At 40.0% G+C, this 144,179-nt stretch overlaps 1 long non-coding RNA gene across 1 annotated transcript; it reads right to left on the reverse strand.

The window, feature by feature from the left end:
* Positions 1–24,403: 24,403 nt before the first annotated feature.
* Positions 24,404–82,556, reverse strand: LOC133249300 (uncharacterized). Its single transcript, XR_009736901.1, has 3 exons — positions 82,353–82,556; positions 33,258–33,394; positions 24,404–25,217 (listed from the first exon to the last, which is right to left on the reverse strand). It is a non-coding gene; the product is annotated as an uncharacterized LOC133249300 (long non-coding RNA).
* Between the last annotated feature and the right edge of the window lie 61,623 nt (positions 82,557–144,179).

Consider the following 144,179-nt stretch of genomic DNA (forward strand, 5'->3'; position numbering starts at 1 on the left):
AGTTCTAAGTTAGCATTGCTGAACCTTGTAACTGGTAAGATGTAGACTGTGAGAAACAGGAGGAGTCAGACAACTCTCAGATTTTTGGCTGAGATCAGTTCAGTTCAGTCGCTCAGTCATGTCCGACTCTTTGCAACCCCATGAATCGCAGCACGCCAGGCCTCCCTGTCCATCACCAACTCCCGGAGTTCACTCAGACTTACGTCCATGGAGTCAGTGATGCCATCCAGCCATCTCATCCTCTCTCGTCCCCTTCTCCTCCTGCCCCCAATCCCTCCCAGCATCAGAGTCTTTTCCAATGAGTCAACTCTTTGCATGAGGTGGCCAAAGTACTGGAGTTTCAGCTTTAGCATCATTCCCTCCAAAGAAATCCCAGGGCTGATCTCCTTCAGAATGGACTGGTTGGATCTCCTTGCAGTCCAAGGGACTCTCAGGAGTCTTCTCCAACACCACAGTTCAAAAGCGTCAATTCTTCTGCACTCAGCCTTCTTCACAGTCCAACTCTCACATCCATACATGACCACAGGGAAAACCATAGACTTGACAACACAGACCTTTGTTGGCAAAGTAATGTCTCTGCTTTTCAACATGCCATCTAGGTTGGACATAACTTTCCTTCCAAGGAGTAAGCGTCTTTTAATTTCATGGCTGTAGTCACCATCTGCAGTGATTTTGGAGCCCAGAAAAGTAAAGTCTGACACTGTTTACACTGTTTCCCCATCTATTTCCCATGAAGTGATGGGACTGGATGCCATGATCTTCGTTTTCTGAATGTTGAGCTTTAAGCCAACTTTTTCACTCTCCACTTTCACTTTCATCAAGAGGCTTTTGAGTTCCTCTTCACTTTCTGCCATAAGGGTGGTGTCATCTGCATATCTGAGGTTATTGATATTTCTCCGGCAATCTTGATTCCAGCTTGGCTGAGATAAATGGATATAATTAAGCTAACCTGAGAACATAAGTGAACGTAAGTGAGGGATTATGATTTGACCCTGAGCATGGTGACATTTGTACTTGCAGGACATTGGAGAGGAGAACACTGTTTGACAAGAGGGCCTCCATCTCTGGAGAGACATGAAGATTGCAGGTAAATATCAGCTAGGAAGTCAGTTGATTATTCATTTTTCCAGTGACTGCTCCATGGCAAGTACTTGCGTGGCCTGTAAGACCTGTTAAGTCAGAGATGTCTCCTGGTTTGTTTCCCGCCCTCTATTTGCTCTCCCACTTAGGCCCTGACTCCTAGGTCTCTATCTTATACCTTGTCATTATGAATGATGTCAGCTAACTCCACAATCTTAAGTTCAAGCTTTCTAACTCTGTTCACCATGTCCTCTCTCATTCCGGTCTCCTGCTCTGGTACTCTAACTCTCTGGAACCTACAGTTTCACAACATTTTCACTGTCTGTCCACAAACCTCCCCTGTTCTCACTGTATTTCTTACCTAGCTTTCAACCACTTCTCCCCTGATGACTTCTACAGAGCCTTGCTTTCTCAGTCATCTCTCCTGCAGCTAGGGGTTTTTATGTGACTCATTTCTGGCCCATAAACTGTTAGTAGAAACTGGTGGGTTTGTGTGTGTGTATGTGTGTGTGTTGGGGGGCTGGCTTGGGGAAAGCTGTGGTGTGTCTCCTTCCTTCCTTCTTTGTCCTGCCTTAAGTGAGGTCATGATGGCTAAAGCCTTGGCAGCAGAGTTGTAACCACAGATGAAAAGCCATAGGACTGCCAAGACATCGGCTGGCCCTGACACATTGGAGCAGCTGAACTGAAGGCAGCAACTGCATTCCTCTAGATATCTTTTTATGCTAAATGCAGCCCTGTTTGAGGCAGAAAGCATTCCTAAGTAATATGCCTCACAAAAATGAGGGGGGCTCTTTGCTGCATCTACGTCCTTTAGAAAGTTCTATGCTATTGTGAATGTTTTTCACCATTATTCTGCTATAGGCATTGGAGAAAGCTGGAGGTGTTTAAACAAGAGAAAAACAGACTTAGACCTGTATTTTAGAAAGAGCCCTTAGTTGAATCTATGAAAGATAACAAAACTCAACTTTTCCTTCCTTTAGATGACCCTTCCTCACTCTGTGTGATCTTGGTGGGGGTCACCCAGCCCCAGACTCTATGGACCTGGTGATTTCCCTAGGGAATGAAATGTGAACCAAGTAGGCCCAATCAGAATCCATCCTTAGGATTGTTCTAATCAGCTGGAGGGGGCAGGCTGAGCCCTGATCCTGGCACCGTGGAGCTGGGATTCTGGAAATCCCAGTCACTTAGGCCACAAACCCCACTGTTATAGGTTGGGTGCTCTGGAGGAACACAGAGATGGAGTTCGGGGTGTAGGGGTTCATTAAGGGTCAACCCTGTAGAGGGAATGAAAAAAATCCATTGCTGAGCAAAGGGAGAAGTAGAATTGTGGTGCAGGTTTGACAAAGCCCTGGCCCAACTGGCAACCTACTCCAGTATTCTTGTCGGGGCAATCTCATGGACAGAGGAGCCTGGTAAGCTTCAGTCCATGGGGTCACAAAAATCAGACACAACTGAGTGTGTGTGCGCGCATGCACACACACACACACACACACACACACACACACACACACACACTGGCCCAACTGGCAGGGAGCTCTGGAGTGAGAAGAGCCCATTGGCCAGCCTTACTTTGTCCCCAGATGCATGCCACCACAGAAAAGGTGTGATCTACAGTGAGATGGCTCTTCCCAGCTGAGGCAGATCTGAAAGGAGCTGGCAGCTGAAAGCTGTTTGCTCATTGCATCCCCTACAGCTGGCAGCAGCTCCTGGAAGGACCTGCCCATGCAATTCCATGTCTACCACCATCACTGGGTAGAGAAAGGCTGTCTGCAAAAAGGTGAGATTGACCCAATACATCAACAAAACCAGAGCTGAGGGACAGAAAAAGAAACCCGAAAAGAGGCTCAAGTCTGTAGACACAGCTGCAACTGAGGCCAGAGCCATTCTTATCATTTTTAGCTGTTGTTGTTTACTCACTATGTCGTGTCTGGCTCTTTGCGACCCCATGGACTGTAGCCCGCCAGGCTCCTCTGTCCATGGGATTCTCCAGGCAAGAATACTGGGGTGGGTTGCCCTTTCCTTCTCCTGGGGATCTTCCTGACTCAAGGATCGAACCTGTATCTCTTGCGGCTCCTGCATTGGCAAGCAGATTCTTTACCACTGCTCCACCTAGGAAGCCCCACCATCCTTAGTTACTTGAGCCAATGAATTCCCTTTTTTTGTCTTAGTCACTTTAGCCATGTCAGTCAGGGTTAGCACAGTACTGTTTAAGGCAATATTTGATTCAAAAGAAGTGATAGAACTTGACAGAGTTGGGGAGTATTGATGAGGGGCTAAGACAGTATCCATGGTGATGCGCATGGAAGAGGCGATGGGCTGCAATGACTAATCTTAAAGCAAGGACCAAGAAGAGCAAGAATTGTCAGAGAAATTCCCAGCGTTTAGCTGAGGTGGTAGCTCCATTCTTCTCGACTATTTGTACAGATGGGGAGTAAAGGAACAGGTGGAAAGGGGAGGGATTTATGTGAAAAATACAAAGGTTTATAACATACTACATTTTGAGTGCATCCAATGGACTTATTTAAAATCTAAAATGCTAGCTCATAAATTTTCAGTGAAAAATATTCCTACCTGACTGGTAGGAAAACTTAAAATAGCTGATCAGCTGAGGAGTTTTTCTGGTCAGAAGGGCTAAATTCAAATCAGAAATTTGCTTGAGTCAGGATTCAAAAAAGTTAAATGATGCTTTTTAGGGATTTCTTGGTGGTCCAGTGGTTAAGACTCTGTGTTTCCTATGCAGGGGGTGTGGGTTCAATCCCTGATCAGGGAGCTATTATAAGATACCACATGCAGTGCTGGTGTAGCCAAAAGAAAATAAAAAATAAAATCAATTGCATTCTTTAAAAAAATGATGCTTATAAATTGTCATGCAGCAGTGATACTCATCTTCATTACAAGGATAGATCTTCCAAGAACACTTGAAAACTTTGTCAGCTGGCTAGGACAGTAGTGTTCTTGGACAGTAGTAGCAAAAACCTGGAAAATACTTACTCTTCACTTCGCTTTTTATTACCCATGACTTAATGCAGATTTATTTGTCTGTTTATCATTACATTATTATCTCAAGACATACATTTTCCAACCTTATACTCTATACGTTTTAGGAAAATTATTTTCTCCCAACATCTAGGGGCTAGATGTTGCCTCATTTTGCCTCCTAAGATACTTTATAGGAAATTACCCTATGAGACCAATACAAGGAAAATAAATTTTATTTGCATGGATCTTCATTTATAGACAGCTGAACTTACTGGACTTTTCACTACATTTTAGGGTTCATCTTCCTCTAATGATGATTACCCTCATTTTACATTCCTGCAGGTATATGAGTAGTGAAGACAAGAGGAAGACAAAAACCATGGAGGAGCTCATGATGGGGTAGTGCTTGTTTTATTAGATTCCAAACCTAGAAATTAAGCTAGCACATGCTGTATATACTTTTTTCCTCATTTCATCTCCAATTATAGAATTGGCATCTGTATGGGAGGAATTAGTAATACATACAACACTTCTTATATTGATGATATGTATTTATTCATTCTACAACAGACATTATTGTGAGTTAGGTGTTGCCCCAACTTATACCTGTCTAGAAAAATGTGGAATCCAAAGGTGTATACAGAGAAAAACTGTGTTGGATAATTGTGGGCACCGAACGTAATTATTTATACTCAGAGAAGAGATCCTCATTATAGTACCTCAACCTCCTCTTCTTCAACTTACTCCTTTCCCACTTAACTCATTTCAGACAGTGTGAAACCTTATTTGTCATGGCTTCATACTGTCTGAAGTCACCTTCTATCCTCAGTAGGACCTCTAGTCACTTAACTCTTCCCAGTTCACATAACAGATTATCAATGGGAAAAATATCGCCCTCAAAGGACAAGTTATTAAATACGTGCTGGGCAAAAACATCTCAGATATTAGAATGGTTCGTGGTACCTTCAAAGGGCCACAGTAAAAAAGCAGATGGACAGTACACTACATCTTTGATGATCAAATTTCATAAGGAGAACAACCAGGAAAAACATGTCTAAAAAGGCACCTTAGGGAATGGTAATGGGCAAAAAAAAAGGATCTGAGAAATACTGACCTAGAACAAGTACCTACCTGAATATTTGATTAAATCAATACTGACTTTACCCCTCCTTTAACCCTCAATCCCTGTTATTTGTAGTATCTGATCCAATGTTGTCTGCTGCTAAGTCATGTCAGTCATGTCTGACTCTGTGCGACCCCATAGACAGCAGCCCACCAGGCTCCCCTGTCCCTGGGATTCTCCAGGCAAGAACACTGGAGTGGGTTGCCATTTCCTTCTCCAATGCAGGAAAGTGAAAAGTGAAAGGGAAGTCGCTCAGTCACGTCCGACTCTTCGTGACCCCATGGACTGCAGCCTACCAGGCTCCTCTGTCCATGGGATTCTCCAGGCAAGAGTACTGGAGTGGGTCTCCAGTGCCTTCTCCTAGTAGACATAAAATGTGAGCTTCATATATAATTTAAAACGTTCTCTACATGCTTAGTCGCTCAGTCTTCTCCCACTCTTTGCGACCCTTTGGACTGTTGCCCACCAGGCTACTCTGTCCATTGTATTTTTCAGGCAAGAATACTGGAGTGGGTTACCATTTCCTCCTCCATGGGATCTTTCCTACCCAGGAATCAAATCTGAGTCTCCTGGATTGCCTGCATTGTAAGCAGATTCTTTACTTGCTGAGCTTAGGGAATTGATTGCATTAAAAAGTGAAAAAAATAGGTGAAATTGATTTGAATAGTATATTTGACTATTTAACTATATAATAGTATATTTGACTATTTTGGATATATTTAACCCAATATATCCAAAATATTCAACACATAACCAATATAATAATTATTAAATATCTTACATTTTTTGTGTGTGTGGGCTAAATCTTCAAAATCCTGTGTGTATTTTATACTTATAGTACATTTGAATTTAAAAGTTAATTTTCATTGAAATTACTTGATTTGTTTTTAGGTTTCATAACATTTATGGCTAAAGAGTGGAATCACATATCCAAGTTACTCTAAACATATTTAAATGTCTCCAATAGCCAAAAAAAGTATCAGTATTTTAATCTGAATACTTAAGATGAAGTGAAATAAAAATCTCAGTTTCTCAGTCATACCAGCTAGATTTTAAGTGTGCTTAAAAGCACTATATCTAATGGTGACTATATATAGAGAGAGAGTCATATAAATATACAGTATATATACATATAGTATATACAACCATATATATAAACTGTATATATACATATATATTACAGATCCCTGACCAGGGATTGAACATGTGCCCAATGACCCTGCAGTGGAATCCTAACCACTGGACTGGTTTGGCCTATTATTCCCTCACAGTTCTCTTTTGCTGTTTCTTTTCTGGATTGCTGGATACAAATGCTTTGAAAATATAGAACTGTAAGATGCTAGCTTAAGACATACATATGATATAAAAATTCATGGAAGTCCTCACTGTTATTCAGTTCAGTTCAGTTCAGTCACTCAGTCGTGTCCAACTCTTTGCAACCTCATGAATCGCAGCACGCCAGGCCTCCCTGTCCATCACCAACTCCCGGAGTTCACTCAAACTCACATCCATCGAGTCGGTGATGCCATCCAGCCATCTCATCTTCTGTCGTCCCCTTCTCCTCCTGCCCCCAATCCCTCCCAGCATCAGAGTCTTTTCCAATGAGTCAACTCTTTGCATGAGGTGGCCAAAGTACCAGTTTGGAGTTTCAACTTTAGCATCATTCCTTTCAAAGAACACCCAGGGCTGATCTCCTTCAGAATGGACTGGTTGGATCTCCTTGCAGTCCAAGGGACTCTCAGGAGTCTTCTCCAACACCACAGTTCAAAAGCATCAATTCTTCGGCGCTCAGCCTTCTTCACAGTCCAACTCTCACATCCATACATGGCTACTGGAAAAACCATAGCCTTGACTAAATGGACCTTTGTTGGCAAAGTAATGTCTTTGCTTTTGAATATGCTATCTAGGTTGGTCATAACTTTCCTTCCAAGGCAGTTATATATGTCTTGTGGACTTTGCACACAGATAGCTTCTAACACACTTTAGTATCACAGCTTCTCTATTCTGACTTCAGGGAAAACATCACAAATTAAAGATGGCTTTCTTTCACACTGAGCTCAAATGCAGTCTCAAAATACTTTTTATAGGTTACTTCTCTTAAGACAGCGTTTTGGTCAACTACAATAAATCAATTGGAGTTACCATTAAAGTTGAAAGCATTTTGCCATTCCTGTCTTTGTTCATCCCACCATACTCCTTTCCAGAACATGTTTTAGGTGAGTATAATGGGTTTTAGATGAGAATATAAAATGATACATGGGCATTAGAAGGCAAGCACCATAGCATATGAGTAAAAAGCAAATTCCTTGAGGGAAAACAGACTGGGGATTGAATCCATTTTTACCACGTATCATCTGTACAATTTTGGACAAGTCATCTACTTTCCCTGAGTCTTATTTCCTTATTTTAAGAATTGGAATAATAACAACTAGTTTGCAGGATTATTATAATAATTAAAAAGTATAGAACATGTCATGCATTAGGACAGAGGCTGGCACATTGTAAGCTCAAATTAAATTCATACCTATCATCTTGAGAAAATTAAATATCTTATTTGCTAAGTGCTCAGTGCTCATATTCCTGGGCTTGCAAACTGGTTTGTTAACTTCTTGGAAGGAAGAATTATGTGCCATAAACATTTTTTATTCTTTTCAGAGGTTAGCAAAATTCTAACCATAGGGTTTGACCTTCAGTGACTACTGAATGAAGGAATCAGTGTATCCATAAACTCATAATTGCTCTCATAATATTTGAAACATGAATTTGCCTATTCAGGTCAAAATAGCTATTAAATTCAGACTGAGAAAATGACTATGACAGAGTAGGGGAAAATGGTAAAGACTTGGGGAGCAGACAGTTTCACAGAGGAATGACAGCAAGTTGAAGTGTCTTTGCATCAGAAAATAGGAAGTAGTTAGTGTTAGTCACTCAGTCGTATCTGACTCTTTGTGACCCCATGGACTGTAGCTCACCAGACTCATCTGTCCATGGGATTCTCTGAGCAAGAATACTGGAGTTGGTTGCTATTTCCTTCTCCAGGGGATCTTCCTGACCCAGGGATTGGACCTGGGTCTCTTGCATTGCAGGCAGATTCTTTACTGTCTGAGATACCAGGGAAGCCAGGAAGTAATTAAGTAGGAATTATTTAGAGAAAGGTCTGCGCTAGATGCAGGAGATGTTTGATCCCTGGGTTGGAAAGATCCCCTGCAGTAGGAAATGGCAGGTCACTCCAATATTCTTGCCTGGAGACTTCCATGGACAGAAGAGCCTGGTGGGCTACAGTCCATGGGGTTGCAGAGTCAGACACAACTGAGCATGCATACACACAGGTTCTGGTACTTCTTGGAACCCTAGCATGGCCTAGTTGGGGAACACACGGTCAAGAAATCAGCAGAGGGACAGCCTAGTGATCAATTACTTTCAAGTATATTTGGTGTCATGTAGTAGAAATTCAGCTATTGAGACAAATTTGTAGTGGGATTTTAACATCGTGAAAGGACTATGAGGGGGTAAGTCAGGAAAATAAATAAAACACAGTAGTAGTAAATCCAGAGAAAGACTCACTGCCATCAACTAAACTACCATGATTTTTTACTTGTATTATGGCAATAATTTTCTATATGATGCCTCCTCTTCCCTTTCTCATCTTTCTCTCCTTCCTTCCGTTTCTCCATGTGGTAGCTGGAATCAAATTTCCAAAATACAAAATCAATCCTACATGTTCCTTTAGTTTATACTCTTCAACGGCTCCAGATTGTTCTTAAAATTCAAATTCTCTAATATGACCTCTGTTTCCCGTAAAATCTATTCCTTCTTAATTCTCTGGCCTCATCTATTATATCAGTCAGCATGAATTTAAAATCCAGCTGTGTTAAACTCTTTCCAGATCCTCTTAAAGGACACCTGTCATGGTCTCTCTTACTTCTGAGTTTTGCCAAGGCTGTTCCTTCTGTCAGGAGTATGTTACCTCTTTCTGGTGCCAAAATAATTTTCTGAGCATCCTTTGGGTCTTGGGCAGAAGGCGTTTCTTCTGGGAAACTCAAATCTGCCAAGTTTGGATTAGTTGCTCCTGTACTTCCTTTCAGAGAAGGCACTGACGACCCACTCCAGTACTCTTGCCTGGAAAATCCCATGGACAGAGGAGCCTGGTAGGCTGCAGTCCATGGGGTCCTGAAGAGTCGGACATGACTGAGCGACTTCCCTTTCACTTTTCACTTTCATGCATTGGAGAAGGAAATGGCAGCCCACTCCAGTGTTCTTGCCTGGAGAATCCCAGGGACGGGGGAGCCTGGTGGGTTGCAGTCCATGGGGTTGCACAGAGTCTGGCATGACTCATGTGACTTAGTAGCAGCTGCAGTATTTCCTTTCATGGATGTCCCCCTGTTTCCTTGTGCCTTTGATCCCCCCCAACCCCTCCCACTCCCAGCTCTATAAGGATAGAAATTGTGTAAATCCTATTCAATTATATCACCAGGGCTCAACATACATAAGGTGTTCAATACATTTTTTTTGAATGATAGATGTGTGCTGAAGCTTATTTACAAGGAATAAGGCTGGACCCTGGTTCTAGGCAATAACACCACAGGGCAAGTAGCTAGTCTGGGCAGAGGCCAAGTTTCGAACTACTGGACAGAGGTTACAAGAGATTTCCTTGATTATATTAAAAAGTTGGAAATAGATAAATTAAAAGGCCTATCTCTGAAGGTTCAGTTCAGTCACTCAGTCATGTCCGATCCCATGGATTGCAGCATTCCAGACCCCCCCTGTCCATCACCAACTCCTGGAGTTTACTCAAACTCATGTCCATTGAGTCGGTGATGCCATCCAACCATCTCATCCTCTGTTGTCCCCTTCTCTTCCTGCCTTCACTCTTTCCCAGCATCAGGGTCTTTTCTAATGAGTCAGCTCTTTGCATCAGGTGGCCAATGTACTGGAACTTCAGCTTCAGCATCAGTCCTTCCAGTGAATATTCAGGACTGATTTCCTTTAGGATAGACTGGCTGGATCTCCTTACAGTCCAACGGACTCTCAAGAGTCTTTTCCAACACCACAGTTCAAAAGCATCAATTCTTCAGCTCTCAGCTTTCTTTATGGTCCAACTCTCACATCCATACATGACTACTGGAAAAACCATAGCTTTGACTAGACAGATCTTTGTTGACAAAGTAATGTCTCTGCTTTTTAATATGCTGTCTAAGTTGGTCATAGCTTTTCTTCCAAGGAGCAGGAGTCTTTTAATTTCATGGCTGCAATCACCATCTGCAGTGATTTTGGAGTCCAAGAATATAAAGGTTAAAGAAATATAAAGAACTGAGTGGGCTTCCCTGGTGGCTCAGATGGTAAAGAATCTGCCTGTAATTCAAGAGACATGGGTTTGGATCCCTGGGTCAGGAATATCCCCTGGAGGAGGAAATGTCAACCCATTTCAGTATTTTTGCCTGAAGAACCCCATGAACAGAGGAGCCTAGAGGGCCACAGTCCATGGGGTCAAAAAGAGACAGATACAACTGACAAGTGTGTGCATGCATGTGCGCACACACACATAACACACTCACAACCAAGTAGGGACTTCCCTGATGCTCTAGTGGCTAAGATTCCATGCCCTCAATTCAGGGGGCCTGGGTTCTATCCCAGGGAACTATTAATACATGCCACATGCTGCACATCACAGTGAAGATCCAGACTGCAGGAACTAAGACTCAACACAGCCAAATAAATAAATATATTTATTAAAAAAAAGAACCAAGAAGATTTTTATAAACACGTTGTAAGGTCCAGCTGTGGCTAGGGTGGAGTGTTGTGGTTGTCTATCCACCCAGCCTAGCTTTTATTTTACCTTTCTTGAAAAATGTTCTCTCTCATAGTGCCCTATAGTTTTTCTTTAAAACCCTTGTCAGAATGTATTTATTTTGTTTTATATCATGTTTCTCACTGAGATCATTACATATAAGCACAATGAAGGCAGATGTTTATTTATTGGACTTGGCAAATTGTGTTCTCTAACATCTAACATAGAACTGACATATATCAGGAACTGAAAAATATTTTTTAAATTACTGATTAAATGCACTGAACCTTTATATCCTGAGTGTCTTCAAGTTTTGTCAGAAACTAGAAATTATTCTAGTATTTGTGTAGGGATAAAATTAACCCAGATCATTAGAATGAATGTGGGAGAGAAAGCCTGGAAGGTTATTATTTAGCAACTTTGAAATCTGCAGGATTACTGGAGAGCCACTCTCTGTGATCCTAGCTGCATGGAGTTGTGAAGTGGGTTATTCTCAGGAGGATGGCTGGAGCCACTGGAAGCTTCTGTTGATGATCTCAGCTGCCTGCTTATAGCAGGTGATTCCTGGGAGAAGCGCTGAAAGCCAAAGAGTGCTGCCAGCAATGATCTCATCTGCCTGCAAACAGCTGCTGCTGAGAAAAAGGCTTCTTCTCTTTAAAATCTTTGTGAATGTCTCATTGGCAGGATCTAACCTCGAATGATGCCGAAAAGAGATTCTGGGACATGTAGTTCCACAGTGTAGACTGGAGTGAGAGTTAAGTTGATGAAAGGCAATTCAACACACTGAGTCATTAGGAGGGAGCTCCTAACTAAAGATAAACCAGACTGAAAGCTTCATGATGAGAAAGATTTACTTTAAAAAAATGGATATATCCCCAGCAGTTGGGTGCTTCTGGCTGATGGCTAGCTGAGCAACACTGAATCATATTCTCCTTCCACAGTGTATGTAGACTTGTTTCTGGTGGGTGGCTACCTGTCTACTTTTCCTAGCTTCCCATGCATCTAAGTGAGACCATGTAACTGGTTCTTGCCAAGGCACTGAGAACAGAAGGGATGTGTATCTATTATGAATTAAGGTGGATAGGTGCCAGGACCTCAACTTTATGAGATCTCTTTCTTTTTGCTGTGGTCTGGCTGAGTGTAAAGCATTGGGAAGAAGACTCTGAAGATACCCTAGGACAAGGCAGAGTCACTGATGGGACTATATGGGATCTTTTGTCATCGTTTAAATGAAAACTGCTGATCAGGAATATCTGATTTGACTTTGTATATAAGAACTAAATCAGGTTGTATAAAACCAATGAAATTTTGGGGTTGCTTGTCATAATACTTGGTCACTCTTAAATTCTTAAGAAATATTCAGTGACTAAATGAGTAAAGTTGAAAGGTTTACCATGCCCTTTGCAAATTCTTCCCTAGGGACTTCCCTGCTGGCTCAGATAATAAAGAACCTGGCTGCAATGCAAGGGGGCCTGGGTTCGATCCCTGGGTTGGGAAGATCCAACTGTTCTGTGTGCTTCTTCCCTCAACTCCTTATACGCTCCCCAAATGTTGTTCAAACATATGACAAAGAGAGTTTGGTAACTAATTAGAAAGGGTCTCCCATTGTTAGAAACTGAAAACTCTTTGTAACACAACTTTCTGATCAAGACTTTGTAGAAAAAAACAGTCATAACAGGTGATAGATGCATCATAACTAGCATAACATAACTAACTTGCTTGGTTAAAACCCAGAACTACCAGTAAATAATTTAAGTTTAGAATTCCTACTGGGAAAACTAAAGATAAGTAAGGACCCTGGAAGCCTGTAATACACCTGAAATTTCACTCCAGTCTTGTAATAGAATCAAGTATTGAGAGTTAGCCAGGTAACTACTCTCTGATAAATCTTCAAATTCCTGTACTAAATCATTTTCATCCTAGAAGCAGAGATAAAAATAATAGACAACAACAGCGAAGTGAAAGGCACTACAGTAAATGCTTTCCATGTACCGCTGGCTATTAATTCCATACCCATAAGAGTATACTCTCATTATTATTATGCCACCGTTATGATGAGAAAACTGGTGTTCAGAGACAAAAGTGGGAGTGGAGAGGAGTAAATCAGGAGCTGGGGCTGAACATGCACACACTGCTATATATAAGATAGGTAACCTGCAAGGACCGTCTGTATAGTACAGGGACCTCCACTCAGTGTTCTGTGATAACCTATATGAGAAAAGAATCTTAAAAAATATGTATATATATAAAACTGAATCTCTTTGCTGCACACCTTAAAATAGCACAACATTGTGAACCAACTATATTCCAATAAAATTAAAAAAAAAAACAAACCCTGGTGCTCAGAGAGAAATATTCCTAAGGCCACATAGCTATTTAATACTTTTCTTTGATCTAGAAAGTAATCTATGTATTTGTTGATGATTTGTCTCATATAGTCACTACCCATAGGAGGAAGTTTTCATACACTTTTTGCAAGTTGCATTTGGTCTTTATTTTCTTTACTAAATACCATGCTAAAGATTTGGCAAGATATTTTGCTTGATTTCATGTTTTTCATTTTGTACTCCTTTCTCCACTTCTGTACACTACATTTATTATAGAATTGATCTGCCTTTTCCCGCTCATTGCTTTAAAAATCAGAGGCCAGATTTAGGGACTGAAAAATGTTATCTTAATCCTTCTCAGATCATTTTAGTACCTTAAAACTAGAAATTAAAAGGGCTTTCTTGGAATTTCCCTGGTGGTTCAGTCCTTAAGAATCTGCCTTCCAATGCAGGGTTCATGGGTTCGATCCCTGGTAGGGGAACTTAAGTTACCACATACTGTGGGGCAACCAAGTGTCTGTGTGGCAATTACTGAGCCTGTGAGTTCTGGAGTCCGAGCACCAAAAGGAAAGATCTCACCACTAAGAATCGTCATCAGCCAAATACATACATACATACATATTTTTTTAAAGGTCTTTCTTGAAGAAATTTTGTTTATAACTGCAAGCTTCAGTTCCATGCCTATGTCTAACTTTCACAAAATAAAAACCTAAAAACTAAATAAAATAAAGTGAGAGTTTTAAGTTTGATCAACATGATCCAGTAACAACTGCTGCTGTGAGTACAACTGTTATGGTTATTCTTCTTGTTGCCACATTTATTTATTGAATGCCCAGTCTTTTCACTCACCATACTAGGTACTTACACACAAAACATTAATCTTTAAAATAACCCCATGAAGTAAACATTATTATTTCTATTTTACAGGTGAGTAAGCTGAAGCTAGGGGCTTCCCTGGTGGTTCGGTGGTAAAGACTCTGCCTGCCAGTGCAGGTGACATGGGTTTGATCCCTGGGTCAGGAAGATCCTGTATGGCAACCTGCTCCTGTATTCTTGCCTGGGAAATCCCATGGACAGAGGGGACTGGTGGGCTACAGTCCAAGGGGTCACGAAAGAGTTGGGCATGACTTAGTGACTAAACAACAGCAACAACAAGCTGAGGCTAAGGGAGGTTAAAAAACCTTCCTTAAGGACAAAGATAGGGCTAGTTAGTGACACATCAGGTTTGATTCAGATTTCAAGTTCCTGCTATCTTTTATTATACCATGCTGCCTCTCTGAACTCATTTATTGTTTTTTTAAATTACTTTTTATTGGAGGATAGTTGTTTTACAATATTGTGTTAGTTTCGGCTGTATGGCAAAGTGAGAGGCTTTATGTTAAAATGAAAGCGTGACTTTATTGTTTACTGAGTGGCTGGTTAAATTTAATTTTTACATTGCCACCAAAGAGCTACCCTCTCTAATACTCAGCTTATTCCCACCCAGAAAGCTTATCCCCCAGTTGACCAGCCTTAGGATCTGGGAGAGGAACTAACATATGGCTTGTTAGAGCAGTGATCTACATGTAGAATCACCAGGGAAAACTTGACAATGCTGCCATCTGAGTTTCCTACTCGGAGGTCCTGATTTAATTGGTATGGGCATGGGGAATTTAAAAATTTCCCCAAGGATTTCTAATCCTAGAAATGTGGCTCCTAATGTGGAGCCAATACTGAGAACTAGGGAGTAACCAGGCTCGCCCTGGGAGCCTGAGTCACCACACTGAAGACCCTTGGAATTCATAGGAAGGATGGCATTAATCAGCCACTACTGTGACTTCCCTCTTACATAGTTTCTTTACAATTGCTATTTCTTTCTTTTTCTCTCTTTGAAAACCCAAGGCTGTCCAATGAGAAAGCATGTGGATCTCAGAGCTGTTCTGGGAAATTAGAGTTTTGGAGGCTGGCTAAACTGGATAAGAATCCATTCTTTGGGTTGGCTAGGCTGGCTGGGAGATGAATAGATTAGAGATGTGGAGATGAATTAGAGAGTAAGGAAATATGGTGCAGTGGAAAAAATTAACTTGGAATTGAAACACTTGGATTCATTTCTGGCTTCACCACTTACTGCGTGTGACTGATTCATTTCCCATTTTAGTTGAAAAAGAAAATCTGACTTTTTGATTTCTGAAGTATTTTCTGGCTTAACAAGTATCAGTAGAGGAAAAGAGTGGGATGTAATTAAAGTTTAGGAAGCAATGCCTGGGTAGGTTCCAGCACTTTCGACTTATGTTGGTTTACGGAAAGCTGGAGGAAATCCTGCTTCTCCCAACACCTTCCTAGTTTCAGAAGGCATCACGAAACGTCATGAGGAAGGGGCTGTGATTCCAGGTAGTGGCTGGGGGGCTTCCGCATTACTTAGTTTCTGACTGTCCTGGCTCACGTGGTTTTGCACTGTGTCTACTTGGCATTTCTCTGTTTTCTTTCCCACTTCCTGACACCTACACTTGCCTGATCAATCATTGCTGGTACTCAGCTAGGTCTAGTTTAGTCCAACGGGGTGTTTTGCCCTGGATCCAGGGAATGGCGAGCTCTGCTCCTTTGTCTGAAGTGTAGCGGATGCATCAGGGTGGAGAGGGCAGTGGTGGGTCTCTGAGATTTATTGACCGTAGTAGCCATGTCCTCTATCCTCATCTCTCATGCATGTAAGGTGGGCATGAGTCAGCAGAGGGATAAATCTCCCTTCATGAATTTCCTCCACTTGATAGAGGGGGCTTGTTCTGGAGTGGGGAACTAACCCAGGATCTTTGAAACCCTGGGATCTCAGTGCATAACGAGGGCAGCAGAAGCATTTCAGAGGTTTGGACTACCTTTGAAGTCAACAGGATATGTTCCAGGTGAGAGAGCACTGGAGAGGTATAATTTTCCCTCTGGGTCCCCAGTCCCCGATGTTCCATATTATGGAGGGTGCCTAAGGGGAGATGGTGGCAGGGGTTTTCTTCACCTGTGGTATGGGGAATGGTCACTGTCTGCCTAGTGGTTCTGAAACCTTAGACATTGGAATCATCTGGAGTCTTCCAAAGCTATTTAGTTGCCTGACACCAACAGGACTGATGAAAGATTAAATGAATACATAATGAAGAGAGGATGGAGGGAAGAACATCTTGAAATGGGCACAGAGAGGAGTTTCAAGTGTCCACAGTCACTTCGTGCCAATGAAGGCTGCCTAGAGCCTGGAAGAAGGAAGAGGGGAAGGCAAAAGAAGCCAGGTTAGAGCTTGGAGCAGTGTGATCCCTGCACTGGCACACCAGCATCACCTGGGGGCTTCTTAGAAATGCAAATTCTGGGGCCCCAGCCACACCTCCTTTATCTGAAACTCTGGGGGGTGGGCTCTGCTGGCAGGCTTAACAAGCCCCCAGATGATGCTGATTTCTGCTAATGTCTGAGAACCACTGTCTTAGAAGAACCTCATATCTTTCCCATCCTGCTCCAGGCCTGAGTTCAGATACGTGAGGAGAAGATTCCTGAAACGGGAGCTCAAGGAACAGGATGAGGTGCTGTGAGACCTGGGCAATGCATGGAAGGAGGTGGGGGGCCAGGCCTTGTTTCAGGGACGAGGGGAGGATGGCATGCCTCTCTGACTTGTCCTGTACTCTGGTATGGGGAAGGGGAGGTTCTTTCTCCACTCATGTAGGGTCTGACTTATTTTTCCCGGCTGGTGGCTCCTGGGGTCCTGTGTGTGCCTTTCCTGGTTCATGGACCTCTGCGGTAGAGCAACCACAATGGTTGCTGCTAGTTTGCAACCTGGCCTCCCTACACGGAGGGCATGGAGGGAGGGAAGAAAGAGGCAGCCAATTCCATTTTCTAGGCAGCAGTCCTAATAAGCAAGAAAACCTTTTTACCAGGTTTGTCTCAGAGACTGTGAGACAAGTAGATTTCTGCACTTGTGCACCATAATCTTAAGAGTTTACAGTGTCCTCAGCTGAGTTCAGCCCTGCACACCACCCACAAGGGCTCAATAACATACCACCTCTCAAGGCTGCATCCTTGAAATGGCTCTGACTATGGGAACTCTGTGGGAAGAATATACATTTCAAGGAGCTGCTTCTGCTGCTGCTAAGCCACTTCAGTCATGTCTGACTCTGTGCGACCTCATAGACAGCAGCCCACCAGGCTCCCCCGTCCCTGGGATTCTCCAGGCAAGAACACTGGAGTGGGTTGCCATTTCCTTCTCCAATGCATGAAAGTGAAAAGTGAAAGTGAAGTCGCTCAGTTGTGTCCGACTCGTCGTGACCCCATGGACTGCAGCCTTTCAGGCTCCTCCGTCCACGGGATTCTCCAGGCAAGAGTACTGGAGTGGGGTGCCATTGCCTCTCCTTTCAAGGACCAGGAGTTTCCAATTGTCCAGGTCTAGCTTAAGGGTCATGGCACCCCACCCAGAGACTGACATTCTCAACAACCTGAAGCAGCGGTCAGATGGGAAGCAGACCACCACAAGAAAAAAGACTCAGCCAACTAATGGTAAGGATGGAGGGGGCGTTTCCGTGGAGACCAGGTGTAAAGGCTTGGAAGAAGTGTGCTGGCATGCTTTGAGTTTTGAGCTGTTGGTTTCTTTCTTGTAGTATTGTTCCATCTTGTAGAAAGAAGGGAGAGCTGTTCCACACAAGGGTGAGAAACCTCCAGAAGCAGGAGGCAACAGTGCCCAGGAAAAATGGGGAAGTCAAGTAGTTGCTGACCATGCTAGACAGGGGTGTGGCTGAAAGCCTGGGCTGCCCTTGGGACAGTCTCACTGTGAGTTTTCATGTGGTGGAAAGAGAGGGCTAAACCTTTGGCCAGGCGCCTGATGGACACAGATGTTTCTCATGTGTTTAATGAGGTGGGGGAGGGGAGTGGTGTTTTTCTCCAGGAACTTAGCCTGTTTAACAGGAGCCAGCTGTGAAACAGTCCATTTCCTAGAAGGCTTCTGCTTGGGGGTCCTCCAAAACTGCAGGATTGACGGATGGAGTTCATTGAGTGCCCCATTTCCCCTCATCTTTCCCTCTCTGTACTACCTTCCGCACTCTTGAAAGCTCAGGTGACCACAGCTGTGGATTGTGTTGACTTGTGGAAACCCTGGAGGTGGAATTATTTATGGGATTATTTTTGTTTCCTTGTTGGAGAAAGCCCTGCTATTTTAATTGTTCTGGTTTGAGTGAAGAATGAAACTTTTACTGACATAGTTATGGGCATTAGGCCTGAGTGTATTGGTTTTCAGGGGGTGATGAGTCATGGAACAAAATCTGTTGGGAGCAAAGAGAATTGAATAAAAGTATGAAGAAGTCCTCTTCCCTCAAAAAAGGAAAAAACAAAAAGGGTGTAATATCTTACATTAGGTAAAAACTTAGAAATAATAAAATTTTTAATCTCCATGACTTTTATCTTTACTTCTCCTCTTTTCCTTTGTTAACACCTTATCCTTTTTTAAATGTATTTTTAATTGGAGAATAATTGCTTTACAATGTTGTATTGGTTTCTGCGGTACAGCAAGATGAATGAACTGTAAGTATACATATATTCCCTTCTTCTTGATCCCCCATCCCACCCCTCTAGATTGTCACTGAGCCCCAAGCTCAGCTCCCTGTTGACACCTTATCTTGATTGAAGTTTAGATAAGAGAACTAATATTCCACAGTAGAAATGGGACCATTGTGGGAAGGGGGACAGGAAGGGTGGGATAAAATGCAGGACCTACACAGTTGAGTTAGGAACATGGATTTAAGAGTCTCTAATATCATCTACCAGTTTTCACACTGGGAAGTAAGTACCAGAGAAGGGGTTTTCAGTATATAAGAATGGGCCAGATGGGAAAGCTCAACATCTGAATTTCTTTAAGAAGTGGTAATTTAGTTTTGGTGTAGCTTGAGGAAGGAGTGGGAGCGGGGAGTTGAGGAAATGCTGAACTCATAGAAAGGTGCTTGCTATATTGTCTAGATAACTGTTCCTATCTCTTGACCATTTTTAAGAGCAAGGATAACACATTTTGGTGTGTATTAGTCACCCTGTCAATACAGGAAAGAGACTCAGGAGGGAGGAAAGGGCTATTTTACCCATAAGAGTTGAGTCCTTACCACAATCTTCATACTCTCCTTCCTACCCCGTCAAGCCCCTTTTGATTTTTGTTGGTATATTGAGTTTTGTCTGGATATAATACATTAAAAATACCTGTATCTTTCCAGATATAACATACAAATGTTTTATAAAACTTTACAATAACTGTAATTAGGTACACATGCAGGTTGACACCACACTTTTGGTTGACAGTCATTCACTTCCCCTCTTTCTGACTCACAGACGATCTATGACAGAGCCTGAAAGGGATGAATAACTTTCCTAGCTTCCCCTGCAGCTAGAGATAGCCATGTGTCCTAGTTTTGGCCAATTAGCTATAAGGAGATACCATTGGGAAACTCCTGGGAAATTTTGATTAAAAAGAAATGTGTATACAGAAAACTCTCTTTCCACCTCTCTCATCCCCTCATTGGAGAAGGCAATGGCACCCCACTCCAGTACTCTTGCCTGGAAAATCCCATGGATGGAGGAGCCTGGTAGGCTGTAGTCCATGGGGTGGCTAAGAGTCGGACATGACTGAGCGACTTCCCTTTCACTTTTCACTTTTATGCATTGGAGAAGGAAATGGCAACCCACTCCAGTGTTCTTGCCTGGAGAATCCCAGGGATGGAGGAGCCTGGTGGGCTGCCGTCTATGGGGTCGCACAGAGTCAGACACGACTGAAGCAACTTAGCAGCAGCAGCATCCCCTCATGGTTGTGTGAGGAATGATGTCTGTCTTGGTAGTAGCTCTGATTTCAAGAGGATGAAAGCTAACCTGCTTAAGATAAGAAGTGGATGAGTGGAAGATACCTTGGTCTTTAAGGAAATTGCTGGACCAGTCTACTATAAAAGACTGATTGCATACTCCTGTACTTACTGTATGAGGCTACCAAAACTACATTGGTTTTTTTAAGAGCTAATTCTGGATGGTGTTCTGTAACTTGCCACCTGACAGTCTTTTATGTCATGGCTTACCTATTTTTGAAATCTATATCTTGCTGTATTGGTTGGTTGACTGAAATAGTCAAGTACCTGTTTAGTGGTTCCCCCCCTCCCCCTGATCCCAGAAAGATTGCAAGAATGGTATGCAAAAATTTGAGGAAATATATCTGAGAATATTTTTGCCTTCAAATGTGAATTCATTTTATCACAGAATTCTTGGCTTACAATTGGTATGGAAATTTCAGGGAAATAATTGCCCCATTATTTCCTGTCATTAAAGAGCTAAGCCCTGGCCTGATTTTTCCTTTTCTTCTCCTCCCACCTTCCCCCACCTTCAATATTTTACCATGATGTAACAAAAAATTTGGCTATTTTTCTTAATTTATCATGAGCCCTTTTATCTGCTTGAATCTTTTTCTCAGGTTAGGAAAATTTTCTTCTCATACCTTTTTGCATTCTGTATTGTGTTTTAAACCAATCACAAAGATATCAAACTAGATGAATACCCATTATTCATATATTAGATATCTGTTTTTCATATTTTGCCTACTTATTGTTACTTTTTAGTCTAATTCCGATTCTCTGCCATCTCTTTTCTGTAGTTGAATCTAATCTTTGCTCCTTCTGGTACTGCTTAAAATGCCTCTATTTTATTTGCTTTCTTCTTTCCTCCTCAATGTGTTTTTCCATCTGTGGTCTTATATATTCTGTCCCTTTCTCTTGTTTGATTAATGTTCTTTAATTTCTCTGTGGGTGATGTAAGTGGGATCTGACATTATTATTATATTTTGCTTTTTAAGTAGTATTTACGTGGTTATTTCCTTTTAGAACTTAAGGTGTCCATCTGAATGAATGAGGTTAAATTATCAGTCATTTATCAGTCTGAGGGGGTTGGGAAGGAAGAGAGAGACATCCACAGAAGAACCTGATCTCTCCTGTTTGGTTGTTTGAATCTACTGTCCTAAGGCCATGTTTCTTTTACTACAGGCATATAATACTACTAGGGCCAGCCCTGTTTTGTCAGTAGAAACACAGGATGCTCTTATTCTGCATTCTGAAGGCCAGGATTCCTCTCCCAGTGAGGTGGCATAGTGCTGGTATGTGCTGGTGATAGAACACCAGGCTGAGTGATGCCAACCTCGTGTCTAGCCCTGTCTCCTCTGATTTAAAGGTACTGATGTTTTCCCTAGGATTTCCTTACTACTTTCCTGTGTCTCATTACTACTCCTGGGGAAGGGGAATCATGGCTGTATTCCTGATGAGTCCTTCAAGCTAATCCCATCTTCACTGTAGCCAGTAAAAAATCCGTAGTGCTTTTGCCACGACTTGTTGAAGAGCTTGAAAAACAGTACATTTTCCAGACACTCTTAGCTAGGACTCTAAACAGGATTTAGGTTTAATGATTTGGATACATTTATATGGGATTTGGAAGAGAGAAGTGAGGTATAGGCTATTCTGCTAGCTTCTGACAGCAAATGCCATTTTAGGATATCTGTTTTTGTTGTGACTTCCTGATTATCAGGTGACAGCTTCTGAGTTTTGCAGGCAGGTGCCCGATTATACAGCTGTCATTTTTTTTCATAGCTTGATCCTGGATTGTGTTTCTCAGTCATTTTGGAAAAGTTAACTTGATATTTTATTCTTTGTTAAGTTTTCTAATGATTCTGAAAGTGAAAGTGAAGTCGCTCAGTCCTGTCCAACTCTTTGAGACCCCATGGACTGTAGCCTATCAGGCTCCTCCGTCCATGGGATTTTTTAGGCAAGAGCACTGGAGTAGATTGCCATGTCCTTCTCCAGGGGATCTTCCCGACCCAGAAGGGAATGGAACCCGGGTCTCCTGCATTGCAGGCAGACGCTTTACCGTCTGAGCCACCAGGGAAGCCATAGCCATCTAAAATCATGCAAAGCTTTATGCTTAAGTTTACTAGAATAGAATAAAATAGATTCACTATCTACCCCTGGAATTTGATCAGTGTGACCTCTAATGCAGATTCTCCCCTATTCTTGTTTTTCCTTTGTGATTTGGCTGAGTTTTTAGGAAGGATTGGATATCTACTATCATACCACCATTTTTCCAAAAGTCTATTTCTGATGTATTTCAGATATTTATGTAATCAAAGCTGTCTCTGCTCTTCCTTTCATTTTTTTCTTTGGGAATTTGCTTAGGAAGTAAGATAATATTTTTTTGGAGTTTTTCATATACACCCTACATCTTCAAAGCCTTGTTGGTTGTTGGGTGTATAAATCCCAGTCCTTTGACTATAAACCAGATAACATCTTTCTCATGACTCATTTCCTGCTGAGTGTATTTTGTGAAAGGAAGTTTCATTTTATAACCGTTCTGAGTTTTTGATGCCATGTGTTTCTTTTCTTCGAGTTTCACTTTGGTCATTGTTCATTTTATTGGTGTTCACTCTCCTGCCCTCACGGAGCTTACTGTAATGGGAGAATGAGATAAAGAGGCTGATAAAGCAGATGGGCTTTTTCTGTGTTATTTGCATGTACATCTGTCAGATCTTCACTGACACCGAGAAGGGCTGGGGATGGAGGTTTCCTGTAGGATGAGTGTTTAAACTGACTTAGACGAAACTAGGTTTAGCCTAGTATAAAATGTGGGTGATGAGTACTCTAAATAGAGCATTGTTTGACAAGCCCAAAGACTCAGATGTGTGAGGGAGAAAAAAAAAAACAACAAAAAACAAATCAAACAAACAAAAAAGCCATGGGTTCTGAAGTGCAGCCAACTCTTAGTGAGTGTGGTGGGCCAGGGAAAAGACACAATTCCTCCCCCCGACCAAAAAAAAAAAAAAGTTGAGGACCAAACGGTGAAACTTAATGTTAGAAGCTCCAAGGACTACATATACTGTTTTCTAGTGTGTAGTATTCAGGGATTTACATTTTTCAGGGCATTGAATGGTTCACATGTCCATTAACTGTTCTTTTTCTGTTAATTCTTTCAGATTTTTGATAGGTACCACTATGGAGTAGGATGGATATTACTTTGGTCTGGATTTTGAAGCAGGTATTTTAAAATAGGATTTTGACATAAAATCAATCTTGATGGGATGATTGTGAAAGCCTAATTCTAAGTATCTTGCTGTCAAGACATGCTTATATCATAATATGCATTTCATATTTTACATATATGTCATGATATATAACCAGTTTGCTACCTGGTATGATTTTACAGTGAGCAGTTGAATTTTGAGAGTTTACAATGATGATAATTTAGAGTGTATTGACCCTTTCTTTCCTGTAGCTGGTCAAGGCATCCTCCTGGTGTGGAAACGGATGCTCAGTAAAGCATAATGTAAAGCTATCCTTCAAGTGGACAGTTGTGTGGATTAAATAAGACATGTAGGAAGGACTTGTACCTGGTCATCACAATAAATATGAATTCCTTTTTCCTTCTTCACAAGGTGCTAGCTATCAGACAACATGATGTCATTACATCTGATTGCCACTGTGAACATTAAAGAGAACAAATATTTCCTAACACACTAGTGGAACCTCTTTGCCGCTTTACTTTCTCATCTTCTGTGGTTTTGTGATTCTACTAAGATTGAGAAAAGTGAGCTTGATGGTTGGAAAGGTCTTATGGAAGACGTGATACTTAAAGAAAGGACAGATACAGGGAAGTAAAGGAGTAATTGGGTCAAATAGAGAAACATGAACAAAAGCTGAGAGACGCATCATGACAGCGTTCCTGTGAGATGAGGGAGCTTGTCCTTTGTGGGTAAAAGACATGACACGCAACTCAACTAAATTAATCAGACCCAGCCTTTTCTGAAAGATCATTGGGGTTACACAAGCTCCCAAGTTATGTAGTATAAAGTGAATGGTAGACAGTTTTGGGTGGCAAAACTTAGTGATTCAGAAAACAATAATGTGTTTCACATTTGTTCATTAGGCTGAAATTTTGGACTATTTTTATACCCCAATTCTATAACAGTTCCCCTTTTCACTATACTACAGTGTTGAAATGTACTTATTTTTAACCTCTAGGTTAACCTTTAGTATCAGTTAATCAGAAATTCCTTTTGTTTCACACGTGGAGGGAATGTTTCAAGAGTGTAAAAAGAAAATTTTAAAAATATGTATGTTTGATATAAGAGAATATAATGTTCATTGTTTTGATTCCTCTTGAAAGTAGAAATATTCTAAAAACAGTTTTATTTGCATCTTAGAATTTTAAGCACAAAACCTTGATCTAGAATTCATATTAAGTGTTTCTTCCTAAACCACTTAAATTTAAATATCATCAGCCACATGACAACAAAGGTATAATTTCCTGAAAAATTGTATTTTTAGTGAGAATATTTTCATGCAAAGCATCTTATTTTTCTCTGAAAGTCATACTTTTTCCCAGAAACCAGCAGTTTCATTTCTGTATTTTAATTAGTATTTTTATTTTCCACAATCTGTTGATAGTGGGGGAAACTTGAACTTGAGACTTTGTTTAGCTGTATAAATCTTGAAATTAGTGTGTCTTTCTCAATGAGGACATCATTTGAATAGGGAATCAGTGTTGATTCAGTATAGAAATACTGAAGAAGCGTTTCACTGTGACTCCAAAAAAATTCAAAATGAAAATTATAAGCAAGTTGCATTGGAAGGTAGCTGTCTGAAAGTTCAGACACTCCAGAAAAATTCCATAAAACCAGAGAGATAATTTTCTACAGGTCTAGTAGTGACTCTTAGTATAGCCTTAAACTGAAAAGAAAGAATTCCTCTTTAAAAAAAAATTCTAATTGCAAAGTAAAAAAAAAAAAAAAGCTATAAAAAGTCAAATGAAAAAAATTAAACAATTTTTAAAGCTTTCCAGATGATTCTAACATGCTGCCAAGACTGACAAATCCTGCTGTCTTCTTGATAGATGACCTTTTCTTCAGCTTGCTTAGCCAGGATTCCTGAAAAGAAAGCATTTCTTATTTTTGTGTTAAGCCGATATTAAACATGACAAAATAATCTGTGTATTAAAAATTCTTCTAGGAAACAGGAATTCTTTGCTACAGTACCCTTTATTGTTTTATTCCAAGCAATGTTTTTGTGTGAATGATTCTACCTCTTTTGTAAATTATCCTTGTATTGTTCCTACTTCCTAATCTCTTCTTGACTCTGTAACTTTATTGTTTTGACAACTATTATTTTTCTCATTTCAATTTGCTGCTACTCCTCCTTACTTTTACTTCTCTTTTCTATTTTTTTTTTGGCCTCTGGTTCAATTTTGATCATTCTCATTCTCTCCATTAGGCAACTCTGCAGCACCACAATCTCACAGGCTGCATTCTGCCCACTCATTTAAACAGTTTGAGCTGATGTTTGAGATCATGAAGTCTTGGCTCCTTCGAGAAGAAACTTCCAGATTTCTTTATCCTGCCAAATCCTTGTCTACAAGTAAAATGCAGTGTGAATTTTGCCTCCTGATGAGATGATAAAAATACCAGTTACCCTCTTCCAAGCAAATGAAAACTAGCCTTTATAACAAAGGACACATTTCTAGAAAATATAATCCTGTTTCATAAATTTTGCAAGAGTGAGTCATCTGAAATGACTTTAGAAATCCTCTGTGAAGACAAAAAAATAATTTGAAAAAGTATTTATTTGGTATTGCAATAATCACATAAACTTTCTGAAATTTTCATGTAGGTTAAACACAAGGCTTAATGTTTGACAACTGTATTATATTTTCTTTAGTGAATTTTGTGTAGTGTTTGGTTTCATGTGCTTTTCTCTTGTCATATTTAGGCCACTCTGGTGAGTTAAAAGGAAATTTAAAGCTATGGGATGCCTTGTAAAAAGAAACAACCAATTAATGAGAGTAAGAGTGAGCTATGGCTTGGTCTTAGTACCTGTGAGAAAGACTTGAGACTGTTCATAGAACATCAGCAAAAAAATATGGATTGGGCTTTATATTAGGATGTAAGTTCCAATAGTGAACAAACATTGAGAAAGAATATGAAAAATGAAGCAGGCAATATTTCATTCTTCTTCAGTTTTGGCTGAATTTCATTTGAAATATGTTCACTTCTGTAGAGCACGGAGTTTGGAAAAATATGTAGATGCCCCTGGATTCAGGGGAGAATAACTAGGAGGAAGAAGAGGTTGCCATGAAAAGCAGATCAATAAATAGGGCTATTTGACTGCAAAACAGATTACCAAGGGGACCTAATCACTGTTTTAAAATATTAGGTTGGCCAAAAAGATCATTTGAGTTTTGGGAACAGCTTATGATTTTTGGCCAACCCAATATTTGAAGGGCTTTTAGGTGGAATATGCACACAACTTGATATGTAGACACTAACAGGGGAGAAGCTGGGGACACACAGGATATATTTTAAAAGGAATGAAGAAGAAAATTCATGATGTAAAAACCTTGCATGATGTAAAACCCCCTACCTCCCAAAATTTCTGGTATACTGAGTTTTACAATATTTTTATTCATTATCTTCGTTTTCTTAAAAAAATTTTTTTTTGGTGTATGTATATGAATTTGCTCTATTGACTACACCAAAGACTTTGACTGTGTGGATCACAACAAACTGGAAAATTCTTAAAGAGATGGGAATATCAGACCACCTGACCTGCCTCCTGAGAAATCTGTATGCAGATCAAGAAGCAACAGTTAGAACTGGACATGGAACAACAGACTGGTTCCAAATCGGGAAAGGAGTCCGTCAAGGCTGTATATTGTCACCCTGCTTATTTAACTTACATGCAGAGTACATCATGTGAAATGCCAGGTTGGATGAAGCACAAGCTGGAATCAAGATTGCTGGGAGATATATCAATAACCTCAGATACGCAGATGACCCCACCCTAAGGCAGAAAGTGAAGAACTAAAGAGCCTCTTGATGAAAGTGAAAGAGAGAGTGTAACATTGGCTTAAAACTCAACATTCAGAAAACTAAGATCATGGCATCTGGTGCCATCACTTCATGGCAAATAGATGGGGAAACAATGGAAAGAGTGAGACTTTATTTTCTTGGGCTTCAAAATCACTGCAGATGGTGACTGCAGCCATGAAATTAAAAGACTCTTGCTCCTTGGAAGAAAAGCTATGACCAACCTAGATAGCATATTAAAAAGCAGAGATATTACTTTACCAATGAATGTCTGTCTAATCAAAGCTATGGTTTTTCCAGTAGTCATGTATGGATATGTGAGAGTTGGACTATAAAGAAAGCTGAGCACCAAAGAACTGATGCTTTTGAACTGTGGTGTTGGAGAAGACTCTTGAGAGCCCCTTGGACTGTAAGGAGATCCAACCTGTCCATCCTAAAGGAAATCAGTCCTGAATAGTCATTGGAAGGACTGATGCTGAAGCTGAAACTTCAATACTTTGGCCACCTGATGCGAAGAACTGACTCATTAGAAAAGACCCTGATGCTGGGAGGGATTAGGGGCAGGAGGAGAAGGGGAGGACAGAAGATGAGATGGTTGGATGGCATCACCCATGTGATGGACATGGGTTTGAGTAGGGTCTTGGAGTTGGTGATGGATAGGGAGGCCTGGTGTGCTGTAGCCCACGGGGTTGCAAGGAGTCAGATATGATTGAGTGAGTGAAGTGAACTGATGTGAATTGTCTCCCAGTTAATTTAGAATTTAACAATGGGCTATTTGTTCTTTAGAACAAGTTATATAACCTTACGATACTTAAGTTTTCTTGGAGTCAGATTTTTTTTCCCTTATTACACAGTAAGCCCTGTGTCAATGAAAGACATAAACATTATTATCCAGCAAAAACATCAAGTGCTAAATGATTAACACAATTTACTGAATTTTAGTCATTCTTGTTTTTTATAATATTTGGTATAAGTTGTCCTGTAAGGTGGGTGAATGATTGAGTCAGTTTTCCAATATCATAGCCTTATCTGTACACATGATGATTTCATCTATCCATCCAAATTCATACCTGAAAAAATATCTCAGATGAAATTTTGGTGTCATTCCTCAGGGCAACTAGGGGAACAAAGGCACAGCTGTTCCCCTCTATGGGCACAGCTGAATTTAGGATGAGCCTATTTTCTTGGAAGTATATTCCTTTCCTATCCAATGTGAAGTAACAAGGAAAAAAAAAAACGAGAAATCTGAAAGATTGTTTAAACTCGTAGTTTCTTTTCCATTTGACTTTAAAAGCTTTGCAAATAATAAATACTAAGATTAAGGTGTGGACAACATCCAAACTGGTGTGAAGAAAACAAAGAAGTGGAAAAAAAAAAGAAGGAATCTCTTACTAGGCACTGAAATTTTAGAAGCATTCACAAGTGGGAAAAAGAGAGTTTATAGATACCGTATTTTTTTCATATTAAAAATGGTTGTTTAGATAAGATGCCCTGAAAGAACTTTCAAGCTCAAGTAACTGAAGTGCTGAATGAAATGGAAAAAAAGTTTATAAAAATGGAGATTTTAGAAAACAAATACCAGATATCTTACACAAAATCACTATTAATATATATGTGTACTTTATTCATTTATCATTGTCTCTATGTCATAAATGCTAGAAAATTAGGTTGGCTCTTAAAGTGCAGGATTAAGGGATCTGGCTTAAAGTTTTTTATATGCGTAGAGTTGTCCATACTTCAGTCTGAATTTGGTAATGATATGAATGTTATGGTCCCCGAGGGGCACATCTGATTGGTCTGGGGTGGGGCACAGACTCGGGTAATCTTTAAAGTTCCCCAATCTTTCTGATGTTCTGCCAAGGTTGAAAAACCTGTTCTAGAGTTTTGTTGTTGTTAATAAATGACCTCTTTCTCAGCTTATTCAACCCGATTTCCTGAATAGAACTGTACTTGGCTCTTCTTACTTTCTATTTTGGGGTGCATGTCCATTCTATGAATTTGTCTCTCAAATCTATGCTGATGACTCCCAGGTCACGAGAGTCCATCCTCTCACCCAGCTTTTGAACTGTATTACTGAGTGCTGATTGGACATTTTCATGTGACTATCTACTTTCAGAATCCCGTCATCTGCCAGTGGCATCAGTGGTCGCACGTGTGAGAACTTGCCATCATCTTTGACCTTGTCTCCTCATTCAGTTTGATTCTCCTCTGTCTGTAGGTTCCTGTCCATTTTTCCTGCTACAGCAGAGCTCTTCATCCTTTCCCCTATCTTGAGTCTATCAGTTTAGACCAGGCTCTCACTATCTGGCATGGCTGTTTTTTGTATCAGATGTCTGGCCTTCTCAAATCTAGGCCTTCCCACCTCCACTGTATCCTATTTATGCCTAGAAAATGCATTTATTTTAAGCATTACTTTAATTTCATTCCCAACCTTTCATTGCATTTTCTTTTTTTGGCCATATCAAGTTCTGCATAATTTGGCCCAAGCCTTTCTACCTCACAGTATTTAATATCCATTTGTTCTTTGTTTCTGATAAGTCTGTCATGCCTGATCCACAGCATGCTTTAATTTGATTCAGTGTTTCCAGAAGTCAATGCTGCCCAAGGATGAAACTTTAGATAAGTTTCGGTAGTATATGAATAAACTTCAAAATGTTTAGTTACATATTTAAATTTAACATAAACTAGAAAAATAGACATGTATTTCAGATTCATTCTTTGACAGGTTTTTCTTGCTTAGACTGAGACTAAGGTAAATACCAAAGTTTTTTTAAGGTATCAGTTTAAGTATTAAATAGGTACTATGGAAAAACTGAAGGTGATATATGAACAGCTGACATCCATAAAAAGAGTGATTTATATTATTTTTACTACCTGGAATAATGTGGAGCAGATTTCCCCCCATCCTTTCAGTTCTAATTTAACTTCAAAATTCTCTACTAGGTCAACCATACCAAATCTGCTGGGGAGATGGAGGAAGGTAAAGGAAGAAAAGCCACTGGTTTTGACCAAGAACACCAGTCATGTGTAAATGTAAGATTTTGTTGAATGGTGAGAGTGAGTTCTGTTAGGTCAGTTTCAGTTATGGGCTACTCTTTTTTTAAAAAATTAGTATTTATTTGTCAGTATCAGGCCTTAGGGTCTTCCCAAGTGGTGCTAGTGGTAGAGAACCTGCCTGCCAACACAGGAGACCTAAGAGATGCAGGCTCAGTCCCTGGGTGGGGAAGATCCCCTGGAGGAGGTCATGGTAACCCACTCCAGTATTCTTGCCTGGAGGATCCCATGGACAGAGGAGCTTGGCAGGCTGTGGTCCATGGAGTCGCAAAGGGTTGGACATGACTGAGTGACTGAGATCACCAGGCCTTGGGTGTGGCCCGTGGGCTCTTCAGTCTTCTAGTCGTGGCACGCAGCATGTGGGGTCTAGTTCCCTGACCAAAGATCAAACCTGGGTCCCCTGCATTGGGAGTGCTGTGTTTTAGCTACTCAGCCACCAGGGAAGTCCCTGGGCTACTCTTTTGAATGTTAAAGGGGAAAAACTAGAATCAAAACCAAAGGGATGACATGAGTGAATATGTTTGTTCTTGAGATTGTTCTCAACTGCCATCTAGGCAGACAGATTCCTCCAAAAGTTGGTCAATCTATGGATGAACACCGGATCTATAGTCTCGTGGCCCCTGCTGTCTTCTGACGCTGCCACTACATCTTCCTCTGCTGCTGACGTCCTACCCTGGTCTGTTCTCCCCAAATGGGGACTGGGGACCAGGAGCTGGTCTAGGGTGAGAAGGGAGTGAGACAGAGCTGTGAGAGGAGGCTGTGGTGAGAACGTGCTGTGTGCTCTTGTAACGTGTCTGGGCTCTTCCTTTGCACTTGAAAAACCAGTCCTAGCATACTTAGAGGAAGAAGCCTGAAGTGGCAATTAATGTTTAGCCTGCTCCCGCTCCATAAATAGAGGCTTTTCCCATGATTAAATCACAGGATGTTTGTTTATTGCCCCCCACCTTCTTTCTCCCTCAGGGATCGCCTATACTCCCACATCCCCCGTGAATGTGCCTGACTGGGGATTAGTCCAGTCATCCCATGCCTTTGAGACATCTTTCCCTTTTCCCCCTGGAATTAAATCTGTCAACTGTGAAACCAGTTTTTTTTTTTTTTTTCTCACAATAATTTTTAGTGGTTTCACTCTTTATCAAACGAGACGGAGAAATTCAAGTGAAATCAAGGTGTGTGTGTGTTAGTAAAAACTGAACTAGGGCTTGGGTGCCAGGTTTTATTTTCAGCTCTGCCTTTGCAAGCTGGGTGATGGGGTACAACTCAGTTCACCCAACAGCACCACAAAGGGTGGAACCAGAACACCTCTCGTTTCCTTCCAGCTCATGAAGGTGAAGAAGGCCTTTTTTGAAGTTTTATTAGAGTTTCCCAGCATTCTCCTCCACTTCCTCTGGACCTGCTGCCAGATACACCAGCAGCAAGTATGGAGCTGATTCAAGGTTCATTTGAGAGGCAGATGGTTAGGTTTACTCCAACGGCTTACAGCATTCGGGATAGTGAGGGGACAAAAATGACTAGTTATCAGTTCCTGGTTTGAATAGGAAGTGGTGAGTATCTGGAGGAGTTCAGACTAGAAGAGGGTAAAAAGATGTTTTGAAAAGTGAAGGCAGGGTGCTTGTTTTTACCAAAGCAAGGACATTAAACTTAGCTAATGATAGGCATTCACAGAGTGGCTTGGAAAAAATATGCATACAATCAGCTGGACATTTCAAGCTGAGATCTGGCTGTGTATTCTTCTGCCTCAGGCAAACTTCACATTTTAACACCTAAAACTTCTCCTCCTCCTCTTACTGGCAGTGTTGACTCATAGCATTGTATTTCTGATGGTTGCCTCTCCAGACAGTGCTAATATACTGTATACAGAGTTTTCCAGGAAGATGAAAAGCACTCTGATTATGTATTATTGGAGTGAGTGAGTGTGTGTGTGTGTTTGTGAGATGGGAAAAGTTTTTAGGTCTCCATTTTCTTAGGGAAAACTTGGTCAGTTGTTCTACTTATACATCTGATAGGTAAGAATTATGAGATTTTAATGTGTCACTCAATTTTTCCCTATATTGTCAATCTTGACATAAGATCATTCATGATAAATCCTTATTTTCAGGAACCTAAAGATTTCAGTTTTAAAGTGGTCATTACTAACAGACCTCTTTACCACAAGCTATTCTTGTGTTGAATTCAGACTACACATCATTTTTCCAGGAATGTACTCAAAAAGGTTCATTTCGAGAATAAGTAACACTGTCTGACTTTCTAACTGGAAAAAAAAGAAAAAAAGGATTTATCCTCTTATATCACATCCTCCATTTCCAAGGAAAATTTTTAATGAGAAACATTCTGGAAGAAAAATGATCATATCCCAAGTCCAGGATTATAATTCTTCTTTTCCAGGTGTTCAATATTTCCTCAATATAAAAAGTCAACATCACAAGACCTTTTATTTTATCTCTGTTTATAAGAACAGCTGCAGTAACCGTGGATGCCATTTATTGGGCAGCCACTGAGTCCCAGGAATTTGGCATATTAACCCATGTGGTCCTTGCTTAGCTGATGATGAAACTAAGCCTTTGAGAAGTATCCTGCCCTAAGGGCATATAGCTAAGAAATGCTGGCCTCGCTCCTTATAATTCTTGTACACCTTTCCTTATACTAACATGGATTAAAAAAAGTACTCTTTGTTCCATAGATAAATAATTTTATAGTTGTGTAGAGAACAAAATAAATATGACTTCAAGTTCTCATTAGAAATGGCTTTTTGGAATTAATTTAGAACATGATTAGAATAAGCCACACAATGCATCCATGATTTTAAAGATAGAGGAAAGGTTTGGAGTAGTAATTTAGGATCTAGTATGATCACTTCTTTGATATCAGAAGGGCCTTTTGAAATCTTATCAAAACATCCGATATGGGGATTCCCTCTGCCACCACTCTTAGGGGAAACAACTCGAGCTCATTCAGTGATGGGACATGCAGAACTTTTCAGGCAGAACTTTCCATTTCTGGCCTCTTTGAGTGATTGGTAACAGTTTATATACTCTCTGTAGTTATGTTACTCACCTCTTCTATACATCTTGTTTCGTTTATGAAAGCTCCTCTTTTATACATCTTGTTTCATTTATGAAAACTTGTTCTTATTTTGAGTCCAAGTCTGTTCTCTCATTTACTTCAACTCACAGGAGCGATGGAAACTTTTTCTGTATAGAACGTAAATGAGGTGGGGAACAGTGTTGTGGTGAATAACTTCTAATTTAATATTTATGATGCAGTATCTTTTTGCTGAGGTGGTTTTGGTGTACAAATTCCTGGTAGATTTGACAGCAGTATGGGCTTTCCTTGTCTCTGAACCCCCTTTAAAGCTACAAGACCAAGAGCTTTGCTGATGCATCTCTCTATTTTCCCCTTCTCTCCCCACCATGCATAAAAAAACAGCAACACGGAAGGCAAGAATAGTTCTGACAAACAGTAATTACTCGCCACCTTAATGGCAATAGATCTGTGGCTAGAGAATGACAAAGTAAGTCCTTGGTAGCTAAGAGTATTGCTCTGGTTTTAGAAAGGGAAGGTTTTGACTTTTGATTTACTTGTTATGTGGGTAAAACAAAAGAACTTTATATTATATGCCCTTAGTTAAACTTTTTGTGCCCTTTAAAAACATGTTTTGGAGGCTTGGAAAGATGCCATACATTTAGCTGGGTACATCTGTGTGTAGACGTATGCTCGTTTTATCTACTTTCCTCATTGACTGTAAAGTGGAAGCGGGCAGTTGGATATAGCTCAGACAGTTCATATGCAAGACTCACATAGATAAAATCACGCACCGTCACTGGGGACCGTTCTCATTCCTGCGTGATTGGAGTGTGTGGATTATGGTGCGTGTTCCTCAGTTTATATAGAATCAACCACACTGTTGGTGTTGCTTTCCAGTCAGGCTTACATCTCCATAATTATTGCTTGACAGGTAGATTTTACTTTCTGACACATGGCTCAGTATGCTCCATGACCAGAATTTTAAATGCAAGCTCATCATAAATTTTATCTGATCTTTTACTTTGTCAGAGAAAATTAGAATAGTCTGCTGCTGTTGCTTTCGCTGCTAAGTTGCTTCAGTCGTGTCCGACTCTGTGTGACCCCATAGACGGCAGCCCACCAGGCTCACCCATCCCTGGGATTCTCCAGGCAAGAACACTGGAGTGGGTTGCCATTTCCTTCTCCAATGCATGAAAGTGAAAAGTGAAAGGGAAGTCACTCAGTCATGTCCTACTCTTCCCGACCCCATGGACTGCAGCCTACCAGGCTCCTCTGCCCGTGGGATTTTCCAGGTGAGAGTACTGGAGTGGGGTGCCATTGCCTTCTCCTTAGAATAGTCTGGCAGGACTTTATTCACCAGTGCTGATTTCTTCTAAGGAGCTCCTCAAAGAGTTTGCAGGTTGATACTTTCCAAATTATTTTTCTTATTTAGAAATACCAGCAGATTATACATTAAAGGAAAAGGGAAGTGTGGTGGGGAGGACAGGTAGAAGTTAATGTCAAGGGCAATGAGAAGTATTGACCATGATCAAGCTGAATTGTTTTGAGTGGGAGACATCTTATCTTCAATTAACTGAATATCTATTGAGGACAAGGCTCATAATCATTCTTGTAGAGTTCCAAAGGGAAGAAAGATGATGAGGCGTATTTTTGCTCCGATATAGTGATAAGAAGAAAATATGCATCTACGAAGCTGAATTTTGCCTTCCTCCCACCCCCACCCATAAAACACCCATCCGTCTGGGTTTCCTGAAGAAGAGTTTAACAGTTAGAACTGCTATAAAATGAATGGGTGAAACCATCTCAAATAACTTGCTGCCTAACAATGTTCAAGTAGACACAAACCCACTTGTCAATGATGTTACAGGCTTTCTTAGTGGTGGGTACTCTGGATACCACAAAGAACAAGACCAGCACAGAGCTGGTGTTGAGGACAACATTTGGAAAAGCTAGAAAACAGAAAAGGTAGAAAAGGAAAGAGTTGTTAAGAAAGCTACTCAGAAAAGGACGAGGTCAGAGGGGAGGAGATGGGATGCTTCAGAACTGTGGTGGGCAAGGGACAGCTGCATCCGGGTTGTGTTAGGAGCACAGTGATGAGGAGCGTGCCATCCCAGCTCCCAAGGAACTTCCGGTATAGCTGGACTACCCCACTGTAGGAGGGGGAAACGGAGGGTTGACTGGTTCCACCTGAGATTCATCCTTCAGGCACTGGCTTGTGTTTCTCTGTGGTGCGCTCACTGCATGTAGATTTTGAGTTCTTTTGGTCTGTCCTTCTAAGGACGGGGCCCCCAAGCTTGGGAAGCACATACCATGGCACATCTTGGGTCAGTACTTCATTAATGCCTGTGTTTTCTTTGAAAATAACAAACCGCTGTCCATTAATTTTCTTTAAAAATTTTTCTTAGTGAAGTATAGTTGTTTTACAATATTGTGTTAATTTCTGTTGTACGGCAAAGTGATTCAGTTATACCTACACATATATAAAACAACTGTTGGAATTTCAATATTCATGAATTGTTCAGCAGAGACAATGAAGGCATATATAATAAATATGACACTTATTCAGCTCATATATTTGCGTTAGAGATGAGCTTATTCTCAAAAATTATGACCCAAATGTAAATTGACTTCTCTTAAACATTTTTTACCTTTTTACTTATATACTAACTTAATTAAATATATCCAATTTTCATTTCCAGTGCTCTGAAATGTGTGACAAATGTCCATGGGATACAAAAGTGGTAAATTTGTCTTTACTGTTGTTGTTATTTATGGTGAAGACGTGCTTCATTAAACAACCCCTGTCTCGTTACTGAACAACTTAATATGGTTTTGCACGACTAATGGTTTTCATCAGCATTCATCATTGAATCATTTCCTACCCAAGAAACAGGGTTGGTATTCTAAATATTATCTATGCTAGGCTGGGGAAATCTCATTACCAAAAAGGTAGTAAGTTTTAGGAGAGAACTAATTTAAATCAATCAATACACTGGTCCTGGTAAGAGAATTATGTGATACTTATAATAATGTACTGCTTATACTGTTATTTAGGGGGTTAAATATCTACTATTTTCTCTGCTTTCTGGTCAAGCAGGAAGAAATAACACTTAAGTTTTGGTTTTCAGTGGTTAGAAGGGGCATTTCCAAGGAGGAAAGAGAACTGATTGTAGATGCAGGAGCAGTGAAGTCTGGCTGGGTTGTGCCATCTGGCTGGCCCTCAATGGCCTCATCAGTGAAAATGAAAAAAGAGCTGCTTGTTTTCTCTAATTTTGCTCCAAATTCTGATGTTTTATAGTTAACACATTATCTATTTGCTATCACCAAACATTGTTCCTGTATTAACAAAGGAGTGAAGACACATGTATGTTCAGTTCACTGAAAAAGCACTAGAAGGAAGTCTGCTGCTGCTGCTACTGCTAAGTCACTTCAGTCGTGTCCGACTCTGTGCGACCCCATAGACGGCAGCCCACCAGGCTCCTCCATCCCTGGGATTCTCCAGGCAAGAATACTGGAGTGGGTTGCCATTTCCTTCTCCAATGCATGAAAGTGAAAAGTGAAAGTGAAGTCACTCAGTCGTGTCCGACTCTTAGAGACCCCATGGACTGCAGCCCACCAGGCTCCTCCGTCTATGGGATTTTCCAGGCAAGAGTACTGGAGTGGGGTGCCATTGCCTTCTCCAGAAGGAAGTCTAGTATCACGGAAAGGGAACCAACCCCACTGGGAATGGGAAGACTTGGACTCAGCTTTAGCTCTGTCAACAACTAGCTTTGTGACCTTGGATAAGGTACTTACTCAGTATTCCTTACAATTGTTTTCAGTTCTGAGATTCTGTGAGTTCAATAATGAAGTAAAAGAGTGGAGATATATAATTGTACCTGATGTCATCAGGAAATGAACTTTGGACTCAGGGAAACCTCAGGAAACTTGATTAAAAAAAAACACAAGATGTTAAACATTTTTTAGCTTTTACCTATAAAAGCTTTGTATCAAGATTACCTTTGACTGAACCTTTTGAAGTTTGAAGAGATGGAGGATCGTTACTTCTACCCTACAAGTCTTCTGAGTTTGGAACTAATTGAGAAATGGGCACAGCCAGATAGATCAGAATCAAATGGCTGTTAGGGCTGAATTCAGGTATGGAGCTTAGATGTTCCCTTTGCTGTTTAGTCGCTCAGTCGTGTCCAACTCTTTTGTGACCCATGGACTGTGGCTTGCCAGGCTCCTCTGTCCATGGGATTTCCAAGGCAAGAATACTGCGGTGGTTTGCTATTCCTTTCTCCAGGGGATCTTCCTGACCTGGGGATTGAACCCACATCTCCTGCATTGGCAGAAATATTCTTTACCACCTGGAAAGCCTGATGTTCCCTTAGTAGTGGAGAATTAGATTATTTGTTTTCCTCTAAGTGTAACCTTTGGAATAATCCACCAGAACTATGTAGAGAAAACATACTCAGAATTACTGCCTTGCCTCTGCTGAACTCCAGTATCTGATGCAGAAGGAGATTGTGCTCTGAGGAGGAATATTGGGCCCTGATCCATGCGTCTTGACCACATGGAGTTGAGGATCTGGAGGAGAAGGCCAGAGGTAATGCAAGGTGGGGGGAGCCAGTACAAATAACTGGGGCTGGTGATCTGGAAGAAGTATGGGTCTGAATACAAAGCCCTCTGAGGAATTTGTTACTATAGTCTACCCTTCTCTGGAGGCCCTTCAAATACTGTTCACCAGGGCCTGAACCAGCTCTCTTGCCATAATGAAAGCCCTCTGTCTTTGTAGACTTGAGTGAGGGTAGAAGGGCTGAGCCACATTCGTATCATTCTGATCTCCTCGGTCATCTGTTGTGTGTGTTTGCAAAACAGGGAGGGGAGTGTGGAGAGGCTGGAGAGAGTGTTATCCTAGAAGTCCTTTTTCCGAAACATGAGACTAGGGCACTGGCAATTTTTCCTAAGAGGCTTTCTTATCTTTCTACTTGTGGTGGCAAATATTTATTAGGAATATACCTTTTCATATTAACTCTATACATGTGGCAAAACAGGTAAACAATTGCATATTTATCAGCTTGAAACCTTCCCCCATTACTCTTGGTCTTAACTTAGGGCAAACACGTGAATCTTGTCTAAGAATTCCATGAAAGTGTTCATGTCTTTTTCCCCAGGGTCCTTGGGGAAAATGAATTAATATACAATTTGTTCAGGGAGGTCAAGGGGTTGGTTAATCAGAAGTCTTCAGATCATACTGAGGTCTGTTTTGCTGGGGGAGCTTACTTAATACATTTGTTCATCACTTTTGGCCTGACTTCTTTACCAAAGCTTGTGACTATAACATCTGCTTTTATAATATATCAGATCATGCTAGATTAGCTTACTTGGGGGTAACAGAAATCCTGGGAGCTTTGGAAATACTGATGCCTTGATGTAGAGATGACATGAATACAGTGTGGCCTAGGAAAAAGGGCAGCTCTCATCCTCCCAAATGACACTTTACCTGTAGTTGTGAAAAATCTCATGGACAGTGTCCCCAATCCTGTCACCCTTCCTCTGTATGTAGACATCAGAAACAATGAAACTAGTTTTGTGTCAGAGCTGGGAAAGAGTACTCAGTAAAAGAATATCTAGAAATCTAAAGACGAAATAAAACAAAACTGAGTGAAATTTAAAATAAAACTAGAATTTGTGATAGAACAGACTGCCAATTCAAGCACGACATCTATGGCAGTTGCTTTTTGAGAGTACTGTAAAAATACACAAGTGGCCTCATATCACATCAACTGAATGCAAAGAAAAACTACGAAGCCAGGCGCAATTCCAGGGACAGCAGAGTGGGGAGAGGGGAGCAAAGAAGATGACAAAGCCTTGGTTTAGTGCCATCTGGAGCCCGCCTGCCTGGCTGAGAATTCTGGATCATCGTGATATCTCAGGAAGTTGTTTAAACACTCTGTGCCTCAGTTTCATCCTCTCTAACATAAGGTTTTTGTTGTTCAGCCGCTCAGTCATGTCCGACTCTTTGTGACCCCATGGACTGCAGCACATCAGGCCCCATTGTCCTTCACCACCTCCCAGAGCTTGCTCAAGCTCATGTCCATTGAATTGGTGATGCCATCCAACTATGTCATCCTCCGTCAGCCCCTTCTCTTCCTGCCTTCTATCTTTCCCAGCATCAGGTAGCCAAAATATTAGAGCTTCAGCATCAGTCCTTCCAATGAATAATCAGGGTTGATTTCCTTTAGGATTGACTGGTTTGATCTCCTTGCATCCCAAGGGACTCACAAGAGTCTTCTTCAACATCAATTCTTTGGCACTCAGCCTTCTTTATAGTCCAACTCTCACATCTGTACATGACTACTGGAAAAAGCATACCTTTGACTATATGGACCTTTGTCAGTAAACTAAGGTCTCTGATTTTTAATATGCTGTCTAGGTTGGTCATAGTTTTTCTTCCAAGGAGCAAGTGTCCTTTAATTTTATGGCTGCAGTCACCATCTGCAGTGATTTTGGGAACCTAAAAAATAAAGTCACTCTTTGCATTGTTTCCCCATCTATTTGCCATGAAGTAATGGGACCAGATGCCATGATCTTACTTTTCTGAATGCTGAGTTTTAAGCCAATGTTTCACTCTCTCTTTCACTTTTATCAAGAGGCTCTTTAGTTCTTCTTCTTTTTCTGCCATAAGGGTGGTGTCATCTGCATATCTGAGGTTATTGATATTTCTCCAGGCAATCTTGATTCCAACTTGTGCTTCATCCAGCCTGGCATTTCACATGATGTACTCTGCATGTAAGTTAAATAAGCAGGGTGACAATATATAGCCTTGACATACTCCTTTCCTGATTTGAAGCCAGTCTGTTCCATGTTCAATTCTAACTGTTGCTTCTTGACCTGCATACAGATTTCTCAAGAGGCAGCTCAGGTGGTCTGGTATTCCCATCTCTTTCAAAACTTTCCACAGTTTGTTGTGATCCACACAGTCAAAGGCTTTAGCATAGTCAATGGAGCAGAAGTAGATGTTTTTCTGGAATTCTCTTGCTTTTTCAATGATCCAGTTGATGTTGGAAATTTGATCTCTGGTTCCTCTGCCTTTTCTGAATCCAGCTTGTACATCTGGAAGTTCTTGGTTCATGTACTGTTGAAGCCTCACTTGGAGAATTTTGAGCATTACTTTGCTAGTGTGTGAGATGAGTGCAGTTGTGTGGTTGTTTGAACCTTCTTCAGCATTGTCTTTCTTTGGGATTGGAATGAAAACTGAACTTTTCCAGTCCTGTGACCACTGCTGAGTTTTCCAAATTTGCTGGCATATTGAGTGCAGCACTTTCACAGCATCATCTTTTAGGACTTGAAACAGCTCAGCTGGAATTCCATCACCTCCACTAGCTTTGTTCATAGTGTTACTTCCTAAGGCCCACTTGATTTCAAATTCTAGGATGTCTGGCTCTAGGTGAGTGATCACATCATCGTGGTTATCTGGGTCATGAAGATGTTTTTTGTATAGTTCTTCTGTGTATTCTTGCCACCTCTTCTTAATATCTTCTGCTTTTGTTAGATCCATATCGTTTCTGTCCTTCATCGAGCTCATCTTTGCATGAAATGTTTCCTTGGTATCTCTGATTTTCTTGAAGAGATCTCTAGTCTTTCCCATTCTATTGTTTTCCTCTATTTCTTTGCATTGTTCACTCAAAAAGGCTTTCTTATCTCTCTTTGCTATTCTTTGGAACTCTATTCAGATGGGTATATCTTTCTTTTTCTCCTTTGCCTTTCTCTTCTCTTCTTTTCTCAGTTATTTGTAAAGTCTCCTCAGACAACCATTTTACCTTTCTTTTTCTTGGAGATGGTTTTGATCACCACCTCCTCTACAATGTTATGAACCCCATCCATAGTTTTTCTGGCCCTGTATCAGATCTAATCCCTTGAATTTATGTGTCACTTCCACTGTATAATCATGAGGGATTTGATTTAGATCAAACCTGAATGACCTTGTTGCTTTCCCTACATTCTTCAATTTAAGTCTGAATTTGGAAATAAGGAGTTCATGATCTGAGCCACAGTCAGCTCCCATCTTTTTTGCTGACTGTACAGAGCTTCTCCGTTTGCAGCTGCAAAGAATAGAATCAGTCTGATTTCAGTATTGACCATCTGATGATGTCCATGTGTAGAGTCATCTCTTGTGTTGTTGGAAGAGGGTGTTTCCTGTGACCAGTGCATTCTCTTGGCAAAGCTCCATTAGCCTGTGCCCTGCTTCATTTTGTACACCAAGGCCAAACTTACCTGTTACTCCATGTATCTTTTGGCTTTTTACTTTTGCATTCCAGTCTCTGATGAAAAACATGAGGTTAGAAATGGCATCTAGTGTCCCAAGAATGTCCATGTTGGATGTGCACTGGTAAAGCTGGTGCAGCAAAAGGAGGGAGGCTTTGAGGATGTTGATGTTGCCCACGGTTGCAGAGAGGGCCTACTGAACACCTCCCAGGGCCATGGAGGGAGTGCTGGGTCCTGACCAGATGGCAGAAGGCAGGAGGGAGAGGAGAGTCTGAGCCATGATGTTATTGGGATTTCCTTGGGAAAGGTAAGGCAGGCAGGGTAAACATTTTAGGATGGACAGGTTTGAATAATTCTTGTGGGTTTCACACCAAAGTAGTGATTTCTTGTTGCCTGGTCCTGAGGTGATTTAGTGCAGGGGAAATATGGGCTTGGTGTGCAAGAATTAGGTATAAAGAGGTGTCTGGGGACTCAGAATTGCCTGGCTAGTATATGAGAGATGTGAGTCTAGTCGAGCCTTTTATTATCTTTAATTGGCTACCCATGCAGGGGCCATTTCTCCCCAGGTCTGGGAGAGGCATCTCTCCCTGGGTCTGCGAGGCCCCCAAAAGCCAGAGCACATGTAGCCCAAGCTGGCCTCAGGTCCCCAGTCTAACTGCCTGGGAGGCTGAGGAATGGAAGGGAGCAAGACTCTGTGCCTTAAGGAGACATGGCCCGACCAATCTGGACTTGTGGAGTATGTAGGAGAGCATGCAAAGCATTTGAAGAGGTATAAAAATAGTCTGTGATAAGTGGCATATTGGGATTGTACAGAATAACAGAGATGAAACAGCTTATATATGTACATAACTTTCAAGCAGCTAATTAATATTTTTAAATGTAGGTCCAATCATATAGAACATCAAATGAATTAAGAATTATTTGCCTCATTTAACTGCTTTAGAACTGGACATGGAACAACAGACTGGTTCCAAATAGGAAAAGGAGTACGTCAAGGCTGTATATTGTCACCCTGCTTATTTAACTTCTATGCAGAGTACATCATGAGAAACGCTGGGCTGAAAGAAGCACAAGCTGGAATCAAGATTTCTGGGAGATATATCGATAACCTCAGATATGCAGATGACACCACTCATGCCAGAAAGTGAAGAGGAACTAAAAAACCTCTTGATGAAAGTGAAAGAGGAGAGAGAAAAAGTTGGCTTAAAGCTCAACATTCAGAAAACTAAGATCATGGCGTCTGGTCCCATCACTTCATGGGAAATAGATGGGGAAAGAGTGGAAACAGTGTCAGGCTTAATTTTTTGGGGCTCCAAAATCACTGCGGATGGTGATTGCAGCCATGAAATTAAAAGACGCTTACTCCTTGGAAGAAAAGTTATGACCAACCTAGATAGCATATTCAAAAGCAGAGACATTACTTTGCCAACAAAGGTCCATCTAGTCAAGGCTATGGTTTTTCCTGTGGTCATGTATGGATGTGAGAGTTGAACTGTGAAGAAAGCTGAGCACCGAAGAATTGATGCTTTTGAACTGTGGTGTTGGAGAAGACTCTTGAGAGTCCCTTTGACTGCAAGGAGATCCAACCGTTCCATTCTAAAGGAGATCAGTTCTGGGATTTCTTTGGAAGGAATGATGCTAAAGCTGAAACTCCAGTACTTTGGCCACCTGTTGTGAAGAGTCGACTCACTGGAAAAGACTCTGATGCTGGGAGGGATTGGGGGCAGGAGGAGAAGGGGACGACAGAGGATGAGATGGCTGGATGGCATCACCGACTCAATGGACAGAGTTTGGGTGAACTCCAGGAGTTGGTGATGGACAGGGAGGCCTGGCGTGCTGCAATTCATGGGGTCGCAAAAAATCGGACACAACTGAGCCACTGAACTGAACTGAACTGAACTTTTTTGATTGGCATTTTGTTCATATCCAGGAAGAATAAAAACAGGAAATAAGCAAATAAGAGGTGTTTCCTTTTACCTGAAGAGAGACACCAGCAGTTATCATGGTTGACCCGTGTTTGGGACAGCCGCAGTGTTTGCAGTGAGGACACTGAAGGTGATATGAACTTGAGGATGCCATGGGTGTGACACCATGAAGGACATGCCATCTCTGCCACCATGTATGAACCGTCTTTACACGGTGGGGTGTTAGACTTGGATCTACAGGATCTGGCTGTGCATCTGTCTCTGGTGCCTCCTAGCTATGTGACTTTTTGTATTTCTTATCGTAAACGGGAACAAGGATGATTTAACAAGACAGTGGTGGGGTTTCAGTGAGATACTGTTTTTGATTATTTTCAGAGAGAGCTCATTCTCACCATCTGTGGCTTCTGTGTCTAGTCACAATAGCTGTTCCACAGACATCCCCTGATTTCTGGTGGACTTTACTAGGTAGGTAGATGATTAACTCATGCCACTATTGGGTACTCAGTTCTTAGGTTCTTCATTGTGGTTGTGATGATGAAAGTTCAGGCTTTGCCTTCTATTTGACTTTACTCCTCTAAGCCTTAGCTTTCTCATTATTAAAATGAGGATAATAATAGTATCAACCTCATGGGTTGTCATGATAATTAAATGAAATTACACATGTAGAATACTTAGCTTAGTACCTGACACATAATAATCACCTAATAAGTGGTTGTTATTGCTAATCTCATTTAATGTACACATGCAGGGGTTTGATCTACACTTTTGGATTCAGATACAAACTAGTCTATATCTCATTAGCAGAATCAATGAGAAAAAAATAGAAGTTAACCAATGTTATTAGATAATTGGTTAAAAGAGCTATCAGATCAGATCAGATCAGTCGCTCAGTCGTGTCCAACTCTTTGCGACCCCATGAACCGCAGCATGCCAGGCCTCCCTGTCCATCACCAACTCCCGGAGTTCACTGAGACTCACGTCCATCGAGTCAGTGATGCTATCCAGCCATCTCATCCTCTGTCATCCCCTTCTCCTCCTGCCCCCAATCCCTCCCAGCATCAGTCTTTTCCAGTGAGTCAACTCTTCACATGAGGTGGCCAAAGTACTGGAGTTTCAGCTTTAGCATCATTCCTTCCAAAGAAATCCCAGGGCTGATCTCCTTCAGAATGGACTGGTTGGATCTCCTTGCAGTCCAAGGGACTCTCAAGAGTCTTCTCCAACACCACAGTTCAAAAGCATCAATTCTTCAGTGCTCAGCCTTCTTCACAGTCCAACTCTCACATCCATACATGACCACAGGAAAAACTATAGCCTTGACTAGATGGACCTTTGTTGGCAAAGTAATGTCTCTGCTTTTGAATATGCTATCTAGGTTGGTCATAACTTTCCTTCCAAGGAGTAAGCGTCTTTTAATTTCATGGCTGCAGTCACCATCTGCAGTGATTTTGGAGCCCTGAAAAATAAAGTCTGACACTGTTTCCACTCTTTCCCCATCTATTTCCCATGAAGTGATGGGACCAGATGCCATGATCTTTGTTTTCTAAATGTTGAGGTTCAAACCAACTTTTTCACTCTCCACTTTCACTTTCATCAAGAGGCTTTTGAGTTCCTCTTCACTTTCTGCTGTAAGGGTGGTGTCATCTGCATATCTGAGGTTATTGAAAGGACAAATGAATCTTTTGTATTTTCAGCCAAGCCCTACTATAACTCAGGGTGTTTGAGAAAATATAGCATTCTACTAAAAACCTAGGATACTCTTAAGACATATGAAAAATAAAATTTAGTTTTTATTTTTTTAAAAAAGCCCTTTGTTTTAGCACTATCACTTGAGTGATACCTGCAGTGAATGCTATCGAAATCCCACTTAGTTCATCTTCAAAGAAAGCTTCTGGGGGAGGCAATTTTTATGTTCCTGTGTGCCACAGAAGTTGTGAGATAATGCCTGATAATTAGCATAAGCTTGAAGCCAAATAGCTGGAAAAACATGTTCTAGGACATTGCAGATCAAATCATATTTCTATAAAAAGAAACTGCTGGATGTTCAGCTGACAGATCATCAACCATAAAAGGATAGTTTAATGGATTTCCATCATTATTTAAACACAAAATCACAGAGCCAAGTTTATGTGCATTGTTAATCATATGTTGTGAACCTGGTAAAAGAAAATGCAACAGAAGTGTCAGATGACACGTTTTTCCTTTTTTGATTTTTAAATTGCAATATTAGATTTTTTTAAGAATCACTGGAAAGAAAATGGTTTCTTGGAGCAGTTGCTCTAAGGGCTGCATTCTTTTGTTGGAGAAACAAAATGGTGGAACCAGAGGAAGAGCTCTGGAAATTTTGTGCTTTTTAAAGCTACTAGATTCCTTGGTTTTGCTAATATTTAAATTCTAGAAGAAAGCATATCCCAACCCAGAGGATTTTTATGTATATGTGTGTGTGTTTTAAATCAGCAGACACTTTTTAAATTTTAAATTATACTGATCATCCAATTATTTTCTAAACTATTTTAAACTAACTGACCTTTGAAAATATTTATCTTGCAGACTTATTAAAGTTTTAAGAAAATAAGGATATTCATTATGATAGGTGGTTACAAAATAAAGTCAGTAGCTTTCTGATATTGTACCTTCTTATAAGGAAAACATAAAGGGAAAATATCCCATTTATATTTACAAATAAATGCATATAATATTTAGGATAGTCTTAAGAAATACACAGGAACTGAATGAATAAAATTATAACATTCTATGTAATAGCATAATGATAAGTTTTGAAAACACAACAAAAGACTTGAATAGAGGGACATACTTTGGAAAGGTAGGCTTAATTTTTGTAAAGAGGTCAATTTGGTTTAAGTTTATTCTGTATACAGTATAGTATCAATTAAAATCCCTATTTATTGTGGAGACGTTGGTGAGGAACTTGGCAAAATGATTCTAAACTCACTTTGAAGAACAAACATGCATGTAGAGATGGAAGAATTCTGAAAAACAAAAATACTGAGAGGGAATATTGCCTGAATAGATGTTAAATTATATCATAAAATAGGTGAAATTAAAACAATGTGAGTGTTTATCCTCAGCCTCAAATATGTATAGGGGTTTAGCATTTGAGAAGGTTAGACTCTTGAATCAGTAAGGAAAATATATATTCATGAATAAAGTATTTGTCCAGTATGCAACCAGTTGGGGAAGAGTGTCAGTTTACAGTGCTCTTTACATTCTTTATATTTGTTTAAAAAAAAAAAAAAGACAAAAGTAAAGACAAAAAATATGGGCAAATTTTAAAGAGAATATTGGGGTGGATAAGGATGATTTTCTTCAGTATGATGTGAAAGCCAGAAATGATAAAAAAGCAGATTGATAAATTTAACTATGTGCTCAGTCACTTCAGTCATGTCTGATTCTATGTGACCTCATGGGCTGTAGCCTGCCAGCCTCCTCTGTCCATGGGATCCTCCAGGCAAGAATACTGGAGTGGGTTGCCGTACCCTTCTCCAGGGAATCTTCCCAATCCAGGGATCAAACCTGAATCTCTTACATTACCTGCATTGGCGGAGGGGTTCTTTACCACTAGTGCCAGCTGGGAAGCTCTGTTTAACTATAAACATCAATACAGTATACTAACGCATATATATGGAATTTAGAAAGATGGTAACAATAACCCGGTGTACGAGACAGCAAAAGAGACACTGATGTATAGAACAGTCTTATGGACTCTGTGGGAGAGGGAGAGGGTGGGAAGATTTGGGAGAATGACATTGAAACATGTAAAATATCATGTAAGAAAAAAAAATAAATAAAAAATAAAAAGTTAAATTTTATAAATGGAATGAATATTGCCCATGAGATTGAAAGAACAATGGCCAGGAGGAGAAAGTATTTTTCACATGCATGATGGCCAGAGGTCTATTGTCCTTAACCTACAAAGTGACGTGCAACGAAAGTCACTCAGTCGTGTCCGACTCTTTGTGACCCCATGGACTATACAGTCCATGGAATTCTCTAGGCCAGAATACTGGAGTGGGTAGCCTTTCCCAACCCAGGGATCAAACCCAGTTCTCCTGCATTGCAGGCAGATTCTTTACCAGCTGAGCCACAAGAGAAGTCCTAACTTACAAAAATATCTTGCAAATTAATAAGAATATAACCCCCAACAGAACAAATGGGAAAAATTAAAAAGATACAGCCTACCCAAGAAATGTTTTGGTTGTGCAATAAAATCAGTGGGAGATGAAGATCAGAAGAGGAGGAGAACTGACATTAAACTTAAGAGGTAGAAGTAAAAAAAAAAAAAATTCTTACTAGTTAGTGGAATAGTAAAATGTTTTTGTTATGGTTTAACTATTTCAAATTTTATTACATTCTTATATAAATACTTGTATTATATACTGAATGTGATTCTAGTCTTCACCAAAGGTGAAGGTCTTTTAAAATTAAACTTAAGGAAAGAAAAAAAGTTAAGCAAAAATGGATAGTGATTGGGTCACAGCTGAAAAGTCCAGAGAGTGAACTGCCTTCAGGCATGGCTGAGTTTAGGACCACAAACTTTGTTCCTCTGCACTGAGTCCAGTCCCTGATTGGCTCAATGTGGTGGGCCCTGTTTATTTAAGAATTTCATCTTACAAAACTAAGCAACCTTTGTAAAAGGAGTTTTTCTTCCTGCACAGTTCAGTTGAGTACCATTGTACCAACTTGAATCATGTGACCATTCTGGAACATGTCACTAGGACTCAAGAGATGGAGTGCTGATCAGGTCTGAGTCTCATGTCTACCCATAAATTAGATCATATGAACCACGTGGACTGAAAGTAGGGACTGCTGCTGCTGCTAAGTCGCTTCAGTCGTGTCCGACTCTGTGCGACCCCATAGACGGCAGCCCACCAAGCCTCCCCCGTCCCTGGGATTCTCCAGGCAAGAACTCTGGAGTGGGTTGCCATTTCCTTCTCCAATGCATGAAAGTGAAAAGTGAAAGGGAAGTCGCTCAGCCGTGTCCGACTCTTATCGACCCCATGGACTGTAGCCCACCAGGCTCCTCCATCCATGGGATTTTCCAGGCAAGAGTACTGGAGTGGGGTGCCATTGCCTTCTCCAGGCTATTGTTGTTAATGGAGTCAAATACCAGAAGGTTTCTATCACCACAAGGATTCTTCCTGTTGCTCTTTTATAGCCACACCCACTTTCCCTCTGCCTTTTTCCCATCCTAAACCACTAATCTGTTCTCCATTTCTATAATTTCGTCCTTACAAGAATGTTGTATGAATGGAATCATACAGCTTGTAACCTAAACCTAAAGTGATTAGTTTTTTTCACTTAACATAATTTTCTGGGGATTGATTTAGGATTTGTTGTGTATATTAATATTGCTTTTTGTTTTTGAGTAGTATTTCACGGTATAGATGTATTGTAGCTTGCACAACCATTTTCCTGTTGAAGGACATCTGTGTTGTTGCCAGTTTTGGGTATTAGATATAAAGTTGTTAGAAACCTTAGTATATAGGTTTTTGTGTATACCAAAACCTGGGATTTCATTTCTCTGAGGGTAAACTTGCAAAAGTAAAATAAAGTGCTTTTAAAGGTAAGACTATTTTATCCTAAAGAACGTCCCCACACTTTTTAAAAAGAGTTTTCCAAGGGTGTTCTCTTGTTCTCAGCTAAAGGGCTGCTGATGAAAACAAGAGTTAAGCAGGCAAACAGAAAGTGTTTGGTATACTCACAGAAATAGAATGGATGTACAAACAAGTAAAAAGACAATGGGAAATCACTGTGCTCCAATGATTCCTTAGGATGATAAGCTAAGGCAACTTCGAGCAAAATTCCATAAAGCCAAAAGACTTCTTAGGAAGTTCTGAGATACAACAAAGGCTGTGTGACCATCTCAGGACTTTTGACTATACGGTTTAAAGTGAAAATTATATGAATGAGTTTGAACTTTTTCTTTAGTAATTATATGCTCCTTATAAATGTAATAGTTTCAAAAACGACTAAAATAAAATCTCCCAGGAATGCTTTTAAGTAGAGGTACGACTTAAGCTTTCAGAGAAGGCGATGGCACCCCACTCCAGTACTCTTGCCTGGAAAATCCCATGGGTGGAGGAGCCTGGTAGGCTGCAGTCCATGGGGTCATGAAGAGTCAGACACAACTGAGCGACTTCCTTTCACTTTTCACTTTCATACATTGGAGGAGGAAATGGCAACCCACTCCAGTGTTCTTGCCTGGAGTATCCCAGGGACGGGGGAGCATCCCAGGGACGGGGGATCCTGGTGGGCTGCCATCTATGGGGTCGCACAGAGTCGGACACGACTGAAGCGACTTAGCAGTAGCAGTAGCAGAACTTGCTAAGTCACTTCAGTCGTGTCTGACTCTGTGCGACCCCATAGACGGCAGCCCACCAGGCCCCGCCGTCTCTGGGATTCTCCAGGCAAGAACACTGGAGTGGGTTGCCATTTCCTCCTCCAGTGCATGAAAGTGAAAAGTGAAAGTGAAGCAGAACTTAAGCTTATTAAAAAAAAAAAAATTCACTCTTATTTTTGGCTGTGCTGGGTCTTCGTTGTCTGCTCAGGCTTTCTCCAGTTGCAGTGAATGGGCTTCTCATTGTGGTGGCTTCTCTTGTTGTGGAGCACAGGCTCTAGGTGCATGAGCTTCAGTAGTTATAGCTTGCTGGCTCTAGAGTGTTGGAGCTTCAGCAGTCGTCCACAAGGGTTCATTGATTGTGGCTCGGGGGTCCTAGAGCACGCAGACATCAGTAGTTGGGGTGTGTGGGCTCTAGAGGACGGGCTCCGTTGATGTGGCACAAAGGCTCGGCAGCTCCAAAGTATGTGAAATCTTCCTGGACCAGGGATGGAACCTGTGTCCCTTGCATTAGCAGGCAGATTCTTATCCACCACACCACCAGGAAAGTTCTAAGCTTTCTCTTTTATTTGAAAAATCTTTTTTGCCCCATTTTGAATTTCTTGTAGGAAAGAATAATTTTTCTCCCCTAGAATTGAGAATCATTGCAGCTTGATAATGTTTTTGAGAAGTAATTTATTATGATAAGTTAGGAAACTGACACTCTGCAGTTGAATCACACCGATGTAGACATTGAAAAACATTATTTGAGCCCAATACATTCCTAATATGACCTGGCTAAGCTGACTGACAAACTGTATGTAACATGCATTCACGTCCATAAAACATTTTTATTATAGGATCTCATGCACTTCAAAAACATAAAGTTGCAACCATGTCAGAGAATCCGAATAATATCCATAGCAGTATTATTATAATTTAATATTCATTGAGTGCCAGCAGTGATCTAGACTTTCTATAAAACACAGGAGAGCTGGTTCCTGTCCTCTGGAAAACTACTCTGTATATAAAACTTTTATTGAGGGCTTTTGTTTGTTTGTAAAACAAAGCACAAGAAATTGTCATTGGGAAAGTATAGAATTATTCTGATTAGAAAGCTCAAAACTTAAATTAGCTGTAGCACCATACCTTATGTCTCATAGTTAGCGAATAATTTTTGATTGATTGGTCTAGTCATTGACCATTTATTTAAACTTCAAATTTTATCAACCAGATCACATCATATATTTTATAAAACTTATTGAATGCTTGCCATATACAAAGCTAAGTGAAGAAAAGATATGATGGTAAGAAAGTGTGTGATGTTTGGGCAAGGATTAATTATGAAGCAGAACTGACCAGACAGGCTGCTTTGGCTGCAGGTATCAAAAATCGCAAGTAGTGGAGGCTTATGTAAATAGGGTTTCATTTTTTCTCACATAGCAGGAAGCAAGCAGATAGGTGGTTACTGACAATATTTACATTGCTCACAATGCTATCAAGAATATAGGCTCAGTCCAGCTTTGCATTCTGTCTTCCTTCATTTACTGGGTTTTCCCTCTTCTGCTTGAGGCCCCCATGGTTTTTAATATCACTACCATAATACCAGGTATCCTATCCACGCAGGAAGAAGAGGGGAAAGGAACTTTCAGCAAAGCCTATCCCTTTTTATCAGGAAATATGGTCACTCCTAGTTGCAAAGGAGGGTGGAAGCATTTTAAATATTGACTTAAAATGATCATAATCCACGCCCTGGAAATGAACCCATCCATACTAGAGTTCTGAGCACAGAAACAGGACAGACAGACTGCTTGCAGAGAACTTAAAACTATTCCATAGAAGTGGAAGAAAATCAAGTTGGTTGCAAAATCCAGGGGTCCTTTCAGGCAGATTTAGGAGTTTAAGCCTTTATCAACAAAGATTAGTATTTGATAAGAGTCTCTGGTTAATGGATTGGGTGTTTGATTGTATAAACTACTGGAATACTTCTAGGGTTTTAGGTTGCATTGTGATCATGAAAATTTTCTTGGTATTCTAACTTTATGTCCTAGAAAAAATTCTTGCCCAGTAGGTTTTACAGAGGGAAACTTTTGCAACCTATTTGGCAAAATAGCCTAAAAAATAGCCTATTTAGGAAAATGTAAGAAAAGATGGACCTATTATTCATCCACCACAAGACAAGCTTTACCCTGGAGCAGCCTATGTAGCTTCAGAATTCCCTGAAGATTTGAGGGAGAGAGATGCAAGTATTCCTACAACCTGGCAGTTCCAAGTGACTGGCAGGCTGTTTTCCCTCCAACTAATGCACTGACTGCCTGTAAGAGAATTTGCGAATACTCAGTCAACACATACATACTCAGTGCCTCATGTCTTAATGTGACATGAAAGTAACAATGGAATGTTTTGGAAATGCCATCTGTATACACAGAACTTGCCTATGTGTCACCGTGTTTTGCTAAAAGTGTTCATTTAATTAACTCTCAACATAAATTTAACTTACTATTAAAATACCGATAATCTTTGACCTAGTATGGCAGATACTGCTTCTTCTGCTACTGCTAAGTTGCTTCAGTCGTGTCTGACTCTGTGCGACCCCATAGACAGCAGCCCACCAGGCTCCGCCGTCCCTGGGATTCTCCAGGCAAGAACGCTGGAGTGGGTTGCCATTTCCTTCTCCAATGCATGAATGTGAAAAGTGAAAGTGAAGTCGCTCAGTCGTGTCCGACTCTTCTCGACCCCATAGACTGCAGCCCACCAGGCTCCTTTTAAGGAAACTGTTACAAAGGAAATCTCTGAGAATTTAACCAGCTATTTTCCCACCTGGTGAATATGTGTGTCCTTGGTGTATGAATGTATGATATGGCACTTAAGATGTGGTGGTGAGTGGCATCTATCTTTTTTGGTATTACTTGGTCCTAATTTTTAGTGATTATGTAAATTAGCTAAATCTTTGACCTTTTGGAGTTTTGTTTCCTTTTCCGTTGTTGATTTTAAAGAGTTTTTAGTAAGTTCTAGATCTTTGTGAGAAATGGGACTAGTATTGGGATGATTTTTTAAAAGCTAAAATCCTTAGTGGTTTTCTTATTTCAAATGAGAGGATATATAAAAGGAAGATTAAGACTTCTTCAGGAAAGAGGGGAATATCATGATGCATTAACTTGCTTCTGTCATACCATGTTCCTTTCCTGTGGGAAAATATGAAAATGTGGTGGTTCATTAAGACACGTTAACCAGGAAGTAGAGTCCCTATGGCCATCTTACATCTAGGAGCAAAATTATATAACTGTTGCTAAGACAGATTTAATCAGCAAGAACCAAGGCTTGAGGCAATCACAGATAAACAGAGATATAAGTACTGGTGACATTGTAATTAAAAAAATCTAATAATTTTTAGCTGATCTAAAAGACCATCTAAAAGCATTTTTTTTAGGCTTATTGTATCATCATTGTCATATAGGCTATGCTACCATTTCATGGACTGCTATTCTGCTAAATCCACTGGAAATTAGGGACTTTAGTAATAGGGGCTAGCTGATGCAGCCTGGGTCTAGAATGTACATTTTCAGAGCAATTATCAAGAGTCTACCTATAAAGATGATGGATCTAGATGAATTCTGAAGGTTATCTCAACTTCTGTATCTTGAAGTTGCAAGCATAACTTTATTTCTTACATTGGGATTTTTCTTTATAATAATGTTATTACTTTTTATCTTTTGTATCTGTAGTATGCAGATTTGCTTCAGTTTTCAGTGGATTATTTAACATTTTCAACACAGATATGTTCTGTAAATACAGGTGAACTTTGAAGGTTAATCTGCATATAACTTAGAGCTGGCCCTCTATATGCATGATTCTGTATCTGCAGATTCAACCAATCATGGACTCTGTAGCAATGGAGTATTTTTTTAAAATATCTGCATATAAGTGGACCTGGATAACTCAAACCCTCATTGTTTAAGGGTCAACTGTAATGATGGCTATAGTTGGGTTGTCAGAGGATATAAGATCTGAGAGTGTTCCTTTGGCATTGTGGAGCAGGACACAAGAGGAAGAGGGTTCCTCCTTCCCTCTGTCCTTCCTGGCTTCCTAGATAGCTTGAATTTCTCCTGAAGGAAATATTTCAATGCCTATAATGCCTAGAAAATAATTGACAAAAAAGAAAACTGAACATTGAGTGGCTCATAGCTGCAGAGTTAGAAATACTGGTCAGGTCTTCCCTCTTTTGACTCAGTGTACTTTCTAATACAGCATTCTTTTGGGTACAGTATTGTTTTTCTGGCATATGTAGTTTCATAAAGTATTCAGTTGAATCTCAGAATGTAATCTAGGGCATTAATATTAGTCTATGAAAGAATATTTACACACGTTCTTTATCCTGTGGGCTTCCCTGATAGCTCAGTTGGCAAAGAATCTGCCTGCAATGCAGGATACCCCAGTTTAATTTCTGGGTCGGGATAATCCGCTGGAGAAGGGATAGGCTACCCATTCCAGTATTCTTGGGCTTCCCTTGTGGCTCAGCTGGTAAAGAATCTGCCTGCAATGCGGGAGACCTGGGTTCAATCCCTGGGTTGGGAAGAACCCTTGGAGAAGGGAACTCCAGTATTCTGGCCTGGAAAATTCCATGGACTGCATTAGTCCATGGGGTCAAAACAGTCGGCCATGACTGAGTGAATTTTACTTTATCCTATTTCTGGCTTTAATGGATCTGGGGTTTCCTAGGTGGCTCAATGGTAAAGTCACTGAGTGGTAAAACTTGCTTGTCAATGCAGGAGACGTGGGTTTGATCCCTGAATCGGGATATTCCCCTACTCCCCTGGAATAGGAAATGTCAATCCACTCCAGTATTCTTGCCTAGGAAATCTCATGGACAGAGGAGTCTGGAGGGCTACAGTTCATGGGATCTCAAAGAGTTGGAAATGACTGACTGAGCACATACACACACACGCATTTACCCAGACAATAGCTCCATTCGAAGAGACTTTCCACTAAAAAGACACCACGATATTTCCAGTGTGGTGGAATAAGCTGCTTCTGTTCTGAAGAGCACTGGATTGCTTGTGAAGGGTGTTGGCCCATTAGAACTATATAGCAAACAGGGTGGGAATTTCCAAATCACCTTTGTATTCAAGTAGGTAAATGCCAAAAGCTTACAGAAGAATTAATGCTTACTTTATGGGAAGGGTTGGTAGGAAAGCCTTCTTATGAATCATGTGTTACAGGGAAACTGCTCTCTGGAGTCCATGTATGGTAAAAAGCAAAGAAGGAGAAATAAATTGCTTTCAATTACTGGTGGAAGGATTTCATAATGTGCTAGGAGGACACTGATGAATTCCAATCTGAAACTATGAGTGTGAACTGTACATTCAGGGTGAAAATAACATCAGTTATGGAATTCTCTAAGTTGCTTGACATGACATTTTCTACCTTATACTTTAAGCCTATCTGCTTTCAAATATATCTTAAAGGCAATACTATATATAAATATAAATATATATATATATATATAGATAGATGGAGAAGCTCTATACAGGCAGCAAAAACAAGACTAGGAGTTGACTGTGGCTCAGATCATGAACTCCTTATTGCCAAATTCAGACTTTAAAGAAAGTGGGGAAAACCACTAGACCATTCAGGTATGACCTAACCAAATCCCTTATGATTACACAGTGGAAATGACAAATAGATTCAAGGGATTAGATCTGATAGAGTTCCTGAAGAACTATGGATGGAAGTTTGTGACATTGTACAGGAGGCAGTGATCAAGACCATCCCCAAGAAAAAGAAATGCAAAAAGACAAAATGGTTGTCTGAGGAGGCCTCACAAATAGCTGAGAAAAAAAAAAAAAAAGACACTAAGGCAAAGGAGAAAGGAAAGATATACCCATTTGAATGCAGAGTTCCAAAGAATAGCAAGGAGAGATAAGAAAACCTTCCTCAGTGATCAATGAAAAGAAATAGAAGAAAACAATAGAATGAGAAAGACTAGAGATCTCTTCAAGAAAATTAAAGATATCAAGGGAACATTTCATGCAAAGATGGGCACAATAAAGAAGAGAAATGATATGGACCTAACACAAGCAGAAGATATTAAGAGGTGGCAAGAATACACAGAAGAACTATATGAAAAAGATCTTCATGACCCAGATAACCATGATGGTGTGACCACTTACCTAGAACCAGACATCCTGGAATGCAAAGTGAGGTGGGCCTTAGGAAGCATCACTATGAACAAAGCTAGTGGAGGTGATGGAATTTCCAGTTGAGCTATTTCAAATCCTAGAAGATGATGCTGTAAAAGTGCTACACTCAATATGCCAGCAAATTTGGAAAACTCAGCACTGGCCACAGAACTGGAAAAGGTCAGTTTTCATTCTAATCACAAAGAAAGGCAATGCCAAAGAATGCTCAAACTCGTGCACAATTTGCACTCATCTCACACACTAGCAATGTAATGCTCAAAATTCTCCAAGCAAGGCTTCAACAGTACGTGAATCATGAACTTCCAGATATTCAAGCTGGATTTAAAAAATGCAGAGAAACCATAGATCAAATTGTCAACATCCATAGGATCACAGAAAAAGCAAGAGAGTTCCAGAAAAACATCTACATCTGCTTTATTGACTACACCAAAGTTTTTGACTGTGTGGATCACAACAAACTGTGGAAAATTCTGAAAGAGATGGGAATACAAGACCACCTGAGCTGCCTCTTGAGAAATCTGTATGCAGGTCAAGAAGCAACAGTTAGAACTGGATATGGAACAACAGACTGGTTCCAAATAGGAAAAGGAGTACGTCAAGGCTGTATATTGTCACCCTGCTTATTTAACTGATATGCAGAGTACATCATGAGGAATGCTGGGCTGGATGAAGCACAAGCTGGAATCCAGATTGCCAGAAGAAATATCAATAACCTCAGATATGCAGATAGCACTATCAGGAGAAAGCGAAGAAGAACTAAAGAGCCTCTTGATGAAAGTGAAAGAGGAGAGTGAAAAAGTTGGCTTAAAATTCAACATTCAGAAAACTAAGATCATGCCATCTGGTCCCATCACTTCACGGCAAATAGATTCGGAAACACTGAGAGACTTTGTTTTCTTGGTCTTCAAAATCACTGCAGATGGTGACTGCAGCCATGAAATTAAAAGATGCTTGTTCCTAGGAAGAAAAGCTGTGACCAACCTAGACAGCATATTAAAAAGCTGAGACATTACTTTGCCAACAAAGGTCCGTCTAGTCAAGGCTATGGTTTTTCTGGTAGTCATGTATGGATGTGAGAGTTTGACTATAAGAAAAGAATTGATGCTTTTGAACTGTGGTGTTGGAGAAGACTCTTGAGGGTCCCTTGGACTGCAAGGAGATCCAACCAGTCCATCCTAAGGGAAATCAGTCCTGAATATTCATTGGGAGGACTGATGCTGAAGCTGAAACTCCAATACTTTGGCCACCTGATACAAAGAACTGACTCACTGAAAAAGACCCTGATGCTGTGAAAGATTGAAGGCAGGAGGAGAAGGGGACGACAGAGGATGAGATGGTTGGATGGCATCACCGACTCTATGGACATGAGTTTGAGTAAATTCTGGAGTTGGTGATGGACAGGGAAGCCTGGCATGCTGCAGTCTGTGGGGTTGCAAAGGGTCAGAAACGAGTGAGCAACTGAACTGATATATAAATAAACCTGCTTGTTTTATTTTTAAAAAAATATTTACTTATTTGACTGTGCCAGGTCTTAGCCACAGCATATGCGGTCTAATTCCCTGATCAGGGATTGAACCTGGCCCCCTGCATTGGTCCTGAGCTTGTTTATATTAGATGATTGGTTACAGGAATAATGCATAACATCTCCATCATCATCTATGCCTAATTTAGCTGGACTGAATTCGTGTGTGTGTGTGTGTGTGTGTGTGTGTGTGTGTGTTTAAGATTTGGAGGTTCCGCCAGGTATCTAAAGGCAGGACTTCTGTGGCTTTCAAAGCCCACAGAACTCTGCTATCTCAGAGGAGTCTGGCTTGATTTACAGCAGCAACCAGGTACAAGAGGAAAAACAAACACCAGATCTAGCTCATTCTAGATTACTATCTGCCTGCTAATGTTTCGTTTGAGCAGCTAGTTGAAAGGGGTGGTGAGTGCATGTGTGTATGTATTGTGTGTGGGGGGTAGTTTTGACTCTCACAGGTGGCTTCTTGTTTTGTTGGATTTGTTGCCTCTCCTTATAAAAAACAGCCACGTCCTGTTTATCAGGTTTCTTTAAAATCCTTTTTCTCAATGCTATCCAAAATGCATTAGCTATTATTCGCTTGTGTGTCAACACGCCTTTTTTCTTGAGCATAGAAAATAAGGCAGCTTCCTTCAAATGTAATCCAACCCCTGAAGGGCAAATTTTTTTGTCATCATTTACTTGGGTAATTACAGGTATTTCTGCTGTAATTTATAAAATTATAGGAAGTTTAATTTTTCTTAGTTGTGGGTTTCCAACACAGAAAGTTGTCTGACTAGTTTCAAAGCTTGGCTTTCAGATCTGTTGTAATACATTAATTTTTGACTTTAAATTGCAGTTCTATTGTTTTCCACCACGATGACGGAAGTGGATGGTAAATAGGTAGAAGAGCTTAAATCTGAAAAATAAAATAAAAATAAAAGAGAGTCCTTCAGGTAATTCTGATTCCAGTCTATCTGTCTAGAAGTGTTTTGTTTTGTATTTCTTTATATATTATTTAGCCAGTAGATTCAGCTACTGACTAACAGTGTACTACTCTAGGCCTTAACAAACATGCAGTGTAAGAATAAAGGTTAGGCTATTCCACTCCTGTTTCCTTCCAGTGTGTTAATTTATAAACATAAAGTTTTAGCCAAACACAACTAAAGAAATAGTGGTAAATTTTAATCATGTTTCATTCCAGATATAAGATTTTTGTTTAACCATAATAACATTATGTTTTCATTCTCTGGAGTAATTTATGCACTTGGTCACTAGAATGTCTTCTGCATAAAAGAGGCTAAGATTAATCACTAGATGGCTTTAAGGAAGTCAAAATAAAATTGAATGTACTATTTGAAACAGTCTACATGTAAACTCTGTATGTGTTTAAATTTCCCATTGATTATTTCATGTAAGAGTAATCAGTGTCTTTGGCAATAAAATATTTGAGTGAAACATAGCTTTTCTACTAGGAACAAAAGTAGAGAGAAATTAAAAACCCATATGGATTTCTCCTGGGTTCTGACATGACCAACTTAGATAAAAGTATGTAACATAAAGTTGAAGAATATTTCTTTTTTTAATTAAAAACAGAGAATCTCTTTTTGAGATAAATATAAATGAGATATATTTCCAAAGTGACCCAAGGAAAGATGGAGGTGGTGGTGGTGATTGTTATAAATGTTCTCAGGAAGAAATCTTCAGAAATATTGTAAACAGGACCAGTCATTTAATAAATAGAAACTAATTGTATTCTCCCTGCTTGTGTGTGTTAGTCGCTCAGTCGTGTTTAACTCTTTGCGATCCCATGGGCTGTGGCCCACAAGGCTTCTCTGTCCACGGGATTCTCTAGGCAAGAATACCGGAGTGAGTAGCCATTCCCTTCTCCAGGGGTTCTTCCCGACCCAGGGATTGAACCCAGGTCTCCTGCATTTCAGGCAGATTCATTACTGTCTGAGCCACCAGGGAAGCCCTCCCTGCTTAAACCTTTTCTATAGATGTTGTGGGGATGTATTCAAAGGGTCAATATATCCTCAAGCAATCTTTATTTTGAGGTGTTTTTGTTTGTCTTTCCTCTGTAGATTCTAGTAACATCTCAGCTCTTGTAGCACTCTGAATTAAAATTTTCTGTATGACATCTTTGTGGCCTGAGTGAATTAACTATTTCTTCTCTTTAAACCAACAGTAAGTCTTTTCATTACTAACTGACAAATGTAAGTTAATATCTAAGTATTGTCATTTTTCATATTAATAGTTTTAAGCTATAATCTTAAAAAATCAACACATGCCCATTGCAGATAACTTATAAAATGAGAGGCATGAAGAAGTGATGGCCGTGCATAGTTATATACCTTTCACTTCTTCAGATTAAATGAAGAGAGGACGAAGTGTCCCCATGCTGATCTGCTTCTCTCTCTTTCGGGGGTTCTCTCTCTCCTAGTGGCCCATTAGATTTTCGGACCAAGAAGGCAGAGCCAGTGTTGAATCCATCTGTGGTTACTCTTGCTGCCATTATTTCTGGCTGTACCCTTGTGGCTCTGAAAAGTGATTACCTCTCTTAGGACAACCATTCTTTTTTGCCACTGCAGGAGAGTCTTGCTCTTGCTCCCAGTTTGGACCTATGAGGTATTTCAGTTTAATTTCAATCCAGGTTGCCTCTTCTTGGAGTCCAGGGTTTGCAGTTCTCAGCAGCCAGTGACTTGACTCCCCCATGCCAATCTTCTTTGAAAGGACTTTAGTCCCCAAAAGTCCTGGGATAAGATTGAGTTGCCATGTCCAGGATGGCCTACAGCCATGTCCATCTTTCTAACCCTGAGAAATCCATCTAGCCATCAAATGATCTTTCCTTAGAGCCTTCAAAGTACATTTTTCCTCAGGTGACTCATCCTCCATAGATGACTCTCTGGTATTTGCTCCCAGGAGTCAGCAGGATGAAAACATTCTTATATTTGAACAGAAAAGGCAAAACATGGGATCATTCATGTAGCAGCCCTTCTATCTAAGCAAATAAAAATTACCAAGTATCATTCATCCTACTGAGAGATAAGAACCATCAGAGTCGCTGGGTGGGCAGTTAACAGGGGGTGCTTTTCTTAGTGGAATCCATGTAACTGGCTCCTCTTGGAGTTGTGCTGTGTACAGCTGTTATGGCTCTGAACGCTACTTAAATGGACTAAAGTTAAATAATAGTTTTCTCCGCACAGTTTTGAATCAGTTCAGTTCACTTCATTCACTCAATCGTGTCCGACTCTTTGCGACTCTATGGACCGCAGCACGCCAGGCCTCCCTGTCTATCACCAACTCCCAGAGTTTACCCAAACTCATGTCCATTGAGTCGGTGATGCCATCCAACCATCTCATCCTCTGATGTCCCCTTCTCCTCCTGCCCTCAATCTTTCCATATTCATATATATCCACATATATACACATACATGAATACACACACACGTATGTAGAATAGGACATTTTTATACAAGTGCCCTAGGTACAGGCACCCAAGACAGTAGCAGTCAGATGGCCCTCCCTGGCATGTCTCTTGGAACGCAGAGAGAGCATAGGTTCTGCCACAAGAACATTTGGCAGCCTTTTTGCATAGAAGTGTATAGGAACAGAGGGACTTAATAGGAGGAAACTAGAGCCTCAAGATATTTTCCTTTTTGGTTTAAAATTTATTAAAACCTGTAGGATAGACCAAGGTGGTGCTAACCAAGTTCAAATATCAATGAAGTGTAAAGAAATGGTGATGTGTAACAAGAATGGATCGAGAAGGTGTGGCTAGGTTAAACTAGCAGGTAGGAAAATGCATTGAGGGAAGGTTGATTCTGGGTCTACAAGGAGCTTGACTCAGTCTTTTGAAACCCTACCACTTGGAAATGAAAGTGGGTGTGTGTGTGAACCCAAAGAGATGCATCTTGGCCATGGAGCTGGATTTGACACAGGGTATAGTCCTGCGTTGTTTAGAACTTCTTTTCCTGGGTCAAACTCTGAGCTGGGACTTCTGGCAAAGATTAGAGTAGTATGTCTCGATCCTACTGTGTAGCACAGGGAACTCTGCTCAATGTTACGTGGAAGCCTGGATGGGAGGGGAGTTTGGGGGAGAATGGATACATGTGTATATATGGTTAAGTTCCTCTGCTGTTTAGGTGAAACTACCACAACGTTGTTAATTGGCTATACTCCAATATAAAATGTTTTTTAAAAAAGTAGATGTCTTGGCGCAAACCCACTCTGTGGTTGACCCTGGCTCACTGTTCGCCATGGTGTTGAGCAGGGACACCCAGGGCATGGTCCACTCAGGAGGCATCAGGCATGGCTACCAAGTGTCCAGCATTGATCACAGAACAGCAGTACAGAAGAAGGTTCTGGAACAAACAACACTGAGACAGCAGTCATTAGGTGGACCTCTAGCTTAAGAAGAAATATTTTGTTTTGGGTCTTTGGGCAAGACTATAACAAGCAAGTTTGATTCTTTGGGCAGAATAAGTACCATGGGAATAATTGCACATACTGGGGAGAAGAATTAAGAAATAGACTGGGCAACTTGGAGTTAAACTTAGAAATTTTAATACAGAGTCACCTTGTTTGTATCTTAGCTGAGGAAGATAATACCAATTATCTAGTCACACTCACTGGTCACATGAAAAACTTTATTTTGTATCTCCCAAGTCATTAAAGGCTTTTCAAAATCATGAGTTTGAATGATTAAATTGTTCAATTTTTTAATCTGTAAAATGGGGTTAATAATACCTCCTTTGCTTTGCTGGGTGGTTGTAAGGATGAAATAAGATAGTGTTTGTTAAAGAACCTAAATAACAATAGGCAGCCAATATGAGGTAGCTACTGTAATGGGAAAATTAATTCTTCAACTTCTTATTTCAGCAGGATTTAAATTTATACCTTAATGTAGTGGTTAGTAAGGCACACATTTTTTAAAATGATATTTATAAGTCCTTCCTGTATTAAAAAAAAATCACTGAAAGAAAAAAGAAGAACTGAAACAAACTCCTCCTGTGATAGCATCTCACTCTAAATATTATTGCAAAATTGTTGGTTTGCAACATTGCATTAGCTTTAAAAAGTTAAATAGAAATGCAGCATGTTAAAGCAAATATTCTAAGTAAAGAAATTGCTTTTATAATTCTCAGAAGTCCATATAGATAATACTACAATGGAAAGTTTTACAAGATAATTAACAGTTACATAATTTTGCTTCTTAAAAATTTCATTATACATACAGCATTACTTTAAGCTAGATTTACAAATTTGAAAGCAAAGGATTAAAACAATTATTTGGAAAACAAATCTCTTGAGGAAAAGGTGTTTGTGGGTCTCACAGATGGCTTGGGATCTGTGAGCTATCTCATGACATGGAGAGGACTTATCTTTTATCTAGGGTCTGTCTTTTTTTAAAAGGACAGTTGCATTTAGCATTTGAAGTACTCATGGGGTATTTTTTTTATTGATTTAGATATGTTAATATTTGTTTCAAAACCTTACTTAATTTAACATTATTATAAAAATATAGTCCTGGTAGAAAATCTTGAAAATATAGATAAATAGAAGAAAATAAAACCAACTACAATTCCATCAGTTAGACATAGTTGCTAGATATCTGAGTCTTAAAAAAATGTGTTTATATCTGTCTTAGTTTGGGCTACTCTGACAAATCACTATTGACCAGGTCACTTATAAACAATAGAAGTTTATTATCTCATAGTTCTAGAGGCTAGAAATTTGAGATCAGAGTGCCATCGTAGTCCAGATATGGTGAAGACCCTCTTCCAGGTTGCTTCCCTGATAGCTCAGTTGGTAAAGAATTCTCCTGCAATGCAGGAGACCCCAGTTCAATCCCTGGGTCAGGAAGATCTGCTGGAGAAAGGATAGGCTGCTGCTAAGTCGCTCAGTCATGTCCGACTCTGTGCGACCCCAGAGACAGCAGCCCACCAGGCTCCCCGTCCCTGGGATTCTCCAGGCAAGAACACTGGAGTGGGTTGCCATTTCCTTCTCCAATGCATGAAAGTGAAAAGTGAAAGGGAAGTCACTCAGTCGTGTCCGATTCTTAGCGACCCCATGGACTGCAGCCCACTAGACTTCTCCATCCATGGGATTTTCCAGGCAAGAGTACTAGAGTGGGGTGCCATTGCCTTCTCCGAAGGATAGGCTACCCACTCCAGTATTCTTTGGCTTCCTTTGTGGCTCAGCTGGTAAAGAATCTGCCTGCAATGTGGAAGACCTGGGTTCGACCCCAGGGATGGGAAGATCCCCTGGAGAATGGAACGGCTACCCACTCCAGTATTCTGGCCTGGAGAATTCCATGGACACAGTCCATGGGGTCACAAAGAGTCGGACACAACTGAGGGACTTTCACTTTCTCTTCCAGGTTGCAGTCTGGTGACTTGTTGCTGTATCTTTACATGGAAAGAGAGGGAACTAGCTCTCTGGGCTCTTATAAGGGCCTTAATCCCATGTGAATACTCTACCCTCATGATCTAATTACCTCTCAAATACCATCACATTGGGGCTTAGATTTCAACAAATGGATTTTTGTGGTCCGCACACACTCAATCCATAGCAACACCTTTATATACACGTTTAAAGCAAAAACACAGTCACACATTGAAAAATTTACGTTTTCAACATATCGATGTATTTTAAACATTTGCCCATAGTACTTAATGCTTCATTTCCTTTTTAACAACCATAGATTTCATTTGTATGAATAAGCTGCAATTTATTTAACCAATCTTCTATCATTAACCTTTTAACTTTTTAAAAAATTTCATCAGTTATAAATAGTATTTCTACATTTCTGTGGCTCTTTGCACACATCTGTGATTTTGTATAGAAGGAAATTATGGTTCAAAGGCAATAGGCAAAAATATTAGAAATGTTTGATATATATTGCGTATTACCCTTCAGAAGAAAGTTACAAAATAACATTCCTTCCTCTGGTCCTTCAGTGCATATTTCCCTAAGTCTTCAACACTGCTGATTACTTCTCTTAAAAATTTTTTCTAAATTGATGACTAAAATGCATATATTTTTACATTTGTCCTTATTTACCTATGATTATATTTTCTTATATTTGTCTATTGCTAGCTTGTAAAGGTTCCTACCTGAATGTGCAAATGAATGTTAAATTGTTCGTGCTGAATGCTGAATATAAAAAAGAAATATGCTGACTTGCTTTCCTACATTTATTGTCAAGTCTTTACTTTTCTCAGCCCCTTTTGTATAGGATCTCACTCAATTCCTTAAGTAGTCATATTTAACTTAATTGATTTATCTTTTATTCAAGTATGGTTGATTTACAACTTTGTGCTGTATAACAAAGTGACTTAGTTTTACACAAACATTATTTTTTTATATCCTTTTTCATTATTGTTTATCCCAGGAGATTGGATATAGTTTGCTATGCTACACAGTAGGACCTTGTTGTTTAACCTCATTAAATGCAATAATAGTTGGCATCTACCAACCCCAAGCCCCTGGTCTATCCTTCCTCCTCCATCTCCCTACCTTGGCAACCGTATATCTGTTCTCTATGTCTGTGAGTCTGTTTCTGTTTTGAAGATAGATTCATTTGTGGTGTATTATAGTCTTCACATACAAGTAATATCATATGGTATATGTCTTCTTTGGATTTACTTCACTTAGTATGATAATCTCAAGTTGCATCCATATTGCTGCCAATGGCATTATTTTGTCCTATTTTATGGCTGAGTAGTATTCCATTTTGTATTCGTATCACATCTTCTTTGTCCATTCATCTGTCAGTGGACAGTTAGCTTGCTTCCATGTCTTTGCTATTGTGAATACTGCTGCTGTGGACATAGGGATGCAGGCATCTTTTTGATTATAGCTTTGTCTGGGTATATGCCCAGGAGTGGGATGGCTGTATCATATGGTGGCAACATATTTAGTTTTATAAGGAACCTCCATACTGATCTCCATAGTAGCTGCACCAATTTGCATTCCCATCAGCAGTGTAGGAGGGTTCCATTTGCTCCACATCCTCTCTAGCACTTATTTGTAGATTTCTTAATGATGGCCATTCTGAATGGCATCAAGTGGATACCCTTCCTCATCACTTCTATTCAACATAATACGGGAAATCCTAGCCACGGAAGACAAGAGAAAGAAATAAAAGGTATCCGAATTGGAAGGGAAAAAGGTAAAATGTTACTATATGCAGATAACATGGTACTATATATATAAAGCCATAAAGACTCGACAGAAAATTATCTAGTAAATGGATTCAGCAAAGTAACAGGATACAAGATTAACATTCAGAAATTGGTTGCATTTCTTTACACTAACAATGAAATAACTGAAAGGGAATGTTAAAAAAAAAAAAATCTTTTAAAATTGCACCAAAAAATACCAAGGAATAACCTGACCAAGAAAGTGAAAGACATATACTGAGAAATATAAAACATTAATAAAATAAAGAGGATTCAAAGACACACAAAAATATCCCATACTCTTGAACTGGAAGTATTACTATTATTAAAATAGCCATACTCCCCAGAGCAATCTACAGATTGAATGTGATCCCTATCAAATTACCTATGATGTTTTTCACAGAACTAGAACAAATAATGCAAAAATTTATGTTGGTGTTCAGTCACTAAGTTGTGTCTGACTCTTTGTGACTGCGTGGACTGCAGCACTCCAGGCTTCCCTGTCCTTCACTATCTCACAGAGTTTGCTCAAACTCATGTCCATTGAGTTGGTGTTACCATCCAACCATCTTATGCCCACTTAAGAAGTGGGCATCTTGTTGCCCACTTCTCTTCCTGCCCTCAATCTTTCCCAGCATCAGGGAATGAGTTGGGTCTTTGCATAAGGTGGGCCAAAGTATTAGAGTTTCAGCATCAGTCCTTCCAATGAATAGTCAGGGTTGATTTCTTTTAGGATTGACTGGTTTGATCTCCTTTGCTGTCCAAAGGATTCTCAAGAGTCTTCTCTAACACCACAATTCAAAAGCATCAATTCTTTGGCACTCAGCCTTCTTTATGATTCAACTCCCTCATCCATACATGACTATTGGAAAAGCCATAGCTTTAACTATACAGACTTTTGTTGGCAAAGTGATGGCTCTGCTTTTTAATACCTTTGTAGGTTTGTCCCAGCTTTTCTTCCAAGGAGCAAGTGTCTTTTAATTTAGTGGTTGCAGTCACTGTCTGCAATGATTTTGGAGTTCAAGAAAATAAAGTCTGTCACTGTTTCCACTTTTTCCCCATCTGTTTGCCATGAAGTGATGGGACCAGATTCCATGATCTTTGTTTTTTGAATGTTGAGTTTTAAGCCAGCTTTATCACTCTCCTCTTTCACTTTCATCAGGAGGTTCTTTAGTTTCTCTTTTCTTTCTGCTTTTAGATTAGTATCATATGCATATCTGAAGTTATTGATATTTCTCCTAGCAATCTTGGTTCCAGCTTGTGCTTCATCCAGCTTGGCATTTCCCATGATGTACTCTGCATATAAGTTAAAGAAACAGGGTAACAATATACAGCCTTGACATACTCCTTTCCCAATTTTGAACCAGTCTGTTTTTCACTGTCCATTTCTAACTGTTGCTTCTCGACCTGCATACAGGTTTGTCAGGAGACAGATGAGGTAGTCTGGAATTCCCATCTCTAGAAGAATTTTCTACAGTTTGTTGTGATCCACACAGTGAAAAACTTTTACATAGTCAATGAAGCAGAAGTAGATGTTTTTCTGGAATTCTCTTGCTTCTTCTATGATCCAGTGAATGTTGGCATTTTGATCTCTGGTTCCTGTGCCTTTTCTAAATCCAGCTCATACATCTGGAAGTTCTTGATTCACATACTGTTGGAGGATAGCTTGAAGGATTTTGAGCATTACATTGCTAGCATATGAAATGAGCACAATTGTGGAGTAGTTGGAACATTCTTTGGCATTGCCCTTCTTTGGGGTTGAAATTAAAACTGACCTTTTCCAGTCCTGTGGCCACGGCTGAGTTTTCTAGATTTGCTGGCATATTGACTGCAGCACTTTAATAGCATCATTTTTTAGGATTTGAAATAGCTCAGCTGGAATTCCATCACCTTCACTAGTTTTTGTTTGTAGTAATGCTTCCTAAGGCCCACTTGACTTTGCATTCCAGGATGTCTGGCTCTAAGTGAATGAACACACCAAAATTTTATGTGGGGCCATAGAAGATCCAGAATTGCCAAAGCAATTCTGAAGGGAAAAAAACAAAGCACAAGGCATAACTCTTCCAGACTTCAGACAATACTACAAAGCTAGAGTAATCAAATGGAGAAGGCAATGGCAACCCACTCCAGTGTTCTTGCCTGGAGAATCCCAGGGATGGGGGAGCCTGGTGGCTGCCGTCTATGGGGTCGCACAGAGTCGGACACAACTGAAGCGACTCAGCAGCAGCAGCAGCAGCAGAGTAATCAAAACAATGTCATATCAGTACAAAAACAGGCACATGAATTAATGAAGTGAAGTAGAGAGACCAGAAATAAACCCACACATCTATAGACAATCTTCAACAAAGGAGGCAAGAATATAAAATGGATAAAAGATAGTCTCTTCAGCAAGTGGTTCTTGGAAAGTTGGACGGCTACAGGTGAATCAATGAAATTAGAATGCACCCTCACACCATGCACAAAAATAAGCTCAACATGACTAAAGACTTAAACATAAGATATGACACCATAAAACTCCTAGAAGAGAGTATAGGCAAAACATTCTCTGACATAAATCATACCAATGTTTTCTTGGGTCGGTCTCCCAAGGTAGTAGCAAAAGTAAACAAATGGGACCTAACCAAACTTCTAAGCTTTTGCACAGCAAATGAAACAAACAAACAAAACCTAGGGACTGGGAGAAAATATTTGCAAATTATGCAACAGACAAGAACTTAATCTCCAAAATATACAAACAGCTCATACAATTTAACAACAAAAATATTCAATTACAAAATGGGCAGAAGACCTTAATAGACATCTCTCCAAAGAAGACAGAGGGCCAGTGTATGAAAAGATGCTCAGCATCACTAATTATTAAAGAAATGCAAATTGTATTTTAAATTACAAGGAACTGAAAATTAATTTTACTTGGAAGTTCGAATGGTAGCTCAAATTCATGATTTAAGCTAGTAAAGAAAAGTCTTGGTCTAATTCAAGCTCCATAAACATACATCACCTCACATTGTTCCTGTACCTTTCATCTACAGACCAGGTAGGTTTAAAAAGCATAAATATAAATAATGTGATTCATCATTCAGAGCCCTGAAATGGTGAGCAGAAAGGGCCTTTAAAGTTCTGAAGTTCACGACCTAGTTAGTTCACAGAGGAAGAAATTCAAACTGGGTATAATGGAAAACAGTTAGGCTTCAGGGTTAGAGTTGGGGGTTAGAGTTAGAGTTAGGGGCTTCCCTGGTGGCTCGGATGGTGAAGAATCTGCCTGCAATGCAGGAGACCCAGGTTCAATCCCTGGGTCGGGAAGATCCCCTGGAGAAGGGAATGGCTACCCACTCCAGTACGCTTGCTTGGAGAATTCCATGGACAGAGGAGCCTGGTGGGATACAGTCCATAGGGGTCGAAAAGAGTTGGACATGACTAACACTTTTACTTTTTAGAGTTAGGTGCTTGGATTCAAACCCTGATCCTGCAACTTTTCAAATGTAAAGAGAAGGAAAATACCCTCAGACTCTTGGAGCTTATAGTTTTGCCATCTCAAACACAGTTAAAGTTAGCTGATTCACTTAGACGATTGTAAGGTCAGTTCCTTTCCTGTCCTTCAGTGTCTTGCCTGAGGCCACGTAACTGATAAACTGAAAAGAGCAGATTAGAGCTTTAGTCCCTTGGTTCTTCTTCATAACGCTCTGTTCACTATATCCTGACTCTTTTTCCAGTTAAGGATTTTGAAGTCTGACCTGTTAGGGTGGACCATTTTAATTAGACTAGAATGGAACAAAGTTGTGGCAAATACTTTTTTGGTTGACCTTCCATCCAAAGACCACCAGAAACATACCTGTGATTGAACAAATTGGATTTATTAACATATGAAAGGAAGAAGCCCACAAACCATGGGAAATGTCAGGCATTTCAGTAAAAGGTATTTGAAAGCATTCTCATGGGAGGGGGACACACATTAGGGAACTTTGGGGGAGGGTTTTAAAAAATGGCTTTGTTATGGATTACATGCCTTTGGGAATTGAGAGTAAGCCAATAATTAGATATTTTAAAAATCTTATAAGATGGACAAAATAAAGTGAGCTAAAGCTATGGTTGGGAAAGGAGTGATGGGGCTTCAGATTAGGGTGCAGAGATGTTTGGAATTTTTGTGGTTTGTACAATGACCTTGTTTCTGTGCTTAGAAGATTATGGACTCGTCTTGTTTTTCTCACTTCATCTTGATAGCTGCTGATTTCGAAGCTGGTGTAGGGTCAACAGGAGAATACCGAGGCCTAGTGTGAGTGCTGCAATGGCTCTTCACAATGTTAAGGCTCAGCTGCGAATGTTAGGTTGATTTCTGGGTGTCAGAAGACACTGTTCTTGTTCTCTCTGTCCCCTTTCTCTCTTTTCCTCACCTGTAGGCCAGCAATGACTCTGGGACAAAATTCTGGCCAATGAAAAACAAACATGTTCTGGGAGCTTCCTCATGCAGTGTTTACTTTAGATGTTGGCACCGCCCCTTCTCACTGTTCCATCTTCCTTTTTCATGGGAGAAGAGGGATATGATTGTTGAAGCTGCAGCAACCTTTTTGTAATTATGAATAATTACAAGGAAATCTCAGGGTCTTTTCCACCATTGATCTACTGAATTAGCCCAGCATTGGTAATTCTGGATTTCTCACTATGGGGAAAAAAAAAAAATTCCCCAATTAAAAAAAAGCCACTCTAGTTAGACTGTTTGTTACCTGTAGCTGAAAGCATTCCTAAAACATTAGGTATTCATGTTTGTTATTTACTGAACTACACACTCTTCTAGTAGCCAAATATTTATGTTGGCTCAGAGCACATTCCATTTGGAAATAGAGCTTGGCAATCCACGCCCCACCCCTCCTGCCCCCGACCATGTTTTTTAAATTAGGCTTATGTTAGGTGAATAAATTATTGTTCTTTCTGCTTCATAAGGTTTGTCATTATTACTTCATTCAGATGCAATTGTTTTCTTGGTTTGAGAAACCTGCATAAAAATGAAAGCTGTAGAAACCTTCCAGATCAAGTTCAGCAGGAAGAAGTGGGTGCGTTTGTAGACTTGATTATTGAAAGGGTGAATGTAAATGTAAACCTAATTGCTGGATAATTGTAACTTCACTATTGCAATTTGTAGGTCCCCACAGCCTTTGTGATTTGTTAAACTTAATGTGTTGGTTGGTTTTAATGATCATTGACTTAGAGGTAGAAAAAACTCCTATCCTCCTAGGGGGATAATTCCCTGGCTACTCTACCACTGTGGTTATCACATTAGACTCCATCGCACAGAATCAATGCCCATTGGAAAACTGCTAATGTATTGGGAGGTGGGAATAAGAAAGAGTTTATGACCATTAATATTCTGTGAGCAGGAAAGCTAAACCACCATGCTAGTAGGAATCCAATGTCTGCTGGATGCTAGGTGAGAGTTCTTAATAAAAGTGGAAATGTTCAGGAAAACTTCATGTGCTGACAGCTACGATTTGTCTCTTGAAAATTATGTTCCTATGGTTGGAATAAATTTTACTCTAGCCAACAACTGATAATTATTCTACACATGTTTCTGACTGATCTCTGCACCCTGTGCATAGTAGGTACAAAATAGTTGTTCAAGAATTGTTTGAAAATGTATTAACATGTGCCTTTGCATGATGGTTCCATAATAGTGACAGTAATAATTTATCAAAATATTCTCTATAACTAGTAAATTATTTAGCAGATCACCATTTATATATTACAGATATATTACCAAGTAAAATATGTTAATGTTCACTGTTGTGAACATAAAATATCCAGATGCAGGGAAATTAGTAACTGATAAGAAAAATTCTTGTCTACTTAGTTAATTAGAATATGAATCTTGCATGGAGTGCTTGACTATACCAGGAAAATGTGTCAGTGCTTGAAACAGACTAGTGGCTCTCTTTTTCAAGAAAAATGTAACAATAAATTACAAAAAAATAGTTTCACAATGTATATTTAACATGTATTTTATAAACATTTGAAATGCTTATAAAAAGACTGATCTTTTTTCTCTAGTTCTTGTAGGCAGGTGAAATAAATCCATCCAAATAAAATTATTCATATAATTTAATACACTGTGTGTTATGTGTTGTAGGTATATGTTGAAGTTTATGGGTACTGTATACCTTCATGCATGTTTAGCAAATTGCAGAAATTTACTAACAGAGGTACATGCAGAATCCTAGTTTTGTGGTAGCCATATTCAAGTATGTCATTATGCGGGCTTCTCAGAGTTGCTCTCCATTTTGTTACTCCAACAAGTATGCTCTTTGGAAAGAATAAGAGGTCTATGCTGGAAAAGATATGGCAAACAGTTTAGAGGCTGGTCTGTTTTTCTTATTTTGGGATTTTTATTGTGCTGTCAATTTTCCTGCAGAAAACTTAATTCAAATTCTGGTGAAGTGTGTTTTGATGAATTTATTTTGAGAGAATGAATGAATGAATGCATGAAAGAGAATTCTCAGCATTTATTTAAAAGCAAGTTTACTAGGAACTTCGCTTTGAATTTGTTGAAAGCCATAATTGGGGCAGAGAAGGGACAGTTGCAATTCATTGTAACAACCACTAGTTTGGATATATATACTCCACAGTAAAAAGAGGAGGGAGCCTGGGAGTGACCTTATTTTCTGGAATAATATTTGAGATCACTTTTAGGGGAGAAGTGGGAGTTTTCCAGATGAACAAAGAATAGGGAGGGCAGAACAGTTTTCTACTGTGGCCAGTGATGTTCTTAAAACAGGCATCTTAGAAATCTGATGACATTTTATCAGCACTCCTAAGGCCCCCCCCCCCTTTTTTTTTCTTTTTCTGGCAGAGAGAAATGTCAAGAGATGAGCTTCCCTGGTGGCTCAGACTGTAAAGAGTCTGCCTACAACGTGAAAGACCTGGGTTTGATCCCTAGGTTGGGAAGATCCCCTGGAGAAGGAAATGGCAACCGACTCCAGTGTTCTTGCCTGGAAAATCCCCTGGACAGAGGAGCCTGGCGAGCTGTGGTCCATGGGGTCGTAAAGAGTTGGACACGACTGGGCAACTAACGTTTTTTTTCCAAAGCCTTTTTTTTTCTCTTTCTGGCAGAGAGAAATGTCAAGAGATGGTATGTAGGCTGTTTAGCATTAGACTGTGCAGACATTGAATGACATGGGAGAGTCATGTCATAGTCCCTGTACTGCTAAGCATTGAAGCAGGAAGTGCGTCTGTCTTATTCGGGGCAGCAGTCTTGGTGACGGGGAGGGTGCCTGACACATTGTAATTGTTTCGTGTGTATTAAGTGAATGAATGAGGAGCCAGTAAAGATTTTAAAGAAAAGGAGCAACCAATCAAGATTTAAACGTTGGGGCTGTCACCGATAGCAGTAAGAACGTAGAAGTGAAGTGTGCATTTATTTTCTATTACTACTGTAAAATATTACTGCAAACTTAGTGGCTTAAAACTACACAAATGTATTATTTTACAGTTCTTTGGGTCAGAGGTCTGACACCTGTCTCACTTGGCTAGTATCAAGGGTTTGGCAGGGCTGTGTTCCTTTCTGGAGGACAATCCATTTCCTTGCTCTTTCAGCTTCTAGAAGCTGCCTGCATTCTTGGCTCATGGCCCCCTTCCTTCAAACACATTGCCTTTCTTGGACCCTTCCTCCACCTTCCTATCTGTCTGACTTCCATTCAGAAAGGTTCTCCATTTTTAAGGGTCCATGTGATTATATTGAACCCACTTTGGATAATCCAAGAGACTCCCATGTCAAGATTCTTAGCCTTAATCACATTTGCAGAAGTCCCTGTTGCCGTGTAACGTGACATATTCACAGGTTCTGGAGACGAGGATGTGGACGTACCTGGGAAGCTGTTATTCTGCCTATGACAAGGGGCATTAAGGCCCTTCATGGTACAGGGCTTGATATAGGATACCAGTTAGGAGGAAGGTTGTGACAGGGATAAAGATAGTTCACTAAGCTATTTCACTTTTCCTCTTTGGCAGAAAGGTAGGCTACATTTAGCACCTTCTTTTGCACTTAAAAATGATTAAGTTCTGACCAATGGAGTTATGTCGACCTCCTCCAGGCCTGATCATAAAACACCTCCTACTCAATCCTCCACGCTGTTTCTTTTCTCTTGTCTGTTGGCTGGATGAAGAGGGATCCAGTCTGCTCTCTGAGGCCCCGAGGGGTGGTAGAATGTCTAGCTAGAAGCAGTTGGGTTCCTTTGTAGAGCAGAGAGCCTCCCCGCCAAACACCTTGCACCATGATTTGCATGATAAAGAAAACCTCTGTTATGTTAGCCTATGAAAGTGAGAAGTGCTTGCTAAGGTAGCCTATCCTGACTAATACTGAAATGCGCACCATTTCAAATTTGTAACAATGGGGTGCTTCTGTGACGGCTTCAAACGTGGCACTGACTCCGTGCTTGGTCAGCGAGGGCCCTAGTAATAGGGGCTTGAAATATAGTAACTCATGTTCTGAAGGGGAAACATCTTGGATAATCTGATGTTTGGAATAACTTGAAAGGCAAGATTTATGCCTAAAAATCATAAAACTTTAGGATAGTGATTCTTAGCCTTGCCTATATAGTAGAGTCAGTTGGAGGATTTAATAAAACTATCCATGCTTGGACCTGCTCCCAGAGATTCTGATTTAATTACTCAATGTGTATATGTTGGGGGAAGGAAAAGGATACTGGTATTATTTTAACTGTTTTCCGGGTGATTCTAATGTGCACCCAGGCTTGAGAACCAAACCTCTGGAACAGGGGTCAGCACACTTTTTCCATGAAGGCAAACTAGTAAATGTTTTGGGATTTGGGGAGCAATATCATCTCTCTCATAAATATTCAACTCTGCAATTATAGCATAAAAGCAGCCATGACAACATGGAAGTACATGTGTGTGGCTGTGTGCCAATAAAACTTTATTTACATAACAGGCAAGTAGCTGGATTTGACCTGTGGGCTGTATGATCCCTTCTCTAGGACCAAGATTCTCAAACGTTTTCTTCTCAACACTTCTTCACCCTTCAAAAAACTTTTGAGGATCCCCAAAACTTTTGCTTGTGGGTTATATATAGCAAGAATTACCATCTTAAAACTGAAGTTAAAAAACACTAATGAATCAAAAACAGTCATAAGCCCATTATGTTAATGTAAGCAATATTTTTATGATAACTGTGCTTCCAAAAAATTTATCAAAAAGAATGGCATTTTCTTTTTCACAAAACTCTGTACTGTCTAGCTTAACAGAAGACAGCTAGATTCTCATTTGTTTCTTCACTCTATTGTAATACGTCATTTTAACTGAAGTATATAAAGAAAACCTGACCTCACAGAGATATATATCTATTTCTTGTTAGAAGACCAACCTCCTTCTTTTAAAGGAATATTTTAATAACCTTTTCAGATAATTGTAGATATTCTTGGATACCACCTAGTAATTCAATAGGTGATAATTTGTTAAAAGTTGATTGCAAGGTGGAATCTTGAAATCATATCAATGAACTTTTCACATGCTTATAACATTAAAATTGCTTGGTTTGATTGCACTTTAAAGGAGTCATTTACCTACATATGTTTTAAAAGTATCTTACATTGGTTACTTAGAAAATATTGTTTCCTTGAGTTACATCACTGGTATACTTCATTATATCGTATTTTAAAAATCACATTTGCTAATATCAGAAAAGTCTTTAAGAACTCGGAAGTTGTCAAGCTCATGGTGATGGTACGAGTTTTCCAAAATTCTAATTTTCGCTTGAAAACTGAAGTTTTATCATTGTCAAGAAATATTGTCAGCTTGTTTGCCTCCAAGTGACAGGCTCACTTCATTTATTTTCAAGAAAATGACTGTCAAATACCCGAGTCTGAATAATCATAGTTTGTTTACCACTTGTTCTCTCAAGTGAAAATAGTGTTCCACAAAAAAAGAGATAGTTCAGTTTGCAACTCAAACAATCGCACACTGCTTTTCCTCAAGACAACCATTGAATTCAGGTATGCAGCAGAACTCATGTGTGTGTGTGTGTGTGTGTGTGTTTTCCTTCTGGTCTCACAGAATATTTAGGACTTGTTCTCCAGGATTGAGATTTAATAAAGTGAATAATTTTTACTGTTTCAAGTGTATTTTTAAGTGAAACTGGCTTTTTAAAAAGTCAACTGAGTACATAGGAAAAGATAAGATACAATGTTCAATCAATGATATAATACAATGATACAGTTTGATGACATTGTTTTGATTTGTGTTAAATATCAACAGCTTTACATGTGGTTGCTTTGGTAGTATCTGTGGGAATGTCAACACAGTGAAAAAAGAAAATAACCTCTTAGTATTATGAAAATATTTTTGACAGTGGATCCACTAAAAGGGGTCTCTGGCATTCTTAGGCAGAGCACACTTTGAAACCTCTGCTTTAGGGGATGTGCTTTAAAGAAACAGTCTGTGTTAGTGTATGATAGCTATTATTGGCTGCCTTTGGTAAGGTGTTTCATAAAAGGCATGAACCCAGAAAGAACTGGCCAGTTATCAAGCTGAACAGAAAATGACGGAGTCCAAAGACTTGCAGTGAAAAATGGTTGGAAAGTCGATTGCTTCCAGATCCCAAATGGAGCCACAAAAGGCCAGTAGAACTACTTAGTTGGACAACATGATTTACTTCCATGGAAGAGGCTAGAATAAGGGTGTGTCCTTGCAGGAAGAAATAGTCAAAATAGCTGCAGTTAAGGAGAGAGGGCGAGAGAAGAGAATTAAACCTGAGTATATAGATGGAAGCAAATACAACAGAAACCTATCAAGATTTTGAAGAACTTGTATTGTCAAGAAGTGTTGAATATCAGACTAAAAACTCTTGGAGCTGTAAAATCACCTTTTGGCTTTCAAACTTTGAGAACATTCTTTTCAGTTGTGTCCAAAGGGAAGAAATAGACAATAAGAACTCCTAAAAGCTAAGGAAAAGGAGTACGTCAAGGCTGTATATATATATTGTCACCCTGCTTATTTAACTTATATGCAGAGTACATCATGAGAAACGCTGGGCTGGAAGAAGCACAAGCTGCAATCAAGATTGCTGGGAGAAATATCAATAACCTCAGATATGCAGATGACACCACCCTTATGGCAGAAAGTGAAGAATTAAAGAGCCTCTTGATGAAAGTGAAAGAGGAGAGTGAAAAAGTTGGCTTAAAGCTCAACATTCAGAAAACGAAGATCATGGCATCTGGTCCCATCACTTCATGGGAAATAGATGGGGAAACACTGGAAACAGTGTCAAACTTTATTTTGGGGGGCTCCAAAATCACTGCAGATGGTGATTGCAGCCATGAAATTAAAAGACGCTTACTCCTTGGAAGGAAAGTTATGACCAACCTAGATAGCATATTCAAAAGCAGAGACATTACTTTGCCAACAAAGGTCCGTCTAGTCAAGGCTATGGTTTTTCCAGTGGTCGTGTATGGATGTGAGAGTTGGACTGTGAAGAAAGCTGAGCGCCAAAGAATTGATGCTTTTGAACTATGGTGTTGGAGGAGACTCTTGAGAGTCCCTTGGACTGCAAAGAGATCCAACCAGTCCATTCTAAAGGAGATCAGTCCTGGGTGTTCCTTGGAAGGACTGATGCTAAAGCTGAAACTCCATTACTTTGGCCACCTCATGTGAAGAGTTGACTCATTGGAAAAGACTCTGATGCTGGGAGGGATTGGGGGCAGGAGGAGAAGGGGATGACAGAGGATGACATGGCTGGATGGCATCACCAATTCGATGGATGTGAGTTTGGGTGAACTCCGGGAGTTGGTGATGGACAGGGAGGCCTGGCATGCTGCAATTCATGGGGTTGCAAAGAGTCGGACACGACTGAGTGATTGAAGTGAACTGAATTGAAAAGCTAAGGACCAATGAAGAAATTATTTTCAGAGAGCAGAATTAAAGTTTAATCAAGTAACTCACACTCTCTCCATGGTAGGAGACTTCATAAGGCCTGCCAAGTAGGGTTTCAGAATTGTCATGTGCTAATGAACACTATGCATCTCCTAGTATTACCTACCCATTTTGAAATGGGAGTTTTAACTGTATTTTTTACATCTGTGCTCCACCACTGTATTTAGGCTAATCCCATAACTGAATTCTACCTTCTCTTCTCTCAGTTATTTGCCAATTACAGGGGGGTCGGGGCGGGGGGGGGGGTGGTCTGGTTGGGAATTCCTCTAGGAGGTGGTGTGGCTGCTAGATGGAAGAAACCTAGTCACCTGAATGGACCAGATCCTGTCCAGCCATTTGCACTGGATTGTAACATGAGAAAGAAAGAAAAAATTCTGTACTGTGCTAAACCACTGAGACTTTTGTTATAATACTTGTTACAAATATTCTTTATTACAAATATTCTTTGTTGCAGTGTTTAGACTACTGTGAATAATGCAGAGGCCATTCTATTAATCTAAACTTGTGGCCTTGATTACTATAGTGGTGACAGAAAGAATAAGAAGCAGTAGTATAGTTTAATCGGAGAAGGCAATGGCACCCCACTCCAGTACTCTTACCTGGAAAATCCCATGGACGGAGGAGGCTGGTGCGCTGCAGTCCATGGGGTCGCTAGGAGTCAGACACGACTGAGCGACTTCACTTTCACTTTTCACTTTCATGCATTGGAGAAGGAAATGGTAACCCACTCCAGTGTTCTTGCCTGGAGAATCCCAGGGACGGCGGAGCCTAGTGGGCTCCCATCTATGGGGTCGCACAGAGTCGGACACGACTGAAGTGACTTAGTAGTAGTAGTAGCATAGTTTAATGGTAGAATCAATGCTTTTTAGACCAGGGGACTGTGAGAGCAGAATAAAGGGGAAAGAGAGGTCTAGCTTCTTATCTTGGCTTGAAGTGGATGGAAGTTTGGATGGTACTCCTAGGACAATCCAGTGAAGTTGTCTGACAGGCAGAAGCAATCTGGGGACAAAGAGCTTGGGACAGAGGTCTGAAAATGAGGCACAGGGGAAAGAGTAATGGTGGATAGAATTTGTTGGGAAGATAGTTCAGCGGGAGAAGAGCACAGAAGTCATTTAATTAACAATATAGAGAGAATAGTCTATCAGACAAGAGTGATAATGAACAATAAGGAAGGGAGAAAATGGCAGAAAGGGATAGATCAAACTGTTTTCTCATTTGGTTTCTGGGAAGAGTGATGAAATGGTTAAGAGTCAAATATTACAAAGGTATTAAATATGATAAGAGCTAAATATTAACTTTTAAAGCTAAGCGTATTGGTGAACTTCATGAAGATAATTTGAAAGGAGAATTGATGTAAAATTCATACCATTTTAGGATAAGTGTCTTATGACTTTATGGATGAAAATGCAGACTGAAGATGTTAGATCATGACCAAAGTCCACAGTACCTGTTGGAGCTTGGCTTTGTTTTTGCCTACCCGGTACCACAGCCCACACTCCTTCACTCTTCCAAAATGAACCAGAAAAGGGCATCTCATTAAGATGCTGATTCAGATATAATTTTTAAAGCATGATAAAGTAGAAGGTCTCTAGAAATCATAAGGATCAATATGTATTTTCAGAGAGGAATGTGTAGGGAGGTTACTAATTCTTATAATTCCCAAGAGAGGGTTTCTCCCTTTCCCTCCCTCTTATTTCTCTTAAGTTGATTATATAGTCAACTGGAGTTAAATTGTATAATATGGGTATATCAGTGTCATATTTTTAAAAATAGTGTTTGGGTTTTTTTTGTTCAGTTTTAGAACACAGGGTGTACCAATATGCTAAAATAACTTTTTCCTAAAGCTATAATATCTAAGTAAGTCGACTGACAAACTGTTCTCTCTCTAAAGTCTTTATAAAACTTAATTAGCAAGATCAAAGGCTACAAAAGTTTAATAGCCACCTTCACATTTACCAGATGCCTTGTTAGTAATTTTGTATTTAAAGTGTAATCTCTAAACAAGCCAAAAATGGAGCCAAATGTTGTTTAGGAGATAGTTAATATAATTTTTTTCTTTAATAAACTTAATAGAAACTCCTAAATGCTGTCATAGAGCACTATTCAAAATAAGCTCCTTAGCAAAATAAATGAAAGACATGTAGAAACCTGAAGAAGCATTTATTCTTGAGAGCCAAGGTGTCTGCAAGTCTTGTGTAGGTAAATCTCACTTTCTTTCATTTCATAAAGAAATTTTGTGTGAAATGAAGGCAAGTAATTGGCATCACTTGAATCCATTATTCATTAAATTTTACTATTTTGTACAAAGGAAACTTTCTTGGCTTGTACTGATTTCCTAATCTGGAATGCCAGCTAAAATATTTTCATTAAGATGTACTATTTTTAGCAGTAAAGAACCTTCCAATTTGGGACTCAGCACATTCAATTTGGAGTATACATAAAGTCAAGAATAAACACAGTCAGCATTCTTAAACATAAACCTTGATACTGCCTTACTTCAGTTGCAGTTTTTGATAGCATAATTGAGTATTATTTATCTCCTTTGCTTTTCTATAGCAACTATTTCTGTGCAACTTAGGTGTTTGGTTGAAATGCCTTAGTAGAATAGAAAAGAAGTATTTATGCTTTTTCTGAAGGTTGTGTTGTAATGATGAGGAATGGAGAAATGGCCTGTCTTGTATGAAAGACTAAAAATATATCTCTTTATATGTGTACAAATGTGTGCATCTACATGTGTGATGCATGTCCCATTTTAAAGACATTAAGTCTCATCAGATTATCCACATGCTCTTAAAACCGAGTGGCAGATGATAATCTCATTTTAAAATGTGTTAACTGAGAGGAAACAATTTAAAAAGGAAAAAGAAATATGCGGTCACATCTTGAAAAATCCATATTATTTTTAAATTGCACATGTGGATCTTGGTAAAATATTAGTAGAAAAATGTAGCTGTCAGATAACTATTACACGTGCTACATAAGAGTTAGGGTAGCAGGGTATACTTCGCATTTTATTTATTTATTTATTTTTTTAATTTTTTTTTTTATTTTTATTATTTTTTTTTTCTTCCAATTTTATTTTATTTTTAAACTTTACATAATTGTATTAGTTTTGCCAAATATCAAAATGAATCCGCCACAGGTATACATGTGTTCCCCATCCCGAACCCTCCTCCCTCCTCCCTCCCCATACCATCCCTCTGGGCCGTCCCAGTGCACCAGCCCCAAGCATCCAGCATCATGCATTGAACCTGGACTGGGCATTTTAAGAGATAGTATTTTGAAACTCAAACTGCCACATAGGAAATCTAAAGAACCCCTCCCTCCCCAAACAAACCTGAAACAGTTTATGAAAAAACTAAACCAAGATTATTTTTGTTTCCAAACCAAGCTTATTTCTTTAGCAATGTTAAAACATTTTTCTTGGTTGTTCTCATCAAGACTAAAATGTATGCTGGTCTAACAATTAATTCAGATGTTCCCAAAACTTTTGTACTTATGAAATTGAGTATCTGAAGAGGTCTAAATTTTAGAGAATGTTTTCAGAGTCTGCTGTATTATATGCTGGCATCACGGCTTCTGAATCTCTTGTCAAGTGTCAGGAGTGTTTAATACAACTTATAAAGCCAGTGAAAACAGAAAATTTCACATTTTGAGCTATATATTCCTAAAATATTTGAACAATAAACATGTTTTGTGTGGAGATGAAACAGTAAGGCTGAAACTTTGGTTTTTAAAATTAGAATAGTTGTCTTTTGCAGTATGAGTTATATACAGTAAAAGTGAAATATTTGGTTATTTTATAATACTAATTGTATACATTCATTCATTGAACAAGTATGAATTATTTACTTTGTGACAAGTTATTATACTTATATTCCTAGATGCATAACAAAGGGTTAGCTGCTTAACATTTTCTGGCATTTCAGGACTAATTCTTAATGTTCCTCTGAAGTAAGACCATTTGTTGCATATACACAGCAAAAGAAAAACAAAACAAAAAGTATGTCAATGAATAACAAAATCTACTATTTAACTGGGTTGGGATCAAAGGTTGTTAGTGCTGTTGACCCATAACTATCTGAAAAAAACCCCAAAATGTCAGGCTGACCTCTCTCTCATGACTGGGTGAATACCAAGGGTCAGTGGTTTGTTCTGGGTGCACATCCAAGCATTTGGATGTCTGACCGACATTTTTAGTTAGAGCTCTCTTCTTCTATTAACATAGTTTAGAAAAACATAAGAGCGCCTTTTATAGACCACTCATGGTTCTATTTTTATCATATTAAAGAAATGAAAGCAGCTCATTTTTTAGAAGGTACTTCTTTTTCTTAAGTTCACATAGGGTTGAAGTATGATATCAGTTATTTATGAACTGCTGTTGATAGCAAGAATACAAATACTGTGAATTCAGAACTTGAGAGACAGGAAATAAATTATTATGGGCTGTGACACACTCTGTGAAAGACAGAAATGGGTAATGTGGAGACAGTAACAGGGGGCAGAGGGGAGAAGAAGGGCCAAGAAGAATCTCCCTCGGAAGGTAACAATGTATACTGTGGTCTGAAGGATGAGAAGTCATAGGAAGGACTAGGAAAAGAGCCTTCTAGGGAGAGAGAACTGAAAGCCTAGAACTATGCAGGAAGGAGGGTAGCTAAAAGTCCCCTAGAAAGGATCTGACTTAGATGATCTTGTATCTAATGGAGAATTCCCTGAGATCAAGCAGGAGAGCCTAGGTTATGCCAAGTAACTAACCATCCCCTCTGTCAGCCACTCTAATTAACCAGATGGATTTCTCACTCACTCAGTCTGCCCGCTGCAGGTTGGCCAGGGCGCTGGTCTGCTTCCTTCTCCCTCCAAGACCCAAGCTGACAGAGCAGTCACTATCTGGAGCGCAGCACTTACAGTGGCAGAGTCAAAAGAGAAAGCATTGCACATCGAGTATAGGCTCTTAAGGCTTCCACACACATCACTTCCACTCTCATTTCATTGGTCAAAGACACTAACCTCAAATCACAAAGAAGTGTAATTCTCCAGCGTCCCCAGAAGAGGAGTGGAACTGGGAGTGTTGATGAGCATAGAACTATCTCCTCTAAGAGGTCCCTGAACAAGATGGAATTTTATGTAGAAGTTTGTGTGTGTGTGTGTGTGTGTGTGTGTTTAGTTTTATGCATGTCACCAGGGAAGAGACCCATTGCTTTAATCAGATTCTTGAAGGGATCTGACACAGTAACAATTAAAAACTGCTGGACCAGTTGAAAACTGTCATGTAAACAACTAATTGCCGTACAAGGCAATTTGCAGCACGAGTAAGAGGCTGAAATGATTAAAGAATTGTGGGTGTGTTTGCATGCATGCAAGCTTATGCATGGTGATAAGGAAAGAAGTTGAGCAAATTTGTAGACCGAAGGGTAGAAGCCAGAGAACACGGAGCGATGGATCAAAGACACCAACATGTGAGGGGAAATGACTGATGTTATGAGGTCCCCACAAGATGGCTGAGATGTGTCCAATGTCTTATAGAAGTGCTAACTTGGAGGATGAGGAAAGATGACTCTTCTCTGATTTAGGAGGAAGGGAGGGAAAAGATGGGCACCCCTGTGGATGTCAGGCAGGCTGCAGGCAGAGGGGAAAGAGAGGGCTTCTGCTTTGTTTTTGATGCATGGACAAGGGCATCTACTTAGAATGAGGGGATCTCTGAGCGTGTTGAAAGGTTAGAACAGCTGTAGGGAAATCTGAAACGGAGCTGACTCGGGACAAATACCAGGACTGCCAGTAGCACTGGGGGCCCAGCCACTGCTGGGGATCATAGATTTGTTGCTGTGCCAGTAAATAGAATTATGGGATTTTTCTTTCCCTGCCCAGCTGTCTGGAAGCGGGAGTGGAGAGTTAGTGGTAGAAGTGACCCAGGGCTGGGGATTGGCAGAGCAGGTGCAGCAACGTGTTTTGCTGATAATCTGAAGTTCAAGACTCTCTGGTTAGGGAAAAAGGACTACTTTTACTGTCACAAAAATCAGTCAGTCAGGAAGGGCGAGAAGCAGGTTTACGACTATAGTTACTCGTTGTGAGTTGTAATCCTCAATCCCCGTATGATTTGTTTTGAGCTGACAGCGGATAGAACTGTCTAGTCATGTGGTGGAAGGTAAGTGGCATAGCTCATCCCTCATTGTTTAATTAAAATTAATCATGCTCCAGCCACCTAAAATTTTATGTGTTCTTAATACTCCCTGACTCCACTAGTAAAATCTGACAGAGGAAGGCAAGAGAAAAAAAAAACAAAGCTCCAAACACATAATTACATACTCAGAGACAGGATTGCTGACCTAAGCATCTTGCTATTAATTAGTATGTTGTAAATTTTGCTGCCTTGGCTGATACTGAGACATTGTATTTAGAGGAACCATTAAATGAGGACAAAAGGAAAATGCCTGGAGTAGCCTAGCTCCAGCACAGACTGCAGTCTGAAGTGGCATTGTATTGCATTTCTCTTTTCCCGCCTGCCAAATCCCTGAATTTCCCTGATTTGGGTGCCATTGCATCATAAGCATTTGATAAAAAGGCGTTGCTGTTCATGAAGGCTGCATATGCATCCTGAAGGCAAACATAGCCGTGATCATCATTTTTGTGGTTTGTTGCACCAGTGTCCTTGAAATCTGTCAGTTTGTTCTCCATTTGCTCAGAATGGAGGTTTTTGTCTCTGACGTATCTTTTAATGATGGACAAGTGAGGTGAGCAAGCCAGGTCTGATCGTCTAGAATCGCATTTGAGGCTGAAGTTCAATGCAACCACCTTTTGCATCCTTCCTCAACAGGAAAGTCAGCAAGAGACGAATAAGTTAATATTCTCAAATATATTGTTGCTGCAAATGGCTCCTCTCCAGAAAACCCTCTCTCAGAATTTCAGTTGTTGAAACTAGCAGGTTTTTTTCTCCAGGAACCAAGATAAATTTCTGTTCGCTCTGGTCTGCCAACTTGTAGACTGTCTTCAGCTGAGGCATAGCTGCCAGGATGAATAGCTGGAGAATCTACTCGACTCTCTATTTATTTTAGAGTATGATAATTTGAGGGAAAATTAAAATTGTCAGTTTTCCATTACACCCGAAAGCTCTCAGAGCCGGTTATCCCATCAGGCCTCACAAATATACTTCTGCAGAAAATCGTATAAACAGATGGAAAAGCCAGGAAAAAAGGGATTCATGTCTTGCCAGAGCCCACACAGTGTGTTCAGGGCTGAACTGGACACCAGAAGCTCCTGACTGTTCTGACCAAGGTCTCCCCATTCCAGCCCCACAGCAGGGGAGCATGCAGGTGCTGGGGTCACGATGTAACAGCTGGGCAGGGACTTGGTTAAGCAAGGGGCAAGGAGAATGGCTTTTAAGTACATTCAAAATGACCTACAGCAAGCTGTACCAGAAGCCCAGTGACTCTGAGTGTTCTGAGGACTGTCTGTTCATTTTTACATGCTGGGCCCCAGCTCAAGTGCCTGGCATGTCAAGTAGGAACCTAATCAGTGGTGAATGCATTTTGTCAAATTCAGAATCTTTAAAAACATAAGTCAGATAATCTCATTTCTGTGCTCAAAATGCATTATGCCACGGCTTCCCATTTCCTCCTAGTGAAAGTCAAAGCCCTGACCTGGACGGTCTGGCCTTGGCTGCCTCTCTGGCTGTGTTACCCATTCCCTCTTCTTTGCTGCCTCTTCCAGAACCCCTCCTTTTACACCTTCTCTTACAGGGGACAGCTCACTTTGCACTGGCTGTTCTCCAGGCTTGGACTCTCATTCTACGTATGTACAAGGCCACCTCTTTTATTTCAAGATTTTCCCCAAATGTCACTTTTCATAAAGTCATTCCCACTGCCCTTTTAAAAACTTGCAGCCCTTTCCCCGGCCCCCTGCCCACACATACTCTTGATCTTCCCTTAGTCTGCTCTGTTTCTTTCATAACCCTACTCAGCTGTTAACTCTTATCGACTATGTCATTTACTATCTGTTAGGTTGTTTTATTATCGGTCTTCCTCTTGCTAGGATGTCCAGGTCTGCCAGCAAGGGTGAGGGTTTTTGTCTCTTTTGTTTACTGATATCCCTAGTGTTTCATCCAGCACCCCAACACACAGGATGCTTTGTAAAAAAAAAAAAAGTGTTGAATGAATAAATGAATAGAACCGAATAGTGAAGCAAATGAGTGGGCAAGGAGTTGAAAAAGAGTGAAAATGACAAAGCATTACAGCCAAGTGTAGAGGTGACTGGACCATCAATTGTGATGAATTTAGAGAAACAAACACTCACTTTCACATTCAGAAAGCTTTTGCAACTTTCAGAATCAAAGCTACAGACATCCAACCTAATGACTGTCAAGCCTTTTTTGTTAACAATGTGTAGTTCAATCCCTGGTAAACTCAGGCAGAAAGCACATGTATGACTGGAATTTCTCAAAGTATGGTATGAGGCCCTCTGTATTAGGGTTGCTCGGTATCTATTCAGGTTCCTGAGCCTTATCTGGGTACTGAAAAATCGCCATGGGTCAGATCCCCAGGTGATTCGAATGCATGCTACACTTTGAAAATTGCAAATATACAGAAATTTATGGAAAATGATCAAACTGTAGTATAAAGGGATTTCCTCCACTGTAGTGTAATTGTTCTATAACATGCTGAAAACATTTCAGTTAAAAAAAAAGCATTCCTTGAATTAATAAATTAGGGTAACATTAAATAAAATGGATTATTTTTGGTAACAGGAATTCTCAGAATGTTTAATAAGCTGACATCACTGAAAATTGCCAATGGTAGGATATGGTATGTAGTATACAGTTTGACTCCATCATGGGCATTTCTTTTTAAGCACCTCTTATTGAATCTTAGGGGAGAGGTTTTTCTTTAAATAAAAAGTCTGTGCATTACTGTTTGGAATAATATCTAAAATTCACTTTTGGTTCTAAGAGTCTGTAATTCTCTATAATTCTGTTTTCTTTCTGGTTAAGTCCCCTTGGTTTATAATGTAAATGTTTTTAATCCCTTGAGAAAAAAGCATGCAATAGTATATCTGGATTTCATGGTTCTCAGGACTCACCCTTGCAAATGGAAGAGGTGTTTTGTATTTGTGTGTGTGTGTGTGTGTGTGTGTGCATGTGTGTGTGTGCGCGTGAGTGAGAGGGAGCATAGGATGAGTGCTGGGTCAGAGGGGGCACACAGAATAGCCTACATACAGTACTCCTAAATGAGTGGATCTGCTTGTTAAGGTCCAATTTGATAGGTTAGTAAGTGAGGGTGCTGTCCCTTGTGTGATGGGTTATATACCAGTGGCAGGCACACATAAACATCTCACTGGGTTTAAGTATGTGTGGGGCCTGGTTCTCCTGTATTGATCACCACTCATCTATTCCTTATGCCGCTTTCTATTCCTTTGGCCTGGCCCCTGGAAACAAGATAGGTTTTTGCCTGGAACAAACCGCTTTCCCCCTCTTTGAAAGCCGTTCGAGGTCTACAGCACATTACCTCTTTCTGTGTAATGGAAGTATCCACACATGGGCAATCGCTGTCTACAGATGTAACGAACCAAGTGGGAGGTAATGAGAAGTGACTGTTCCGCCATCTCCAGGGCCCCGTTCCTCCCACCACACAATTACACTGTGACCCTAGAGAAACAGAGAAGACTGTAGCATTCTCCGCCTTCCTAATGGTCTTAAAGCCAGCCCTGCCTTACCAGGGGGGAGCTGAAACTCAGCGTTCTTCATTTGACAGTCCAGAGGCCATCCAAGGAAATATATGATGATAACATGGGAGGCAGTGCTATACACAATCATACACTGTTTCCTTAGTTCCGACTTGGCCTCTTGCCTGAAAGATGCCAGCAGACTGAGATGGTCCTTCCCTGCTTCCCCCCGGATGTGTTTTTGGGGTGAGAACTGTTACTTCTTTCATAACAGAGTCCAGGGAGCAGGCTACTGGACAGAACTGCATTCTTGTTAGAGAAATACAGACTGAAGATTTACCAGAAAAGCTCTTTTAAGTAATGATGATAAGTGCAGTGATAACAGCTCCTGAGTGCACCGTCTCACCAATCTTATTTCTCAGTTGTGTTTCACAGAGAGCTCTGATTACGATGCCCATTTCCACTGGCTCGTTCTTGTGAGAGGGAGCCGGTAGGGTTGCAGAAAAGGTAGAAGGTTGCCCGCTGAGCCAGCCGATCGTTAGAGAGGGAGCATACAGAAAGTGCAAAAAGGTGGAAGCCTTTTAAAATTCCTTTCATTGTCTTCATTTTGCTGCTATAGCTGAGGCTTGCCCAGGCTGTGAGGGAAGTCGGCCAAGTGCTTGCTGCACAGTGAATGGGAGCAAGCTGGGCTGCTGTGTTGCCTGGCAAAGAGAGAATAGTGGTGCAGGCTGGCTGCGGGCGGCATGGCTGCACCATTTTCCACTCCACCCTGCGCCCCCGCCCCCGACTGCCTGCAGGAAGCCCCCAGGTGGCATTAGGGAGAATTAGTGTGTAAATCACAAGGCTTGCTAATTTCTCACCACTTCATTAGCTGACAGTTCGATGCAAGCCCTCTCCGGCCATTCACCTCATGTCCATGGCGCTGATGCTTCTCATCAGTGAAAACAGAGTTCAATCGTGTTGTGTCGACACGCTTGATTTTTTGACCGCCCCCCTCCCCCACAGTGCGTGCTACTTTCTTCTCTGACCCTGCTGCTAGCAATTACTTCCTGGGATTTCTCTGCAATCTCCTCTTGGTTCAGAGGTGGGTTAGTATAACCAGGAAAAGGTGGAAATTTCTCCTGATGCAGTTGTGTCTTTTTACAGAATAAGTTTAAAGATAAGTAGCTAAGAAAGGAAAAAAAAATACACAATGTTTAAAAGGATTTTTTCTCAGAGTTACTAATAGCTAATAGTTTTTCAGTGTGTATCATGTACCAGGTATCGTTCTGAGCACTTTACAGTTTATTAAGTCCTGTTTTTCTATTTTATGCAAGGGGAAACTAAGGCACAGAGAGGGTTGTTTATTGTCTAGGACATACAGCATTTGAATACAGATGATCAGGATCCAGAGGCCACACAATTTTGCTTTAATTAATCTTTAATTTTTGCTTTAATTTTGCTTTAATTAATCAATTACTTAGTTCCTGGATTTGTTCAGTAAAAATAAAGTACTAACTACATGTCATTTACTATGCCAGAATTTCTTAGCTATCAACCCTTTGATTTTCATTTCCATCAATCAGAAGGTATTTCTTGGAGACTTCCTATCTCTCCAGGGTTGTGCTCATGCAGTTATAAGAGAAATGCAGGGTATAATTTTGCCATTGAGAAATTTACAGATGTGTGGACCAGGGGTTGACAAACTTTTCTTTTTAAAGGGCCAAACAGTAAAATTATTTTTGGCAATAAAGGACATATAGTCTCTGTCCTACAGATGTGAAAGCAGCTATAGACAATATATAAATAAATAAGCATGTCTATGTTCTAATGAAGCTTGACAAAAATGCACAGCAGGCAAGATTTGGCTCATGGGCTGCCTGCTCTGAAGGATAAAAGAAGCCCTAATGGAATTGTATAGGGTTTCCCTTGTGGTTCAGGGATAAAGAAACTGCCTGAAGTGCAGGAGATGTGAATTAGATCCCTGGGTCGGGAAGATCCCCTGGAGAAGGAAATGGCAACCTGCTCCAGTATTCTTGCCTGAGAAATCCCGTGGACAGAGGAGCCTGGCAGGCTACAGTTCATGGGGTCACAAAGATTCGGACATGACTTAGTAGCTATACAATGACAACAAAAAGAACCATATGGAGCAGCAAATAGTGATGGTGTGGCTAGAAGCAGGGCTGTGTGTTGCTGTGCGTTCCTGCCTGTGAGGACCACAAAGTGAAGTATCAGGGAGCAGAGATACTAGTGTGTGCTTTAGTTGGGCGAGAGGTGGAGCGTGACCTTTCCTATTTGATGGGAAGTATTTGATGGATGCCTGGGAAGTTGTTAGGTGGGTTTCATGAATCAGTTCCATGGTTCTTATTATGATGGATAGCTGGCAAGTTGGTTGGGTGATTTCCTTTGTTCCTTCCTTCTTTGCTAACAGAACCTCAAATTTGTTTGGCATCTCCACGCATTCAGCTCTAAGCATTGACTCATTAGTGATTCAATTCAACCTTAATAATAATAATCTTTAATTTCCCAGACATTTGGCCCAGTTCTGATCAATGAGATGCAGGGGATTCCTGTTGAGTGAAGTGGGGAGGGACTTTTCAAAAACCTTTGCTTTTCTCATCCAAGGGACAGACAAAGCTAGTGCTGCACACCCTTATGTTTTCCTTTCACCATAGGAACACCAGGCTTCCCAGATGGTACTAGTGGTAGAGAACCCATCTGCCAATACATGAGACAAAAGAGACATGAGTTCGATTCCTGGGTCGGGAAGATCCCCTGGAGGAGGGCATGGCAACCCACTCCAGTATTCTTGCCTGGAGAATCTCCTGGACAGAGGAGCCTGGCAGGCCACAGTCTGCAGGGTTGCAGAGTCAGACATGACTGAAATGGCTTAGCATGCACACATGGGAACACCAAGAGAAGTTGTGACAGTCATTCTGGGGCTTGGAAGGAGCAGATCAACATATTGAGGCCGGGTGTGGGGGCCAGAGAAAGAGAGCCAGGACCTCTGATGATGCCACTGAGCTACTGCACATGTGCTGGGCTGCCGACCCCCAGCCTCCTCAAGAGTTCACTGGATGTTTTTACTGCTTTGTTGGTGTTGTTCAGCCACTAAGTCCAACTTTATTGCTTGAAGTCACTGTTAATTGAATAAAAAATGTGTCTCAAAATTTTTTATGAGAAGTAACATGGAATGAGTTATTTCTGGAAGTTCCCTATTTCCTTAGATATTTCAGAAAGTTGTATTAAATCAGATAAGAGTTACTTCTAATACTTTTCAATACATTTCATTTTCTTGATAATTTCCTTCTCTATAATATGCTAATTAGGAAAGAAAATATATTACTGAAGCATAGTCACTCATTTTTATTTAAAGGCATAAATGTCTTAAGATGTGTACAAGGGGATCATAGTCCTTGTGCATGGGTAACTGTTTCTCGCTAGATGTCAGAATTCAGTTTCAGTTCAGTCACTCAGTCGTGTCCAACTTTGCAACCCCATGGACTGTAGCACACCAGGCTTCCCTGTATATCACCAACTCCCAGAGCTTGCTCAAACTCACATCCGTTGAGTTGATTATGCCATCTAATCATCTCATCCTCTGTCATCCCCTTCTCCTTCTACCTTCAATCTTTCCAAGCATCAGGGTCTTTTCCAATGAGTTAGTTCTTTGCATCAGATGGCCAAAGTATTGGAGTTTCAGCTTCAGCATCAGTCCTTACAATGAATATTCAGGATTGATTTTCTTTAAGATTGACTGGTTGGATCTCCTTGCAGTCCAATGGACTCTCAAGAGTCTTCTCCAACACCACAGTTCAAAAGCATCAATTCCTCAGCACTCAGCTTTCTTTAGAGTCCACCTCTCACATCCATACATAACTACTGGAAAAAGCATAGCCTTGACTATACAGACCTTTGTCAGCAAAGTAATGTCTCTGCTTTTTAATATGCTGTCTATGTTGATCATAGCTTTTCTTTCAAAGATCAAGCATCTTTTAATTTCATGGTTGCAGTCACCATCTGCAGTGATTAGCAGTATGTTTTGTTTTGCTTTAATTTTCTAACTTTTCTACAGAAAATATATAAACAGAAAAAAATTTAAATGACTCTTGGAAAAAAACAAAATAATTTTGTTTCTAATGCAAGCTTCTTTCCTGGCTTCCACTATTTTTCTCTTTGTATTCCCTTTGGTTTTCTAAGCTAGCCTCTTATTAATTTTCTTTAGCATATTATTGCTTTTTGTTTGTTTTAAAAACATTGTCTTTCTAGACATATTCTATTTTAACGGAGTTTTTAGTATGATGTTGCAAGTATAAAGTATGTCTTTGAAGTTGGAGTCTTATGTTATAGTCATTCATTTATTTAACAGTTGTTTTCATGTTGACAGTTTTTTCTGTTAATTGGTGTATATTCTCGTCTGGATGGTGGACTCCTTTAGGGGAGCTACTGTGTCATCGCATTTCCCCTAGTGTCCAGCCCTATGTTACTCTTTTCAACAGCCATGCTTAGATCTGCAGTAAGATCTGTGGCCACATGAATTGCATGCTCAGGTACATGCTTCTGTGCAGAATGCCTGAACATGCCCTCTATCTTGTCACATCTTATCCTGACTCTTCTGACAGTTCTGACCAATGCACTGACCGTGCTCCTTTTTACCTTCCTCCCCTCCTTGCAGAGCCCTCACCCCTTGTCTTTTCTAGCCCTTCTTGTCTGTGTCCCCTCCTGAACTTTCTTACTTTGAAAACAAGACCTAGATCTCAGGAGAATAACCTAGGGAACAATTATATTTTACACTCAGCGAGCCGTCAATCAATAATGTGTTTCATAGATGGGTGTTTGGGCAAGTGAATGTTTGTAGAAAATCTACATTGAAAAACCTGGTGCTGTTTATAATAAGTTTGGAGTAAGGGAAAATAAACAATACCATTGACTGCTAGTGTTATTTACTTAAACGTGGGAAGGAAAACAAATATAGATGTGAAAGCTTCACTGACACCCCAGGCCAGTATTCTCCCTTCATCTGGCCCCTGTGCATCACATTCTTATTGGTATAGTAATACCCTTTAAATAAGGGGGGAAATAGGAAAATAAGAATACACGACTCTTTTCCAACTCAAGTTAGATCAGGAAATTATGGCAACTTTTGGACTGTCGAGTAAAAAGGGAAGAATTAATCCTGCTAGCCCAAAATGAGAAGCTGTCACCACCAAAGCTGTAACTCTCTAAATGAATATAACACCTCTGAAAACTCCCAGATTGGTGCCAAGTATTTACATGTTCTCTGTGAATGTGGCATCTAACAGCAAGTGGTTCTGGTCATGAAGCACACCATCTGTGTGATTACCCACCCCTTGCGAGAGTGCTCTGAACTCAGCAGTTGTACAACAGATGCGTTTAAATATACAGTATTCCTCCTCACATAGTTCAGAATGGGTGTTAAGGACCGAGGGAAAACAATCAGCTTTCTTTAAATGCAGGCTCCATCTGACATCTTTCCAGACACCTTCCATAACCATACTATGTCACATGTAATCCTGGTAGATAAGATTATCCTAATAGATTTTAGGTCGTTAAACAGGTCAGCTTGACAGAGAACATCAGCAGCTGCCTTCCCAATCGCTAATGAGTCTCGCAGTCTGGAAGGTGAAACCAGATGACTGTTTTGGTTTTCATTTAAGTGGACGTCTATGTAGTCGTGGGTAATAGACAACTATAGAAGTCAGTGTATATCTACTTCAAAGAGATGGGTAAAAGGAATTTCCCTATAATTTGTCACTACCGTATCTGTTGGTTCATCTCTTTGGGAAAATAACAGCAGGCTAAATAGTTCTTTGATGAATTATGGAAGCTAAGAATGAAAGACCAAATTCCATCTTATCCTTTAAATTTCATTTATTTAGATAATCTACAGGTATTCAGCAAGATATTTTCTTTGGGGATTAGTTTGCCTAATTGCAGGATGAAGATCTAAAGTTCTATTTCTAAGAATGTGAATGTCAGTCAAGGCTGTTAAGACTTTCTGAATCACATCCTTACTTGTCTCCAGTTAGTGAGCTGACATCACGCTCTCTGAGGCTGGTCACAGCCACGCTAGGCCAAGGATGCACTTTCCTTACATAAAAGGGACATTCTTTTCACTTTGCTCACAGGCCCCTCTCCTGTTTTCCTTCATGGTGGTGGTGTACAGGCAGCAGAGATGCGGTCAGCATTGAAAAGAACACATGCTAGAAATAACCTCAAGAATTTTAGAAATGGATGAAAGACTTGTCATTCTACATTGATGTGATAAAACTCCAAACAGCAAATTTAACATGACCAGAAAATGAATTGCAGTTCACATTTTCTTGCAAACTCTTGGTAAGAGTTGCATTGTGACCATCCTCACAGAGCACAGTAACCACCTTTGAGACAGTCACTGGAAAGCCGTATTCATGGGCAGCTCAGAGGCTGAGGAAGCATTGTTGGTGATGTAACCAGCAGTCTGTAGATGATTTAGAAGTGAGATTATCTATATTGTATCAATACAAACAAGGCCCAAGAGCCTTGGCATTGTCTTAACAGCGATGCTGCTTTTTTTTTTCTCTCAGTGGGAAAAAATACAAAAGGCATAATTATTTTTGAACTCAGATTAGGTCAGGAACTGGCAACAATTTCTGGAATGTAAGGAGTGAAAATAAGAAATGGAGACTTAATCCTGTTAGGATTAACAGGCTTACGAGAAGTTTGTGCCACCACCAGAGGATAATGACAAGATGATTACCAGAATCTAAACTAAAAAAGATAGACCCTGAAGAATCTTTACCTCTGCAGAGTGGTTAATAAATAAATATGTAAACCCATCTTCTCTATTTATGATTTAAAATTTTCATCCATAAATCACTGTACTGCACACGGGTATATAGATTCTTAGTGCATTTTTAATAAAAATCATTTATACAGATAGGGGCTCTGCAAAAAACTATTTGCCCAGCACCCCACACACCTAGAGAGGTGGCCCTGACACAGAGACCAAGATTGACTCTGAACTGTATTTGGTAGTCAATAAGTAAACTCTAAAAGAACATTTATCAAAATGTAACAACCAAAATTTCCTTCAGAATTATAATATGCAAAGAGACTTTGTAAGGTGATTTTTGTTGTAGTTTAGTTGCTAAGTCATGTCTGACTCTTTTGTGACTCAAGGACCATAGCCCATCAGGCACCTCTGTTCGTGGGATTCTCCAGGCAAGAATACTGGAGTGGGTTGCCATTCCCTTCTCCAGGAGATCTTCACCACCCGGGGACTGAACCCACGTCTCCTGCATTACAGGTGGATTCTTTACCAACTGAGCCACCAGGGAAGCCTTATAAGGTGATTTAGGGAGTGTGAAAGGTGCAATATAGGCCCAGGAAGGTTGGAAAAATGATGGAATTGTCCATATGTGGATGGACAGTGCAAGTGGATGGATGGACAGCGCAAATGGAAGAACTGAGTCTTCAAACATAGAGGGGAAATGAGAATGCTCCATGTCTTTAGCAGAATTAATGACATCTGAAGAAGAAAGATGCTTTTGAAGGGAAAGAAGGTGCGTTTGGAATTTTATGCTTTGGAAATTGGTTATTTAATTTGAATTTTAAGAAGGATGACACTAGTGGAATATCTGAGTTTTGCTCGCACTGAAATCCAAAGGTCTTTTGGCTGCAATTTATCAGAAACATTCATTAAATCTTTGAATAAACAGAAAGTGTATTTATACATTCGGCAGAGGTCTCCAAACCTGCTGATACCTAAGCATTTCCAAATCAGATAAGTTTCCCAAAACAAGTAGGAGAGAAATGGTCTGGCTTTTCTGTATTTAGAGCTGCTTCCATCCTCATCTATATACTGCACAATTTTTTGGTCCAACTGGAAACAGTTAAAAAAATATCCAGGCAGTTTTAATGTTTCTGACTTCTGTTGAGGAATATAAAACTCAGACCACATTACCAAGTAATTATTCAGATAGAACTTTACAGAAACAAGTCCAATCAGTATTCACATGTCAGTAAAGGAACATTGCCAAAAATGAAAGAAACTTATCTTGGGCTTTGTTATGGTGTGTGTGAAGGGTGTGTGTGTGTGTACATGTACATAAGCACTGTGTGCACAACACCCCAGGCTCTCACCAAATGGGAGGTGCTGACTTTGGCAAACAATTTAATATAAAGCAAAGGCATGGGAGATTAAAATTATTACCCGTGGTTATCAACATTGGACTAATAGTTACACTGTTGTAATAAAGGTCCCAGACAGACTTAGTGATCAAGATTCTCACAGAATGCTTATTTTCATAACCGTGTTGTGTGTTTGCATACCTGATGACTGGTTCGGCAAAATTCTGTTAAGTGCTGCTCACTGATTAGCATGGCTTAGAGAAGTGCCAGGAAAACGACTCTACTTACAAAGAGTCACAATGTATTAGGTGTTTTAAAATGTAGTAATTTTAGAGTATTACAATTTGAATTTAAATTAATGTTGTTTGGGGAAGAATTTATAATAATCCTACAGATGGCATCATTGACTCGATGGACGTGAATCTGGGTGAACTCCGGGAGTTGGTGATGGACAGGGAGGCCTGGCCTGCTGCGATTCATGGGGTCGCAAAGAGTCGGACACGACTAAGCAACTGAACTGAACTGAACTGAATTTCTTTGAAGTACACAAACTTTTTCCCCAACATTTTCCATATTACCTGTCCATAGCATGACTATTGAAAATAATAATGCTTTGATGAGGAAATTGAAGCATATACTTTAAGAAACATTTGCACGGTTGTTTCAGAGAAGGCAACGTCACCCCACTCCAGCACTCTTGCCTGGAGAATCCCATGGATGGAGGAGCCTGGTGGGCTGCAGTCCATGGGGTCGCTAAGAGTCGGACACGACTGAGCGACTTCACTTTCACTTTTCACTTTGATGTATTGGAGAAGGAAATGGCAACCCACTCCTGTGTTCTTGCCTGGAGAATCCCAGGGACAGGGGAGCCTGGTGGCCTGCCACCTATGGGGTCGCGCAGAGTCGGACACGACTGAAGCGACTTAGCAGCAGCAGCACAGTTGTTTAGTGTTGAAGGCAGAAATAAGGAGTAGAACCTTTAGGGCCTTTCTACTAGATCATGCTTTTTATCCATTCACTTTGATTCCCAATTCAACTTAAAAAGTGTATATGTTGTAGGTGATGTTTAACGGATGTAAAATCAATTCAACCTAAATGTCAGGCCTCTCAAATATTGGTCATCCCATTGTTTAAATTCTGTAACTGTTAAGACCAAAACTTTTGCTTGCCTGGAAAATTCCATGGACAGAGGAGCCTGGTGGGCTACAGTCTATGGGGTTGCAAAGAATTGGACACGCCTGAGAGACTAACACTCTCACTTTTCACTTCAAAATAAGAATAAACAATGTAAAACTTGTTATACCAATGACTGACAGTTAATCACATTGTATAATGGGAAGATGTTTTACTAGGTATCAGAACTAACTCTAGAAACCATTCTCTTATTGTCTAGTTACTTGTTTTAGGGAAGTATTTCCTTCCGTCCTCTTCTCCCTTCCTCCCCTCCTCTTTCTTTACCTTTCTTTTCTCTATGAATTCCATTGTTCTCATCTGACAAAAGGTTGGGGAAAATAAGACCTACCATACAGCTACCTCAGAGAGCTATTAGGGCAATTGCATGAGACATGTGAATAGTTTTACCCCTTTCCTCTTGGTTCTTCTCCCTTAGACCTATCCAAGCGCCAGTCCTTTATGATGGCCTCCATTAATCCCCACTCTTTTCCTGCTCCACTGCTGCCATCCAGACCACCATACTAGTGGCTAACTTATCTCCCTGCTTTCTGTCTTGTCCTCATTCAATGTATTCTCTAGCAGCCAAATGGTCTTTTAAAAACAAAAACAACATTCTGCTATTTCTATACTTAAAGCCTCCGGTGGCCTCCCGTTGTATTCAGAGTAAAATGCAGAAAGCTATCCATGAACTCTGTAGCAGACTCCAGATGGCAGAGATTCTTTGACTCTGCTCCCTCTGAATCTGGGCTGGCCTTAGAACTTTGTGTGACAGAAATTGGTAGAAGTAATGTTCTGTAACTTCAAGAGAGTCATCAGGAATCTTGAAGCCTGGGTCAAGGCTTGCTCTGGGAGAAGCCAGTCTTCATGTAAGGAGACTGCCGACCATGAGACAGCCATGATGCCACCTGGGAGAATAACAAGGCTCTTGGAGAGGCCTCAGATATGAGGTGCCATGTAGAGAGAGGCCAGGGAGCGCTGAGGCACCAGATATTGAGTGAAGAAATCCCCTGGGAATGGGTTCTCTAGTTTCAGCTGCCCCAGCTAGTACCACATGGATCAGAGATAAAGTGTCTGGAAGAAACTTTCCCATATTTCTAGTCTCCAAATTGTGAGCCAAATATAATCTTTGTTTTCATCCCTTATGTTTTAGGGGTGATTTGACAAGAATTGATAGCCCAGTGCCTTCTAATGACCTAAAACTGTGGACCCTGCCTCTATGTTCATCCCCTTTCATTTTTTCTCTTGCTTACCGTCTAGCAACCACATTAGCTTCTCTGAATGTCAAGCTTGTTTCTGCATCAGGACCTGAGCCCTTGCTGTACCCTCTGCTCCAACTCTGACCTCAGGTTTTTTCATTGTTATCTTCTCCTTGTCGTGGGGCTCAAGTGTGACGGTTCCTGTAAGGTCTTCCAGATTATTCAGTTTACATTTGGCTTACCTTCTCCATGTCACGCTAGTTTATCACTGTGCTTTATTTGTCATAACACTGATAACTATCTGAAATGCTTTTGTTCATTTATTTATTTCCTACTTACTGATTCTTTTGCTAACTAGAATGAAACTTCTGGGACCAGGGGTTTTATCTGTGTTTTTCACAAACTTGTCCCCAATGCCTTTTATATTCAGGTTTTTTTTTTTTCTTCATGAAGATGTGTAAAAGTACTTCAAACCTAGAAGTTTTTGTTATTATTTATTGCAAGAAACCACTGAATGCTAGAAAAATACAGACTAGGAGGCACTCAGACATAAAGCAATAAGATAATAGGAAATTAGGATTTTCTAAAATTGTAGAGAATTAGAAATATCCCACAATATCAGTACCTTTAAGTACACTTGAGCCAATCATAGTTGCTTATTTCCTCATTATTATCTTTTTTAGAAAACTCACAGTTCAGTAGTGATATTTTTCTATCCCCATCTAGGCACGTGGCTCAGTTTTCTATTTTTCTGCATCTCTCCTTTAGGAATAAAATGAAAAATAAGGTATTCTTTTTGGCTTACCCATTCATAAAGTCATTGACCAAAGACTCTATGAGAATGTCAAATGTGTTAATCATTTAATGCAGAGGCACTGGCCCCCCTCAAAGAAGTGACAATAAGCCCACAATCCAATTTGTGTGAGTTTGTTTTGTTGTACATTTAACACCCAATGATCTTAGGAGGGGCTTCCCAGGTGACTCAGTGGTAAAGAATTCACTTGCCAATGCAGGAAACTTGGGTTTGATCCTTGGGTTAGGAAGATCCCCTGGAGAAGGAAATGGCAACCCATATCCAGTATTCTTGCCTTGGAAATCCAATGGACAGAGGAGCCTGGTGGGTTATAGTCCATGGAATTGTGGAGAGTGAGACGTGACTTAGCAGCTGAGCACACACGCATGCACACTCACTTAGAAAGAAAGCTGTTGCTGATCAATAGTTTTTAGGCTAACCAAGGGGAGGGAGAACACAGCTTTATAAATTTGTGGAAAGAGCATCTCTACAGGGATTTAAGAGACAAGTTTGATCTGATTTGATTTCAGTAAACTTATTGGCGTGATAAGCTACATAGCTTATTGTCAGCATGTATCAGGAGAGCAAGTTTAATATATATTACTCTAGCACACATTTTAATATAGTGAGCTAGAGAAACTCACTGACTAGCAAGGAATTGAAATGTTGAAATGGAAATCCAGGCTTTGAGATTCCTAGAATCTCTGAAACCATCTTGCATCTTTCTCTCCATCTGCCTGTCAACATGACTTTCTGAAATAACTAATCTCAGAGGAATATTTTAGAAAAAAAAATATCATGTGGATGTGCTTCCCCCCCTCCCTAATAAATGCCAATCTCAGGCAGTGTTTTTGTCAGGAGACTCTGTTCCAGCTTTAAAAGCCAAAGGAAAGATGAAAATGAGTACACCAAAATGTAATTTAAAATGCAAATACAGATTCTGCAGAAAAGCAGCAAAAGCTAATTGTAGTTTTTCCTCATGCATGGCTCTGTAGACAGTGTGTTGTGACTTTCCTCCTGCTGGGAATGCCCAGACTGCAGCTGCACTGCCGCACTTTGACCTCTTAGATAAAACACATTTGACCTAAAAAAAAAAAAAAAAAAGACAACACAAAACCCCAAGACCTAGTCACAAAAATCAATAGGAACTTAACCCTCAACAGTGCTAGGTGGAAAGGCAACCATATGTGACAGTATGGCTGTTAACTCATGAGAAATCCCCAGAATAGAAATAGCAGTTGCATTTTGTAAAGAAAGGGTAACGAATCTATGTTCTCCAAGAGTTCACATAGTATAGGTTAAAAAAAATGCACCCCCTGAATTAAGGACACCATTTGTTTTCAGCCTAGCAAAGCTGCACAAATATTTCAAACTTAGATTGACTTGGAGTCAATTCTGAAACATGAAATTTTAGCTTTTTTTGGGTTTTATTCCTGTCTTCCTTGGTGCAGTAGGCTCCATACTATGCTGAGCTTAGGTAAGCATATTATTTGCAGCAAAACTTTGTTCACTCTTTTAAATCTTAGGACTTGTTTATGAAAATGTATAAAATCCTGATTTCTTTACTGTCTGCCTTTTCTTCGAGTAGATGGGAGTTATAGTAAATTCAGTCAGCATTTTGTCACACAATATGAGTTGGAGAACCTGCTCAAAGGTATTATTATTCCAGGAGAAGAATGAATTTGCCAAATAAAATAACTGCTGGGAAAATTTTGACTCAGTCGCAGAATTAGAAGTTTGAATTCTATTCAATGATTCGGAAACTCAAGTGAGATCCATTCTCCATGATGTATGCTAATTAGGGCCACTGACACGGGGGAAAAAAGAATTTAATTCTTCACTGTCAAACTTGATGAACTCAGTTCAGAGAGTTCTATTGGTTCTCTGCGCCCTTTCCTGCCCTCTAGTGGGGGTGCTACTGTGCTAGAAAATGGGCAGACAGAAACAAGAAAAGGGCTGTGAGTTTGGATGGTTGCATTTATCACACCAGGTGGGGTGTCCGCACGTGTGCCAAGATCCAGAGGCTGCTGGAGCTTCTCAGGGAGAGAGGGATGCAGAGCTCCTTGTGCAGGCTTAGACAGCACAAGGGTTTGGGACCCACAGCAGTTATATTATGTTGCTTTGTTCCTACCTTTTTCCTCTTTCCAAGCAAAAAAAGGTAGGAACAAAGCAACATAATATAATTGCCACGACTGAACTATGAACTTAGTGGGAAATAGCTGGTGTAAAGAGTGAGTGTTAAAGCAAGTTTGGCAGGTGTCAGTCATTTCTATATGCTGAATCTTAAAATTTTATCAGATGAATCAGTCTGTGGCTCATGCATAACTGCTTTTATTTTCCCTACATTTTTTTTTTTTTTTGCCTTTAGTTTCAAAGATATTCTTTATTTCACTTTTTTTGGTGCGGGGAAGGGAAGGAAGTAAACTCTGAGGGTCACTCCCCAGAAGCCTTATAACTGAGTTCATCTATGTGAGAATAGAGGAAAGTAGACGTTTTATAATACTGCTCAGAAATATATTTTTTCCTTTAGTAATTATTTTTGATGAATATTGTACTCTGTTTTATACAGTGAAGACTGGAGCCATCCTTCAGTGTCTGTCTTGCAGAGAAGGGGGTGCATTCTAAACTCATTTGTTTATTATTCCTTTACGGAATACCATAACCATGGTATGTGTAACCACGGTACATATCAAATTGAAAAAAGAAATTTCAAGTGAATCGGGAGGTATGTGAGATCTAAATGCAGGAGAGATAACAGGTCAGTTAGAAGTAGGAAAATGCTCAGGAAAATCCAGTTTAGGGCTAACTATGGTCAGACCTGTCCCTGGTGGCCCAGATGGTAAAGAGCAAGGCAGGAGACCTGGGTTTGATCCCTGGGTCAGGAAGATCCCCTGAAGAAGGGAATGGTAACCCTCTCAAGTATTCTTGCCTGGAGAATCGCATGGACAGAGGAACCTGGCAAACTACAATTCCATGGGGTTGTGGAGTTGGACATGGCTGAGCGACTACCACACGGTCAGACCTCTCTCTGATGTATAGTTCAGTCCCTTGTTTATTTTTCTTGCTGCAGTTGCTTTGTGTAGTAGTTCCTGCCTTTCCCAAATGTGTGGGTGCTTCTCCCCACCCCCACCCAAGCTGAAGAATTATTCCCTTTTTCCCTCTTGTAGCCAGTTGTCATTATTTCTGATGTGAGTCTGGCAGTTTGAATTAAAAAAAAGAATCAATTAATTTGCCAAACTGTAGCATATTTGAATTAAAAAACAAACAAACAAAAAACGATTTCCTTTACTCTGTTGCCAGCTAAAGACAAATCTCTATCCAAAATAACTGATGGATCTGAGACCTTATTTGATTGAGGGTCTATGTGATTCTTAAGTTCCTTTTCATTTTCTGTGATTCTCCAAGTCACTTATATTCTTCATGACTCTCACATAAGAGTATTCCCATTTATGGAAAATTGTTCCCTTCTGCAGCCTCTATAGGATGACTGTAATAGTAATAATATAACTACTACTACTACTAATGATAGCAAATTCCATAGTATTGCTATGTGTTAGGAACTATTTCAAGTGCTGCATATTAACCCATTTATTTTCGAACAACCTTACTATTACCACCTACATTTTACAGATGAGAAAACCGGAGCACAGGTTGGCTCACCCGGTGGTGACCACACTGCCAGGAAGTTTGGAACTATGATTCAAAAGCTAGTGCTGTGGATCTAGAATTACTGTTCTTTTTAAAAAAATCATAGAATTGTAATGGCAAGAAAATGCTTATGTCGTATGTTGAACAAGCAGCAGGGAACAGTACAGCATGATGAAGACGACTTAAACTATCACAAGAAAAGACCAGAAGGAAGTATTTGCCTTGTGGGATAGTTTTTAAATTTTTTTATTGAAGTATAGTTGATTTACACTGTTGTTAGTTCAGGTATACGGCAAAGTGAATCAGTTATATATATACATATATTATTAATATCTACTTTTTAGATTCTTTCCCTGTACAGCTCATTACAGAGTATTGAGTAGAGTTCCCTGTGCTATACAGCGGGCTCTTATTGTTACCCATTTTATATAGAGTAGTGGGTATATGTCAATCCCAATCTCCCAATTTACGCTCCCCATTATCCCCGGATAACCATAAATTTGTTTTCCATATCTGTGACTCTACTTCTGTTTTGTAAAGAAGTTCATTTGTACCTTCTTTTTAGATTCCACATATAAGCAATATCTGGCGTAGGAAATGGCAACCCACTCCAGTGTTCTTGCCTGGAAAATTCCATGGACAGAGTAGCCTGGCAGATGACACTCCATGGGGTCACAAACAGTCAGACACAATGGAGTGACTGAGTACATAAGCAATATCATACAGTATTTGTCTTCCTGTGTCTGACTTCATTCAGTATGACAATCTCTAGGTCCTTCCATGTTGCTGCAAATGGCATAATTTTGTTCCTTTTTTATGGCTAAGTGATATTCCATTGTGTATATGTACCACATCTTTTTTTATCAATTCCTCTCTGGATAGACTTTTAGGTTGCTTCTGTGTCATGGCTGTTGTGAACAGGTGCTGCTATGAACCCTGGGGTGCATGTATATTTTTGAATTATGTTTTTTTCCAGATATATGCCTAGAAGTTGGATTGCTGGATCATATGGTAGTTCTATTTTTAGTTTTTTAAGGAACCTCTCTACTGTTTTCCGTAGTGGCTATGCCTAGAATTAATGTTCTTAACAATCATAATGATGTCATGTTTATATAATAATTGTTAAACCTTATTGTGTATTTACTATAAACAATGTAAAACAATACATTTTCAACACTGTACTTGGTAGAGTAGCACTCACTGTACCTGGTACTTTGAGATGCCTTGAAATTGAAGTGCCAGAAAAAACGTTCATTCTTTTAAGTCACTAAAACTGCAGGACCGTGCAGGGTGTTAAATAGATCCCTAAGTCTGAAAAAGGGACTCTGTGCCAAGGGAGCTTTGCATGGGTGTCTGAATCATCAGGAGGAGACCTGAGAGGCACAGCACCTACAAAGGGGCCAGCCTGGCTTCAGTTGCATGACCTCAGGCATGTTGTCTAATCTCTAAACCTCAGATGCTTCCTCTATAAAAGACAGAAAATTTTGATCCCTTAGGTTGCTGGAGGCTATATTAGACATTAGAAACTGTCATTGTATTGTATGAACAGAGATTTTGCTCGTGTTTTAGAAGAGAAAAATGCTGGTAGAACCAGCTCACCACTTGGGGTGTAAGAGTTTCAGTAACTAGAACCCAAAGTGCCGGTACCGTAGAGGTATTACCATTCTCACATTGTGAGTGGACATGCAATTTACACTGCTGGGTATCTCCTTTACTGACATACGCATAGCAGTTCTGACACCAGTAGTGATTTTTTTCTTTCCACCATGTAATTCTATGACACCAGCTGGGTGACAGACAATTCGATTCAGCACCTTGACTCTCTACCTGGAGTTAGCATCAGACCCCCACATGTGAAGGGCTCAGTTCCATAAGATTGCTCCTACTTCAAACACCAATTACAAGTCTCAGGCCTTTCTGGGTATTTCTGACGACATGACTATAAATTGAAATTCTCATGACCCACTCCTTGGGTTTTTTATTTTGCTAGAATGGCTCACAGAACTCCTGGAAGCACTAATTTACATTCACTAGCTGATTTTATCAAGGTTACAGAGAAGCAGGCAGATGGAGATACAGAGGGTGAGGTCTGAAAGAGTGCGGAGCACCAGAGCTTCCGTCCACGTGTGTGCCAGCCTGGCCTGTGCATGTGCTCAAAAAACTCCATGCTTTGGGATTTTTACGGAGGCTTCATCACATATGCATGATCAATTATTAACTCAATCTCTAGCCCCTCTCCCCTTCCTGAAGGATGAGGGTTAGGCTGAAAGTTCCAAGCTTCTAATCATGGTTTCTTCTTTCTGGTGACCCATCTCAATCCTGAAGCTATCCAGGAGCCCACCAAGAGTAGGCTCATTACAACAAAAGACATTCCTATAGCCCAGGGGATTACAAGAGTTTTAGGGGCTCTGTGTCATGAACAGGCAACAGAGACCAATATATTTTTTACTATTATTTCACAGACACCCAGAGAATGTCATCTGTGTGTGTACCAAATAGCAATAGTTTATTGTCAGTTTTCATTCCAATCCCAAAGAAAGGCAATGCCAAAGAATGCCCAAACTACTGCACAATTGCACTCATCTCACACACTAGTAGAGTAATGCTCAAAATTCTCCAAGCCAGGCTTCAGCAATATGTGAACCGTGAACTTCCTGATGTTCAAGCTGGTTTTAGAAAAGGCAGAGAAACCAGAGATCAAATTGCCAACATCCGCTGGATCATGGAAAAAGCAAGAGAGTTCCAGAAAAACATCTATTTCTGCTTTATGGACTATGCCAAAGCCTTTGACTGTGTGGATCACAATAAACTATGGAAAATTCTTCAAGAGATGGGAATACCAGACTACCTGATCTGCCTCTTGAGAAATTTGTATGTAGGTCAGGAAGCAACCGTTAGAACTGGACATGGAACAACAGACTGGTTCCAAATAGGAAAAGGAGTTTGTCAAGGCTGTATATTGTCACCCTGTTTATTTAACTTCTATGCAGAGTACATCATGAGAAACGCTGGACTGGAAGAAACACAAGCTGGAATCAAGATTGCCGGGAGAAATATCAATCACCTCAGATATGCAGATGACACCACCCTTATGGCAGAAAGTGAAGAGGAACTCAAAAGCCTCTTGATGAAAGTGAAAGTGGAGAGTGAAAAAGTTGGCTTAAAGCTCAACATTCAGAAAACGAAGATCATGGCATCCAGTTCCACCACTTCATGGAAAATAGATGGGGAAACAGTGGAAACAGTGTCAGACTTTATTTTTCGGGCTCCAAAATCACTGCAGATGGTGACTGCAGCTATGAAATTAAAAGACACTTACTCCTTGGAAGGAAAGTTATGACCAACCTAGATAGCATATTCAAAAGCAGAGACATTACTTTGCCAACAAAGGTCCATCTAGTCAAGGCTATGGTTTTTCTAGTGGTCATGTATGGATGTGAGAGTTGGACTGTGAAGAAGGCTGAGTGCCGAAGAATTGATGCTTTTGAACTGTGATGTTGGAGAAGACTCTTGAGAGTCCCTTGGACTGCAAGGAGATCCAACCAGTCCATTCTGAAGGAGATCAGCCCTGGGTGTTCTTTGGAAGGAATGATGCTAAAGCTGAAACTCCAGTACTTTGGCCACCTCATGTGAAGAGTTGACTCACTGGAAAAGACTCTGATGCTGGGAGGGATTGGGGGCAGGAGGAGAAGGGGATGACCGAGGATGAGATGGCTGGATGGCATCACTGACTTGATGGACGTGAGTCTGAGTGAACTCCGGGAGTTGGTGATGGACAGGGAGGCCTGGCGTGCTGTGATTCATGGGGTCGCAAAGAGTCGGACATGACTGAGTGACTGATCTGATCTGATTCACAGTGTATGTAAGTGCTCCTGATTATGTTTAGTTCAGATGCTTAGTCGTGTCCAACTCTTTGCAACCCCATGAACTGCAGCACGCCAGGCCTCCCTGTCCATCACCAACTCCCGGAGTCCACCCAAACTCATGTCCATTGAGTTGGTGATGCCATTGAACCATCTCATCCTCTGTCGTCCCCTTCTCCTCCTGCCCTCAATCTTTCCCAGCATCAGGGTCTTTTCAAATGAGTCAGCTCTTCGCATCAGGTGGTCAAAGTATTGGAGTTTCAGATTCAACATCAGTCCTTCCAATGAACACCCGGAACTGATCTCCTTAAGGACAGACTGATTGGATCTCCTTGCAGTCCAAGGGACTCTCAAGAGTCTTCTCCAACACCACAGTTCAAAAGCATCAATTCTTTGGCACTCAGCTTTCTTCATAGTCCAACTCTCACATCCATACATGACCACTAGAAAAACCATAGCCTTGACAAGATGGACCTTTGTTGGCAAAGTAATGTATCTGTTTTTAATATGCTGTCTAGGTTGGTCATAACTTTCCTTCCAAGGAGTAAGTGTCTTTTAATTTCATGGCTGCAATCACCATCTGCAGTGATTTTGGAGCCCCCAAAAATAAAGTCTGACACTGTTTGCACTGTTTCCCCATCTATCTGCCATGAAGTGATGGGACCAGAAGCCATGATCTTCATTTTCTGAGTGTTGAGCTTTAAGCCAACTTTTCACTCTCCTCTTTCACTTTCATCAAGAAGCTCTTTAGTTTTTCTTCACTTTCTGCCATAAGGGTGGTGTCATCTGCATATCTGAGGTTATTGATATTTCTCCTGGCAATCTTGATTCCAGCTTGTGCTTCCTCTAGCCCAGTGTTTCCCATGATGTACTCTGCATAGAAGTTAAATAAACAGGGTGACAATATACAGCCTTGACGTACTCCTTTTCGTATTTGGAACCAATCTGTTGTTCCATGTCCAGTTCTAACTGTTGCTTACTGACCAGCATACAGGTTTTTCAAGAGGCAGGTCAGGTGGTCTGGTATCCCATCTCTTTCAGAATTTTCCACAGTTTACACTGATCCACACAGTCAAAGGCTGTGGCATATTCAATAAAGTAGAAATAGATGTTTTTCTGGAACTCTCTTGCCTTTTCCATGATCCAGCGGATGTTGGCTATTTGGTCTTTGGTTCCTCTGCCTTTTCTAAAACCAGCTTGAACATCAGGAAGTTCATGGTTCACGTATTGCTGAAGCCTGGCTTGGAGAATTTTGAGCATTACTTTGCTAGTGTGTGAGATGAGTGCAATTGTGTGGTAGTTTGAGCATTCTTTGGTATTGCCTTTCTTTGGGATTGGAATGAAACTGACCTTTTCCAGTCCTGTGGCCACTGCTGAGTTTTCCGTATTTGCTGGCATATTGAGTGAAGCACTTTCAAAGCGTCGTCTTTCAGGATGATCAACTCAATCATGTTAAGAATTGCATTAGATGAAGTGGCAACCCACTCCAGTAGTCTTGCCTGGAAAATCCCATGGACAGAGGAGCCTGGGAGGCTGCAGTCCATGGGGTCGCAAAGAGTCGGACATGACTGAGTGACTTCACTTTCACTTTCTTTAAAAAATAAAACATGCTACAAAGTTAGATATTTGCCACTCCAGTATACATGTTCGTCTTTCATCTTAATAACATAGCCAGGCCTGCAAACCAAAAACAAGCAAATCTGCATTGCTCTTCTTTGTTTGCTACTAAGTATGGCCATATGATTATGTGCATGCTAAGCTGCTTGTCGTGTCTGACTCTGTGACCCCATGGACTAGCTGGCCAGGCTCCTCTGTCCATGGAATTCTCCAGGCAAGAATACTGAAGTGGGTTGCCATTTCCTTCTCCAGGGGATCTTCCCAACCCAGGGCTCCTGGATTGCAGGCAGATTCTTTACTACCTGAGCCACTGAGGGAAGCACATAGCCATATGATTAAGTTTAGGCAAATGAAACATAAGTGTTAAAATTATGGCAAAACTGTTTAAAGGGGACTGACTCACTGGGAAGGAATCTATTTTGTCTCTTTCTATTTGCTCTCTTTTTTGCCTTCAGTGTGAATATGATGATTGGAATTCCAGCGTGGGCTCCATGGACAATGGGGTGATCTGAAAAATGGAAGGTATGATTTAGGAGCAGTAATACAGGAGCCTGGATTTGGTTGACATCATGGCTTCCCTGGATTAGTCATGGCTGCCTATTTCTAGACTACTTTAATGATGGAAATATTACAAAATCCAAAGAAATTCAAGCCACTGGTATTTTTTTTATCTCTATTAGAAAATTAAATTTTATTCATGTACCATGATACTAATTTTATCTTCAGTTAAACTGCAGACTGTCCCCAACTTATAATGGTTCATTTTAGGATTTTTTGACTTTATGGTGGTGTGAAGGTGATAAACGTTCAATAGAAATTGTACTTCAGATTTTGAATTTTGATCTTTTCCTGGGCTTGTGATATTCAGTAAGTTCCTTTCTCATGGTGCTGGGCAGGACAGCCAGTCACAGCTTTCCATCAGCCATGCCATCAGGAGAGTAAGCAACCAATACACGTACAGCCATTCTGTGCCCTGGGAACTGCTGTGTTTTTCATTTCCAGTGTAGTGTCCAATAAATTCCATGGGACATTCAACACTCTATTATAAAGTAGGCTTTGTGTTAGATGACTTTGCTTAGTTGTAGGCTAAAATGTTTCTGCACATTTAAGGTAGGTTAGGCTAAAGAAAGGCAATGCCAAAGAATGCTCAAACTACCGCACAATTGCACTCATCTCACACGCTAGTAAAGTAATACTCAAAATTCTCCAAGCCAGGCTTCAGCAATATGTGAACCGTGAACTTCCTGATGTTCAAGCTGGTTTTAGAAAAGGCAGAGGAACTAGAGATCAAATTGCCAACATCCGCTGGATCATGGAAAAAGCAAGAGAGTTCCAGAAAAACATCTATTTCTGCTTTATTGACTATGCCAAAGCCTTTGACTGTGTGGATCACAATAAACTCTGGAAAATCCTGAAAGAGATGGGAATACCAGACCACCTGACCTGCCTCTTGAGAAATCTGTATGCAGGTCAGGAAGCAACAGTTACAACTGGACATGGAACAACAGACTGGTTCCAAATAAGAAAAGGAGTACATCAAGGCTGTATATTGTCACTCTGCTTATTTAACTTCTGTGCAGGGTACATCATGAGAAACACTGGGCTGGAAGAAGCACAAGCTGGAATCAAGATTGCTGGGAGAAATATCAATAACTTCAGATGTGCAGATGACACCACCCTTATGGCAGAAAGTGAAGAGGAACTCAAAAGCCTCTTGATGAAAGTGAAAGAGGAGAGTGAAAAAGTTGGCTTAAAGCTCAACATTCAGAAAACTAAGATCATGGCATCTGATCCCATCACTTCATGGCAGATAGATGGGGAAACAGTGCAAACAGTGTCAGACTTTATTTTTGGGGGCTCCAAAATCACTGCAGATGGTGATTGCAGCCATGAAATTAAAAGACGTTTACTCCTTAAAAGGAAAGTTATGACCAACCTAGATAGCATATTGAAAAGCAGAGACATTACATTGCCAACAAAGGTCTGTCTAGTCAAGGCTATGGTTTTTCCTGTGGTCATGTATGGATGTGAGAGTTGGACTGTGAAGAAGGCTGAACGCTGAAGAATTGATGCCTTTGAACTGTGGTGTTGGAGAAGACTCTTGAGAGACCCTTGGACTGCAAGGAGATCCAACCATTCTGTCCTAAAGGAGATCAGTCCTAGGTGGTAATTGGAAGGAATGATGCTAAAGCTGAAACTCCAGTACTTTGGCCACCTCATGCTAAGAGTTGACTCATTGGAAAAGACTCTGATGCTGGGAGGGATTGGGGGCAGGAGGAGAAGGGGATGACCGAGGATGAGATGGCTGGATGGCATCACTGACTCGATGGACGTGAGTCTGAGTGAACTCCAGGAGTTGGTGATGGACAGGGAGGCCTGGCGTGCTGCGATTCATGGGGTTGCACAAAGTCAGACACGACTGATCGACTGAACTGAACTGATGCTAAGCTATGGTGCTTCCCTGGTAGCTCAGCTGGTAAAGAATCGGCCTGCAATGCAGGAGACCCCAGTTTGATTCCCAGGTCCGGAAGATTCCCTGGAGAAGGGATAGGCTACCCAATCCAGTGTTCTTGGGCTTCCCTGGTGCTTCAGACAGTAAGGAATCTGCCTGTCATGCAGAAGACCTGGGTTTAATCCCTGGGTTGGGAAGATTCCCTGGAGGAGGGCATGGCAACCCATTTGAGTGTTCTTGCCTGGAGAATCTCTATGGACTGGAGAGCCTGGTGAGCTAAGTCCATGGGGTTGCAAAGAGCTGGACATGCTGAGTAACTAAGCACAGCAGAGGCTAAGCTATGATGTTCTGTAGGTCAGATGTACTTATTGCACTTTTGGTTTATGATATTTTCAACTTACAATGATTTCAACTTAACCCCATTGTAAATTGGGAAGCTCTGCAACCATTTTTATAAATGGCATGTGAAAGTAGATCATTGTGGCTTTGATTAAATGTAAGGTCTGGTAATCTTGAAGTAGCCAAAAAAAAAGAAGCAAAACCTTGAAGTGATTAATTTCATTATATGCTGCATGCTTAAGTTGAAAAGGCATTTATCTACGTTAATATTATTGAATTCAGCATACATAAATAGTTAAAACATAGAACCAAACCTGAGGGTATATTATCTATTATTTTTAATGCCAATACATTGGTTTAAGTAAAATGGCATTATCTACGATATTAAATTAGCTTGATAATTCAATTTGTTTATATTCATAGTTTGACTATCTAATGCATAGATTAATTTTGCTATTAATTTTATTTTTTAAGCATAAGAAGCTTATATTTAAGTAGTATGAAAAAATTCTTTACAATTGTTTTCCTTTAAAAAGGAAGAATAAATTTCTCAAATTGGAAAAATAACCCTTGAGTATAGCAAAACTTATATTACTATATTAGCTATAAATTAATCTGAAAAATAGAATAGATGTAGAATCCAGATAAAAGAATCTTTGCTGACTTCCATAGGTATCTAAAACTCTGTACATCACTTCTTGCCTGCGAACCACAGTTTCTCTTGTCTGACGTCCTAAGAAATCTATATTATCACTTTAGTTTAAGCAAACTAACTCTGGATGACCTGAGAAATGCTTTCTTCCTAGTACTAATAACTTTTGAAATTATGCCCATTTTCTTCTTCTAAATGTCCCATTCCAACTGTATGCGGGCTCTTCCAGTCTATGTTGATCTCAATTCCAGAGCCATTTCTCTAGTAAGAAACAAAAATACATCTTTTTATTTTGGCAAACAAACACACCTGGATTAGTCATGCATGGGTGTTGTTGTTGGTATTTGTTATTAGTAAATATGTGTGTTTGTGCTAAGTCACTTCAGTTGTATTCCACTCTGCAACTCTATGGACCATAGCCTGCCAGGTTCCTCTGTCCCTGGAGATTCTCGGTAGTCATGCCCTCCTCCAGGAGATCTTTCCAATCCAGGGTTCGAACTCATGTCTTACAAATCCTGCCTCAGCAGGTGGATTCTTCACTACTATCGCCACCTGGGAAGCCCACTAGCAAGCATAAACATATTAAAATAACTAGAATAATGGCAGGGAAGGGCAGCTTGTTTTCTTAAAGCAAAAAGTGGCAGGAATGGAGGAAACACCCTCTCAGGGAAGGCTTGACAGTCTGTTAAGTTTGGTAGAAAGAATGATATACAACATAGTAGAGTAAATGTTGATATTGGAAGAAGACAGTCTTGAGTTTGAAGCTCTGCTACCTAACATTATATGTCTGCCCGTCAATAATTTGCCCTCTCTGAATCTTAGATTCATGTAAAACGGGATTAATAACACTTATCTTGGAGAGTTATTGTGAGGATTATGGGTTGCATGGACTTATGGGAAAATGATAATACAGTATTTGGCCCATGACAGGTATTCAGTTCATGGTGATTGTTATTATCAGTCTGGATTGTGAGTCTCTCATATTGTGATGAAGACATGCAGTGAGAGCCTACACATCTGAAAAGATGGCAGGAACAAAAAACTAAGAAAGCAGAGCAAAGTACCACAGGCACTATGGTCTGAATGTTGGCGTCCCCCCAAACACGTATGTCCAATACGGTGGTATTAGGAGGTAGGGCCTTGGGAGGTGCTAGGTCATGAGGCTGGGACCCTCATGAGTGGTATTCTTGTCCTGAGAAAACAGACCCCACAGAGCTCCCTCACTGCTTCCAGTGTGTAAGGACACAGTGCAAAGATGGCCATTTATGAACCAGGAAGTGGGACAGACATCTCAGCAGACACCAGATCAGCTGGTACCCTGTCCTAATCATCTTATCTCCAGAACTATGAGAGAGAAATTTCTGTTGTTTACAAGTTATGGTATTTTGCTATAGCAGCCAACATGCACTAAGACAATAGAGAGAAAATCAGCTGACCTCCTCCTCAAGCCCTGGTTCCCTGTTTTCAAGGGGTAATTTCTGCCCTTTCTCCCTGCAGGTGTTCTAGGCCAAGCCAAAGCATTCCCTAGATTGGTTGTTTATAATACAGTACTCTGGTTAAAAAAAATTACTACTAACTAGCAGTTGTAGCTTATAATTCAGGTAATGTTAAAAACATTTAATAATATTTAATACCTGGGAATTCCCTGGTGATCCAGTGGTTAGGACTCTGTGCTTCCACTGCCAAGAGCTTGGGTTTGATCCCTGGTCAAGGGACTAAGATCCCACAAGCTGTGTGGTGCAGCAGAAAAACAAGACAAAATAAATCAGTAAAAAAACAAGTAGCAGGGCCACCTATGTCTCACACTTCAACAGCCCATATGAACCCCCACTTCCTGTCGTGAAGTCACGGTAGACTCAGACTGTGCCAGTGCATCCTTTCTAACTAACTAAACAGATGTTTTCGTATATCAGGAAATGCATGAATAAGAAAGAAAGTGACTCTAACCGTGTGACTTCTTTGCTCAGTGTGGGCTGTTCGGAGTGATATACTCTGAAATACATATAATTTTGCTTGGTTTTTACTTTTAAATACTGCTTTCCTTTCCCTGTCAACACACAAAAAAATCCCCAAATCCTTAACAAATAGAATAAGTGAAATTTTAATCCAGCACCTCAAAGAGTGTTCATGTAGTAACTGGAGGTTTTTCAGCATATGCGGCAAATATTTTTAAGATACTTAGCAACTTTTACTTTGGCAAATATTTAATTTTAAAAATTGCAGGAGACAAAGAGTAACCAAATATCCAACATTTCAATTTAGTTTCAAGGTTAGCAGTACTTCAAGTAAAATGTAAACTGGGCAGATTTTAAAAATATTGAGATGTAAACTTGTGTCTAAAGTTTAAGTTGGAGACATCTTAAGTTGGTCTGGGAAGTTTCTAAGAGTCCTTTCACCCTCAGGCTGAAGAGAGATTTTTAACAAACTCATACTGTCAGCACTGGAGTGGGAAGAAATACAGGAAGGCAAAGCCCATTTACTGAGTAGAAGTATACTCATGGCATTTCAGAAGACCTGTCAGTTCTGTCCAAAGCCCTTGGCTGGTAGGAGTCATGCGGAGTGTGCTCGCTGTTGGCCTTGTCTTCCTTGAATTATGTTTCCTCACTGCAAACCCAAAGCATGCTGGAAGGCTGGGTTGGTTACGTATTTTAAACTTCAAGTGGCTTTAGAAAGCAAAAGAATAACCCAAAACACCACAGAGGATGGCATTTCAGGAAGCGTCAGTGCTCGTATCGACGCTGTGGCTGTCTTGCCATTTCATGAATGCTGGAAATGGTTTAAAGGTATCGAAAACCTCTGGGTTCAATGCCCATTAACTGGATCATAGTAGTAGAGCCCTCTGTAGGCTGATTCTCAACCTGAACCCAAGGGTTCACTCACCAGAGCTGCTTTTTCTCTTCCAGTGCAGTGAGTTAATCACAGTATAACTGGCAGAATTCAGCTCTGAGTCAGCTGTTAGTAGAAACTGTTACCACGTCTATCAAGGGTCATGTGAACTGCCTGTTTATATATGGAGTAAATACTCTACGTGGACAGCACTAGCTGATGTAAACGGAACTGTACTTGTGCCAAGAAAATAACTACACACACTATAGACATGCTGGCTTTTTCTGCTGCTTCTCAGGTTGTGTGAGCTCTGGCAGGAGCCAAACCCCAGGACAGAGACTGATTATTTGGCCCACCAGCTGTGTTGGGCTGCTTCACAGGGCATATGAGGCAGTTCCAGTTGGCAAACAGCCCCTTCTTTTTAATAAAGCTATTGGCACCTTCCATAGGGAAGAAACTGAAGTGGAAAAGAGCTGGTCTTCACTGTTCACAGAGGATGTGAGACTGATGTGCGTGTGTGCTCACTCACTCAGTCATAGCCGATTCTTTGCAACTCCCTGGACTGTAAACCACCAGGCTTCTCTGACATGGGATTCCCCAGGCAAGAATACTAAATCTTCCTGACCCAGGGATGAAGCCTACAACTTCTCAATGCAGGCAGATTGAGTCATCAATGCTGGGTCACCAAGAGAGCCCCATCAGACTGATATGTTTATAAAAATATCTTAAGCTGAACATATCTGAGAATATCAAAAATGTATTGCAAAAGAAGTACAAAGCTTTATCTTCATCACAGAGGTATAGAGGACAAATGTTCAGAGAACAAAATTAAATAGTACCCCAAAGATTCCTAGGGTCTCAGGGAAGAACCATTACTACTTGGCACCTATGTTGCTAGAACATCTTATAAGCAGGTACAATGCCAAATGAACACATGTGAACAAGAATACTCAGCAAGGAGGAAATGTTTATCAGTGAGTATCAAATCTAACAAGAAGAAAGAAAGAACAGCTCCATCTGCTCTGTGGACAGAGCCATCCAGGCTGTGAGATAGCAGATGACTACTGGTGCAAGTCTGGGGTGGAAAGAAAAGATGTCCATCCAGGCCTTTAGTAGCATTCCCTGGTGGCTCAGATGGTAAAGCGTCTGCCTGCAATGTGGGAGACCTGGTTTCGATTCCTGGTCGGGAAGATCCCCTGGAGAAGGAAATGGCAATCCACTCCAGGACTCTTGCCTGGAAAATCCCATGGATGGAGGAGACTGATAGGCTACAGTCCATGGGGTCGCAAAGAATCGGACATGACTGAGCAACTTCACTTTCACTTTCATTCACTTCTAGGCCTTTAGTGAAGCTTGGTAAACAAGCAAAACAGGCATTTCCCAGTGCTTAAGCATGTTTTCCACACCCACCATCACAATGGAGGGAAACATTGTAAATCAAATCTGTATGCTGTGCAACTCATCAGTCATTATTATTCTCCTGGGCAAGTGAAGAGAGTGGCTAATTGGATGCCTTTTGCATGTATATTATCCATGAAGACCACATACCTTATTTGATAATTCATAAATTTATGGATACTACAAGGTGGGGAAAGGGAGTTTAGCATGTGCCAAGAGCAGACAGCTTAGTTTATTTCCAAATCTGTGGCATCCTAACATTGTCTCTGCAGAGTGCTTTTCTGTTTGTGTTTTTGTGTCTTTTTTTTGGGCAAACACAACTTTAGTGAAGTATAAGTTACATACATTGTATTGCACCTACACAAAGCATACAATTTATACATTTTGTTTATATGTTTATATACATAAAACTATCATTACAGTTAACATAATTCATGTACTCATCACATTCAAGAGCTCCCCTTGTGTTCCTTTGAAATTCCTTCCCTCTTGCTCCTCCCCACCCCTTTCCCTCTTGCCAGGGCAACCACCAGTCTGCTTTTTTTGTTACCTACAGACTACTTTGCATTTTCTAGAATTTCATATAAATAGAATATTTCAATATGTATTGGGTTGGCTAAAAAGTTCATTCGAATTTTTTCTCTATACTATGGAAAAAGCCAGATGAACTTTTGGTCAACCCAATACCTTTTTGTTAATTTCTTTCACTCATTAAACATATTTTGTGTTTCATCTATATCTGCCATTTATCAATAGCTCATTCTTTTGTAGAGTGGTATTCTATCATGGGTAAAGGACCATTTGTTAATCCATTCATGTATTGATGGTGTTGGGCTTGTTTCTAGTTTCTAGTTTTTTGGCTATTACAAATAGAGCTATATGAACATTCACATACAAGATGCAGACAGATGCTTTCATTTCTCTTAGGTAAAAATCTAGGAGTGGAAAGGCCGAATCATATGATAGGTGTGTGTTAATTCAAGAAACTGCCACATGGTTTTCCAAAGTGGTTGTACCATTTTACATTTCCATCAGCAGGGCATGAGGGTTTCAGCTCTTCCACACTGTTATAGATACTGGATGTAAGTTTTCAAATTTCATTCATTCCAGTGGATATGTGGTAGTATCTCACTGTGGCTTTAACTTGTATTACTTTATTGATTAATGATATTGAATATCTTTTCATCTGTTTATAGCAATCTTCATGACTTCTTTGGAGAGGTGTCCAATTTTTTCCATTGAGTTTTTAGAAATCTTTATTCTTTAGAAACTTCTTCATCAAATATAATCTGCAAATATCTAATCTGTAAAATAATCTGCAAAGATCTAATCTGCAACATCTGTAATATCATAATCTGTAACATTTTCACTTTTTAACAGGGTTTTTAAAAGAGTATGTTTTAAATTTCAGTGAGGTCCACCTAATCAGTCTGTTATTTTATGGATCTTGCTTGTGGTGTCATACCTAGGAAATCTTTGCCTAGCTCAAGGTCACAGAGATTTTCTACTGCATTTCCTCTTTCTCTTCCTTTTCATTCTTCGGTGCCAGGAGCAGAAGTGGTAGAGCTGGTTTCTAGATATTAAGAGATTCCTGTTTCTGCACTGAACTGCTCTGTGCCATATGGCTACTTGCCATTTGGATTTGAAGCATTAGAAAGAGCGTGGGTGCAGGAGCTTGAAAACTTGCGGTGAAACCTTATATTCCAACGAAGAAAAAAGTCACTAATTGCTTTTAGAGAACTTATTAAGAAGGTATTCAGTTGGTGTTTCCAAGAAAGAGCAAAAGCAGGTTTTTTTTTTTTTTTTGGATAGTATTTGAAATGTTAGCCAATGGCATTTATTATCTAGTGAAACTGGTAAATGGGAAGAACTTTCTTGGCATTTTAATCTTATGATATAATTAAGTTATTATTTCTTTCAATTTGTGCTCTTCTCCCTAATTTGAATTGAATATTTCTGGAATGTGAGCTTAGCTCGTGGCTCAAACTAAACAATGTTGGTGCTAAATGAATGGTTCTACAGACTCAAAATTAATGGGACAGCAATGCAGGTTTCAATGTCCCATTTGGTCACAATTTTTAAAAATATTTCCCATGAATGGTATGAGCTCTATTTACTGAAACTGCTTTAATTCAAGGCAGACTCTATATGATGTTATCCTAAACATCCTAATGTTTTAAGTAACCAATATAGAAATGAAACCCTCTTTGAAGCCACCATTTCAAAGCAAACCTCGTACTGTGAGTACAAAAATTACTTGAAATGTTTCCATTTAGTTAATTTAATTCTTATACAGCAGATAATTGATAAGAGTTGCTTAGTTAACACCATGTGATTGTTTAGCTGGATATTTGTTCTGATGTTGTTATGGGTATTGCTTATTACTTTGGGGACTTTTGAGATCATTTTGCAGAAGTCATGGATTTCCTGCATTCTGAAGTTTAGATTTAATTTTTGCATTTTTTGCACCGAGGAGGATGTATATCTCTCAAGCTGGTTAAAATAGTTTAAAATGCAGTCAGAAAAGTTGTTTTGCATTGGCAATGTAAAAGCTAACTGAAGGATTTGGAAATGTTCATATAGGAGGGAGGGAGGGTTGAATTTCTCACCAAGGGCTACCACTAGAGGAAACTGTTAACAATCTAAACAAGGATTCGTTTTTGAAATAAAACTGAGCAAGTAGGGTTTCTTACCTTGAGTCAGGCAAAGAACATGGCTGGACTCATACATTTTTAGCAGCTGACATGTTAATGAGACTATTTCCATTGAAATGAGCGAATGATTATTACCATTTGTGGACTTACAGCTGATTTGGGAAACATTTATTGAACTTCAAAAAATGCTTCCAGAATCAATTAAAAATGATTTTAGATTCAAGATGCATGTACCCACGAACAGTCAATATTTATATTTACTTGGCTCATATCATGTCCAATTTTCTTTAAAGTGTTGCTGTTTTGATGGCTAAACAATAAAATAAATAAAATTTGCCAGAAATAATGTAATTCAGTGAACTTTCAAATTTTACTTTTCCTTTTTTGAAGGAAAAGTATTATTTGGCTAGCATTACTAGCCAAAACATTCATTGGCCGAAAAGCCATTGATTGTGTAGAGCACACACACACACACACACACACACACACACACACACGTAAAATGAAAGTGAAAGTGAAGTCGCTCAGTCATGTCCAGCTCTTTGCGATCTCATGGGCTGTAGCCTACCACGCTCCTCTGTCCATGGGATTTTCCAGGCAAGAGTACTGGAGTGGGTTGCCATTTCCTTTTCCAGAGGATCTTCCCACCCCTGGTATCGAACCTGGGTCTCCCGCATTGTAGGCAGACACTTTACCATTTGAGCCGAAAAGCCATTGATTAGTTACTATTAGGTAGGTAACAGGTCGCAAAGAGTGGCACATGTCTGAGCACACACACACACAGGTAGGTAACCTGCAAAACTAGAGAAAAGAGCTCATTTGGCACAACTTGGGGGTAACTGCATCATGTAACAGAGGGAGGAAACGGGAGGTCTTGTCTAGTTTCTGAATCTGAAGGTAGCATTAGTATCAGATGGGAAAGATAATTTTGGAATAAAAGAGTGAATTTGTCAAAGTACTTGTCTATTCTGATTTTGATTATAATAGTTTGCTTTTTTCTTTTCCAAACTACTTTTATATAAATTACGTTGTGAGTTCTTACAGCTATGGTGGTGGTTTATTCGCTAAGTCGTGTCCAAATCTTGTGACTCCATGGACTGTAGTCTGCTAGGCTCCTCTGTCCGTGGGATTCTCCAGGCAAGAATACTGGAGTGGGTTGCCATTTCCTTCTCTACTCACAGCTATTGGGTTGGCCAAAAATTTCATTTAGGTTTTTCCATGCCAGCTTATAAAAAATCTGGACGAAAGTTTTGGCCAACCCAATAATATTGCTATGCACAGTAGAAAAACTAGAAACAGAGAAAAGTTAGTTTGTACAAGGTAACATCGCCAGTTAGGAGAGAAGAGCATTTTCTTTCTTTAATAGTGTTTCCTCTGGAAGCCGATGTCACTTTTTTTTCTTTTAAAGCACTTCTTTCTGTCAACGGAATATCCAACTGTATGCAATTCTGCTTCTGTTAATATCCATCAGTAGATGAGAGTAAAAAACGAATGCAAATGAACTTGGCGGCAGAAAAAATGAAAAAGCTGAAGTCACATGTGCCGTCTAGACACCGAGTATCCTATTTACAGAAAACATGGACGTTCTGCATCCCAAGATTTAGGTTTAAGGCTTTGGAGCCGCACTGAGTGTGCCTCTCACTAAAGCTTCTTTCAAGTGATCTTTCCAAGAGATTATAGAAAGGAGGCTTGTCTGCTATAGGATGAGCATACAGTTCCAGTACTGGTCCATGGCCTGGTAGGAACCAGGCCACACAGCAGGAGGTGAGTGGTGGGTGAGTGAGGGTGGCTTCATCTGTATTTACAGCTGCTCCGCATCGCTCACGTTACTGCCTGAGCTCTGCCTCCTGTCAGATCGGTGGTGGTATTAGATTCTCAAAGGAGTGCAAAGCCTACTGTGAACTGCACATGTGAGGGATCTAAGTCATGTTCTCTTTATGAGAATCATCCCGAAAGCATCAACCCCACTCACTGACTATGGAAAATTGTCTTTCGCGAAATGGGTTCCATGGTTCGAAAAACGTAGGGACTGCTGTTTTTGCGTGACCCATCCCTTTTGCAAATGAGAAGCTCAAGTCCTGATTGAAAAAGAAATACAACTGAGGGCCTGTGACATGTCGAGGACGGCAGGGACACGAAACTGAAGGGAAATTCTTAGGCGTGCCTGGCGAACATCTGCTGAAATTGGGAGTGATTCCATGCTACAGTGGGCTATGCCCTGTGATTCCATGAGGCTCTTAAAAACAAGAGGTAACAGAAAGATGCTCATTGCTTCTTAGGAAAAGGAGTATAGTCCTTTACTTATTCACATGAGTCCTAGGACTACCTATAAGATATTAGTCTATCCTAGAAATTTCCTCACTGATGATACAACTCAAAAGGAATATCACATTATTTTTAGTACATGATGTCTTTTTTGAGTTTTCTATTTCAGATGCTGAAAGAAATAGCCCTGATTTTAGCCTGCAGCACATTTTAATGAATGGCTGACTTAATAAGAATGTTATAATGAAATACCAACTGTCTTTGAAACAAGACAGCTCAAAGTTCATCCTGATTTTCTCCAGTGTATTACCACACGTTAGGGAAAAAGTATTTTTCTGACACTATGAATCCAGTGATTCTCACACTCTGTTTATGGCTGTAGTGGACACATATTGCTGCTTTGGGTTCTCCTCCTTTAGTAGCAGCATCTTGATATTAATGTGGCATAGTACCTTTTCCCCCATGTGTGTGGTGATGGTAAAAATGTTTATCAATATGTCTTCTTCTGGGCTTCCCAGGTGGTTTGGTGGTAAAGAACACACCTGGCAATGCAGGAGATGTAAGAGACTCAGTTTTCATTTCTGGGTCAGGAAGATCTCCTGGAGAAGGAAATGGCAACCCACTCCAGTATTGGTGTGTGTGCATGCCCAGTCATGTCCATCTCTTTGCAAGCCCATGGACTGTAGCCCACCAGGCTCCTCTGTCTATAGGATTCTCCAGGCAAGAATACTGGAGTGGGTTGCCATTTCCTTCTCCAGGAGATCTTCCCAACCCCGGGATCGAGGCCAAGTCTTTTGTGTCTCCTGCATTGGCAGGTGGGTTCTTTACTAATACACCACCTGGGAAACCCACTCCAGTATTCTTGCCTGGAAAATTCCATGGACGGAGGAGTCTGGTGGGCTACAGTCCATGGGGTTGCAAAGAGTTGGACATGACTTAGCAACTGAGCATGCATGCATGCCTTCTTTCAGCCAGGTTATCATCATGAGATTCAAGCCAGGCCGATTAGACCGTCCCCTGGGATTTTGAATCATGAAAGAATGGTACAAGGGTGAAAAATTAGCTTTGTGTAAGTGTGTTCCTTTGGTGACATCCTGACAACAGTGCTGGGAGTTTCTATTACCAGACCCTAGTGTCCCTGTTTTCTATCTCTTTTTTCATAAACTCTCATTCTCAGTCTTTAATCCTCTCTGTGACCTACCTCATATACTTTTAATAAATCTCTTCTGCATAAGGGTTCACATTGGAGGAGCTCCTCAGTAAACTTTGGAGATGTCTGGGAAAGATTTCTAAAGATTTCTAAAGGTGTAGTGTAAGCTGAGTCCTGAAGGGCTAGGATAAATTATCCACATGGAGAAGGGTAGAGTTTTTTTAAGGGTTGAGGGAGCAATTTGTGCAAAGGATTGGGTACATGAGAAAACAGATAGCATATTTAGGAAAAGACAGATTTTTCATTCGATTTAGGAGAGATATTGAAATTGGGGCCATGGTCAAGAGTGAGGTCATTCAGGGAATTTTTACCACGCTGAAGGCTTTCTATTTTACCTTGAGATATAAGAAACCACTGAAGGGTTTTTGGCAGGGCAGTGACACAAGCATTGTTTTGAATGGCATGTTAGAAGCATTGTGGGAATAGAGTGGAGCGAGGCAAGAAAACCTGTGAGGGGCTAATGTTGTAGTCTTGCTAACAGGTGATAGTAACCTGGAAAAGAGCAGTGGGGATGGGGAGAAGCAGAGGAAATTAAGAGGCTTAAGGAGGCTGAGCTGATGAGAGTCCAGTAAAGGATTTTATGAAGAGACTAGTAAAAGAAAAGGAGAGACATTGTTAATCCCTGAATTTCCACCTCAAATAACTAAGTTCCTGGAGGTATCCTTGACTGAAAGTAAGGACACCACAGGAAGATCAGGTATATGAGGGGATTAATTTCATTTTGGACACAACAGATTTGATAGGCTTATGCAACTTTCAACTGGAAATGTTTCATAAGCTGTTGTAAATGTGGGTCTGGACTCAAGAATGAGATCTCAGGTGGAGTTAGATATACTAGAGGTACAGTCTCCTTTTGTTATTGTTGTTCAGTAGCTAAGTTGTGTCCTATTCTTTGTGACCCCATGGACTACAGCACGCCGGGCTTCCCTGTCCTTCACTATCTTCTGGAGTTTGCTCAAACTCATGTCCATTGAGTCAATGATGCCATCCAATCATCTCATCCTTTGTTGCCCCTTCTCCTTCTTCCCTCAGTCTTTCCTTGGCAAGTCACTATTTCCCCAACTTCTTTCTGAGTGAATAGTCTCAATGTCTCTGTGGTAGGAATTCCTTACTTCTATGCTGCTAGTAACACTACCTGGACATTCTCATCATTGTTTATGAATTTTACTCCCACTTGTAAATTGACTCAAAACAAGGCAAAAGTCCCTAATCTACAATTTTTTTTTCTAGTGTTTCTATTCAACTATATTCTCCATGTTTTCTTCTGGTTGTCCTTATTGGTGCCTTTACTCTTAAGAATTTCAAAATTGACTTAATCATTTTTCTCAAATACCTATTCTGAATAACAAAAAAGAAAACCCCTCTTCCTTTTGTTTCCTCTACCCAGCACCACTGCTTGTCACTCAAGTGATCATCCGGTGATGCAGCTCCCACTGCATTTATATTTCTAATTGCAGCTATCACCACGAACTTGGTGGCTTAACCCATGCTATTTTATTACCCTATAGTTCTGAAAGTCAAAAATCTGCTAAAAGCAAAGTGTTGGCAGGGCTGTGTTCCTCTCTGGAGACTGTAGGGAAGAATCTGTGTCTTTGCTATCTAGAGCTAGAGGACACCCACATTTCTTAGTTCATGGCCTTCTTTTCACCTTCAAAGTCAGCAACATCAAGCCAAGTTCCTCTTAGACTTACCATGTCTCTCTCTCTCTCTGTTTTGATCCCCTCTTTCACTTTTAAGGACTGTTGTGATTATGTCAGACTTGCTTAGATAATCTCGGGTAATCTTATTTTGGGTTTCCCAGGTGTCTCAGACCGTAAAGAATCTGCCTGCCAATACAGGAAATGTAGGAGACATGGGTTTGATCCCTGGGTCAGGAAGATCTCCTGGAGGAGGAAATGACAACTCATTCTAGTATTCTTGTTTGAAAAAGCCCAAGAACAGAGGAACCTAGTGGGCTACAGTCCATGGGGTCTCAAAGAGTCAGATACAATTGAGCAACTGAGGGAGAGTGTGCTCTCACAGAACACACACACACACACACACACACACACACAATCTCTTTGTTTTATACTTCACCGATTGGCCCCTTTATTCCATGTACACACTGAATTCCCCTTTGTCTTTTGACACACTCACAGGTTCGGAAGTTTAAAACTTGGACATTCCGGGGACCATCATTCCGTTTACCACCCTCCCCTTCTCCCCCATTATCTCACCCACTCCCCCATCAGCATACTTAATCCTGCTGTTTGCTTCATTGTATTTCTAATTAGCTAACATGTTGTAAATGTACTTGTTTCTTTTCTGTGTCTCCTACTAGAATGCATCATAAAGCATCATAAGGCAAAGATTTGTCTTGTCCATTGCTATTTCTAGAGCCCTGCCCAAAACAGTATTCCTTGGATAAATGAATGAATAAATTCTAATTTGTCACTGGAGATGGTGAAGTTGACCTTGACAGCATGTTGCACACATCCATTCTGTTTTATTCATACTCGCCCTCATTTGTGCTGTGTCACGCAAAAAATAGCACTCATGTTTTTCTTGGGAAGCTTCACTATTTCAGTAGATTCCTAGTGTATGTACCCTCCAGTTTCTGTGCCCTGTTTCTAAACTTGAAATTGTTCATGTTAATTCTCTACTTAAAATTTCCAACGACTCTTTGGCAAAATGTATGCAATTATGCACAAACGTCCCCTGCCCAGCTCTTCACGTTTGTCTTCACCTCCTCCTCCGTCGTCTGTGTTCTAGAGATTTTAGAATACTTGTTCTTGCTGTTCCCTCTGCCTAGAATTCCTTCCCTTCTTTGACTATCGAGAAATTCTTGCTTCCCTCAAGATCTCCACTGAACACATTTTCCCACAAAATTTTCAATGGAAAAGTCTGAATGAAGTGAATTTCTTCCTCTTCTGTGTGTGTGTCTCAGTCATGTCTGACTCTTTATGACCCCATGGACTATAGCTTGCCAGGCTCCTCTATCCATGGAACTCTCCAGGCAAGAATACTGGAGTGGCTTACCATTCCCTTCTCAAGGGGATCTTCCCAACTCCCACATTGTAGGCAGATTCTTTACCATCTGAGCCACCAGGAAAGTCCTACTTCCTCCTCTGAGGCCATATTGTCAGGAGCAACAAAGAAGGGAGACTGCGAAGAGGGGACCAATAATACTCAGGCCATAAACACAAAAGATACCACAGGTTTTTCTTGATCCTGAAAGAAAGATTTAGAGGTTAAGTTCCTGTGACTCTGCTGGTATAATTTAATTGGATAATTATCCTCTTATTATGATCATTATAAATTTTTTAAACCATTACCATCCTCCCCAGCTACCCCCATACACATACACATCTGCTTGGATCTTTCAGCTTGGAGAGGCTTATAGAATTTCAGATGATACTATTGATATTTGATGTCCGTTTTACTGCACTAGGCATTGTGCTTTGCAGATAAATATATATTTTATAAATCACACATGTCTTCATGGGATGTTTTTCATGCTTTTATGCTCTGGAGTCAGTTTTACTGAGTTCAGACTTGAGCTCTGTAACTTCCTAGCTATATATCCTTGAGTGAGTTACTCAAGCTTTTTCAGTCATAGTTTTGTCATTTTGGAAATGAAAACAATAATAGTCTCACTTTATAAATTTACTGGGAAGATTAAATTAATATGTGTAAGCTTAAATGGTTAACCTTAAACCTTAAGCTTTAGGAGAAGGCAATGGCACCCCACTCCAGCACTCTTGCCTGGAAAATCCCATGGATGGAGGAGCCTGGTAGGCTGCAGTCCATGGGGTCGCTAAGAGTTGGATACGACTGAGCGACTTCACTTTCACTTTTCACTTTCATGCATTGGAGAAGGAAATGGCAACCCACTCCAGTGTTCTTGTTTGGAGAATCCCAGGGACAGGGGAGCCTGGTGGGCTGCCGTCTATGGGGTCGCACAGAGTCAGACATGACTGAAGTGACTTAGCAGCAGCAGCTTAGCAAACCTTAAGCTTAAAACAGTGCTGACTCATATGTCTAATAAATGTTACCAATTTTTTTTAGTATTTTAAACAACATTTTTATTGGAGTATTCATGCATTACAATGTTAGTTTCTACTGTAGAGCAAAGTGAATCAGCTATACATATTCACATATCCCCTCTTTTCTGAATTTCCTTCCCAAACGTTAGCTATTATAACAACTGTTCTTCTTCTATATGCTGAGTTTCCTGAAGTAAAGTACTTTGGCCATTCCACTCTGTATCCACAGAGCCAGATAGAGATTTGACAAAAGTGATCAATAAATATTTTTTGAGCAATGAAGATGTAATAGTTGCTTTTAGAAGGTCAGGACCTAATTACTGTTTAGAGACTAATCTAGAAATAAGAGCTTGTGAATGGATCCTGAAAATTTGAGCAGCTTACCTCTTTCCCTTTCCTTTTCCCACACTCTGTGATTTAGGATTTTGAATTCTCTTGTCAGAATGCATTCAGTATATAATTAGATGGTGTTAACTGGAATTTAACAGAAACTAATTTGTTGAGAATTATTTTATTCTGTAAACAAATGTTTGTGGAAGAGTGGTATTTGTGAGGTTCCCTTCCAGGTGCTGGAGTGACAGTGTGGCATTTCCACAACGGGAACCAGACACAGTTTTTCCAGCTATATTTAAGTAAACAACAGAAGCTGGGAGAGGCTTTGTTCTGGCTTTGTTTCTTTCTCACTACACTTTCAGGGACAAACTTTCACCAGAGTAAATAAGAGAACAGCCCAAGTGCACTGTTCCCTGCCAGGCCCCACCTTGTTTGCCCTTGGCCCAGTGCTCTTGACCTTGTTTGCAATTTCATCTGAACTCCACTGCTCAGCTGTCTAAGCATTGATCACTTGTAGGTCTGGGTATCTTCTATCTTCCCCATTTCTTTTGGTTCTTAGCTCTGTTGGATACCCTTTTCTTCCCCAACAAAAAAGTCCTTGGAAAAAAACAAAAACGTGATCTAAAATGACTGGTGATTCTCCTAATTTTCAGGCTTTTTCTTAAGATTTTAGAGGAATTTTGGTTCTTGAATCACCATTCCAGAAAGAAGTACCGCTCTTGGCTGGCTAGCCCTCTTATTGCATCTATTTTCATATCTTTGGCATCTAATTGACATTCAGAAGTAAAAGCTGGCTTATATGAATCCTGGTTCATCTGTAAGTATTGACTCTTCAGATCCCTGGGATTGATTATATCACCATATGTCCATTCCAGAATTGTGTACTATTCTGTTACACAGTTGCGATCTACCCTAAGCTTAGGGTAAGAAATCTGATTATATTCTTTCTGCCTGTTAGGAATAATTCATCCTATTATAATTTTCTAATCTGCGCCCTCTATGGGAAATAATCCCTTTAATATCTGAGTACAGATGTGTAATCGGAGAGATATCATATGGGAAACTTTTGTTGTTTAAGCAGCCCTGCTTAGCAGCACTTTAGCCATCCACCCCTGGTTTACCTCCTTTTGCCTGTTTCCTCACAGTGAAAGAGGAGTAGTGACGTAAGTATCTAGCTCATGGGCTTGCTGCATGGATGAAATGAGTTAATAAGATGCGGTTTCCTTTGCATGGTACTAGAACTCCCTAAGTGTTCAATAAGTGATAGTTATTCTTATCATTAATATTACTCTTGGTTCCGAAGGGATAAAAACATTTTAGTTGTAAAGATTTCTAATATATTCCTTTATGGATATTATAGGTTAATTTAAAAATTTTAAAACCTTTAAATAATAGTTTTAGATTTACAGAAAAGCTGCAAAGGTAGTATGGAAAGTCCACTCTCAGTTTCCTCCCTTGGTAAATCTTACATTTCTATGGTACCTTTGTCACAACCAAGAAACGAACACTGATAATTACTGTTAACTAAACTTCACACTTAATGTAGCTTTCAGTAGTTTTCCTCTAATGTCTTTTATTTTTCTGCTTTAAGATTTCTTCCAGGCTACTTCCAGGAGTCACCATGTCTCCTTGGTCTCCTCTTGCTATTATGGTTTCTGAGACTTTCTGAGGACTCTGGCAGTTTGGAGGAATACTAGTTGGGTATTTTATAGAATGTCCTTCATTTGGGATTTATCTAATGTTTTTCTCATGGTAAATCTGGAGATAAGTGTTTTTGAGAAGGAGCCACAGAGGTGGAGGTGACATGCTCTTCTCATCATAGCATATTAAGGGCCCATACTGTCAACCTGCCTCATCCATGGTTGATGTTGACCTTAATCATCTGACTTAGGTAGTGTTTGTCTAGTATAAATTTAGTTTTTTCCCTACCTTTCTATACTCTTTAAAATCAAGTCACAAAATGTGGCAAACCCTACTTGTAGGGAGTATTTACAGAAGTTATTTGGATTCTTTTATATGTGAGATTTGTCTTTGCTCCCTAATTTATTTACTTGTATATTTATTCAAGCATTTCTTTATAAAAGTATGAACTCATGGACATATATTGTATAGTTTGGGCTATAATCTAAGCCATGTTATTTTGTTAATTGGTTAAGGTTATCCAACCTGTCCATCCTAAAGGAAATCAGTCCTGAATATTGATTGGAAGGACTGATGTTGAAGCTGAAACTCCAATACTTTGGCCACCTGATGCGAAGAGCTGACTCATTTGAAAAGACCCTGATGCTGGGAAAGATTGAAGGCGGGAGGAGAAGGGGACGACAGAGGATGAGATGGTTGGATGGCATCACTGACTCAATGGACATGAGTTTGGGTAAACTCTGGGAGTTGGTGATGGATAGGGAGGCCTGGTGTGCTGCAGTCCATGGGGTTGCAAAGAGTCAGACATGACTGAGCAACTGTCTGATGACTGACCCGTTTTGGCCATTGAAAGCTCTTTCAGCTTGGGTCCTGTGTCCCCTTGACATGCTCCATCCCCTTGTTTTTTGAGTGCTTTCTTACTTTCTAGCACCATAAGTTGCTCCCTAGCATCAGCTATTTTTTCTTGTAGCTCTGGTTCCTTTTTTTGAAGACAGTATTAGAAGCTGAGATCTGAACACTGGGTGATTAGCTTTTGATTGTTACTATTTTTTTTTAATGGTAACAGGCTTCACTTTATTTCCTATATCTTTTTTAAAATTTATTTTTCATTGGATAATTGTTTACAATGTTGTGTTGGTTTCTGCTGTACAACAATGTGAATCAGCCATAAGTATGATATATCCCCTCCCTCTTGAACCTCCATACCATTTTACAGTAGTCTATAGGTCAGTCCTACCTCTATTACAGACTACCAGAAAATGTTTTTTCTCAATACTATTTGCCTCAACATAATTTAATAAACACTTGGTTCATACTGCTTGGGGTAGTTAAACTTAATTATATTCTATTTTCTTCTGTGTAGGCACCTTGATGATATTTATGCAATACCAAGGTGTATGTCATTTATTTCTCCTCTCACCCTCACTTCCACTCTCCCAAGGAGTAGTAATTATAGTTAATTATCTTACAATCCATCTGTGGTGTTCCACTGTGAAGTTAATATGTACAACTCTTTATAAAAGGCCCTGAGTTTTGATGCACATACTAGGAATTTAATGTACAAAATGGAGCCACAATAAATGCAGCTAATGCTTGATACAGATACGAGATACATCCTGAAACCTAAAAAATTCCCAAATTTGGTAACACAATATACTCTTCAAGCAATTATTAGTGGAAAACAGTAAAGCCTGTTGAGACGTCATGGTTGTCTAAGTGACTTGCTGAAGACTCAAGTTCAAAACTCAGGAAAATTAGCACATACCGTAAGCCTTTAGGGCATATGCAATAAATTTAAATCTTACATATCAAATCTAAGGATGCTAAAGTTTTAATTTGTTTTTATTTTTATTTTATATTGGATTATAGTTGACTAACAGTGTTGTATAGATTCAGGTGTAGAGCAAAGTGAGTCAGTTATATACATGCATGTATCTATTCTTTTTCAAGTTCATTTCCCATTTAGGTTATCACAGAGCACTGAGCAGAATTCCCTGTGCTATACAGTAGGCTTAGTTTGGTGGAGAAACAGAACCTCACATCTCATTTGGAATGCATTTCTTGAATCCTATTAGAACCAGCTGTTGTGATGAAAAGATAGAAAATTCATCACCTTGCTTTTGCCTCCAGCTTGATTGTGTCCCCATCTTCCCACAGTTAGCTGGAAAGCTAGACAGAATGGGAAGTTGACAGGGATGGGAATTTAAGGAGAAGATACTGTTCAGAAGATGTAAATAATGTAAGTGGGTAGGAAGAAAAATGGTGTGGTTAAACACAAATAGGCTATCAGTGAAGAAAGAATGACTCAGAAAGAAAGCTTCTGATCAAGGCAGCTGCTGCTGCTGCTGCTAAGTTGCTTCAGTCATGTCTGACTCTGTGCGATCCCATAGACGGCAGCCCATCAAGCTCCCCCATCCCTGGGATTCTCCAGGCAAGAACACTAAAGTGGGTCACCGTTTCCTTCTCCAATGCATGAAAGTGAAAATTGAAAGTGAAGTCATTCAGTCGTGTTCGACTCCTAGTGACCCCATGGACTGCAGCCTACCAGGCTCCTCCGTCCATGGGATTTTCCAGGCAAGTACTGGAGTGGGGTGCCATCGCCTTCTCTGCTGATCAAGGCAGTTCAGTTCAGTCGCTCAGTCATGTCCGACTCTTTGCAACCCCATGAATTGCAGCACGCCAGGCCTCCCTGTCCATCACCAACTCCCGGAGTTCACTCAGACTCATGTCCATCAAGTCAGTGATGCCATCCAGCCATCTCATCCTCTGTCGTCCCCTTCTCCTCCTGCTCCCAATCCCTCCCAGCATCAGAGTCTTTTCCAATGAGTCAACTCTTAGCATGAGGTGGCCAAAGTACTGGAGTTTCAGCTTTAGCGTCTTTCTTTCCAAAGAAATCCCAGGGCTGATCTCCTACAGGATGGACTGGTTGGATCTCCTTGCAGTCCAAGGGACTCTCAAGAGTCTTCTCCAACACCACAGTTCAAAAGCATCAATTCTTTGGTGCTCAGCCTTCTTCACAGTCCAACTCTCACATCCATATATGACCACAGGAAAAACCATAGCCTTGACTAGACGAACCTTTGTTAGCAAAGTAATGTCTCTGCTTTTGAATATGCTATCTAGGTTGGTCATAACTTTCCTTCCAAGGAGTAAGCGTCTTTTAATTTCATGGCTGCAGTCACCATCTGCAGTGATTTTGGAGCCCAAAAAATAAAGTCTGACATTGTTTCCACTGTTTCCCCATCTATTTTCCATGAAGTGATGGGACCGGATGCCATGATCTTAGTTTTCTAAAAGTTGAGCTTTAAGCCAACTTTTTCACTCTCCACTTTCACTTTCACCAAGAGGTTTTTGAGTTCCTCTTCACTTTCTGCCATAAGGGTGGTGTCATCTGCATATCTGAGGTTATTGATATATCTCCCAGAAATCTTGATTCTAGCTTGTGCTTCTTCCAGTCCAGCATTTCTCATGATGTACTCTGCATATAAGTTAAATAAGCAGGGTGACAATTTACAGCCTTGACATACTCCTTTTCCTATTTGGAACCAGTCTGTTGTTCCATGTCCAGTTCTAACTGTTGCTTCCTGACCTGCATACAAATTTCTCAAGAGGCAGATCAGGTGGTCTGGTATTCCCATCTCTTTCAGAATTTTCCACAGTTTATTGTGATCCACACAGTCAAAGGCTTTGGCATAGTCAATAAAGCAGAAATAGATGTTTTTCTGGAACTCTCTTGCTTTTTCGATGATCCAGCAGATGTTGGCAATTTGATCTCTGGTTCCTCTGCCTTTTCTAAAACCAGCTTGAACATCAGGAAGTTCACGGTTCACATATTGCTGAAACCTGGCTTGTAGAATTTTGAGCATTACTTTACTAGCGTGTGAGATGAGTGCAATTGTGTGGTAGTTTGATCATTCTTTGGCATTGCCTTTCTTTGGGATTGGAATGAAAACTGACCTTTTCCAGTCCTGTGGCCACTGCTTTTTCCAAATTTGCTAGCATATTGAGTGCAGCACTTTCACAGCATCATCTTTCAGGATTTGAAATAGCTCAACTGGAATTCTATCACCTCCACTAGCTTTGTTTTTAGTGATGCTTTCTAAGGCCCATTTGACTTCACATTCCAGGATGTCTGGCTTTAGGTGAGTGATCACACCCTCGTGATTATCTGGGTCATGAAGATCTTTTTTGTACAGTTCTTCTGTGTATTCTTGCCATGTCTTCTTAATATCTTCTGCTTCTGTTAGGTCCATACCATTTCTGTCCTTTATCAAGCCCATCTTTGCATGAAATGTTCCCTTGGTATCTCTAATTTTCTTGAAGAGATCTCTAGTCTTTCCCATTCTGTTGTTTTCCTCTATTTCTTTGCATTTTTCACTGAGGAAGGCTTTCTTATCTCTTCTTGCTATTCTTTGGAACTCTGCATTCAGATGCTTATATCTTTCCTTTTCTCCTTTGCTTTTCACTTCTGTTCTTTTCACAGCTATTTGTAAGGCCTCCCCAGACAGCTATTTTGCTTTTTTGCATTTCTTTTCCATGGGGATGGTCTTGATCCCTCTCTCCTGTATAATGTCACGAACCTCATTCCATAGTTCATCAGGCACTCTGTCTATCAGATCTAGGCCCTTAAATCTATTTCTCACTTCCACTGTATAATCATAAGGTATTTAATTTATGTCATACCTGAATGGTCTAGTGGTTTTCCCTACTTTCTTCAATTTAAGTCTGAATTTGGTAATAAGGAGTTCATGATCTGAGCCACAGTCAGCTCCTGGTCTTGTTTTTGCTGACTGCCTAGAGCTTCTCCATCTTTGGCTGCAAAGAATATAATCAGTCTGATTTCGGTGTTGACCATCTGGTGATGTCCATGTATAGAGTCTTCTCTTGTGTTGTTGGAAGAGGGTGTTTGTTATGACCAGTGCATTTTATTGGCAAAACTCTATTAGTCTTTGCTCTGCTTCATTCCGTATTCCAAGGCAGATTGTGCTGTAAGGTATGATCAAGGCAGAGGGTGCTGTAAATTAGGGCCTGAAGGACAGTGTTTATGGGTTGAGAGTTAAGTGAAAGTAAGGGATAAGCTATATATGGAATGGGGGAAAGAACATTCTAGGTACATGGAAGAGAAAGTACAAAGGTCTAGTGGCTTTGCTGGTAAAAATGCATTCTGATTGCCAATAATTTTTATATGCTTCTTAGGAATTTCTAGTTTTGGACTCCAAGAAATTTAGTCTAGTTCTAAGGCTTGTGGGCTTCCCTGGTGGCTCAAACGGTAAAGGCATCTGCCTACAGTGCAGAAGACCCGGGTTCAATCCCTGGGTCAGGAAGATCCCCCTGGAGAAGGAAATGGCAACCCACTCCAGTACTCTTGCCTGGAAAATCCCATGCACGAATGGAGGAGCCTGGTAGGCTACAGTCCGTGGGGTCGCAAAGAGTCAGACATGACTGAGCAAATTAACTTTCACTTTTCAAGGCTTAATGGGGTCATGGGGGTGCTCAGGAATCAGGATGTTGTCATTTTTTCTTGACTTGGGATAGGTGAATTCATGTTTTCCTTCTTTGAAATTTTTCTCAAATAAAAGTTTTTAGAACTATTGAGAGAAAATTGATATAGCAATGATTGAGTTCATTGCCTACTCTTGAAAATTCTTTAGCTCCCCAAGAAAATCTGGGGGACTTTCCTCTAAATACACAGCTCTCTAAGTTTTCTTCACTAATTCTCAGCAATGGGTTAAATCTTGCCATCAGTGTGTCCAGGGGAGCTTTTGTAAGGCTGTTTATTTGTAACAGGTGTTAGAATTTGACATTTGATTTAACTTACCCATATTTTTTGAGACTGTAAATTAGGAAAGTATCTGAAATACGCATACACTTGTTATGCTTGAAGATACAGATATATGGGTAGGATTAAAAAAAAGAAGCTTTCAATAAAACTCCCCTTCTTACTTTAGGTTTGAAAAGGCTTGATACTTTTGTAAAGGTTCTCAGCCAGCTGATTTCAGTCCAGGAGGCTAAAAGGAATATAATAAGAAACCTGTTCTTGTGAAATGTTCAGTCTGTCTGAAACAAGTTTGAGCAGGAAGCGTTTGTGAAAAGCCTGTTCTCTGAGTCTCCCTCCTCGTTCCTCATTCCAGGAAGCTTGCTCCATACCAAAATGAATATCTGAAGCTTCAGTGATTTTCCCATTTCATACTAAGACTATTAAATGGAAAATAGGCGAGTCTAACTTCTCCATGTAGTCTAATGGCATAGAGATTCTCATTTGCTGATGATGGTGCTGTCTGGATCAATTCAGTGTGGCTCTGGCCATTCTTTGGAGTTGAACTTTGATCCCCAAAACTTAGGGACATGGAGAGAATTTTATTCTCGTGCCGCTATTGTGGATCCAGGCACTGGCACTGCATGCTAAGCTGTGAGCACGGGACCTGTCTTGTTCTCCACTGTATCCTCAAGGCTCAGAAAAATGCCTCTCACCTGGAATGTGTTCAGTGAAATGTGTTGAAATTGGAATGCCTGGCACACAGCAGCTGTCTGTCTGTGGCATTCGAGTCAGAGAACTCAAAACTCAAACCAGGCTCTGGGAACTCTTCACCCAGAGTTTACCATCTCATGCTTTCAGCCTTTATTTAACTTTCATCCTATGAACAACTCAAATAACCTCGAAATACAGAAAGCAGATACTTTTAGAAAAGATTAGTTATTTTCAGATGTCGATAGTAAATTACATAAAGTCACAAGACTTGCTTTATAATCACATGATTATCCCAGTATAAATTCAATGTTCACAAATCACACTGCTAATAATTGGTAATAATAACAATAATAGTAATAACTAATAATTAATAATCTCTAGTCTTATTCAAAACTACATATATTAGGAACCCACTGTATATTAAATACTATGATAGATAAGTATATATGTATGAATACAAGAGAACCAATGGCACCCCACTCCAGTACTCTTGCCTGGAAAATCCCATAGACAGAGGAACCTGGTAGGCTGCAGTCCATGGGGTCGCTAAGAGTCAGACACAACTGAGCAACTTCACTTTCACTTTTCACTTTGATGCATTGGAGAAGGAAATGGCAACCCACTCCAGTGTTCTTGCCTGGAGAATCTCAGGGACGGGGAGCCTGGTGGGCTTCCGTCTATGGGGTCGCACAGAGTCAGACATGACTGAAGTGACTTAGCAGCAGCAGCACAAGAGAACCAAGGAAAATAGGAGGTTTTTTTTTTTGAGGCATTTAATAATAATAATAGTGAATTATTAATGTATGCCAGATATTGAGCTAAATCTATATATTAAAATATGTGATTCCAATAATTGGCCTAGGAACTAGGTACCATTGTTTTCTGCATTTTACAAATAGGAAATTAAGGTTTAGGAAGATTAAATGAATTGTCCGTGGTAAAGCTAACAGAAAATGATGGAAGTAAGATTTGACCTTTTTTTTTTGACAATACAGCCTGTAATTTTTCTGTGAACGTTTAACTTTAATGTTTCCCTTCAGTTTACATTCTAGTTGAGAGTTCAGGACATACACATGAAATAATGCTTGCCAAACAATACATAAATGACCATGAGTACTTATAACCTGGATTACTAAAATCAACAGGAGAGTATGCCCAAATGAAGAGGTAATTCACACTGGAAGCATTTCCTACAGAAAGTGAATTTGAATCTGTGGGGCAACTATGAAAGAATATAGTTTTGTGAAGATAGTAAGAAATACTGCTACTGCTACTGCTAAGTCGCTTCAGTCGTGTCCGACTCTGTGCGACCCCATAGACGGAAGCCCACCAGGCTCCCCTGTCCCTGGGATTCTCCAGGCAAGAATACTGGAGTGGGTTGCCATTTCCTTCTCCAAGGCATGAAGGTGAAAAGTGAAAGTGAAGTCACTCCGTCCTGTCCGACTCTGAGTGACCCCGTGGACTGCAGCCTACTGGGCTCCTCCATCCACGGGATTTTCCAGGCAAGAGTACTGGGGTGGGGTGCCATCGCCTTCTCTGTAGTAAGAAATAGAATGAAACTAATTATGTTAAAAAGATAAACCTGTACTATTTAAAATACATATTTTAATTGAGGTAAAATTGACATGTTAGTTTCAAGTGTACATTATAATGATTTGGTACTTGTGTATATTGCAAAATGACCACTACAATAAGCCTAGTTAACATCCATTCACCCTACATAGTTATAATTTTTTTCTTGTGGTGAGAACTTTTAAGATCTACTCTTAGGAACTGTCGAATATACATGAAGTGAAGTGAAAGTCACTCAGTCATGTCCAACTCTTTGTGACCCCATGAACTATACAGTCCATGGAATTCTCCAGGCCAGAATATGGGAGTGGGTAGCCTTTCAGTTCTCCAGGAGATCTTCCCAACCCAGATGTTGAACCCAGGTCTCCCACATTGCAGGTGGATTTTTTAGCAGCTGAGCCACAAGGGAAGCCCTTAAATATACAATATAGTTTTATTAATTAGAGTCACCAAGCTGTACATGACATGCCCATGACTATTTTATAACTGGAAGCTTGTACCTTTGACACCCAAACCTTTACTTTCTTAATGTAAAATTCTAGATACCTAGTTTAAAAATAATAACAAAAATAATACAATCTTATATGTGTTAATATGCAAACATTTAAGAAAACATAATTTGATTTCATTTGTAGATTAATGGTCCTTAGTGTGATAAGATCAGCTTTAACACAAATAAAAAGGAACTAGAAAACTCATCATAAAGACTTAAAAAAAATACAATATTTGAAGACCTCAGCATTTAATATATGCTGAAGTAATGGACACTCCACAGTTTTGTCATGAATTCCTTTTAAATTGTCTATGAAACCATGAGAGCCAGTAACCCTTTCCTCATCCCACACCACTTCACCCAATTCCCACAACACACACAATGATCTTGGTGCTGAAAAGAAAGAAAAATATCCCCACATTACAGGTATGATTTCTGTAATCATGGGCGTAAGTGTTCTGAACAAACACCAACTCACTCCATCCTATGAGAGTATATCTTAGATGGCTTCTTTTAAGTTAGATCTTTGTCAGTAGGAACTTGTAGTATTGTTTTCTCTATCATCGTCAAAGATGATATTTTATTATTGAAACTTTCATATTCAAGAAGTCAATGGTTATATCTCTTTTAGAGAAAGTGAGTATGTTTTTAATAAGGAAAGTCTCCAAATTATAGGAATTCTTCTCCTTTACTTTCCCTTTTTCAGAAAAGCATGTTTTGATTTAACCAAAAAGAAAATTGGAGAGAAAGCAAGTTAGAATATTCTAGGCAAAGCATAAAATGAAAAAAAAATTTAAAGGAAAAATGGTGATGGGATACAGATAGAAATGAAGGAGGCCACAGAGATATGACTTTATTGCTGCCAAATCTTTGGTAATAATATTCAGGGGTTAATGGATTTGAGTGACAGTATAAACCATGAGTCATAGATCTCTGTATTTATCTGTAGGAAGTCTTAGTAGATTGCTATCTTTTAAAATACAAAGGGGAAAATAAATGTAACCTTTTAAAAGAGCATCTCCTGAATTTACAAAACAACAAAAAAATTAAAGAACAATTGTCTGAGAGGTAATAAATAAGAAGAGCTTTGTGATGGCACAATGAATGCTGTCATTAGGGAGAGCTGAGAGGAAAGACAAGAGTAACCCAAGCCAGGAGAAAACAGTGAATGAGAAGACCAGGATTTATCTAAAGAATATGCTAGATTTATACCAGGAAAATTATTTGTTTTTAGTACAAATACCCTATCTTAGAGTCACACCTCTGCAGGTAATCTGGATTAATTTAACTCTTTGATAATGCATTTTAATGCTCTTCACTGATGCGAAGAAAGAAGTATATATTTACACACTTGCTAGGGTGTGGCCCCACATTGGGATGATAGAAGTAAACTTCAGGATTACAATTAACTCTGGGGCCCTTTGTGGCCCAATAATATTTTATTCTTTATCCTACATAACTCATACCTACTGTTGTTTACAGAAGAACAAAAAAATAAAGACATGTGGTAAGAGAGTTGAAATAGTGTAAGCATCAGGTAGTGTCCTTGAGGAAGACACCTAAGGAGATCTGCAAAGCTGATAGGTAGGGAATGGAAACAGGAGGAGAGAGACTGCAGTGAACTGAAGACCAGCATCACTGAGGGTAGCAAAGGCTGGTGGGGGTTGATAAGAAGCTGACCCTACAGGTTCTTACAAGTTCATGTAAAGAATTAATCTTGATCCTAAGAGTGTGGGAAGCATTGAAAGCTAATGCATTTTAAGCAGGTAGGTGACTTAACTCAATTTTTGACTTGCACTTTGTAAGATCCCTCTGGCTGTCTTGAGAATTTGTTGGGATTGGTTGGGGTGGGGGTGGATGGGAAAGTGTGGGGTGATTAGGTTAGAGCCGGGGAGTCCCAGTAGGAAATTATTGGGGAAGTCCAGAGAAGAGATAGAAGTCACCTTTATCTGCTTAAAGGTAGGCACGGGAGGAAGAGAAAGGATTGAAAGATCTGTTAAGGGATAAAATTGGCAGGACCTGATTTTTTTTCATGTTTTATTTTTTATTTTATTAATTTTATATTTTATATTAGAGTATAGATGATTGACATGTGTCAGTTTCAAGTATACAGCAAAGTGATTCAGTTATACATATACATGTATCTATTAAAAATTTTTTTTCCCATTTAGATTGCTTACATAATTAAGCAGAGTTCCCTATGCTATACAGTAGATTCTTTAGTTACCCATTTTAAATATAGTAGGGTATACATGTCAAACCCAAACTCCCTAATTATCCCTCCCCAACATCGTTCCCCGCTCAGAGCCATACTTTTGTTCTCTAAGAACCTGAGTCTGTTTCTGTTTTGTAAATAAGTTCATTTGTATCATTTTTTGGACTTGACATACAAGTGATATCCTAGAATATTTGTCTTTCTCCCTCTGACTTACTTCACTCAGTAAGTCAGTATCTAGGTTCACCCATGTTGTGGCAAATGACATTATCTCATTCTTCTTCACGGCTGAGTGATATTCCATTGTATACATGCACCACATCTTTTTTATCCATTCATCTGTCAATGAACGTTTGGGTTGCTCCCCTGTCTTGGCTATTGTAAATAGTGCTATAGTGAACATTAGGGTGCATGTGTTCTTTCAGACCATATTTTTCTCTGGACATATGCCTAGGAGCAGTATAGCAGGATCATATTTTAGCTTTTAGTTTTTTAAGAGATGTCCATGCTGTTCTCCATGATGGCTGTGCCAATTTACATTCCCACCAACAGTATAGGTTATTTTTTCTGCACCCTCTCCAGCATTTATTGCTTGTGGATTTTTTTGCGGATGGCCATTATGATCAGTGTGAGATAGTATTTCACTGTAGTTTTGTTTTCCATTTCTCTAATAATTCTCAATGTTGAACATCTTTTCGTGTGCCTCTTGGTTCTCTGTGTGTCTTCTTTGGAGAAACGTCTAAAGTGACAGGACCTGATGGTAAAGGCAATATGGGCTTTATGTGTGTGTGTGTATTTCAAAGTAGCATAAAAGATACTCAAATGAAGCAATTCTTATGGTTAATTTTTCTTTTGAAGCACATCTTCACTTTTTCTCTTATTTTTCCTACTAGATACGGTAGTCAAAATTTTCAAGTAGGCACAAATATGCAATGACTGAGTAAAAATGGAAGGGGAAAATTTCTTTTTATTGAAATGATTTTGACCATCAGTGTAGAATAATTATTCATCAGTTTAGAATAATTATGGGCTTCCCTTATGGCTCAACTAGTAAAGAATCTGCCTGCAATGCTGGAGACCTGGGTTCAATCCCTGGGTTGGGAAGATCCCCTGGAGAAGGGAAGGCTACCCTCTCCAGTATTCTAGCCTAGGGAATTCCATGGACTGTATAGTCCATGGGGTCACAAAGAGTTGGACACAACTGAGTGACTTTCACTTCATTTCTTCACTTAGAATAATTATAGCACATGTATTACATTTTTCTTAAGTGTGAATTATGTCACACCTCCCCAAACTACTAATCAAAGAAGTCACTTGCATAACGGCTAACATATAACAATATATTACACTTAAAGTGACTACAGAGAAGAATTAAAATTGAAGAATACTGAATAATGTTTAATTGTCATTATCTAGGTAGTGCCTGAATGATTTAGGGTCAGCCTGAAGAATAATACTGGAAGCATGACTGGGTTCAAGAAGAGTTTTAAAGCTACTGGCTTTCTCTGGTTTACTCATTTTTTTTTTTTCTGTCATGATCATACCATTCTTTTTGATAAATTTTGCCAGTTTTTATTATTCTGACTTGTGGGGTAGTTTAAAAAAGTGTGAATTATAGTTGGAATTTCCTTGTGCTTTTTAACACACTCTGAATTTTATTTAACTAGCAGTTAAGTGATTAACCTATTAAATATGACTTTAATAGCCCAATTGCCTGTATGACGTCTGCCACTGAATGTTCTATTTAAGAAGAAAATCTTAGGGATCTTTCTTTCTGTAGTATGAGGCATACTGTTCATTGGATAACTGGTGATGGATTGTGCTTATAGGAGACAGCCGGTGCCTGTGAAAGTGAACATTTAGGCATTTTGGATAACACTTGGATGTAAATTAAATCTCCTTTTGAAAATAATGAGTTATGTGAAATGGCATGTGTTTTAAAGGATGAACTAGGTTGCCACAAAACACTGAGTCAAGTTAAGATTTTGAGGCACGATAGCTAGAGTTTTGGTTGACTAAGGGGACCTGGTCTTGTCACCACCCCTGCTGAGCATTTCAGCAGCTCTTCGGTGAGTGCTGTGTTCTCTGAAATGTATCATGAAGGTTCGAAGATTCTCAACGACGCCGGTGTACTATGCATGACTGCATCACCTCAACCTGCTCAGAACAGGAGGAGCATTTTAAAACACATTATAGGAGCTCTTCCACTCACTCTTTCATCTGCTGCATCTTTTTTCCTTTTAAATTATATGTCTATCATGGAAAATGAGTTACAGGAAATCACATGGCAACCTAGAGAGGTTCTGAGAAGTATTTTAGCTTTGACTTTAAGCTTATACAATTTTCCTTAAAAGACAAATAGGCATTTTAGTTGGTGTTTTCCATCCTAAATGATAAATTTGGCTTGGAGTGTCTTTCTGTATATTGCTGTTCAAATGCTTTGGTTCTCGAACAATTATGAGGTGTAAATGTTATGGATAGGGACTTTTAAAAATGGCTGCCCCTGAGACTCAGAGTTACGGGAGCTCAGGCTTCCTATTTATGCTGCGTTTCTAACAGCAATACTTCTTTCTGCCTTTGACAGCATTATTTTTGGCAAATCAAGCTTATTTCTATTTTTCTGTCCCTGTTGAAAGGATTACTCATCCTCCTTGTCCACTCCTGTGTGTCCTTATCTCTTATTAATTTATGATAATAATCCATGTGACTCCTTGAAATTGTTTTTCTGTAATAAATGCTGTCAGTTTTTAAAATAATCCTCATTTAACTCCATATATTGATGTTCAGTTCAGCTTCTATGACCTTTATGAACCATTTTTTTCTAATTCTTTACCTTGGAATTTGTCTCGACTCTAAGGAAAGAAACATTTACTTAAGACTTCACATGGACCCATAGCACATATGATGCACTTTGTGTTATGTTTTTAAACTCATAAAGTATCTCTATAAACTTAATCTCATTTTATTTGCTTGAGATGGTTGTTGTAATTGTCTTTATTTTATAGCTGAACAAATCAGGGTTTAGGGGAATTAAGTAGATGATCTGTCCATGGAGATATTTGGAAAATGGGAAAGTCAGGTCACAAGCTGAATAGTATTACTATTTAGAAAAATATATAATTCACAAATTTAAAATGTTTAATAAGTGATTGCTGTATGTAGAGTGATGTCCTTGGTATTGGGGATAGAAGTTAATAAAAAGACAAAGTCCCTGCTTTCATTCTGTTTACATTCCATGGTGGGGTCTTTTTTTGACTCAGTTTTATTTTTTGCTAAAAATACAAAACCAATATGGCATCACATAGATAATCACTTTAGTGTGACTGACTTAATTTACCCTAAACATGGACTCCTTTTTAAAAAAATTTTAACAGATGGACTGTTGTATTGAGATGACCACTGAACTATTATAAATATGAGGTACACAGTTTCTTTATATGAAGCTAGAATGGAGCTTGCAGTTTTGTTTTCTTTTTTTTTCCTATTGACCAATAATGTGTACTTTCAGAGCAGTTGGTTGAACTGAGGGGTTCTGTGGCAACTATTAAATGGAACCAGGTTAAATGATCTGTACAGAGAATGGCCTCTGAGTCTTGGCTAAACATTGAACCCCATGATGGGCCAGCTAACAGAACATGCCAGGAGACATGCCTAGGTGCTGCAGGAGAGCTTATGCCAACTTCACTGACACGGATATAATTGTTCTGTTAACTTATTCAAGAAGTACTGCTTCTTTCTAACCCCCAACACAGAGCAAAAATTCAAATAATATCTATGCCATTTTAATACATCCTACAAAATAGAAAGTCACGTATTCTGTGAGTTAACTGTTCCATGTCCTGTGTATAGCTAGAAAACAACTTGGCAAATCCACATACGCTGGAAAAAGTCTTTTCCCCGGAGCTTTTCTCTGAGAATTCTTAAGAGGCAAAATTTCTCAGTAATGTTCTACAATAACACAAGTTTACAACCCTTATTCATATGGAAAATAGCTTAGAAGGAAATTGTCATCAAGATTCAAAATCTAGGATAATATTTATAGTGGAAACAAAATAATTACTCCGAAGTTTAGTGTATTTTCCATATTTTAAGTTTCTTTGAAAGTAATACTGTATTTTGGAGACGGTGAGTCTATAGGGAGTCTAAAACATAATAGGGAGGACTCAGATTTGATGTTCATTGGTTGTCGCAATTTGAACCAAGAAAATGATAAACACCATACAGAAAATAAAAAGGCTCTATTATTAGACGTTTTAATTGTCTTGGATTGGTTGAAATATTCTGAAGTTATCTTAGCAATTTATTATTTTGATACTGGTATTGTGATATAGAGGCTTCTTTCAAATAAGCAAACACAGCCCTTTAGGCTTGCCATATGCAAATGATAGTTCCAGGACGCCGGCCCTGCAGGTCAAATTTGGCATGGGGAAAAGGTTGCAGTTCTACACAGTTCCAGCAGGGGTCAATATGTTTTCATGATTACATACCCAATGCTCAGTGAGCAGGCAGCTCGAGTGTTGATCCTAATTGGAGCAGACACAAGGATCTTCTATAATCCTCTGACATCCTTTTCAAATAATAATTCTTAGGTGGGTGGTGGGCTGGTGGCTGCAACGCCAGTGCAGGCTTCTGTACAATGAAGCCTAACCATTGTCAATTATTTTTGATGTATGCTAGCTTAACTTAAGTCTCCTTCTTACTTGCTTTTCCAATCCACAGAAGGGTATTGCTCCTCCTAATTACTGAGACACAGTACCCAGGATGGTCAGGACAAGTGTGTTATTTTGGCTTAATGCACTCTTCCAAACCCATTGCCCCCCCTTTTTTTCAGCCTCCCTGTGTTGTTCTTGCTTAGCACACAGAGCAAGCTTATACCTTCAGTCAAATATTTCAAGATTATTTTACTTATACCCTTAATTGACAGCCATTTGACTTTTAACTCATTCAATGCCACCACGTGGAGAAAAGTGGAGACATAATGATGAATATGCATGATAATAGTTGCATGTATAGAACTGCCAATAGGTTCATTACTGAAGGTAAATCCTTTCCCCACCCCACACACTTTCTCTTAATTCATTTAGGGGGCTCTAGCCAGCCAGTGGTAGTCAGGCAGCAAACGTCATCCTTATGTGCATTTTAAAGAATGCTGGTTGTCCGAGTCTCCAACTGTCACAGAGAAGCTTGAGTTCTTTGAGTCAAAAGAAAAAGAAAAAACCAGCCACGCATGTCCTGCCCCACATTTGTAAGCTCATTTTTTACTCTGTTTGGCCCCGACTGCCGCCCTTTCTGTTGAGCTGGGGAGTGAGTGTCTCCGTGTACAGACATTTGCAGAAATTCGATTCTGGAGAGGTGAGGAGTGTTGCAGCAGGAATGTATTACTGGGACACTTGGAAGGTGGTTAACTGTTTGAGTGCTGCTGCCGTGCTGCAGAAAAGAAGGAGCAGCACATCTGATAGGGCTCTGGCTCCACAAGGCTAAAGCCACGTGGGACTGTAAAGCGATGCCCTGCTGTATCTCTGTAGGCAGGCAGTGGGGCTTGGGGGGTGGGAGAATGTCTTTTGGAAGGTGAAACACAAGTTGTAAAAGGTGAAGTCAGAGTTAGACAAAACCAGTAGGGACTCTTCTGGATCTTGGTTCATAATGGCTGGAATCATTTTCTACTTATAATAACAGTATAAAGCTTGAGAGGTATCTGAAATTAAATCCTCCACCTTAGTCTGAAACTTCAGTGTCTGATATAGCAAAGAATCTACTTATCTATACATGTAGGTACATTTAAAAGATCCCCTCTAAAAATGGGTGGAGGTTTCTTTTACTATCAAAGATTTTACCTGTACCCTTTAATGCAGCAATAATAAAAACAAAGGTAACCATCTCTACTATTCTTAGTAAATCTCTTTAAAGATCATATTGGTGTCCTTAAGCAAAACAGGGAGTAAATTTCTTTGACGGAGCTACTCTTTCTTTCTCTTTAATTCTTTATTTACTTAAAAAACAAAACTTAGTTTCCTTAAATTAAGGAAATGGTATG

The sequence above is a fragment of the Bos javanicus genome, chromosome 6 (genome assembly GCF_032452875.1).
Source record: "Bos javanicus breed banteng chromosome 6, ARS-OSU_banteng_1.0, whole genome shotgun sequence".
In the NCBI taxonomy this organism is placed as follows: Eukaryota; Metazoa; Chordata; class Mammalia; order Artiodactyla; family Bovidae; genus Bos; species Bos javanicus.